The sequence below is a fragment of the Elaeis guineensis genome, chromosome 10, assembly GCF_000442705.2.
Source record: "Elaeis guineensis isolate ETL-2024a chromosome 10, EG11, whole genome shotgun sequence".
Taxonomy (NCBI): domain Eukaryota; kingdom Viridiplantae; phylum Streptophyta; class Magnoliopsida; order Arecales; family Arecaceae; genus Elaeis; species Elaeis guineensis.
The window spans coordinates 16,499,510-16,642,552 of NC_026002.2; the positions used below are offsets into that span (position 1 = coordinate 16,499,510).

At 39.1% G+C, this 143,043-nt stretch overlaps 10 protein-coding genes, 1 long non-coding RNA gene and 1 pseudogene across 21 annotated transcripts; 5 read left to right on the plus strand and 7 right to left on the minus strand.

Annotated features, from left to right (window-relative positions):
* Positions 1-9,750: 9,750 nt before the first annotated feature.
* Positions 9,751-12,545, minus strand: LOC105052967 (G-type lectin S-receptor-like serine/threonine-protein kinase At2g19130). Its single transcript, XM_010933956.4, is given in 3 exon segments — positions 9,751-11,103; positions 11,106-11,807; positions 11,810-12,545. Coding segments are annotated over 3 exon segments (2,397 nt in total). The 5' UTR covers positions 12,345-12,545; the 3' UTR covers positions 9,751-9,943.
* A 4,233-nt stretch (positions 12,546-16,778) lies between these two features.
* On the minus strand, positions 16,779-22,812 carry LOC140852174 (uncharacterized; annotated as a pseudogene).
* Positions 22,813-31,813: 9,001 nt separating this feature from the next.
* LOC105052966 (serine/threonine-protein kinase AFC2) lies at positions 31,814-37,569 on the plus strand. 4 transcript variants are annotated; one of them, XM_010933955.4, is made up of 11 exons: positions 31,814-32,056; positions 33,207-33,396; positions 34,173-34,199; positions 34,538-34,691; positions 34,817-34,865; positions 34,959-35,073; positions 35,690-35,908; positions 36,001-36,065; positions 36,180-36,277; positions 36,420-36,522; positions 36,987-37,569. In XM_010933955.4, exons 1-11 carry the CDS (start codon positions 31,964-31,966, stop codon positions 37,137-37,139), a joined length of 1,266 nt encoding a protein of 421 aa, XP_010932257.1. In that variant the 5' UTR covers positions 31,814-31,963; the 3' UTR covers positions 37,140-37,569. The 4 variants fall into 4 exon arrangements, with proteins under 4 accessions (XP_010932257.1, XP_019708961.1, XP_073100286.1 ...); XM_019853402.3 differs by lacking the exon at positions 33,207-33,396 and having other exon boundaries at positions 31,817-32,056; XM_073244185.1 differs by lacking the exons at positions 33,207-33,396; positions 34,173-34,199 and having other exon boundaries at positions 31,830-32,056.
* Positions 37,570-38,212: 643 nt separating this feature from the next.
* LOC105053306 (uncharacterized) lies at positions 38,213-40,224 on the minus strand. Its single transcript, XM_010934407.4, has one exon. It carries the CDS (start codon positions 39,348-39,350, stop codon positions 38,382-38,384), a length of 969 nt encoding a protein of 322 aa, XP_010932709.1. The 5' UTR covers positions 39,351-40,224; the 3' UTR covers positions 38,213-38,381.
* A 3,000-nt stretch (positions 40,225-43,224) lies between these two features.
* On the plus strand, positions 43,225-53,210 carry LOC105052965 (uncharacterized). Of its 2 annotated transcripts, XM_010933953.2 has the most exons (8): positions 43,250-43,356; positions 43,502-43,586; positions 45,002-45,069; positions 46,624-46,764; positions 49,231-49,272; positions 50,746-50,882; positions 52,678-52,776; positions 52,866-53,210. In XM_010933953.2, exons 2-8 carry the CDS (start codon positions 43,507-43,509, stop codon positions 52,992-52,994), a joined length of 696 nt encoding a protein of 231 aa, XP_010932255.1. In that variant the 5' UTR covers positions 43,250-43,356; positions 43,502-43,506; the 3' UTR covers positions 52,995-53,210. The 2 variants fall into 2 exon arrangements, with proteins under 2 accessions (XP_010932256.1, XP_010932255.1); XM_010933954.2 differs by lacking the exon at positions 49,231-49,272 and having other exon boundaries at positions 43,225-43,356.
* An 8,438-nt stretch (positions 53,211-61,648) lies between these two features.
* On the plus strand, positions 61,649-67,755 carry LOC105052964 (manganese-dependent ADP-ribose/CDP-alcohol diphosphatase). 2 transcript variants are annotated; one of them, XM_010933951.4, is made up of 3 exons: positions 61,677-61,811; positions 66,548-66,615; positions 66,705-67,755. In XM_010933951.4, the coding sequence occupies exons 2-3, from the start codon at positions 66,608-66,610 to the stop codon at positions 67,555-67,557; spliced, it is 861 nt and encodes a 286-aa protein (XP_010932253.1). In that variant the 5' UTR covers positions 61,677-61,811; positions 66,548-66,607; the 3' UTR covers positions 67,558-67,755. The 2 variants fall into 2 exon arrangements, with proteins under 2 accessions (XP_010932252.1, XP_010932253.1); XM_010933950.3 differs by having other exon boundaries at positions 61,649-61,811; positions 66,548-67,755.
* An 8,939-nt stretch (positions 67,756-76,694) lies between these two features.
* LOC105052963 (eukaryotic translation initiation factor 4B2) lies at positions 76,695-88,649 on the minus strand. Its single transcript, XM_010933949.4, has 3 exons — positions 87,204-88,649; positions 77,721-78,152; positions 76,695-77,017 (listed from the first exon to the last, which is right to left on the minus strand). Exons 1-3 carry the CDS (start codon positions 88,403-88,405, stop codon positions 76,993-76,995), a joined length of 1,659 nt encoding a protein of 552 aa, XP_010932251.1. The 5' UTR covers positions 88,406-88,649; the 3' UTR covers positions 76,695-76,992.
* A 6,337-nt stretch (positions 88,650-94,986) lies between these two features.
* LOC105052962 (uncharacterized) lies at positions 94,987-97,160 on the minus strand. Its single transcript, XM_010933948.4, has one exon. It carries the CDS (start codon positions 96,316-96,318, stop codon positions 95,341-95,343), a length of 978 nt encoding a protein of 325 aa, XP_010932250.1. The 5' UTR covers positions 96,319-97,160; the 3' UTR covers positions 94,987-95,340.
* A 3,090-nt stretch (positions 97,161-100,250) lies between these two features.
* LOC105052961 (isocitrate dehydrogenase [NAD] regulatory subunit 1, mitochondrial) lies at positions 100,251-107,667 on the minus strand. Of its 3 annotated transcripts, none has more exons than XM_019853060.3 (4): positions 107,060-107,665; positions 104,033-104,260; positions 101,641-101,719; positions 100,303-100,766 (listed from the first exon to the last, which is right to left on the minus strand). In XM_019853060.3, the coding sequence occupies exons 1-4, from the start codon at positions 107,603-107,605 to the stop codon at positions 100,492-100,494; spliced, it is 1,128 nt and encodes a 375-aa protein (XP_019708619.1). In that variant the 5' UTR covers positions 107,606-107,665; the 3' UTR covers positions 100,303-100,491. The 3 variants fall into 3 exon arrangements, with proteins under 3 accessions (XP_019708620.1, XP_019708619.1, XP_010932248.1); XM_010933946.4 differs by having other exon boundaries at positions 104,033-104,272; positions 107,060-107,662; XM_019853061.3 differs by lacking the exon at positions 104,033-104,260 and having other exon boundaries at positions 100,251-100,766; positions 107,060-107,667.
* A 15,396-nt stretch (positions 107,668-123,063) lies between these two features.
* Positions 123,064-124,897, plus strand: LOC140852008 (uncharacterized). The gene is made up of 3 exons (XR_012134896.1): positions 123,064-123,294; positions 123,411-123,631; positions 124,566-124,897. It is a non-coding gene; the product is annotated as an uncharacterized lncRNA (long non-coding RNA).
* A 2,099-nt stretch (positions 124,898-126,996) lies between these two features.
* Positions 126,997-133,638, minus strand: LOC105052960 (uncharacterized). 4 transcript variants are annotated; one of them, XR_012135012.1, is made up of 3 exons: positions 133,219-133,638; positions 131,118-132,471; positions 126,997-127,013 (listed from the first exon to the last, which is right to left on the minus strand). XR_012135012.1 is itself a non-coding variant. In XM_073244880.1 (2 exons), exons 1-2 carry the CDS (start codon positions 133,315-133,317, stop codon positions 131,374-131,376), a joined length of 1,197 nt encoding a protein of 398 aa, XP_073100981.1. In that variant the 5' UTR covers positions 133,318-133,638; the 3' UTR covers positions 130,985-131,373. The 4 variants fall into 4 exon arrangements, 2 of the variants coding, with proteins under 2 accessions (XP_073100981.1, XP_010932247.1); XR_012135011.1 differs by lacking the exon at positions 126,997-127,013 and adding an exon at positions 127,583-129,907; XM_073244880.1 differs by lacking the exon at positions 126,997-127,013 and having other exon boundaries at positions 130,985-132,471.
* Positions 133,639-139,101: 5,463 nt separating this feature from the next.
* LOC105052959 (uncharacterized) lies at positions 139,102-142,203 on the plus strand. Its single transcript, XM_010933944.4, has 4 exons — positions 139,102-139,716; positions 139,996-140,148; positions 140,702-140,907; positions 141,669-142,203. The coding sequence occupies exons 1-4, from the start codon at positions 139,117-139,119 to the stop codon at positions 141,874-141,876; spliced, it is 1,167 nt and encodes a 388-aa protein (XP_010932246.2). The 5' UTR covers positions 139,102-139,116; the 3' UTR covers positions 141,877-142,203.
* The last annotated feature ends 840 nt before the right edge of the window (positions 142,204-143,043 follow it).

The following is a 143,043-nucleotide window of genomic DNA, read 5'->3' on the forward strand; positions in this document are numbered from 1 at the left end:
TCATCGGAGTTATCATTGGTTAATTGAGAATCGATATGAATATGTATTTGAGTTTGATATGATTCCATACTCATGAATATATTCAGGGTGCAGGGATGATCGAAGGATTGTATTAGATGGTAACTTACCACTGAAAGGTATATTTGATATTTCTATCAAATTTTATATTTTTTAGATAGTCATGATACGTTACTAGATGTCAATCTTGACTTGTAGGTCTGATCAAATTAAAAAGTTTAATTCGATCATCAATTAGAAAGAATTCTAATTGTTGAGCTCAGATTAGCTCGATTGGACCTAAATCGGTTAGATTAAAGTCTAATCAAACTAGGTCAATTTGTATCCAAACCTATTACTGGCTAGATATAGAATTCAATGGGTCATACACATATAAAAATTGGCCAAGGATCCTTTTGAAAAAGGTTGATTAAAATTTTACAATCAATCAGGGTTTCGATAAGCATGCTAGCACGTGTGGAAATCCTAGCTCTTTTGAAGATTAATTTGGTCTCATGCCTTACTGATTTGCTAATCCAATTTGGTGAGCATTTGGGTTAGGTCAAGCCATCTGGAAGTAGCTAAAAAGAGGTGTCATATCTGATGATTAACGCTAAAAACCAAGAGTCCAAGTTAAGAAAGACTCTTGGTGCAAATGAGAAGAGTGCACGCGCTCTTTGGTTTTGGCATGCAGAAGGACTGAGAGTCCTTCTATTTTGGGTCTTTAATTTTTATGGCAACTAGATCAGATCATGAACCACCTAGCATGTTATTTAAAGTATAAAAAATTAATCAGATTATGCATGAAAAAATTCTTGGAACATTGCTGCATGCGTGACAAGTTTTCTAGATGCGCGAAGGGATGCGAAGACTCCTTCTGTTTAAGGAGTCTTAAGCTACTTTTTATCTGATAATTTTTTTGATAAGGATCAGATTTAAGTGCTGATCATATGAAAAAAATCTAAAAAATTATTGGATATTGGAAGGTTGCTTTTGATGCCTTTTTCTAGACATGCGCGCATGCGACAGTGAGAAGGTGCTCGCACGTCTCTCCGATGGAGAGTCCTTCTTAGGTTTAAACACTTATCCAAATAAGGCGTCACTTGTTGATAGCCTTCCTATTTGAATTATGTGTTACATGATAATTTTTTATGCATATCTACAGTCAGAAGAGATGCCAAATGCATCTCATTCTGGGCATGCGCGCGTGAGAGGACTGAAATTGATATATCACACCCTGAAGAGTCCTTCTATTTAAAGACTCTCAGATAAGTGATACGAGGACTTGATATGACTTTCCAAATGAGGCGTGCCTTCTCTGTTGGTGCCCCATCTGATGCTATAAATAGCGGATGACAGAAGGTTTGATCACTCAATTTTTACATCTCCTATCCACTCCCTCTCTTACAACTCTAGGGTTTAGGACAAAAGCTTGTCTTAAAAGACAAGCCTAATCCTAATAGCTCTAAGGGTTTAAGAGATCTAGAGAAAGGTGGTCAGGTCCAGTAGATAGTTTTGAGAGGTTCAGACTCAAGTCTGAAGGAAGATCTGATCGATTGGTGGCTAATCGAGTTCTAAGGACTAAAACTCTTGAAGCAAGGTGAATGAGGAGCGCTGTCTTTGGTTCAATTTCTGTATGGATCACCGTTAGAGAATGGATACTTGAACATCTCGTGAAAATTAGATTAGCACTATAGATATTCTTCTGATCCAAATTTATTTTAATTGTACTTTGATTATTATAGTCAATAATTTTTGGGCATTAAGATTTTCGGTGCATCGGATGTTTTGAATAAAAATTTTAAACACCTAACTCTTTCGTTGTGCCACCAGAACCCAACAATCAATTCTCTAAAGCCTTTGCCCAATGATAGGCAACCCTAGGTAGCATAAGGCCCTCTGCTCCATGATGCCCAAAAGCCCTCGAATCGCCTGCCTGTGTTGAGCCCTGATCTTCAGGTTAAAGTAGATTATAGACTTAAGAAGATTCACCTTCTAGCTTGATGCTGCACAGTATTCCTCTGTAGTCCTCCCGAAGACTACAGCATTTCAGACAGTAGCCTAGCCCACTAAAAAATAATCATCTGCAAAGAGCCGATGCGAGATCAACTGAGCCCCTGGAGCTGGCTCATAGGGCTCTATGGCACGACCTCAAATTGTCGCTCGTAAAGCTTTGGAGAGCACGTCAGCACAAATAATGAACAAATAAAAAGATAGAGGCAACCTTGATGAAGACCGACTGTCCAGTGAAAGAAGTCCATTGGAGTGCCATTGATCAGGATAGCAAAGAAAGGAGCATGCACGCATCCTCTGATCCAACTAATCTAGCTTTATGAAATCAAAAACTCTCTAGGGCCTGATAGAGAAAGTTCTAGCTTATCAATCGTAAGCTCGCTCCAATCAAGTTTGATAGCGATGAGGCACCGACGGATGGAGGCTCTATAAAGGTCATATATTAACTCTTGTACATTTAGCATATTGTCAGAGATGCTACACCCCACGATGAATGCACCTTGCTCGGGACTGATCAATCAGGAAAGAACGGGCTTCATCTTGTCTATCAAAATCTTGGCACAAATATTATACATGATGGTATACAAGCTGATAGATCTAAAGTGACTCAACTCCGACCCATCCTATTCTTTTGGAAATAGAGCAATAAAGGTTTTCTTCCAACCTACTAGCATAAGTCTTGTGGCAAAACCTAGATCATGGAGGGAACCCATCAAGATCGAAGGCTTTATCTTCCACCAAAACCTAGACCATCCCCGGGATCTCCTCCTTGGACACAAGATTGATCAAAGCTAAATTCTCCTCATTCAACACCTAACTGACAGGAGGGCATGAGAACAACCCCGACCCCTAAGATCGACAGACTACCTCGATCTGAAAAAGTTGAAAATCTCCTACCTGACCTCATCCTTACTATAAGTCCACTATCCCCTAACACTCCCCAACAATCAGATCCGGTTCTTTGCCTTCTGATGATAGTAGCCTAATGAAAGAATTGGGTATTTCTATAACCCTCCCTCCACCACTGGATCCTAAACTTCTACCATCAAAGTACCTCTTGCTGCCTCAATAAAGAGTGATGCAGGGAGAGGCTAGCCTAAAAACTGCTCAAGTCATCCACTGAAAGGTCCCTATCCCTATCCTCCCTCATCTGTAGCTCAATGATTGAGGCCTCAACCTCCTCTACCCTCCTGAAGATGTCCTCCACTTCCTTTTGATTCCAGCTCAAAAGCCCATGCCTTGTGAGCTCTAATACATGGATGATCCGGTACATGACATCATTATGCACAGGCAGCTTCCCTCCTCCTGCATGATATCTCATAAGCAAGAATAGGACAACCAAAATTTCTCAAATTAGAATGGGCTCCAATGAGAGAAATCCGAATTAGTAGAGAGTAGTATTGAACAATGATCGGAGGCAATCCTTGAAAGGTGGTAAACCTGATAGTTAGGGATTAGTTGGATACAACTGTCTGTGGCAAAAGCCTTGTCGATGCGCTCTCATATTCTAACTCTGCTCTAACAGTTATTGCACCAAGTGAATTTGAGGCTTGAGAAACCAAGATCAATCAGCTTATTCTCCAAGTATAAACTCCCAAAACTCTTTGGATTCAATGCAATTCGAGAAGGTCCTAGCCCCTCTTTTCTCCTGAGGACCATCAATGCAATTGAAATCATCGATAATTAGGGAGAGCAAACCCCAATCAACCAGTGTCGAGACTCCTCCCATAATACTCTCCTATGCCTATAGTCAGTGCTAGCATAGATACTAGACAAAATCTAAAGAATTTTATTTAATCCAGAAATGATCACTACAACCTGTGCAACACATCCACATTGGCAACCATGGTCCTCCATACAATAATACTCCCTCCCGCAAGGTTGTAAGACTCGATGGTGAAGAATCCCAAGATGTTGGAAACTGACATCACACCCTCTCAAAGCTCCTCCCTGCAAACTAAGTCTCAAGCAAAATATACGGATTCAACCATTGCTGATACATCAATCTGCCATAAGCAGAGGCAAATGAGGCTTCTCATCCCCCCACATATTTCATACTAGGATCTTCATAGGTGGGGATCACCACTAGTGGATCCCACCCCCATCCCTCCGGCATGGCCCTGAGAATCAGCTTGCTAGAGTTAGTATAGGTCTTACTTGTAAATGGCAAGACCTAAGCAGCCTTGCTGAATGACAGTGAAGTATGCAAAGCTCAAGAACCACCGTGATGGTATTAACAAGTAATTGTGGAATATTTTATCTTTAGAAACTCGATGAATGGAAGGTCTTGCCTGTATGTCACTTTTACCGTGGTAGCTAATTGAAGCTCCTTCCCTTGGGACATCTCTCCGGTTTTATGAAATTTTTTTCTATTTTTTCAAGTTTTTTAGGTACTATCTTTTTTTTTTCTTGTTGATCCTATTAGTTATCTAGGCAACAGAGAAAAAGAAAGTAGTCAACTCACAAAAACAGAATGGACAGGTTGCATGAAGGCTTGAGGCATTAGTAAAGAGAAGCATCTGGATTTTACGTGGAGATATATGAAATTTTTTAAAAAATAAATTATGGATCTATTGGTGGGAATGGATGGTGGAGGATTCATAAAGCTGACCCAGTATATATTGGAGTGTGGCAGAGTGGCCATATTTACTTAGTTATATGAATAAACTTCTGGTATCACTTCTATGATAGTTTTATTCACCTTTTACTCATCACTGTGATAATTGTTTATCACAGTAAAAGTGAAAATGTCGCCCATTGGGGAGACAAAAGTTGAGCCTGGACCAGCTCTTCTTATCAAAGAGAAAAAATAATATTTGTGCACGAAACAAAAAATTAGATCTCTCTTTTTTTCTTTTCTTTTTTTCTTCTTTTTCTTTTTTTTTTTATTTTCTTCTCTTCTCTCTCTCTCCAAAAGATGGATGGTCCAGTGGTGGCGTGGTCGGGTGGTCGAGTGATGATGGTGCAACTAGAGCGGCGGTGGCTGGTGGCGGTTGGGACATGCACAGGGAGGCCGAGAGAGAAATAGGAAGGGGCATTGCCTCTTGTTGCCTAAATAGCGGCAACCATGGCCGACGAAAGTAGTACAGGGAGGAGCGGAACTCACCAGAGATGGTGGTGGTGGAGGATCGTGGCCGCGGTGCGAGTCTCTAGCGGCTTCAATGAACCCAAGTCACGTCAATCAAGAAAAAAAATGAAAGAGAGAAGAACAGTGGTTGCGGTGATCTTCGATACAGGAGTTCGAGGGCTTGGGGCCTTTAAGAAGCAACGGAAGCTCATGTTTCCTAAGCTCCGATGAAGTAGAGTTGGAGGCTCCTCCATCGCACAAAAACAACGGAATCCACTATTTCCAAATCAGGGGGAAAAATAGGTGGTCGGTCTCCAATTCAACTGAACCGGGCTTCACAGGTCTAATCAAAATATTTTGGGCTTATGAGTATGCTTGCAAATCAAATGGTATTATCGTCCTTGTACCAGTATTTTTGTGAAGAGCTCAGACAAATAAAAATTTAATTTAAAATAATGATGCATGTTCATGCAACTCTACAAGTTTCTTACTTACACGAAGAACTTTGCTCTCCGCATATTCTTTATTGAATTTTGCAATGGATAACATGAAAGTTTTCCTTAAGACATGATAGTAGAAACAAATCTTGTAATTGCATAACACAGTGCTATAAAATTTTATTGTCGGATTTTGTTACCGTGCTTCAAAAGTTATTTTAATTTTTTTATTATTTATCTTGTTGCTTCATGATTTGAAATTTGGAGTAGAGTGAATTGGCTTGGACGAGATAGGGATGGAGTAATCCTTGCGATTTGACGAAAACTCCTCCAATCTGTAAAATCAGTCAAAAAATCAGATGGGATCCTCCGAATTTTAACCCTCCGATGCTTAAGTCAGTCTGAGCCTTAAGAACAAAAGTAAAAAGAGTGGAAGAGCAAGAGAAATCGAACGAAACTGGAAGAGAACTCAGTAGAAGCCGAGAGTCTGGCTTAATTTCCTACTGGTAGAGTTTTCTCTAGTTTTCGAGAGTTATACTTACGATGAAGGATCCCTGACCCTCTATTTATAGAGAGAATAATGAGGCCTTCCAGAGTTTGTTAGGCCATTAGGAATGTTTGTTAGGCAGTTAGAGAGCTATTGTAAGTGAGCTGGTGTACTACTGTATATATGAGCTGACATAAGATCGTGACCAGCTGTGGTCTGGTTGAGGAAACTACTGTAGGTGTTTGCAGAATAGCCAAGTCTGTCATAAAAATAGCTCATCTCGATAGAAGATCAGGATGAAATAAGGATGCTATAACATTTCAGGATAGAGAAGGGTTCAGATCGGTATATATCCGACCTAAATATTTCTGCCAGTAGAGGTCTGGAGAGTATAAGGATGCTTTTATTCAGCTCGATAAAATATCGATCTGAATCTACTTTATAGGCAAATTGATATGCTGGTATCTGACGCTTTAAGATTTGATCTTGTATGATGATGTCACGTGTCTCGAGATCAGTTTAATACACCAACATTTACCTCCACTTCCTATGTTCGAGGTGATAATTTTTTGATTGGACTAGAAAGTAATAATATCTTCATAGAGTTTTCACCAATTTGAAAAGTATTCATCATAAAAGTTGAATTTCATCAGTCAGGGTGTTTATTTCCAAATTAACCTTTTCTGACCCGAATATTTACTGTTAGGAGATCTCGTTTCCATGTTTATCTCGTTTTGATCGTTGACCAACTAAGTGATCTTATCTTACTTTCGATCCGATTTTCATCGGTCAGGAGATCTTATCTCTACATTTAAATTTTGTTTGATTTTTTTCCGACTAGAAGATCATATCTCCATGCTTGAATTTTCGATCCGATCATCACTCTCTCTTGACCATTTTTTTTCATTCTTATCCTTCTTCATCTGCCTTAAGATAATCTCTTCCTCTTCAGTCTGAGCGTATTTACGTACCCGATCGAGCATCTCATCATAATTATTCAGAAATTTTTATTAAAAAAAAAATCAGACGATTGCTCCGTAGTCTTCTTTTCAAAGCAGACATGACAACTGATTCATTAAATTTTACCTCTAGAGTGGCCGCATTGAAACGAGCCACGTACTTTCAAAGATCTTCTCCTTCTTATTGCTAAACAGAGAAGAGACTATCCACATGCCTCAAATAAGATCTGTTATGCCAAAATAAGTGACAAACAATCTTTCGAGCTGCTCAAATAAGAAATAGATCCCTGTGGGAGTCTAGAGAACCAAACACTCGCTGCTTTCTTGAGGGTTGCAGGAAAAGTAATGCATAATAGGACATCAGAAGCCCTTGTAAAGTCATGAGGACTTGTAGCCTTCAATATGATCCATTGGATTAGCAGAGCCATCAAAAGACTCGATGGTGGACATCTTAACTGGTTTAAAATAAGTTCACTCAAGATTTATAAGAGAAAGAAGATCGAAGATTGAAACTATCTTTATTCTGAGATCGGCCCCCTACCTGGAGCTCCATCATACGCCTTTCAAGATCCAAGACCTTGTACTCTAGGTCGCCTCCTTTTTGAACTTTCAGAGTGTTAGGGGCAAATTCACTGTCAGCCTCATCAATGTGGGTTCGTCTTGATGGATTGGTAGAGGGCTATATTGAGATAAGGCATTTGGGGAGGAGTCTCTTTCGATGGCTACTCCTCCCTCTTTTGGAGCTGTTAAACAACTGTCGTCAGGACTTAGACTTGTTGACAAAGAAGCTGAATTGCTGAGGATCAATAGCAATTGGCTGTTGTGATAGTGCCTCTGGTATTCCTTCTTCTGGAGCGAAGGGAGAAGGATGCTAAGCTCTTATTTTGACCATCTTTTCACAAAAGAAATCAGGAGGGCCCTCCTTCTAGCACCAATCTGTTGTTTCAAAGTTCGAAATTTGGAGTAGAGCAATCAGCTTGGGCGAGATAGGATAGAGTAATCTTGCGATCTGACGAAAACTCCTCCAATCTGTAAAATCAGTCAAGAAATCAGATGGAGATCCTCCAAGTTTTGACCCTCCGATGCTTAAGTTAGTCTGAGCCTTGAGAAAGAGATAGAAAAGAGTGAAGAGCAGAAAAATCGAACAAAACTGGAAGAGAACTCAGTAGAAGCGAGAGTTTGGCTTGATTTTCTACTGATAGAGTTTTTCCTAATTTCTAAAAGCTAGACTTACCGATGGAGGATCTTTAATCCTTATTTATAAAGGGATGACGAGGTTGTTTCAGAGTTTGTTAGACGGTTAGAGAGCATCTGTAAGTGAGCTGATGTACAGCTGTGCTTATGAGCTGGAATGAGATCGTGGCCAACGATGGCCTGGTTGAGAAAATCACTATGGGCGTTTGCAGAATATCAAGTCTGTCATAAAAATAGCTCACCTTAGAAGATCGGGATGAAATAAGGATGCTGTAATATTTCAAGATAGAGAAGGGTTGAAGTCGGTATACATCCGACCTAAATATTTTTGCCAGCAGAGATCCGAGAGTAGAAAGGCGTCTTTTATTTAGCTTAGTAAAATACTGATCTGAATCCACTTTACAGATAATTGGTATGCTGGTATCTGATTTTAAGATTTGATCTCGTATGATGATGCACGTGTCTCGAGCTGGTTTAATACACCAACATATCTATTTTTTGATTGTTGGATTAAATATGGACTATTTAGATTTCAACCAAACGAAATATCTATATGCATGACTGATGTGATAATTATTTCAAAAATTAGAGTTATTTCAAGTTCTATAATTAAATCAAATTTAACAAAAAAAACCTAAAAGCCTTCTCTGTGGGTCAGCAAAGGCAGAGGAGCCACGGGTGCCGAGAGGGGGGAGGTGAAGAAGCCACGGAGGAGGTGGGAAACCATGGGATCGAGGCAGAGGAGCGACGTCGGGGGGAGGAGGGGAACCACGGGACGAGGGTGGAGGAGCAGCATCGAGGAAGGGTGGTTGCAGTAGAGAAGCCACCCGAGGGGAACAAAGGGACCAAGGATGGAGGAGTGACAGGAGGGGGGGTGGGAACCGTGGGATCGAGGGCGGCGGAGCGATGCTGGGGAGGGGGTTGCCACAGGGAAGCTGGGGGGTGGGTGGGGACCGAGGACTAAGGGCGAAGGAGCGATGCCAGGAGAGTGTGCCATAAGAATCGTGCGAGGGGGACCGCAGGACTGAGGGCGAGGAGCGGCACTAAGGGGACCCTAGGACCGAGGGTGGAGGAGAGACTCGGGGTGGGGGATGGCACAGAGAAGCTGTAGGCAAGACAGGGGGGATCGAAGGTGGAGGCACGGCATCAGGAGGCGCTGGAAAAGAGGAAACCATAGGGGTGCACAGGTAGTGGGGGGACTGCAGGGGGTCCGCAAAGAGCCACGATGGTGTGGAGAAACCACGAACAAAAAAATATATTAATAAAATATTATTTTTTAAAAAAATAAAATATATAAAAAATAATATTAATATTTTAAATATTTTTATAATAAAATATTATAAAAAATATCATAATAAAAATTTTTATTATTTGAGCGACACTGGAGCAAAATAGAAGCTCCATTCAATTGAGATAAAAAATTTGAGAATCACAAGCCTGTGTTTCGAGTGTAACTTTTCTTGATGTTGTCTTCTCTTTAAAAAAAAGATTCCTTTATTTCTATCGCTAGCACAGAATTCAAGCATATTAAACTCCTAACTATATCAGAGAAACCGTAACTAACATGCAGCTTGAACCGCTTGTACATGGATATAGATTACAAAATGGACTCATTCAAACTTAAACAGGGAAAAATGAAATATCCCAAATTTCTAAACAAACTTAAACAGGGAAAAATGAAATATCCCAAATTTCTCAACCCTTAGAATGCTGAAGACGCTAGCTTAGGTTGACAGCTAGTTGAGTTGGTATTGCGAATTTGCGAGCTCTGACCTGAAGACAAGTCCGACTAGGAGACTATGCCCTCCGTGTTCTGTGCAAGAACACAAAGTGCCCTTGGAACAGGAGGCATGTCAACTTCGCTGATGCCCTCTAGAATTTGGACAACTTGACCCATTGATGGCCGGTGAAACTCCATATCCTGAATGCACCAACAAGCAATCTTACAGGCTCGATCAAGCTCTTCCAAGTCAGCATCACCATTCAGCTTGTGATCCAACAAGCTAAGAACATCTCCTTCGATGACTCTATTAACAGCTAACACAGGGAAAAAGGCATTCTTTCCATCTTCTGATTGCTCTGCATTTCTCCGTCCTGATATAATCTCCAGAAGCATCATCCCGTAGCTATAAACATCAGCTTTGGCAGTGATAGGTACACCGGAAATCCATTCTGGTGCAAGATAGCCTATGGTTCCCCTCATCGTCGTCAGAACTCTGCTAAAGTCACGGCCCACAAGCTTTGCAAGGCCGAAATCTGCCAGTTTTGGGACAAATGATGCATCCAGGAGTACATTCTCTGGTTTGATGTCACAATGTATGATGCAGTCCCTACATTTCTCATGTAGATAAGCTAATCCTCTAGCAGCTCCAAGGGCAATTTGGTACCTTGATTTCCAATCCAAAACCATGGAATTGCTTTGAAATAGCTTAGTGTCTAGAGAACTATTTGGCATGTAATCATAGACCAGCAACCTTTTAGTCCCTTCAGAGCAGAATCCACGAAGGCGAACCAAGTTAACATGCTGAATTTTTCCGATGGTGCTCACCTCTGTTCGGAATTGCTTCTCCCCTTGATGAAGACCTTCAAGCTTCTTTACAGCAACAACAGTCGAGTCAGGTAGCAGCCCTTTAAAGACAGAACCGAACCCTCCTCCCCCTAATTTCTCTGAAAAGTTTTTTGTTATTCGCTGCAAGTCACCATACTTAAACAGCACCAAATTATTCTCCATGGCTCTCGCAGTACTAATTATTCGTCTCCGTTGATGCCCCAAAATCAGCATGAAAGCAATTGCAAATAAAGCTAAAACGCCGACCACCACACCCACCACAAATCCAACAGATAGTCGCTTCCTGGATTTGGAATTTGGCAGCTCCGAAGCAGCGAGACGGAGGTAAAGGGTCTCCCCAAACGATCCATCTGATTGCTGTTGTAAATTCAGCAAGTCCCATGCCATACAGTGCATCCCCTACTATAAGAATAAGCAGTACAAGAGCAATTCTTCAAGCAAGCTAACTCGCAATCTTCACTACTGGCAACTGCTGCAGACTGGTTATTAATCGGCAATCTCATGCCAGGCATCATAAAGAACTTATCTTTATCCCCATGACTGGCCGAGCTGTTAGTACTGCACTGCAATGGAGTGTTTCTCAGACAGCCCTGACTCTGGTCGCCTAAATCCCAATTGCTCGGAGAAGCCTCACTGAAGCCCTTCACACAGCTGCAGAAAGGCAGGCTCTTCTCATTGCAGCTGCCAAAAGGACCACAGAAAGCATAGACATCACACTGCTGTTTGGGCGCAGACCAGAAGAGCATCCACTGCTGGACTCCCTCCAGCCAGGCCAGCTGCTTGACCTGCCCTGAGATACCCAGAACAGTCCTGCAGATCATCTTATCATCGATAGTAGTGTAGGCGAAGTAGTTCTCTGTTGCATCGGAGATGAATTCAAGGTTGTAGATATTATTTAATGCCAACTCAGGAATACCAGTGAAGAGATGTCCATTCCAGTATCCAGTGCTCCAATACTGCCTGGCTCCGTTCCATACTATGATGAACTGGCTGGAACCATGGGGGTCTATCCCAAAAGAGAAGATCCCAGGGGCAGGATCATCAGAATTCTTCCAGGAGGTGAGATGCCACCTCTCTCCGTCACCTTGTTCACACCAAGCTTCATTCCAGGTAATAATGTGTCAGTTGGGTGGTCAAAGCTCTGCCAGACGACTTTGGATGGGTCAGAGTCATCTCTAAGAACAAGGTTTCCAGAGTCTAGGATCACAGCAGTTGTAGACTTGGAAGCTATGGAGGCAAGGTTTGTAGACCAGACTCGCTTCTTGAACTGATTGAGGAGGACCAAGTTGCCATCATCAGAGATTTTGAGCTCTGATGAGGTTGGGTCAGAGATGGGTGTCTCCCTGTTTGCTACCCAAACTGGAGTAAGCTGTGAGACCTTATTGAACCAGATGCCTATGTAGTAGTTGTGGGTGGATTTGTTACCTGGCTGGAAGAAGCCTAGCACAAAATTGCCACCTTGGGAGATTATGGTCTGGTTTCCAGAGAGAGATTGGTTCACAAAGATGGAGTTGGTTGCAAAAGTGTAAGGGACGTTGAGAAGGCTAAGGAAGATAAATAGGAAAGGAAAGAACAGAGGATGGCTCATGGCTGCTTTACTACGGAATAAGAGGAAAGACATGGAAGATATTAGAAGAAGAAGAAAAAGAGGAAGGCCATGGCTGCTATATTATTGACTAACAGTGACATGGAAGAGCTGAGCATAAGACAACTTAAATAGATTTCTAGGACATGCTTGAGTTGTCTTCTATTGACCTCCCAGTCAGTGAGACCCCTCCCTTGCGTTATGTTGAGGTCACTCCAATCAGTATCAAATAGCTGCAAAGACTTTGACCGGCCAAGTTCTTAAAAAAAAAAAAAGAGGGGGGGGGGGGGTGTGGACAAAAACGAAGAAAAATAAACTGGATAGCAGATTTAGATTTAAATTTACTAGATTTATTAAACTGTGGTAAACATCCTATAAATTTTGAACAGTGATGTTGAAGCGTGCCTTTGAGTTTCATTGACTGTTTTCCTTTTCCTGGAAATGGGCACTACATTTCTACTTCTAATCAAACTGTAACTGTTCCAGAGTTTTGAACAATTTGTCCTGCTCAAATGTATCTAGTTGGTGTTCAGGTGATGTTTTAATATTTTCCAAGGAAATGAGGTAATATTTCGATCTATAATAGTTCTTTGGCCTGGAAAAAGTGGATGAACTCTGCACAAGAAGGTACTATTATTAGTATCATGCCAAGTCATATCTAGTGGTAAAGGGGGCTGGAATTTTTTAAAAATAATGCTTGGTGTATGATCGGTCACACTCCCGTGCACGGCAGATGTCTGTAGGTTAAAAGATTTTACCCATTTTATGCAATTCAATTTACTAGTACCATCCGAGGATCTAGAGCTTCTTTGACTAAGTCTAATTCATAGATTTGAGGATGAGTTTACCCAGTAAAAGTTAGGTTAGTCAAACACTCTAAGCTGATGAAATTAGTCATAATATAGTCAATAAAGTCTACGCTGACAAATTCAAGGTAGATGATATTTAGGATTACATTAGAAAGCCTATAAATGATTTTAGATGTATAGGAATTAAAAATATCATGTCTAATTTGTCATTGTGTACAATCCATCTGAACAACTTAGCTGAAGGCTATAGGTCAGTGCCATGTGAATAAAGTTGACAAAGTGAAGGTAGGTGAAAATCAATTGACCAGCATTAGGCTAAGATTCAGCCATGAAAGGTCCTACCTATGGGGAGATACAGACCAAAGAGGAAGAACTTGGACATGCTTGAGTTGTCTTCTATTGACCTCCCAATCAGTGAGACCCCTCCCTTACGTTGAGGTCACTCCAATCAGTATCAAACAGCTGGAAAGACTTTGACCGGCCAAGTTCTTTAAAAGAAAAAAGGGGGACAAAAACGAAGAAAAATAAACTGGATAGCAGATTTAGATTTAAATTTACTAGATTTATTAAACTGTGGTAAACATCCTATAAATTTTGAACACCGCGCTTCAAGTTTCATGGACTGTTTTCCTTTTCCTGGAAATGGGCACTATATTTCTACTTCTAATCAAACTGTAACTGTTCAAGAGTTTTTGAATAATTTGTCCTGCTCAAATTTATCTAGTTGGTGTTCAGGTGATGTTTTAATATTTTCCAAGGAAATGAGGTAATATTTCGATCTATAATAGTACTTTGGCCTGGAAAAAGTGGACGAACTCTGCACAAGAAGGTACTATTATTAGTATCATGCCAAGTCATATCTAGTGGTAGAGGGGGCTGGAATTTTTTTAAAATAATGCTTGGTGTATAATTGATCACACTCCCGCGCACGGCAGATGTTTGTAGGTTAATAGATTTTACCCATGTTATGCAATTCAATTTACTAGTACCATCCAAGGATCTAGAGCTTCTTTGACTAAGTCTAATTCATAGATTTGAGGATGAGTTTACCCAGCAAAAGTCTAGGTATAGTCAAACACTCTAAGCACCAGCGCCTAGAAGGAGTCCTTCTGGTTTACTGCTCTCAAGTCCCATGCACCAAAATTATTGGCACCTAGGGAGTTGCATCGAGAAGGAAGAGACCTTCTGCATTACTCCTCTTCCACGCCCCAAGTGTTGGTGCATCCCATGTGGTTCTCATTTTATTCATGCGTATAACTTCAAAAGTTTATACGCCAAAGATTGTCTGCATGCCCCTTCATACATTATATAAAGGAAGCATTCCAAAGAGAAATATATGGAAAAATTAGAGTGGTGAGAAAATAGATAGAAAAGCATAATGTCTGCTTTCTTAAGAGGTTGATGTACCAAGAGTTGGACATCTAAAAGAAAAGAGGGTGTGCCAGTCTTTTGAGAGAAGACTTTAACATTATAAGCAAAAGATTTACTTTTAATAACAAATAATTTATATAGAAATAAAGACTTTTAAGAAAAAAGAAAAAGAAAAATGTATAGTCCATTTTCAAGGAGTTAACACAAAATGTATAGCCCATTTCAAATATGCATATGTGTGTGGGTGCATCTGTATATGAGTACAGCTATTGTGTAGGCACTCACACAATACTACTTGTGAGATTGATCCTGACTGAATGTTTAGGGCCCCGCCCCGATGATGTGAAACATTGGATGTGATCTAGCATCTCTAAGTTGCTTACTATCAAAAAAAAAAAAAATCATATGATTGGAGATCTTTGGCCTATGCATTGAGTTGGCAAAAGTGGACAATTTAAATAACACCAAACTATGCATATTTCTTGAACATGGATACATAGGTTAGGGATCTGTAAATTACATAATTTTTTTGATGATAAGCAGTTTAGAGATAGTAGATCACATCTCTAGCCCAAACCATCGATGTCAAGGCCCACGCATTTGGTTTGAATTGACCTTACATGTACTATCATGTAAGCACCCACACAATAGCTCTAATCTCTCTCTCTCTCTATATATACATGTGTGTGTGTGTGTGTGTGTGAGCGCATATATATGTACATATACATATGTGTGCGTGAGTGTGTTAAAGAGAGAGACTTAGATATAGATATGTACATCTATTCTTAAACTGAAAATGAACCATTATCTAAGGGAAAATTCCAAATAAATTAAGGTTCTTACCATTACTGCATCATGAAATTGTTGTCTCCAAACTAAGACTACATCCAGATCTTCTTCAACAATTTTCTTCTTGATTGGCGCTGGTGTGGAGAATTCTGCCATATCATTTTCTGGCACACTTTGGTGCACTGGACCTATGAAATACTTGCCTGTGAGATCAACAACATTACAACTAAACACACTTTCCCTTTTTCTTTCATTGCCTTACTAAAAAAGAGTTGAGCCTGGACCAGCTCTTCTTATCAAAGAGAAAAAAATATGGTTTGTGCACAAAAAGAAAAGACTCATATAATAGAGATACCAAGCAAAAGTGACATACACAACCAAATCTTTAATTGTACCAATCATGCTTGTTTTCTTTCGTTCCAACTTCGGTACAATGAATAATGCCGGAGGGTGGTTGATCTATTCGATTTATGAACTGCGACATATTCTTATAATATTTCTGGACCTCATTTGCATCAGGTAATTGCTAGTCATTGGATAATATGGCCATTCTTTAACAGTTCATTCATTACATCCTCTATGATTGCTCAAACTGCTCTACATAATTCATGTTTACTGCATAACCTGAAGTTTCTGGTTATCTTCAGGGGCTTGGGATGCCAGATAGATGGAACCTTTATGATGCTGTTTTTGTTTGAGGAATTACCATTTCTACTGTTCATCAACATACTAACAGATTTTTAGCATATAAATAGCATCCAACATCCTTATTTCTACACCAAAATCATAGCCTATATGGGCATATAGAATTCTATGACTGAACTTACATGTTTCATTTGTCACATGATCAATGGTTGACAATAATACAAGTGAACTGCTAAAATCCTATAACCTTTTTATCCACAAATATTGGTTTCTTGCTCTAATAAATTTAAAGAAACAGATAGTCGAGTTGGTGCTCTTCATGGTTTCATGTGCTGGTCCAGTTGACCTTACCCATTATCCATTTTAATAGGCCAATTGAACCAGTTCCAATGATCTTTCTATGGATTGCACCAGACATGCTTCAACAGAAAAATGACAAGTATTAGACTATCTAATAAGTAATAACCATATAATAACTTAGCCTTTAGCTTTCTCCTGATTGTTTGGGGTTGCTTTAGGAACCTTTATTCACTGATTATTCTGCTAAAGGAATAGTTTTGTTTTCACCAAAAGCATTTTCAAATTCTCATCATGACAATTGATGTTAGCTTGGCCTTTGCTTCCTATTTCATGACCTGTGGAAACAGATTCATTCATCTCCCTTATTGGGACTTCTTTGGTCCTTGTTGCACCTTTCTATACCACTTTAATTGGTGCATATCACTTTCTCTTTAAATGGTACAACTCCTTTTTTAAGAATATACTTGTTTCTTACTTTATGCTTCCTAGTGCTTGCAACATCCATTGTGGCATTCTCTGGCTCTATTTCTCTTGCTTTTTTGTGCCCCTGCCAATTGCCCAGTCAGTTTTCAAAGCATGGATCAATAATGTAACACCTTAGAAGTACCTATTGCTCAGTCTTCTGATCTCTTATTTTAAGAATATGTCTTCTTCTATTCATTGAGTTTCTAAAAACAAAATATTCCACAATTACTTGTTAATACCATCACAGTGGATCTTGAGCTTTTCACACTTAACTGTCATTCAGCAAGGCTGATTAGGTCTTGCTATTTGAAGCAAGATCCTCTGAGCCCTCTTTATTCTGGCCATCTAATCTCAAATCAATCCCAGCCTCTCTCAGCCCCTCTTGTGCGACTTGGAAGACCTCATTTGTCTTGGACGACAATGCACTTCGGAGCAGTGTCACAATATGTTGTTTCTCTGCCAACAACCCTGTCACTTTCTCGTTCAAGGCCTTTACTTCCTTACTCCTCTCCTCCACCTCATCCTTCACTTTATCCACCGCAACCTTGGCCAACTCATAAACCGACCTCGTCCCTTCCAACGAAATCCGCAAATTCTCCTCCATATCCATTTCTTTCCACATAAATAAAGAGTCCGACGAATCCAACTGATCCAAATCGTTCAAATCCACAGCTTTAATTATCTCACGAATCTGCTCGTAGGCCTTCGAAATGTGATTCATCTGGTCGATGAGCACCGGCCTCTGAGAGTCCAATTTAGCTTCCAAACTCTTCAATTTGCTATCACAATCCTCACTGAACTGCCTCAGCTCCGATATCTCATTCTCCATCTTGGAGATCTTCTCACCCTTGTCGGAAACTGACCTTTCCAGGCTGTCGACCTCCGCACCCTTCTTCGAGATCTCCTCCCTAAGACCACTAATCGTCGCCTCGAGCTGCAACACCTCGATGGCGATCTCATAGTTCCTCTGCTCCATCTGCTCCCTGGCCCGGTCCCGGGACTTGGACGCCCCCTCGATCGGCTTCGTGAGCTCCTCGACTATCTCGTTGGTCCGCTTGATGACCCCGTAGGCCACGGCCGGCAGGCCGGCGTACTTCTGGGACTTGGGGAGGCCGCCGGCGTTGAAGTTCTTGAAGCCGCTGACCTTGCCGGAGATCTTATGGATGCCGGAGACCAGCATCTGCTCGGCGGTGTTCATCTCGGACTGCAGCAAGTCCCGGTGTTTGAGGGCCTCGTCCTTGAGGCGGAGGGATCGGCGGAGCGGGCGGACTCGTCCTTCTCGCGGAGGGCCTTGTCGCGCTTCTTGATGGCCTCGTGGGCGAGGGCCTTCAGACGGTTGAAGGAGGTCTGGACGTTGGCGCGGGAGTCCTCTGCGGCCTTCCGGGCGCGGCGCTCCTCCTCGAGCTCAGCAAGGAGGTCGCTGACGCGCTGCTCGGCGGCCGCGGCGGCGGTTGAGACGGAGGACGGATCATCTGGGGGGGCGGTAGGGAGGACGATGGGGAGGGGTCGTCGTCGCCCTCGACGTCGTTGAGGGCGGCGTCATTGGGGTCTTCGTCGGCCGACGGCCATGGAGGGAGAGAAGGAGGGTCAACCTACCGGGCGGGTCTTCAGTCTCTGTTATTTTCTTTCTGCTTTCCTCCCGCGTGGAGGACCCGAGAAAGGAAGGTGTGCACGGACGGGGCAGCCATTTTGTTTGGGCTGGGAAGAGACAGGAATTGGACCGGTTTGGGTTTAATCGTGGGCGGGGATTGGACTTGGTTTATTGAGAATTTTATGTTTGGAAAATCTCAACCGACTTGCTTTCGTTGCTCGTAGGAGAGGGCCGCGTTGCAGGTTTGCTTTCCCTGCTTCTTGAAAGGGATAGTTGGCTTTATGAACTATGAAGAACTTATATTTATTTTCTTTTCTTAGTAAGCAAGGGCATTCATATAATGTGAATATAAATACAATCTAAAAAATTTTAAAAAATATATTTTACAAATATATCAGTAAAATAGAGATATCAATCCAACTATCTTATCCAAAAATATAACTAGCAAATCCAATTAGCGGTGCTATTCATCTTGCGATGGACGTGCCTAATATCTTTGGAGGCACACCCCACCAACAAGCTCCAGATATCATGGACCAGTGGGTTAGAGCTTCCCTCCGGTATGGCCTCCAAATCCAACTTATCACTATTATCGAATCCCCCTTCACCACCAATCGATCAGCCTTGAGAACTAGTCTCATAAAGGAGGTACCATCCCAGGTAGTCCATAGCTCCACTCTGAAAATGGTGGTCCCAAATAGATGAACCCTCCAACTGCCGTGAACCTAGAGTTAGGATCTCTGATTACAAAATCGGTATCGGTACTACCACTATCACCAGTCACAATGCTATCAAAATTGATCTTGAGGAAAGGGAGTCCTAGATATCCCGACTCCTTAGGATCGGCCCAGACGATGACGTATCTAATATCTTGACAATTTGGGATAAAGCCCTTTCAAGCACTAACCTCGCCAATTATCATCTCATCTCAAAAAGACTTATGTTCCGGACCAACAGCATGTGATAAGCAGCATAAATTGCCCTAATGCCGATAGGTCTTATAGAGTCGGACTCCATACTCTGCTGTAGAACATCAAAAAAGACTAACCAAATCGCTCTTCAAGGATGCCATAGGGAAGAGACTAGCTAACTATCACACCCAGACTGTCCTCGAATAAAAGAATATGACATGCTCTATCATCTTGTCCTCTAACCCACAATATGGACAAATGGATAGGATATCCATCTCTCTGACCCTTAACAGGGCTCTAGTAGGAAGCTAGCTCCAGGCTACCTTCTAGATGAATAAACAAAACCTCGAATGGACTCCAAGTCTCTAGATCAAAGCACTATCTAACCTCCTGACCAGCTCCCCCTATGAAGATCATATAGGTTCTCGACCTCCATCCTAGATGTGCACGATGATTGCCAAACTCTAACATCCGAACCCTCAACTAAGGGAATCGCCTGGGATAGAATCCTCTTGGTCAGTTGCCCACTAAAGAGCCGAGTCACCACCTACTCATTTCAGCTCCTCTCGTCCAACTGAAATAGGTCATGGATCCTCATAGTATCATCCACCTTCGAGCTGATAAACGTAGGCTAACAAAAAAGTAAAATGTGTAGGTGGTCCCAAATAATATTAATCGCCTATCTATCACCAACTATTGAACTGACCTAAGCCATCATATCAGGGAAGCAAGTGCAAATCTCCTTCCATATAAAGGAACTCCTCCGACCAATATAAATCTCCTCCGAGGTCCTACGACCATATCTAGCCTGCATCATTATACTCTATAGGCCATCCGATTGAATCAAGAACCCCACGTATGCCTGACAATCAAGGCCTCTCATCGGACCAACAAGAAATGAATACCCACCCCCCCTTGTTGATTGGCTAACAGACGACATCCCATGCCAAAAATGTATACCTTCCACTATGAGAGCCCCATAAAAAAACCCTACTGAGTTTCTTGAGCTTCAAAAGGAAAGACCTTGGTACAATAGTGCGAGACAGTATGTAGACCATAATAACATTGATAATTGATCTCACAAGTGATCTTGGCCATCATCAAAAGAGCTCTAGGCTGCCAGCTCTCAAGGCACTATCTGATTGTGGCCTCCACTCCCTACAATCAATTCTCTAAAGCCTTTGCTTGCTGATAGGCAACCCCAGGTAGCATAAGGCCCCACGACTCCATGATGCACAGAAGACCTTGAATTGCTTGCCTATATTGAGCCCTGGTCTTCGGATTGAAGTAGACCTTAGACTTAAGGAGATTCATCTTCTAACCTAATGATACATAGTATTCCTCCATAATCCTTCCAAAGACCACAGCATTCTGGATAATAGCTTAGCCCACTAGAAAACAATCATCTACAGAGAGCAGATACGAGATCAGTTGGGCTCATAGAGCTGGCACATAAGGCTCTATGGCACGATCTAGGATCACCACTCGCAAGGCTCTGGAGAGCATGTTAGCACAAGTAATAAACAAATAAGGGGATACAAGGCAATCTTGATGAAAATTGACTGCTAAGTAAAAGAAGTTTGTTGGAGTGTCATTGATCAGAATAGCAAAAGAAGGAGCGTGAATGCACCCTTTGATCCAACTAATCTAGGTCCTATGAAATCAAAAACTCTCTAAGGTCTGATAAAGAAAATTCTAGCATATCCGATCGTAAGCTCGCTTCATATCAAGTTTGATAGCAATGAGACACCGACGGATCGAAGCTTTATGAAGGTCATGCATAAACTCATACATAATTAGCATGTTGTCAGAGAAACTATGCCCCATGATGAAGGCACCTTGCTCAAGATTGATCTATTGGGGAAGAATGGGCTTCATCCTGTATATTAAAATCTTGACACAAATCTTGTACATGATGGTATACAGATTGATAGATCTAAAGTGACTCGACTCCAACACATCCTATTTTTTTCAAAAGCAGAGCAGTGAAGATTTGCTTCCAACCTACTGCTATAAGTCTTATGGTAAAATCTAGACCGTAGAGGGAACCCACAAAGATCGAAGGCTTTATCTTCTACCAAAACCTAGACCGTCCATCGGATCTCCTCCCTAGACACAAGATTGCTTAGAGCTGAATTCTCCTCACTCGACACTTGGCTAACAAGAGGACACGAGAATGGCCCCCGACCCATAAGATCGGCAAACCATCTCAATCTTTAAAAGGTAAAGATCTTCTTTATGATTTCATCCTTATTATCAATCCACTACCCCCCAATGCTCAACAATCGGATCCGATTCCTTTGCCTTTTGATGACAGTAGCCTAACAAAAGAATTGGATATTTCTGTCCCCCTCCCTCACCCACTGGATCCTAGACTTCCCCCATTAGAGCATCTCCTGCTACCTCAATAAGGAGTGATGCGAGGAGAGGCTAGCCTAAAGACTGATCAGATCATCCACTGAAAGGTCCTCATCCCTATCCTCCCTCATCTGTAGCTCAACGATCGAGACCTCAACCTCCTTCACCCTCCTGAAGATGTCCTCCACTTCCTTTCGATTTCAGATCAAAAGCTATGCCTCATGAGCTCTAATTTATGGATGACCCGGTATATAGCATCACCATGCATCGACAGCCTCCCTTCCTCTTGCAGGATATCCGACGAGCAGGAATAGGACAACCAAAATTTCTTAAATCAAAATGGGTTCCAATGAGAGAAATCCAAATTGATAGATAGTAGCATTGAATAGCGATCGAAGGTGATCCTTGAAAGGTGGCAAACCTAATAGTTGGGGATTAGTTGAATACAGTTGTCTGTGGCAAAAGTCTTATCGATATGCTCCCATACTCTAGCTCTGCTTTGATGGTTATTGCACCAAGTGAATCTAAGGCTTGAGAAATCAAGATCAATTAGCTTGTTCCCTAAGTATAAACACTTAGAACTCTTTAGATTCAATGCAATCCGAGAAGGTCATACCCCCTCTCTTATCCTAAGGTCCATCATGCAATTGAAATCATTGGCAACTAACAAGGGTAGATCCCAATCAACTAGCCTGAAGACTCCTCCCATAATACTTTCTTTTGTCTGTAGTTAATGCTAGCATAAATACTAGATAAAATCTAAAAAATATCATTTATTCCATAAATGATCATTATAACCTATGCAACACATCCACATGGGTGACCTCTATCTTTTATACAACAATACTACCTCTCGCAAGGTTGCAAGACTCGATGGCATATAATCCCCAAGATGTCGGAAACTGACGTCGTGCCCTCTCAAGGCTCCTCCCCGCCAATCGAGTCTCAAGCAAAATACACAGATTCAGCCATTGTTGATACATCAACCTACTATAAACAAAGGCAAATGAGGGCTTCCCAACCCCCCACACATTCCACACTAGAATCTTCATAGGTTGGGATCACCACAAGTGGATCCCTTTGGCATGGCCCTGAGAATCAGTCTTGCTCTCTGTAAATCCATTTATAGAAGGCCCCTCATTAGATGCCTCTAAAACAATCCTTATTTGGGCGACCACCACACCATGCCTCTCTTTCTCCAAGTGGGCCGGGCAACCACCCACCTTACCACCTCCAACGCCTACATCATTGGAGGCTAGCCCCATTCTCAATAGAATTGAGGGCTCGATGGGATGCCCTCAGTCCAAACGAAAGGCCATCCCCCCAACCTCTAGAGAGAGACTCTGCCTCACCTCATCACCAATCATCAGTGGGCTATCTGCCTCCTCTATCCCTGCTACCATAAGGGTGAGATCTGGGGACTTCACCTCTACACCACTGGCAAAGGGACATCCAAAAATCTCCTTTCATCAAATTGAGGCTGCCTCCTTGACCACCACCATCGCCAAAGCACCATCCTCTCCACCGGACCTCGACGCCATTGCCACCGATCCTCCATTAGCCTTCATCTCCATAGAACCCCTAAGGTCATGTTGAAGAGGAGGCCTGACATCCGAAGCCTGGGGAGAAACAGATGGGTTGTGTCCATCCTTAGTCATCAGGCAGGCCACAGGCCTGCGGTCCAAGTCTGGGCTAGGCGCCGATTTGCGACTAAGCCTTTTCCATTACTCCGGCTTCAAGCCCGCTTAAGATGGGCCAAGCCGGAGCCCACCTCCATCATAGGCATGTCCAAGATTATTGGGCCCTCCACCCAACCTAGATCTATATCCACTTGAGCCAATCTCGAGCCAACTAGCATTGAGAAAGATGATTCGGACTGAGTTAATGAATCACTGCTCACCAACAACCCCAAGTGATGCCAGTTGAATTGCTAATCTAGTGACCGTCGATGAGCCACCTTAGAAGGCTTTTGCTGGCCTTCCAAATCTGATGGAGAATTAGGTGGACTCGATTGCCTTGGGGGTGAGTCCACTAGACTTGGTCTCAAAACCATCGAGGCGGGTCATGACTTACCATCTTTTTTCTCTTTCAGCTAGCTATAGCCCTAGGTGATCGGAGCTTAGACATAACCACCCAAGCACCTAGCCAGGGATGAGCCATAGCCATCGGTGCCTCACCACTACTCAGTGGCATCGACTCCATGACCTTCAACTTGATGGAGACCTCCATCGATGCTGGATTAAGTTCCATAATATTTTTCAATAGGAGAGAGCTATCAACTGACGGTAGATGGCAGACATCATTAGAATGACCAATTCACCCATAGAAGAAACACACCACTGGAAGAATCTTGCAGACAAACAACTGTCAAAAAAAAAAACTAATTCTTCCCCCTTGATGAAAACTTCGGGCTTCAACGACTTTGATGAGTTGATCTCCACTTTGACCATGGCAAACCCTATTTTCTAAAGCTAATTAGAGAAATTGTCGATGACAACCAACTAGCCAGCCTCCTTCACAATGCCCAAGATCCTTCTGCTCCAAAACTCAATTATGAGTGAAGGGAGGCATAGCCAAACTATAGTACTTTTGACAATATCAATCCCCAGCACAAAATCTAGCACCCATAGCTCGATGGTGAGGAGCTGACCGACGACAATCTAGGGCCTCCATTAAGGATTGTATCCCATTCCTCTTTTGATTTAAATTGAAAAAGCAAATGATCTTTAGCCAACCAGACATCCCCTTACAGCCTCCTCTTTTCCTTAAAATCTTTTGAGATCTAATCGATCGAAACTCGTCGATCGAGGCTCTAGACCAACATTGCCACCTTCTCTCATTTTTCTGCACTTCATTTCATCCTCAGGAAATTTCAAGACTTTATGAAATAATGTTGAAGTTGTTCAACCTCGATCATCGAGATCTTATGCATCATCCACAATATTTGCCACGATGGGCTTCGAGCTACCTTCGCCCATGTACGGCCTCCCTCAATAACGACCGCTAGCACCCTGCTTCCATCACTCCCAGACCCCTTTTGGCTATCCATCCTTCACCCTAAAATCAAACCTACCATCTGTTCGACAAAAAGCCACAAAGAAGCTCGAGAATTAGGATGATCGCCCTAGGCACACGCACCCTCACCCTACTATTGAAGAAGTTATATTTGAGTACTGCTAGTTCACTCGACATGTGGCAACTGAGCAATGGATGCCCTATATGATGATGATGATGATCTTAATCTAGCTACCCCTAGGAATGACAATTTTAGCCAATCCACTAGGTATCTGATCTAAATGGGATGAGTTTTATTTGACCTAATTAAAATCACGATAGGTGTGAGTGCTAGAAAAAAATATCCGAAGTGGGTTTGGATCGAATACGAGTAATAGTATGCCTTACTTCGAATCTGTTCTAATATAATCTTAATCTAAATCTCTCTTTCAAAAGTATATTTAATTAATAATATTTATAAGATGAGTTCCTTATCCAATCTGATCCGATCCCTCCTATCTATCCAACCCGACTTGATTCGATCCACATCTCTACTTGACCTAACCCAGTCGAACCCGAGATAGATATGGGTATGAGGTTTTTAATTGTAGGATGAGTATGGATATTAGCCGATCCAGTTCATATCCGATCCATTGCCATCCCCAGCTATATATATGCCTAGCCGCTGGCACCCAGATCTCCTGATAAATTGGGTAATGGTTAGTAAGTGGATTTTAACTTTTTCTTGGAAGGGTTGCTATGGTGCTTTTTTTAATATATTTTATTAAAAGTGGAGACTTATCTCATCCACTGATTATTAGTGAGCATAGATGAAAATATTAATCATATGTTGTTGCTTCTTAAATTGATTTTGATTTTTACAAAATATTTAAGGGGGTTACTAATGATTTTGGCTTGAAAAAAGATTTATTATTTTTTAGTGGCAAAATTATAATTTCACCAAGTCCTAACTCGAAAGTCTCAAGAGCATGAACAGAAGATTTGTAATCTATTGAAAAAAAATTCATACTTTTTAGATGTATATTTTGAAAAAAAAATAATATTTATAAAATTGAGTTGATCCCATGAGTCGACTCATGCCAAATGGGGCTGAATGGCACGTTGTTTTTTGGCTAGCACATCCAATTGAGTCAACTCCTGTGCATGAGTCAATCTTATGAGTCAACCTATGTTGCTGTGCACGCCAAAATTACAGAACAATCATTTTCTGTTCTGTGCCACAGAAGTCGACCCCATGAGTCGACTCGTGTGTATGAGTTGACCTTATAAGTCGACTCCTGCGATGGAAAAACTCCGTAACGGCTAGTTTTCAGCTCGTTTTGATACATTTAATGCTCATTTAATGATCTCCAACGGCTCTAAAACTATCCAGATTTTTCAAGCATTCATTTCAGCCTTAAGCAAAGAGCCTTCTTGAAGTTAAAGAAGCTTTCATTTCAAGTTCACCAACCCCTCAAGAGCTCATTCAAGTTTTCAACCACCTTGAGGAAAATCAGAAAAGCTTCCTTCTTATTGTGTAAAGTGCATTTAAAGTTTTATTTGCTCATTAAAGGAACTATATTTATATTTTCGTGTGATTAACTGTTATACTCTGTTTTTGAGTTGATCTTTAGTTTTGGAAGGGTTCCAAAACGTAGAAAGGTTGATCCGAACCTTGAATCAGATTATATTGGGTTGGCTTGTACTCGAAAAATAAGTGTTCTAGCTTGGGATAGCTAGAGTCGGAGGTACCGACATTGTATTCTTGTTGAATATGGTTTAGTAGATTTGAATTCTCAAGTAGAAGTTTGGGGAGTGGATGTAAGTGTAAGGTTGGCACCGAACCGCTATAAATCTTAGTTATTTATGGTGTACTTACTTATTCTCTATCTTATTTTTTTTTCTTCTTGCACTCTTACATCTAATATCTTCACTTTGCTTAAATCACTCACTTTAACTAACTTGCCTTTTATTACTTAATTCTTGTGGTTTTAGATTAATTTTAAATTTTTAAAAACTCAATTCACCTCCTTCTTGGGTTGCATAGCTGGGCAACATATGTGTGTAGTTTTAAGTATTGATAAATTCTTGCCCTATCAATAGTATCCAAATATAATTTTTGGCTTTTATTTCATCATGGAGGACATTATTGTTGCCCAAAATCCAACCAGATTGAGACAGGTGATCTGGCAAATGAAGGTTGATCGATTCGATTGGAGCTAGATTGCATAATGCAAGATCCATCCTGTAACATAGAAAAGTAATTACAGGTTGCTAGAACATATTGTGTACTTAAGTCAGATAGAATTTTGATGGAATAGAGTAGCTCTAAGAATATGAGCAATGAACTAAGAGCGAGGTGAAGTCCTCTTACCTAAAATCCCTTGGCCTGGCTTATATAAAGAGGAGGGTGAAAATCCGTGGCAATACAGTTGAGTGATCTTCAAAATCTGTTATAGTAATCCAAAAATATTTTGTTTGTTCAAAAGAAGGTTTTTGAGATGAGAAGCACACGAGTAAATTAGACACATGATAAAAAGAATGGGTTTTTACTCGATACAATTGTCCTATACAATAATAATTTGTTTTGATCCTAGAAAATGGTTTGTCCTTGATTTTAATGATAATCACAGCTATTGATTGGCTAAAACATATGAAGTTTCATTTCTTAAATTGCATTGTAAAATAAACAATGCTCAAAAAGTAGAAACGTTTCGAGATATTTATAAGAATAAAATTCTAGATTTTGTGAAGCATAAGGAAGGTGGGTACAAGAATTTGGGTTTCATAGCAAGGGATCTTCATAATTCCCGAATTCTCGATTCCACCTTCCTAAATTTCTAAATTTTTTATCTCTCATGCTACTAAACCCTTGATACTCAGCATCTTTATTAGACATCTGTGATTTAGCTCTTCTAATAAAAAAATCACTAGGATAATATCCTCATATGTGAGATATTGTGGGTTAATGGACTCTATGTGGATTATATCTTTGTTACTTTCATTAATGGGCTTCTCGTTTTTCCTCATAAAATCGCTTTATATGATTTGATCATATAAATTCACTTATATACGACGATAATAATGTATATTATCAATGATAATTAATATTACAAGCAAAAGATCATAAAATAAATACATGTTATATAATTTCAATTAAGAAATGTAAATTTAATAACATAAAATCTCATGTAATAAATGATACACTAATTGACATTTGCATAAACATCTTATAAGTTATACTCATGTAGATACGCTGGATCGTACAAAAATTTATGCAAACAAACTTTAATTTCAAAGAGACATTTCATACATATCTATATAGATTTGCTATTAAAAATATTTTAATTGATATCTTATACATAGCAAACATTTCAGGAATGATTTCATTAAATAATTTATCAGATACTGTCGGTCCTATGGAAAATTTTTAACACATATTTTATATAAATAATTTCTACTTACCTCACATGTTGCATATGACAGGCTAGTAGATGATAAAGCTTGGGTTATGATGGCCTCGCCTGCTTGTTCTCATCAATGAAAAGCTCTATTTTAGGTTTTTTTTTTTAAAAAAAAAATGGGAATGTTTTGAGTGAGGATGAGGTCGCCCTTTTCATGGATTTGTGCAAGGCCGCAGATGGAGACGAAATGGCAATAGAGATGCGAGCAGCGGTAGGGAGGAGTAAGGAGGAATATGGTTCATAAGTGGGGGATAGGTTGAGGGTGGGCGAAGGCCGTCAAAAAAACAAAAAATAATAATAAATATATATATTTTTATTAGAAAAGGTTTGGAATGAGCCAGCTTTCGATACAGCACAATTCAAAATATCTGACTTGATTTAGCCAAGATAAAATATCTATATCTATATTATAATAGTAAAATGATCAACAGGCTATAGGGCGGTATTTCATGTTTACACAGGTGTAAGAGAAGAAAGCCGCGTGGCATCGCCCAACTTCCCTATTCGATTGCACGTGAGGGAATCCATGGAAGGAGGTCGAACGACGACCCGAGTTGGGGCAGCGGCCGTCGTCTTCAGAGGGGGCGTCGGGGTGAGGCAACGGCCGTTGTTTACCATCCCATTCTATGCACGTTCGACGGAGCTACAAGGGGATCCACTGAAAGAGGTCGATGATGAGAATGCACAGTCATTCCTCGCTTCATTCATCAGCCTCCATGTGCCACGCTCGTGCCCCCTTCGCCTCCGCCATCCACTTCTCCCACGACCGCCGGCACGTGTTGGGCTCCGAGCTCCCACGCTCCCACCTCTGTCGCCTCCGCCGCCCACTTCTCCCACAGCCGCGGGGCCATGCTCCTACCCCCTTCTCCTCCATCGCCCACTTCTCCCATCCGTTGGTACATGCTCGACTCCAAGCTCTATGCCACGCTCACCCACCTCTCATCGGCCGCTGGTATGTGCTCCGCTCCGAGATCATCCATGCTCCCATCCCCTTTGCCTCCACCACCCATTTCTCTTACGACCGCCGGCACGCGCTCCGCTCCAAAGAAAGAGAGAAGGAAATGGATGGGTGTTACCTCCCGGCGAGGAGAGATTTTGGCGGCACCCATCGGAAGAGCAATGTAAGGATCTCAGGAGAAAGGGACTGAAAGGCCTCAAAGGCATCCACGTGATAGAAAGAAAGAGAGGAGGAAATAGTTACCACAGTGGGGATGTCAGCACAGAGCCCGACAGGCTTACCATTCCAACGCCGCTGCACTCGTCGGAGAAGTAGGCGAGGGGGATAAGAAGAGGAGAGGAGGAAGCAAGGTGAGGGTATGGGGGGAAATCAAAATCTAATGGACGAAGGGTGCTGCGGCTCCTTCATCTCCGCATCTTCCCTCTTATCTCCTCCATCCTCATTGCCTCCGTCGTCCTCTTCCTTTGGCCCTCTGACCTCGATTTTCGTATCGTCTTCTTCAAAATGGTAAAGAATCGGAGAATTGCAGAAGAGAAGGTCGGCACGAGCGGTGAGCTCGTGGAGGGTAGTGCAGACGGCAGCAACATCGCTTGGCTTTTCGGCGGGAGATTCAGGCGAGCGGCGATGGTGCGGAGGTGGAAGAGAATAGTTGAAAATAGACAGCATCTAAAATGAGAAGAAATAATAAATTATTTATCGGGCCAAGAAACGATAATAATCTACACTTATAAAATAGCAAAGAAATTTTTTCTTATAAAAAAAAAAAACTCACAGTCCCTAAAGGCTACTGTGGTCAGCAACTCGGCCATACGACTTCTAACAGCGGGCTCGTGAGCTCGAGGTTGATGGGATCCAAGTCCTTAACGACGCCTTCTATCTTATTGAGAATCTCGCCAGCATGTGCTTTTATTTTTTTTGTAAGGAGATATGGTGATCTGAATCTACTGCTATAAATATTATTTCCAAGTATTGGTAACATTTATTGGGCTTACAGTAGTACGATGGTTTCGATTTTTTATGCTTTTTTTAAATACAATAAATTTACTTATTTCCAATCAGGGTTTCCGCATGTTCAAAAGACTCGAAGATTTGAATTGCAGTGAAAATTTTATTAGCTGATAAAAAAAATTAGTTTGGTTGTCTGTGTGAGCACTATTATTGATGTAGGTTGTTAGATTTTTAGCATACCCAAAATGCTATAATTGATTAATATATCTGATTCTGAGATATGCATAGGTAATAAACTTCTTTGCATGCTTTTTATTTAGATTAAGTAGATATTATCTTTAGTATTATTTAAAAGTGCAATGCCTTCTAATTTAGAGTGTGAGATATTCATTTTTATATTTTGATTTTGATGCTTTATATTGTTGATTTAGCTATATAATGTATTTATTCTATTATTTTATCGATTATTTGGATATATTGTGAGAACTTTGACGTTATGTTATAAAAAAAATTTTTTTAGGCATAACATTATATTTGACTTAATTTCTTTTATTGGTGTAGCTTTTTTTTTTTTTTCTTTTTAATGTTATCATTCATATAGTTTCTTTTGCTAATGAATTAAAAGTATTGTCAAAAAGTATTTTCTGCTGTAGAATGTTGGGCACACCACACTCGTACCCACTACATCGCACGTCATCACATAAAAAAATACTATACAAATGAAACAATGTATCTCAAAAATAAAATAATGAATCTAAATATAAAAAAATTTATATACAGTTCTAAATATAAAAAAAACTTATATACAATTAGATATATTTTAATTTTAATTAAAAAATTAAAGAAGATAAATTATTTATGTAATAAAAAATTTATTCAATTTTTATAAACCAATAGATATCATGAAAATATTTAAATATAAAAATTTTGAAGGGACATAACTTGAAAGCATTATTATATCTCTTATCCATATGTAATTTTTTTCTATTTTTCTAAGAGATTAAAAATTATCAACCAATTTAATGGAGACTCATGTGGTGAAATTTTTTCTTTTGAAAATATATGAAGTGCATCTAAAATAATTTTATTTTTTGATATATTTTAATAAACATATTAAGTGTAAATATATCTTACATAAAATGTATTATATACTACAAAATCAATTTTTTTAAAAAAATAAGATCTTTTTTGATCCAAAAAACCCTTCTTTCGCTACAAAATTTTCAATTTATGAATTTTTGTTCTCACGATAATGTAAATATGATATCAAATCTATGATTTTTTTTTCTGAAGCATATTTTTTTTATTTTTTTCATCTTCAACCTTTTTAATAGAATGGGAGGCTTGAGTTAAATTATATTTGTGCATAAATATTTGATTTATTTTTTTATTTATTTAATTAAATTATAAATTAAGTTATCATGTTTATAATTTGATTTAGTTAAAATCTATTTATAAAATTAATAGGTCCGAACATCATTCGGTCATCATGCTAGTTTAAAAAAAAAAAAAAAAAAAAAAACATCAGCCGATTCGTAATCTACCGAGGAAAAATTGTCCTTGCTGTCCTTATTAAATGGATTGCTAGGATCTTTCTCAACTTTTTCCATACAGCACAATCTTTTTACATATACCGTATTTGAGCTAGGTTTGGGTTGGGCCACGCTTTCAACCCGAGGAAATTTGGGCCTTGGCTCATCCAGCCATTTTATTGGAATCGGAATCTCAAAGCATGCCCTCATCCTAATGCTACGGTTCTCATACACCCGTTAATTTCAACCCAATGATCCAACGGTAGATAGAAGATTTGAGAAGAAAGGCGACCGAGGGAGAACTTTGATGAGGAAACGGAAGCTAAAAATCTAGAGACAACAACCGCGGCATCGTCTCTATAAAAGGAAAATGGAGCGGTCCGGATGACCCCTCCACTGCCGCTCTTTTACGCTTTACCCTCCGAGGGTTAGGGTTAGAGTTTCTTGTTCGGTGAGATCCGATCCTTGCGTCCCCGGTTCTGTTATCGATTTCCCTTCTTCCCCAGTTGCGATCAAGTGGATGGAGTGCCTCACCGAGTTCCCCCACACCCACATGGATCGCCGCCCCAGCAAGCGTCCAAGGCTGGGTTGGGATGTTGCTCAGCCCCCAAAGGTGAAAGCGTTTTACCCAATATGTGGAATTCCCCTTTTTTTTTCTGGTGTTTTCTTGTTGTAATATGGTAGATCCTGCAGAATTTGTTCGGATCTACGGATTTGATCATGTATTTATCGGCTTTTTATGCTTCGTTAAATTTTATCCTTCGTTCTGATCGTTTTCGGTGGAGATCTTTGGGATCTGGTGAGGATCCGTAGTTATTTTCTCATGGGAGTGGATTTTGCTCTGCTTTTGGTTTGATCTTTTGCAGAATGCCTAGATCGCAAGAGGTTTGTCGTCTTGAATTTTTACATATAAGGATTTTGGATTTATAAATTGAATTTCTTTATATAGTGCTACGGGTCGTTAGATTTGTGATACATCCGGTTGTTACTGTATATTTGAATATGTAGTTTGGAACTTGACAGTAGTCTCTGAAAAAAAGGTCCGATTTTCCTCACCCTCCCCCCCCCCCCCCCCCAAAAAAAAAAAAGATCTATGAACTTTTAATGTGGTTGAGATCGTCTTTTGAATTTATTGCCCCCTTGTCTTATGATTTTAGGTTCGAGGAGTTTATTTCTTTAGTTTGTGGTATTTTTTTATTATTTTTCATTGAAGTAGGAATTATATAATTTAATTATTATTAATGGATTGATATAATTTGCTGACTTCATACTGGTAATATAATGATTGAATTTGATTTTCCTCTCCTGGCATCGGACGAATTTAAAGGTTATAGAAAATTAGAAATCGATATTATTCTCTCTCTTTATACGAGTTTACTTTATGAAAGGCATGAATTTGTCCAATGTTGAACCTCTGAAATCTGACTGCTGTGGTTATAACTCCACGGTAAGTAATATTGATGTGGCTTATTTGTTCTTCAGAAATTATCATCTAGCTTGTTAAGCTGGGTCCCTGAGGAATGTGGATATGATTCCTTTGGCCGATATGATGGATCTGCCTTGGGGTTTCAGCCTTGCAAGCTAATTGATCAGATCTGATCTTGATTATGTTTTAATCGGCCAGATTTATGGCCTATTTTAAGTTTTATGAGAACATTTTTATTGCTCAATTGGGTTTCTTTGGAAACACATATTAAGGGGAGGGGATTAAGTCATGATTTTGTTTGTTGAGCGGAAAAAAATGAATGGATGGCTGTGTGTAGGCTCAGATAGGAATGTTATGTGGGCAAGAAGTTGGAGATGTGACCAGTTTGGTATCTTCGGGGGCACCATCAGACCATGCTTGTTCTCTGTATTCGAAGGGATTGGCTCGAAATGCTTCTCCTCCTTGGAGAGAGGATGATAAAGATGGGCATTACATGTTTGCGCTTGGAGAGAATTTGACCTCTCGCTGTAATTACACTTGACTACCATTGTGTGAATCTTATATGTTTTATGGGCGGTTTGTCACTAGTGCTGTTGTTGGTTCGCTGCATTTCTCTCTCTCTTTTTTTTTTTTTTTGGCGTATATGTTCAAATTATCTATGAAAATATGTATAGCATGGATGCATGAGCAGAGCATATAGTGTGTGATTTGAACTATGTTTCAAACGTAAAGTGCATCATCCTTTTGTCTTTTTGTCCTTTTTTTTTTTTTTTGACATGGATTTTTGCCTTTATTACATACATCTATTATATAGCTAAAACAATATAATATATTAGTATAGATTTTGATTTTTTTTTTTTTTTTGATTTTTTGCAAGATCCTTTTCATGCTTGTTCATAGTTATTCCCCTATTTATTTTTTTAGTTGCAGGGCTTCTTTTCTTCCATCTGTTGATTTTTTTTCTTTTTCTGTAAAACTTCGCTTTTTTTTTTCATTTATTTATGCCGGCTCCCTTGATGTTTTCTGTGCTGTCAATTTTATAGCATTTTCGTGTTTTCACATTGAATTTTAAGATTTCTTTTAAATAATTCTCACAATGCATTGCTTTTTATGAAAAACTAAAACTATAGAATTATGCCCTTCTCTTTTTTTTTTTTTTTGGTTTTCTTGTAACTGTAAACTCCAGAAATTATTTTTCTATGATTCTTGTGGATGTTGCTCGTTCCTCATGAAAATTATGCTTTTGTTTGCAACACTTAAACACACCTCTCACTCCAATCTACTGCATATGTTTTGGTTGCAGATAAAATCTACAGCAAAATGGGTGAAGGTTAGTTCCTGTTTTCCTGATGATATTCAGAAATAAAGTTTCAATCTTTGCTCCCTCATACTTTTTAATAGATGGTGTCTATATAGCATCATCTGTTTTTTTTCTTGTTAATTCTGTAATAAAGTTTCATTATTTGCTTCCTCATTCTCTTTCATAGATGGTTTGTAGATCTTTTTATTTTGTAAGAAATAAATGATAGATGGTTATGTTTTTTTTTTTTTTTTAATTGACTCATTGCTAACTTTCCTAGGGTGCCCTAGACAAACTTATAGTTATATTTAATATCCTCTAAATGGCCTGTGTTCCTATTTCAAATATTTTCTTTTGTTATGTTACAGGTACCTTTGGTCAGGTTTTGGAATGTTGGGATAGGGAAAGGAAAGAAATGGTAGCGATAAAAATTGTTCGTGCTATCAGGAAATATCGGGAGGCCGCTATGATAGAGATTGATGTTCTCCAGCAGCTTGGCAAACATGATAGGAGTGGTAACCGGTGAGAATTACTCCTTTCTCTCTCTCTCTCTCTCTCTTTTAATGAAGACCTTCTATTGCTTTGTATATTGTTGGCATTTTAGTAGATTCAAGGTTACATCTGTTTAAGTGGATGTATTTTTGCAGTTGTGTGCAAATACGGAACTGGTTTGACTATCGTAACCATATTTGTATTGTAAGTATATGATGATTGATTTATGATAGTTTCCCCAGTTCAGCAAATACCTTGGGGATTGAAATTGTTGGTGAATCTAAATGATTTTAACAGGTGTTTGAGAAGCTTGGACCAAGCTTATATGATTTTCTACGGAAAAATGGTTATCACCCATTTCCCATTGACCTAGTTCGGGAGCTTGGCAGACAATTGTTGGAATCTGTTGCATGTGTGTAGACAATACTTTTGCAAATTTAATATTTGTTTTGTACTGTTTATTTTCCTTTCATTTTTTGTTTCTTTTGTTGGTTTTTTTTTTCTAGGGTGCAATCAAGTCGGGCCAAGCTGAGTAGCTAGAAGCTCAAGCTTGACTTGATTCAGAATATTCGGACTCAAAATTTGACTCAAGATCGCTCGAGCTTCGCTCGATGAGAAAAAAGCAATAGTCGAGATCGACTCAACTTGAATAACTCAAGCTTGAGTTTGAGCTTAGATTTGAGCGGCAGCCTACTATTTGAATAGGCTTGCAAGCTTTTGAACTGCGTATCTTGCTACTCGAGTTCGATTGGAAAAATTGTTTGAGCTACTTAAGCTCGGTAATAACCGAGTCAAGTCGAGCTTAAGTAGCTTGTGAGCAGCTCGACTCGTTTGTACCCCTATGCTTTTCGTATACTAAATTATAGTTAGTCTTGTTCATGTGTCATATTCTAGTTTCCTATTTTTGGTTATTTTATGTGTAATTCACCGGTTTGTTGTCACTGCTGACATGCTTCAGCTCATTAGGTGCTTGATGTAAGTTAAGTGGTTTCGATGTGTTAACACTTGTTTATCTTGCCTCCTTGCAGTTATGCATGATTTACACCTCATTCATACTGATTTAAAACCAGAGAACATACTTTTTGTTTCGTCAGAGTACATTAAAGTGTGTGATGGTCCGTACTCCAAGAGATTGCCCAAGTCCAGTGCTATCAAGTTAATTGATTTTGGAAGCACTACTTATGATCACCACGTGCATAGTTACATAGTATCAACGAGGCATTATAGGGCTCCCGAGGTCATTCTTGGTATGTATTTGATATCTTGTTACCTTGCTTTCTTAGTCCTATTTGCTATATTAATGTGGCATTAACTCAATTTTTGAAAATATTTCCAACAGGACTTGGATGGAATCATCCATGCGATATATGGAGTGTAGGCTGTATTCTAGTGGAACTTTGTGCGGTATGTATTTCAGCCTTTTTTTTTTTTTTTTTTTGTGTGTGTGTGTGTGTGGGGGGCGGGGATGGGGACGCATGAATGCATTATTATATTTTAACCTTTCAATTCTCTGTTTAGGGCGAGGTACTTTTTCAGACCCATGAGAACTTGGAACACCTGGCCATGATGGAGAGAGTATTAGGTCCTTTGCCCCAGCATATGCTGAAGAGAGCTGAGTAAGTTTTCGTAAATTTGTATGCTGTTAAGGCACTTTGCTGTCTTCCAGCATAGCCAGTCTCCTGCGTTAGAGCAATTTACCCTGATTCAACTCTGCCTGTACAAGTTTGTTATACTTCTCAATATAATTCTTACTTTCAGCCGGCATGCTGAGAAATATGTTAGAAGAGGTCGGTTGAACTGGCCAGAGGGCGCTACTTCAAGGGAGAGTGTTAGAGCTGTTCAAAAGCTGCCGCGCCTTCAGGTGAGTTATAAACATTGTTGGTTTATAATACAATCTTCAAAAGCTCCACCCCCCACCTCCACCACGACCAACAACAACAGACAACCCAACCCAACTTCCCAAGCGCGCCCCCACAAAAGCAAAAACAAAAAAAAAATCTGAAAACTAAACAAAATAAAAAAAGGAAGAGAAAATGGTATGTATTTTTCATCAAGTCTCAAATGGACTTTTGGAGGCTTATATTGAATATCAACAATTCTCCTCGAAAATGTCTGGATGTGCCCATAAATCTATGCGGGTTCTGATGTTGATAGCACATATTGGAAGAAGATTCACTCAATTGTGTCTTTCCGAAAATAGATCCTACATATTAAGTTCACAAATATTGGCATGATTAGATGCTTATATGATTTGTCTTGAAGGTGCGTGCTCTCTAGCCTGTTATTGCTGTTCTAACCTGTTATGGCTGTCATGTTTCTGTGCAGAACTTGGTGATGCAGCATGTGGATCACTCGGCAGGTGATCTAATTGACCTCTTGCAGGGTCTCCTTAGGTACGAGCCTTCTGATAGGTTGGCCGCTTATGAAGCCCTCAGGCATCCATTTTTTACAAGAAGTTTTCGTCGGAAGGTCATATAGACAAGTTTGTTGGCATGCTAACCTGTTTTTCGAGGATCCACACACCTGTTGTTAAAATCTGCGTTTACCAGTAGTGCCTGAGAGATTTGAAACTCCTGCGGTTCTGCGACAGAAAAGTTTTTCGAAGGCGATGGTTTGCGTGTTCCAGAGGTGCCTGCTCAGGATTGGTGACCAGGTGCGGGGATTCTAGCGATGTCAACCTGACTGAAGTAAACCCGATTCAGATGTTGCGTGATAGGTTCGAGAGTGAATATTTAATGTGTTCAGAACTTGTTCGGTAGGACTCTTTAATTTTTTGGAATCTAACTTGACCTGTGGGCTTGTAAAATGTTCAAGCTTTGGAGTTGCGTTCCAAAAGTAATTGACTATATACAAAATGAGGTCCAACTTAATCAGGAATGAAGTTGTAGGATCTGTGATCCTTTGCTTCTGTTTAGGATTGGTAATCTTTCTCCTTCTGGGGGTTCCATTTATTAGTTCTTTTAGTACAAGACCATTGGAGAGAGAATCAAACATGGGCAGTGAACAAATTAAACTTGGAGTTCTTAGGATTGCTATGTTAATTGTTGCATCATAAAGAGTCGAAGCTTGTCAGCCATCACGAGTGCTTTAGTCAGAGAACTTGGAAATTTCACTTAAAGTGGAGCCGTTCTCCTTCATACCCTCGTGCTATTGCTTTAGCCAATGGATCGGTAGGAAAAAGAAATCATGTAAGATCTTGATACGTTTTGAAAAAAATTTACTGCCTCAAAAAGGTGAAATGGCTTGGCCCGTCAATCTGTCTGTTTTCTGTGCAAAATGATTTTGCTTTTCATCAAACCCTCCCAGATAATTTTTAATCCATCCCTGAACCAGATGGGGCCCGCGGAGTCGGATCAGCTTTAGTGGGGGTACACGTTTTCCCTACCACGCATGCCATTGAAGTTGCTTGAGGTGCTTTTACCAATAAAACAAAAAAAAATTGCTTAAGATGCACGCTAAGCATCTTCAGATGCACATCTATCCGCCAGCATTCATGTCCAGAATTTGACAGCGACAACCTATCGCCCGTTGCATCTTGAATACCAATCATGTATGTCTCATGAGATTTAAGCAAGTCCAAAAATTCTATTATCCATTCCAATTGGATACCAGGAAACCATCTACCTGGCTGTACTCACAAGTGAGCAAAACAAAGATTAGAAAAAAAAAAAAAGAGACTAAATAAAGCGCCAATTTATATAGCCATCAAATGAATTGTTGTCAGCGTTTGGTCCTACACCGGCTGGATAGCAGCACTCCAGTGGGGGGCGCGCCGATGACGATGGTACAGTGCCCATAGAGCCAGTAGGTGAAGTGGAGCCACTTGCCCAAGTCCGACCGCGTCCTGAACCTCCCCGTCACCTCCAGCGCCACCCCCTCCTCCGACGTCCCCCGCTGCCACTCCTCCGCGGCCTTTCGCGGCAGCGGCACCTCGCTCGCTATCACGTGCAAACTCTTCAGCGCCGATTCCCCCGGCCGCTCGGCGAACGGCTCCACTGCCTGCGTTGCGATCATCGTGTCCATGAAGTAGAGGTCCACCTGCACGTAGCTGAAGGCCACGTGCACCTTGCGGTTCGGATTCGAGAAGTTGGCGAGAATGGTGATGTCGGCGTTGAGGAGGGTGCCGGTGTCGAGGTAGGCGGCGTTGAGGGTGGCGCTCTGGATGTCGAGGAGTGGGCTCTTGGGGCGGAAGACGAGGTAAACTATGAGGACGACGACGCCGCCGAGGATGACGATGGTCCACATGAGGGCGCAGCAGGCCCCGACGAACCACACGGCCAGATCTTTAGGGCTGAGGCCGCTGTTCTTGTGTTGCCAGCGCCTGGCCTCATACGGTGGCTGTGCATGACTTGATCCTCTCTCTCTTTGCGTGGGCTGTTGCCATTGCTGCATGGGTTGGAGGTTGTTGTCTTGCTGGTCATCATCACCTTGCATGGATATTTGAAGGGTCGGTAGCTGCATGCGCTGTCGTTGTTGCTGCGTGGGTTCGAGGTAGTGTTGCTGGTCACCTGTTTGCGAGGATGGGAAGCGGTCTTTTCGTATTGGTCTGGAGTAGGGTTCTAATTGGCTTTGTCTTTGCCTGGGGAGTTGTTGTTGTTGCATGGATTGGAGGTTGTCTTCCTGGTCATCTATTTGCCTGGATGGTCGCTTGCGGTCTATTTTCCTTGGTTTGGAGTCTTGGAGTGACATGATGTAGAGAAGAAGGGAGGATTGATCAGGAGGGGAAGAAGGTGGTGGTGGATGGATGGATGTAAGGTTGTATAGGTGGGAGAAGAGAAGAGAAGAATGAGGAAGGTGGAAAGCTAGGAGGAGGAAAGAAAGGAAGGGGGCAAGGAATCAGATGAGCTCAAAGTTGGAACTGTGGATATGTTTCAGATGCAAGCAAGCGAGTGATGCCATTCGGCTACTTTACAACGAAGACTGTGGAATGGGGGGCACCCAGAACAAATGGTGGGGCTGAGGAACGTTCTTTGGCTCAGCCAAGGGCTCTATGTTTTAGTGCATGCTGGAGTTGGACCAGTTTCAATTAGTGCGTGGGGCCGGGTGTGGGTATGCTGGCTGGACCCAGTTCCTAGGATAGGTTTTAGCTTTTATGCCTTCGATGGCAGGCTTTATGAAAGGTTATAAAGCAGTCGGTGTGATGATCTCGAATACCTTGCATTCTATGTGTAACTTGTGGTGTGGTCAAATCCAACGCGGGTGCCAAACTTCCTTTTTTTATTCTCAAAAGAAAAAGAGAGAAAAAATTGAAGTGTTGGAATGATTTCTGTGATAGTGATGTTGCTGTCCCGGGCAAAGGTGCAGTTGCCTTGGCAAAAGGGTATCGGAGATACCTCTTACTCCAACCATGGAACCCAGAGTGTGGTCTCTTGCTTGAGCTATCACCCTATATATATATATATATATGCTTGTGGTGATTGTTTTGCCATGATCTGCTTGCAAAATACCTGCCCTTTTTATGAGTAGCTAGTTGTGCAGCGATCTCATGTGGAGGAAGATTCCAGGCTTTAAAAGTAGTAGTTACTCTTTTGATAAGACTATGACTGACCAGCGACCAGACTCATAGCCATGACCTTTCCTAAGAGCAGTTAATTTCTAGATTCTTTCGGGCCTTTGATTGGTCGAAGTTGCAGCTATAATCTTCCCTGCAGGGAACAAAATTCTCAACGGTATTCAAAAAATATTGTAAAGTATTATGTATGGTTGGATATCGTTCATTATAAAATGAATAGCTATCAAAGTTGTTCAAATATTTAGAATTATATATTTTTTTTTAATTTTTTTTTAACATACGCACGTGAGCAAACTCAGCTGTCCATCTTAAGATGTACAGTATCCTACGATACTTTTTAAGTACCACAAAGGATTAGCACATTTTCTTCAATTGTCAATGTCTAACAATATTGCTAAATAATTGTTTGGAGATTTTTTTTTTTTTTGCTTTTTATTCTACTGTTCTAGGCTTCTGGATAAACACTTCATCAAGAATTGGCAAGTGATAAACCATTGATTTAGGCACCTTAGATATGTTTCTCAACAAATTCCAAACTGAAAACATAATAAAAGCGTCATTCACTTCATATCATACTTGTAAATTGTGATATGATAAAAAACAATGCATCTGTTCAGAGGATTTCAGATAATTATGTTGTCAACATATTCAAGTACCCCTAGGAATAGTGGATTTTATTTGGAACTTGTAATTTAGGCACTAGACATAATTGCTCATCCCTGTATCTATCTATAAATAATTCTTCGCACATAAAATACTAATAATTGTTTAGAGCTTTCTTTTTGCTTTTTTTATTTTAAAAAAAAAAACTGTTCCAAGATTCGATATGAACACTTTACCGTGAATTGGTAAATAATAAACCATTGATTTAGGTATCTTAGAAATGTTTCTCAACAAATTCCAAACACAAAACATAGCTGCGTTGACCTCATGATTTTCACTGGTTCTCTACCTCCCACGAACCTAATCCTCTACCTCCCCGAACCCTTTTGTCCATCATCTTTTTCACTGGTTCTCTCCCCAGCCTTGTGTTATTTTCTATTTCCATTTCATTTTGTGTTTAGAATCCAAAAAGTTTAATTACCTTTTTCTTCGTTAAAAAAAAAAAAAAAAACTTCTTTTCTTGTTCGTAGATTTTGTTGGGATTTCTTTAAGTGAAAGCATAACACTTGCAGAAAGCCATTGGGCAACGGTGAAAATATCGATCTATTGTATTAACCTTGGATATCTAACATATCTGAATGTGGACTGCCGATGCCTTTAAATATGGATAATAGCTTCTGATGATCCAAAGGTTTTGGATATGATTACATTGGACAAGAAGTGGAACATGGGATGCTATTTTTCCAAAGAAAGTGGCATCTAATATATTTGGAATGAAGTGATAGGAAAGCTCCCGTCTCTCTTAGAGTTTGCTTCTTCTGGTGGCAATTGATGTAGGTCAGGATGCCCTGCAAACCCATCCTTGCCAACAAAGAATTGTTAAACCAGATGTAGAGATTATTTTGTGGGAAGGAAGCAGAGGATGTGTAATATGTTATAGCTAAATGTCAGTTTGCTAATAATTAATGTTTGGAATGAAGTGATCGATATCAGCAATGTTTCTGTGAACTTCATCTAAGTTAGGGGAATAATTCAAGGAGCATCTTAGCAAGGCATGCAAGTTATTATAAAGGCATGGCTAATGTACATAGGATAGATGATTTGGTCTACCAGCAATGAGAGTTTTCCAGGCAAAAGAAAAATTTATCTACTCGAATGGTGAGTATTAAAGCTAAATTGTTTGCAGGTGAATTTCCTGCTGCTCAAAAAAGTGAGATCTTTGTGGCAACATGGCATTGGGATGGGCCTGTTTATCGCTGCCCCATGGAGCCCTTGAGTATCAACTTTGATGGGTTTGTGAGGTATTCAATTGGGTAGCATTTGCTGGTGTTGCTGCTGAAGCCGAGTACGGGAGAATAGACTTCTTCCGCATCAATTGGCCTATTCGATATCTGCCAAAGCTTATGAATTTTTTTTTTTGAGAAAAATGGGGACTAATGATATTAAACCATTAGTCATCTAATTTATTTAATAAAGAGCCAAATGCGTAATGAAGTAGCATAGAAAAATAGAAAGTATACAAAATTCTAAGTAGCAGGGCAACCACTTTTAATATAAAAAAAATCTATTCAGAAGGAATGTCAGAAGATAGAACAATAGCAAAAGAAAACACATAATCTTCGTAATGCCGTAAGAAAATTTGATCATCATCCTATGATATGAAAAAAGAGCAAATCAACTGATCAAGATTTGAAGAAAAAGACAACTTCCTCAATGTTAAATGTAAAAAAGAGACTCAAAAGAATATCATCTGAAGCAGTTAAAAGGCAGCATAAATAGTGATCACAAATATAATCATAATAAGGTTGTAAAAATCTATATCATTATCTCCAAAAGAGCATCATAGAGAATTTCAAGAGTAAAAAGAGTAAAAAAATTTGTCTACTATTTAAGGCTTAAGGAGGATTTGCAAGTAAGGAACAAATCAGTTGGGTATAGGCATCGATATTTTTGATTTTCTCCCACAGCTTATAAAAGCTTGAAAGTTCTTTGTACCTACAGAGTAAGGACCAATCATTTAAAAGATGAATCACTTTAAAGATAGTAGAATGAGGATGGCTCTCAAAAAAATTCGAATATTTTTTTCCATCCAATAGCACCAAACAATAGCTGAAATGAGCATAAATACTACACTTTGTAAGTCTTTTGACAAAAAGAAAATGATTGTAGTTTTGTTTAGAGTGTAATCGTTTATACTTGTGATACTTGACTCCATGTATCACTCCCCTCAGCAAAAAGAAAGGAAACAAAGCACATACGTTTTTATCTTTTAAATAATAAGTTGATGATAGACTAATGGAAAAGAAAAGCCTGGCTGGCTCACGGACCCCGGCCAGATTTTTATTGGGTCCTTGTTAAGGTTTTCGGTCCAATGGCCTCCAGAGCCCAGAATTTTAGGCCCGATATAATCAAGCTGACCCATGATGGGGAAAAAAGAAAAAGGAAATAATGAGTATAAAACCTACAGAAATTTCCTTTCCTCTCTCACTCAACCAAGCCGACGCCGACCCACAGGCCCCGACCCCTGCCTCAACTTGACCCAGGTGCGACCACCGTGCCGGCCATCGCTCCCCCCCGCAGGTACCACTTCGTACCAGCCTTTCCCCTTCCCTTCTCTCTCTCTCTCTCACGCACAGCCACACCCACACCCTCGGCGGCTGGCCAGACTCCTCCTCCTCGTCCTCCCTCCTACACAAAATTTCCGACTCACCGCTCTTCTTTTCAGGTTCTATGATGGATAGCGAGGTGGAGAGGACTCTGTCAGAATTGGAGGAGAAGACTTATGGTATTTTCTTAGATTTCATGACGAGGTAGATGCTGAATCTATACTTTTATTATTCGAAGGTCGATATCGTACGAAATATTGCCTTGTATTCTCAGAATTTTGAATCATATTGCATTTGTATGGGGGAGAAATTTTTCTTTGTTGGTTCATTCGTTTTTAATCCTTGCTGAGAGAAATCCTTAAGCCCCGTTGATTAAATCAAATGTTCAGAAAATGCATCAGCTTGCATCTACTTGCGTTTACGGGAAATCGTTTCTTGAAGCTAATTATAACAAAAATGAGTGGAAAGTTAGCATCTTCGTCATTGCAGATATCCTTATTGCTTGCCAGGAGAGAAAAAAGGAATAGCCTATTCTATAGGCTGATGGATCTGTAGCTGGATGTCTTCTCTGCTTGTCTTTTTAAGGGATGAGGTAGAGGAAAGTTGAGTTGGAACAGTTGAAATATGAAGCAAGTTAAATTCACGTACATCAATCCTTATTGGAGGACAATGTTTGTCCATTCCTTATTTGTATATGAATCTCGATCCAATTATAATCAGACTATTTGTTTCTCCTTGCAAAGTAGCCTTGTGTAGATAATACTATTTACAGGAAAGTTTATAACGCTTAGTGAATGCAAATATTGAAATAGAAGGTCACTGAATTGCCTATTGAGTTCACGATTGTCATAATTCTGCCATTGTGATCTGTTTAACAAGCCCTTTTTTAAACCATTTCGAATGAAAACCTGTTATAAAATACTAGGGTGAAAAGGAAATTAACTAAAGCTAGTAATGTGTCAGTAGCAATGGGAAAAGGTTTGAGGAAGATCTGGCAGGTCGAGACACATCCACAAATGCTTTCCTTAGAAATGATCATGCCCCTACAAGGTGCATGGGCTGCTAGCAGTTTTCCCCCAAGATACAATGATCCAGTCTCCATTGAATGGTGCAGTCTGATAAGGATACAGATGGTGCATGTGGCTGTTACCCCAGAAACACAAAGCTGATAGTATATTGTTTAGAAAGCCTTCTCTGATGCCCTTGCGATAGGTGGAGTTTAAAAAATATAGAAATCCAACTGTAACAATCCAGTATCCATTTCCCATCATATTAGGAGGTACATGCATTTAGGCTCAAGGTAAAAATTTCACCTGGATAAAAGACCAAGTAAGACAAGTCAACAAAATAAAATAAAGGATATTTTAAATCATCTAAAACTAGTTTAAGAAGCAATGTATAAAATTATAAAACAAGTTTAACAAAACCTATCCAAGAAGTCAGTTCTTCTTGTGGCCTAATTGTTTAGTTCACTTAAGGGGCACTCTTTCTTTTGACCTTAAGCAGGTACTGCCTTCATTGCCTTTCCTTTGTTGTTGTTTTTTTTTTTTTTTTCAGATTTAAGTGATTATGGTGAATTTTTCTTGAACTCTGAAATCATGGATGACAATGTTTTGTAGAATCGCAAAGGTTGATGAGCTGGTCGAAGTAGGAAAGCAGTTTCTTATTGGATTCCACAGAGAAGTAGGTAAGTTTTGTCTTATTAGTCAATAATCAAGAAAATTTCCATTCATGGAATTGCAAGTGTGAATCAGCACTATCACTATAAATATGCCTTTTCTTTCTAAGAAAAAAGGAGGTGCCAATGTATTTCTTTAACACTAGCACTATTTCCAGACTCAAATGATGAAAATAGGAGACTGCATGCTTGTTATATAGTCAGTAAATAGGATTCTCAACCATGTTATGAAATGGTCTACACTCAACATTGCTAACTCTAGGATTCACCTAATCTGTGGCTGCAAGGGATGCAGCATGTGATAGGAAAATTGGCCACAAGATAATGAAGGCAGCATATTGGGAGACAGATTGTTGTCGTGATTTCTGAGTAGTTTTAGCAAGAACTAGATATGGGACTTATGCATGAGATCAACTTGTGGGTACTTATTTGTGTCTGATGGTAGAGATGATGCAATATATGATTGTTGGTGACAGTGAGGCACATGAATGAGCAACACTGCATGCAGTTTTTTTTTTTAAAGACATTTTTCATGCTCAAAATTTGTAATACGGCATTTCACAATGATTTATATGCCTAGGAAATCAGAGACAAGTCCGAATCACCATATCTCTAGTATTGTAATTTTAAGACTAACTTCATTTCGCTGCACCTTTAAGTTCAAATCTGTATGCTTCTACCAAAAATAGGTTCTTGCTGTATCACAGAGATCATATTCAATTTATCATCTCACTGACGAGTTGTTGGTACTTCAGTGCTTAACCAAGTTGTTGAGGCAGGGACACCCCACCCCATCATCCCTTGCTAAAGGGTGGTTGTGTGGGCAGTGTTTGAATTTTTGGTTAAGTTTTGAGCACTGGAAAATAATGCACCTAAAATATCAAACTCTCCTGGAGAGCTGACATGGACAAATCACAGCCAGCCATGAAACAAGTTATGTCCTTATTCCAGCCTAACCAAAGAATGCCAAAGTATCAACAAAAAGTAAACTGCTGATTTTACCATAAATTTTATAGTTATAACCCACTTAGTATGAGAGTATGAGTAGACTTTATACCCTCCTACATTTGAAGCTAGTTTGAAGACTTCAGCTTTGAATACCAATGGTAAATGCCCTAACTGAAATTTGGATAGTTTTGCCTACCAAGGATTCAAAAAACAGTGCCTATACCCATGCAGCTCACCAGCTAGTATGACATGTACTTAACTAATAGTGGACAGGCTGGGACAGCACCCAAAAAAGGGTGTAACAATATGTTTTAGGATCAGTTCTGATGAGCATCACTCTAAAATTTTGTTAAGAGATACCTTGCTTTCTTTTTACTGGGCTTCTGGGTTGTGTGTGGTTGCATGCATGCATTCAATGTTGAATTCTTGTACCTGTTTCTTGTTGAATTTATTATTTTCTTTGCATATCTCTTTATGCATGACAAGCCTCTATATCTTTAAGCAGAAAAGTGCATAGCAAACAACAAGTGAATTCCATGAGTTTTACTGTTCTCTAGTAGGTTTTTGTATTTGAAGATGGTGCTTATAATGTGAAATATATCTCCTTCTGCACAGAGATGTTTAGAAGACCTCAACTTCATAAGACATCTGAGATGGTGGATGGCATAATTAAAGCTAATTGCACAAACAGAATGAAGTCATATGTTGAAGCTGGGTGCAAACATCCCAACCAAAACATACAAAACATAATCAAGTGTAAGTTTTTATAGCTTTAAGTATCTAATTGGGTGTAGGGATCAAATTGCTAATATGCAGTTTGGGTTTCTAGAAGATGCCTGGATAAGGATATATAAGGTTTGGAGATTTTCTATGCAGGTATTTACCTATTGTACGCTTATAAGCATAAATGTTGTGATGTAGATTAAGTGATGAAAATTGATTATCTGTCTAGAGGCAGCTGGTCTGATAATTTTAACTTGCAAAACTTGTGTTCCTGATCAATCATTCTACAAACAATTAAATAATGTTTTGGCATTTTTTGCTAAAATAAACAACTTTGATCTACTTGTCATATAATGCAGAATTGCACATACATCAATTACTATACAGTCCATCTGCAAAGCTGATCACATTTGCATTATCGTTTATGCATGTCATTATTGCTTTAAATGTTATGAATCCTTTTTCCATAAAAAATCTTTAAATATGGTCTTTCCCGTACTCACTTTCCAAATTTATTTTTCGAAGAGAAAGATCCTCCCAAGAATGTTATATTAGTAATTATTGACTTAATGAGTGGTGTCTGCTAGTGCATGAGTTCTATTTCTTTTCACTTGGGAGCTTTGCAATGGCAGTTATGGGTTTTATTTCCTTTACTGAATTATTTTTCTTTTTTATTCTCTGCATGAATTACTCAATATGCAACAGACAATTTGCTTAGAAGAGAGGTCTTAGTAGGTCTTGAGAAGAAGAAATTTCATGTTATAATTATTGGTGAAAGTTGCCTAAAATTTAGTTTGGTGTTCTTGTTAAATTATGATGGATTCACTGATTGTATGAAAGTTGTTATTCTGAGAATTATTGATCCATTGATTATTGATTTTAAGGCTGAATAGTGTAAGAGCAAGGAGGGATCTTACTTTAGTATTGAGAAACTTTGAACTACCTAAAAAATGTCTTCTTGCATATTAAATTTGGAAAACATGGATGCACAAATGTTTTACTGATCCTGCTTTTGATATTCAGTCTCGGCTATTAATCTCATATTTTTCCATTTTCAACGTTTAGGTGATTGTTCATCTTGAGAAAAAAGGACACAAACTTAGTAAAAAATCTTTAAAAATTATTAACAAAAATTCTTAAGGTGCGTGATGGAATAATCTGTAAGAAAGCCTGCATTCCCTTAAATCGCAGGTTTTGTTTGCAGTCCTTACTCAGAATGTTTATGTTTCCCTGCCATTGCAGCCCTTAGTTGAGAAGATCGATTGTACGAATATTTAAGAAAGAGTATCCATTTTTTGGTATCTTGCTTCAGTGCCATACCTAAAGAAATCTATAACCACCATCAAGTTGAGTGGAAAAAAATGCTTCAAATAGTCAATTGATTTAAAGGCGTTAGGCCAACTGCAAGAAGAATATTTTTACTTCTCCACCCATTAAAGGTCAAATGAAAGTTGCTGATGACAGGCTAGACCATGCACAAATCATGACTTGGTTAAGGAATAGCTTGGTGCCTTAAATAAACTGCAATTTGATGTTTCTTAAAACATCCTAACAGAGATGTGATGCATTGCTGATTATGTGTTTAGGAAATAATAATCTCATGAATATCGTCAAATTGATATCAAGAATGACTCTGTTTAGCAAGGTGATCAATCTCTTGTGGAGCAATGTTCCTCTTCAATTGGTTTTTTGGGATAACTCAACTGCTTGATTGTGGAGATGCATCCTGATGGTTAGCAGTGGGCTAGATTTTCCCACCAAACTCATAAAATCTTAGACAATCACCTCTCTTAATCCCATTGGAAATGAGGATTCAGAATATCACATATTAATTGACCAAACAAAGATTCAGCAACTACAAGAAAGATTGATTCTTTTGGATCCTTCCTTTAGGCCTGTCTGGATTACAACTTCATGAAAAATGCTTTGTATATATGCTTTTTTCAACAATTAACGACAAAGTTCCAAAATGAAAAAGTTAACATGATTATAATTTCATTCGTTATCGCTATACCAATTATATCCAAAGTTCCAGGTTCATCTTATTTCTTAAACTGTGGTTATGACTTCGGAAAGAACTCTTTCCATTTGTTATGAAGCAAGGCATCCTGTAGGGATTAGTAGTTACTGCCAGAATTGATTTTATTTTCCTTTTAGCTTGTCGTTTCTATTTTTAATTTGTTTTAGCCCTCAAAACAAAGGAGTGAAGGGTTTCTCTCTTCAATAAATGTGAACTTTTTTTTGAACTTCAAGAGTCTTCATCAAAGACCATTAGACAACAATCATGACAGCCTTGGGGCATAAAATTGGATTTCTTTTGGCAAATTCAAGGAAGGATAGAACTGTTTTATGAAAATGCTATAAGGCAGCATGCTTGCCATATCTTTGAATATTATAATGTAAAATACTTTTTTTAATTTCGGTAAGAATATTGTTTTTGTTTTTTCAATTATGGGCTTATTTATTTTACTTTTGTTCTTATGAATACTCCTATAGAAGTGCATTCTTGTGAACAAGGACTTCAAGGCCATTTAAAAAAAGGTGACTCCCATCTCCCCTTATCACATGTGATCAATACCTTTGAACTGATGAATACTGCATATATAACAGTATCATCTCATGTCTGCTTTCTGATGTTTATGCTTTTAATCTTTATAAGTTGGTTATAGAGTTTACACTTTACAGTAGTTGGAACCTAAGAGAAATCTACTGCAAATCAAACGCAGCATAAAATAAGTAAATGCCAGATAAATATTAATATTCTTCAGCTTATAGTTCTTTTGATCTGTTATTGTTAAAACATATTGAATAGCTTTGTAAGGTGCCCTTTTTCCATTCGAATTTGTTTTCCTTGTCACATTGGTTAGTAGGACTATATTTGAAAAATGACGATGCAACAAGGAGGTCGATATCTAGTGACATGGTGCTAGACCTATGTTTTACAAACCCAAGGGAAGTACAACAGGATGTCAAGCTCTGAAATAGAGAGATTGCTATGCTCATAATCTTTTAGCTTTCAGATATTGGCTGACGTTGACCAAAACCCCAAACCAAGGTCTGTTTCAGATCAAGTCCAGTCAAAATATTTGATTTCATTGTAGTTTCAGACCTAGGTAAGTGCAGGTGAGGATGATCTCAACCAAGAACTGCTAAGCAAAGGAGATAAATAATATGCTAGCAGCCTCAAAAATGCCATAATATACCCTCTTAATGATTCCATTTGTAAAGTTCAAGCTTAAAGGGTGTTGTGACTCATAAGAGATGCGTATGATGGATGAATTCTGTCAAAATTGAAGTCTTTATCGGTCAATCAACAACATGATCAAACCATAGTTATAAATACTAGATTGGTGCAGTAAATTAAAAATGGGATGCATAAAATATCTAACATATATCTGAGAATCATAGATAAAATTTACATAATAAGAGCAACCACCTCTAGAAGGCAAAAGAATGCTAGATTTTAGAATGGAAGAATACAAAAGCTTTTGTTCCACTGGATGGAAAACAATTTCAACTCAATGTACAGTAAAAAATCAGGAAGAAGGGTGAGGACAGGTAGTCATGTACATTCTTTGATTGATAGAACTGCCATTACTTTGATCCTATTCTTGCCGCTTCCATGAATATCCTAAACAAAACAAACAAGAAAAGGAGAAAATTTTAAGCTTAAAAGTTGTTGGTTGACTAGCAAAACTCAAATTCACAGGAAGACAAGAAGTATGTATGTGTGTGTACGTAAGTATGCATATATGTATGCATGTATGCAATATATGCATTACATATAGTATGGATACACATATGCATACATAGTTGAATTACACAAAAATTATATCATGTGATTGCTCCCTTTCTGGTGGTCCTTTTCTCCTTCTCTTCTTGAAAAGCATGAGAACCGTGTCTATATTGCTCTGAAATCTACATGAGTACATTCAATAATTTAATAATGTATAGATTGTGTACTTGTAATTTATATGCATGGGCTCAATTTGTGTTGAATGTGTGTTACTTCAGTTAAGGTTTTGCTTGATGAACTTGAACGCCTCAAGGAGGATGCAATCGGTCTTGCATGGATGACAAATCAAAGTGCATCACTTTTCTTGGACAAGTATTCTTGTGAGAGCATAAGAGATCAAGTAACTTTCCTTGAGGTATAAAAAGCACACTGCAATGTCTTAACCGTTTAATCTAATTTATTTTGCTTGTTAAATAGTTACACGAAAGTTTCCCACCATATGGATTATGAAGACACTAGTAACTCATGTACCTTAATGAAGTGTGCTTCTAGTTCATGTTAGTAATAACTAAAAATTATAACACTAGCTTGGACCATAAACTTCCATAAAGTGAAGATTTCTTGAGCTTCATTTTAGCATCTATGTAACATTATAATGTTCAATCATTTGAGATTCTTTTTATACTTGAGATCTTTCTAGTGTGAACATATTTAACAACAGAACCCATATTTCCCCATTAATTTCCTAAGCAAGCATTTCGTCAACACCTGAATCTTCCATGACTTTGTTGAAATATTCTCTTCATCTCATCCATATTAGATGGTAGTATGCATGCATTTCTCAATTCATGGCTCTTCTTGATGTGTTCTGATAAAGTTCCTATTCAATGCATTTTCGTGAAGGTACATCTTTAATTTTACCATCTGTCATCAAAACCATATATTTGCACTCTCAGACACCAATATCTTATTCTCTTGTCCACCATTTTAGCATTTAAACCTCGATTTGCATCTTCATTGTTTGCAGTATTTGTTGCATGCTTGTGAAGCCTGTGAGGTGATTTATAGCTAGAGACATTCCTAAGTGGATCTAATGCAGATAAACACTATCTATACTTGAGGTGTTATTGGGAGGAATATCAAATGATATGTTACTGTAGCCTTTCACTGCCCATGTGAACTTCCTTACTTCGTTGATGTATATTGATTTAATTCTGGTATATTAAGATATTGATTTGATAGTTTAAGAATTTCCATTCATTTAAATTCTGTCATTCACAAGTTGTGGCTTTTAGTGAGTTATTCAGATATGAATTAGGTTGAGTAGATTCATTAATCCTGAATTGCAAATGCATATTGGCATCTGGAAATTCATATCTGAAGGTCGGATGGTTAAGATATCATAGGATATGTATCCAAAGTAATCTTCCCACTTCCTAGTCATGAGCTTATAGACCAATCCTATAAAACAATATGGTCAACTAAAACATTTTGTTTGGTGACCTTTGTTGATCTGTTCTTGTAATCATTTGGACATATGAGTTCAGTCGTAGCTAATTGAGTTTGAGAAGATTATTAAATTTAAACTTAGAGGGCTCAAGAGGATCATATAATAGTAGTAAGTTAATCTTACCAAAAACACTGCAAATATGCAATTATGTAGTTCAGAGTTGTGAGAAAAGAGGACTGAAGCTCACAAATATCCAGGTAATGCAGATAGTTGTCTAGGGGTTCACAAAGAGTAGATGAAAACTTAAACTAGCATAAATAGAAGGTGAAAGGAAAGATTTGGAAAGCTTGCAATACTAGTAGAGGTGGACCTCAAAAGGAGTTACTGGCAAAAAGAAGAATTCAAAAAGCCAACTCCAGATAATGGGACAAGGCTTGTTGCCTTGTTGGTTATGGCTACGGTTACATTCACTTATGGGCAAGAGTTCATTCAAGATCATCAGTCAATTCTGTACCCCCCCCACCCCCCCTCCTCCCCAAAAAAAAGAAGATTATTAGCCAATTCTGCTTATCCAAAAAAATACATACGTAACATCCTAAGTATTTATGCTAAGTATTTCCTAGTAAATAAAAACAAAAGGAGAATGGAAGTACGTATTTTACATTGAAATATTTCAGAATATTTCAGTTTGTGGTTCATAAAATAAGATGTTTCTATATTTCCTCTCTTCTTAAATATTATCCTTATTGCATTTTACTAGGAGGAAATAGAACCTTTGCATCTTCAAGAGAAATCGATGTCATATGTCACTATGATGGCGGTCATCTATGGCATGCTGAACCTTGACCATGCTATGCAGGTAAACATGGATTCACATTATTACTTTCTGCGCGTCCATTTTGCTTATGAACGAAGTCTTCATGTATTTAACAATCTTATATATTGCAGGAAAATATCATTCAGTCCATAAATCTTAGTACATCATCAGCACAATTAGAAAGCTACTGTCTCATGTGGGATGTACGGCCGTATATAAATGATAATGTCATGCGCCTAGCTTGGAAATACGTTCCATGATGAGCCATCTACATTTGGAAATTAGTTTGAAGTAATGAACCAGAGCAGGTTTACTGGTAAAAATTATTAAGGTGTTATCTTTTCCTCCTTTTTTCCACAATTTTAAACTTTCACAGACGGAATTCTTGGAGGTTAACCAGTCTCCAGTCGGCCTTGTCCCTGATCTTGTGTACAATAATGAGTTATTTGTGCTTTATAAAAGATGTTTTATTAGTATGATCGTGAGTTAAATTGATTCCTTTAGTGTAATTGATGGTTTGACCTTGGATTTCGGTGCTTGTCTGCTTCTGTGCACGTTTTAAAATGGCCTTACACTGGGGATCCTACGCATTTGGCCAGGACTACTGCTGGAAATATTGGTGAACAATCTTGGTTTCTACATTCTGCGACATAATTGTCCTTGATGGAGTGATGGTATGCGCTTGTTGTATTTACTATTGCAGTCAATTCGAGGGGCAGATCCGAACTACAATATTTCTATATTTTAATAGAATACTTGATTCTTTACATATATGATCTAACAAAAGAGAAAAATGTTCTCTTTATTTCATAAACCATTTGATTTTTGTATTCGGCTCTCAGAAAAATGGAACCCACGCAGTTTGACTTGGAAACCTATGTAATGCACTCGTTTCGGAGAAGAAGAGATATAAACCGAGTGCGGTTTCAGCGGCTTCAGATTTTACGTAAAGAGTCGGTAAGCAACCAATAATCATATCACAGATATTCTCTACCTTAGCAATTAAAAAAAAATGATTTCAAGACAGTAACCGAGTCAAACGATAGAACCGAGGATTAATTTATAAATTTTCTGATATCTTGATGAATATTTTTGGACTGAAATATCATCCAATATGATCAATCCAGATTAAAATCATTTATTAATCAAAATTTATGTCTAGAAAAGTGATTAGAAAATATTGATTAAAATGAAATATCAGATAGTTAATATCTCAGATTTTATCCTTATTGAGTATATCTTGAGTTTATGAGACCTAGAAAGTCGTGTACATATCTATTCTAAAAAGTCGACTTAGTACATTAGTATAAATTCGTATTGACTTAAGATACTAATTATATATTGTTCAAAAAATCTGATTATTACAGGAATATGAGTCTAAATCCATTTTATATATGTATATAGTAACTTCAAGGGAAAAGTGAAATTTAATGTATATTATAACTAGAATTTATAAGATAATTTTATACTCTATAATTTATTTTTTAATAATAAAATTTTTACATTATTTTTGTCTAATAAGAAGATCAAAGTAAATAAATATTACATGCGCTTATTTTTTTTTACTATTTTCTTTCTATTTCATGTTCTTCCATGGGCCAAAGTGTGACTAGATAAAAGTTTCGTGTACGAAAAAAGTCTTTCTATTTTTAGAGACGGAACTCCATGTCATTTGGATGGGCATCATTTGCACGAGATATAAATTGTGAGTTGTTAGAATTTTCGTTGAACAGCTGGATTCGGAACGAGATGAAGCATCTAGAAATCTATCTACTGCTCCATAATATCTAGAGGTCTCTTCATCATGCCTTTGCGTCGTCTGTCCAACATGTATTTTGAGAGGCGAACAACATCGATGGATTGGACTGTCTTTGTGATAACCCGGCCCGATGGGCCAAAACACCACTAAGCCCATTAAACAAAAAAAAAAAACAGGGAGGAAGACTCCCGATCGGAGTCTTCCTCTTCCCCGGTTTCGATCAGGAATCGGAGTCCTAGGGCCATTAAAAGACCCTAGGACGAGCTCTATAAGAACCTCCCTCCTCTCCTCTAAGTGTAGACCCATTAGTCACCGACGATCGTCGGAGTTCTTCTCCGATTTTTTCGATTGAAGCCGCGGCCCCTTGACTCATGCTCGCCGCGATTTCACACCAGTGGGGGTCATCGGAGGCCGTGGTAAGTCCTTTCTCCTCTTCCTCTCTTCTCTCCCTTCTTTCTCATGCCTGTGGACACGACCGCCGGTGACAAGAGCCGTCGGATTTTGTCGGAGAAGAAAGTCCTGTTCTTCTCTTCTTTTTTTTCGATTTTTTATGGCACCGACGGTCACCGCCGATCGCCGACTTTGGCCTCCGAGCACGAGAGGGTCGCCCCTTGCCGTCGGCCACCGCCGGGGGGAGAATGGTAGTGATCGGTCGATCAAGGCACGGGGACCTCTAGGTCCCCTGTTTCGGCCAAAGAAGGCCACGGGAAAAAGAAAAGAAAAGGAAAAAAAAAAAGAAAAGAAGGAAAAGAAAAGAAAAAGAAAAAGGAAGAAAAAAAAGAAAAAGAAAAGAAAAATATATATATATGTAATAATGATAATAATAATAATAATAATAATAATAATAATAATAAAGAGAGAGAGAAAAAAAAGAGAAAATAATAATAATAATAATAATAATAAAAATACATGTGAGAGAAAGTTTCTCTCATCTCTCTCGCTTAAGTCTTTCTCTCTCATTATGGATTTTGTCTCTCTAGGGTCATTCTCTCTCTCTCTGATTGCATCACAGACCCTAAGATAAACTTGAGATGAAAATATGATGATCTGAGACTGCTTCGACATTCGTGCAGTAGATTGGATCCCGATTCGATCCTTATTCGAAATTGATAATATCAATCATAGTTAATCCATATTAAGTCATCCTGATATGACCTCTGATGATCTCAATCATGATTGCCACTTTTGCAGGATACAAAAATTCTCTCTCCACTTTCTCTCTCTATTTCTCTCTCATGATTGACTTTCTCTCTCTAAGAAGGACTATGAATCTTGTATCGAGTCATGCCTTCATCTTTTAGGGGCTCATATTGACTCTAACAAGATGATCTGAAGTTGCTTTGATATCCGTGCTGTATGTCAACTTCATTTGGCCATATCAAGTATTTTTCAAACCCATTATTAAAGAACCATATTGATTGATCTTGATCTTAATTCGATCTGTGCTTCACGATTTTTTGATCAAGTTACTTAAATCTGACCCTCAGATCAGAGACCTTGAATTGCTTTGGTATCTGGATGGTCCGACACATCCGGACAACAGTCCTTTTTCCTTATGATTTAATCTTGTTATATTTATGGAATAGAATTTGATAATGATTTGATATTTTAAATAGGATTAGCTGATTCTTCTAACGAAGTCTGAAGATCTAAGATGAACGAGGTAAGTGGATCTTATGCTCCTTATTTATTTTTAAATGATCATGTTTTTATGTAAAGAATTGCTATTGATGAAATCATAATTTTTCATAAAATAAGGATCGACATATGTGATATGAAAAAGCATGTTTTATTATGAGTATTGATTTCATGAATATGTCTTATGAAAATAGTATGATTATGAAGCATAAATTTCATTGTTTTTCCATTTATGTGTATGTATGTTTTAAAAAAAAGATAAAATAATTTCAAGGGCTCTCAGATAGCTATGAATGAATCTCTTCGGGAAGGTCGACATCCGGAGCTAGCATCCACACGAAACATGGCCCTGCCAGCGGGTATAAAGTTGGCACATGAATTAAGAACTCTGTCGATTAAGAAACATGGCCCTGTCACGGGTATAATAGTGACCTTAGCACGAATATCTGTGAGCAATGTTTTGAAACATGACATGAATATATGATGAAAATGATTTACAATTTATGATTGTGAAATATACATGATTTATGCATGTATGATGAGTTTATAACTTGTTTTGTTATATGCTCTATAAAATACTTTATTTTGTATTACTTGTTATTTTTTAAATATTGCATTATCATGAAAAACTTATGTTTGATCTGATAAGGAAGCGCAAGTTCTACTTACTGGGCTAGTGTAGTTCATATTCTTTTTGTTTTCTTTTTGAACAGAGAAATAAGGTTAGGATCGGTAAAAAAGAATCCAAGCTTGAAGATCGGCATAGCAAGCTTGAAAATTTGACAGCAGAAGTTTAATTTATTTTATAATCATGGATTTGTAGTTGAGATTCGGGTTAGTACTTGCTTTTGGATTTAGATGCTCTGAACCAATATTGGTTCGGTTATTTGATGAATAATAGAATTGAATCTTTTTATTTGACGGATTTAAGATGATTATGATGGATTGGCTTCGTGTTATCGTGGGTTCCATCCCTCGGTAGCATGGCCGTGTTATGTCCTGGATTTGGGGCATGACATTTTATGGTATCAGAGCTTAGGTTATAATCATTGAGGATTATGATATAAATGATATAAATGATTAGGATATGATAGAATAATATCAGAGCTTAGGTTTAATATCATTGAGATTATAAAGTGATATCAAAATTTTATGTATGATCAATAGGATGTTATCGAGTGGAGTATAATGGATAATATCAAAGCTTAAGATTATGATCATTAAGGACATGATAAGAATGATATAAAGTTAGGTCATGATCACTAGAGAATATGACTTAAGTGGTATTTGAACTTAAGGTTATCATTATTCGGGATTGTGACTTTAGTGATATTTGAACTTGAGGCTAAGATCATGAGGAACATGATAGATATAAAAGAAAGGATTCAATAATTTGATTTCGAATCAATAGGTATTATGATGAAATTTATGCATAAGTGGCATATGATGTCTATAATAGAATTGATGAGTTATATCTTAGATTTCAATTAGCAAGGTTGATCTGAGTACGAGAAGTGTTGATCCTAGAATGAAGTGGGAGGTATTGATATATTATGTTAGGTATATTTGATGACATTGGAATGCTAAACCTATATGGATAAAGGACATGATAACTTTGCTGATTTTGATGTTAATTTCTTTGCAAGAAAAAGTTGGTTTGAAAGTTGTCTAAATGATTATAAGATAAGTCAAAGGTTAACTCAAATTAATTCTAGACATATTGGATTCTTGAGGAGTGGTGAAGCTTATGTAATAAGTTCAAACATAGAAGGTGGATGAAGATTTAATTTTGATGTGCTATGCCTAAGAGATAGTAATGACAAGAAAACCTTAAATTTTACCCTAAAATTGTATATGAAATCTGAAAGTTGGATCTATCTTTGATTGATTTAATATACAAAGATATTTTTGATAGACTTAGATAATTGGTAAGTTGAAATCAGAGTGCGCAGCAAAAGCGTGGTGGTCTGAATTGATTAAAAATATTAATCCTTTAAATCAAAAGATATTATGAAATACGTTAGTTGTAAATAAGGAAGGATTTTACTGATAATAAAAGGATGCTAAAAAAAAAAATCTATCTGATCAAGGAAAGACTCAAAGCAGCACAGAATAGACAGAAGAGTTGGGCAGATAGAAAAAGAAGATAATTAGAATTTCAGGTCGGTGATCATATTTTTCTAAAAGTATCACCTACAAAAAGTGTCATGAGGTTTGGAAGACATAGCAAGTTGAGTCCGCGATATATTAGACCTTTTGAAATTTTGAGCCGAGTAGAAGATGTTGCTTACGAACTAGCTTTACCACCAGATTTATTCAAAATGCACAATGTCTTTCATGTTTCACTACTGAGAAAGTTTGTACCTGATCCAAATAATGTGATAAAGTATGAACCATTGCAAGTTCACGAAGATTTAACCTATGAAGAATTTTTTCTCCGAATTATTGATCGAAAAGAGCAAGTTCTAAGATGGCGCATCATTCCGTATGTGTAAAGATTCACTGGAGTAATCATGAAGAGAGAGAGGCTACATGGGAGCTTGAAGATGATATGAAGACGAGATATCTACACTTATTTGAAAATGAAGGTATGTTAAATTTTGAGGACGAAATTTTTTTTAAGAGGGGTAGAATGTGATAACCCGGCCCGATGGGCCAAAAGCCCACTAAGCCCATTAAACAAAAAAAAAAAAAGGGAGGAAGACTCCCGATCGGAGTCTTCCTTTTCTCCGATTTCGATCAGGAATCGGAGTCCTAGGGCCATTAAAAGATCCTAGGACGAGCTCTATAAGAACCCCCCTCCTCTCCTCTAAGTGTAGACCCATCAGTCACCGACGATCGTCGGAGTTCTTCTTCAATTTTTTCGATTGAAGCCGCGGCCCCTCAACTCGTGCTCGCCGTGATTTCACACTGGTGGGGGTCATCGGAGGCCGTGGTAAATCCTTCCTCCTCTTCCTCTCTTCTCTCCCTTCTTTCCCATGCCTGTGGACACGACCACCGGCGACAGGAGCCATCGAATTTTGTCGGGGAAGAAAGCCATGTTCTTCTCTTCCTTTTTTTTGATTTTTTATGGCACCGACGGTCACCGCCGACCGCTGGCTTCGGCCTCCGAGCACGGGAGGGTCGTCCCTTGCCGTCGGCCACCGTCGGACGAGGAATGGTCGAGATCGGCCGGTCAAGGCACGGGGACCTCTAGGTCCCCTGTTTCGGCCAAAGAAGGCCATGGGAAAAAGAAAAGAAAAGGAAAAAAAAAGAAAAGAAGAAGGAAAAGAAAAGAAAAAGAAAAAGAAAGAAAAGAAAAAGAAAAGAAAAAAGAAAAAGAAAAAAAAGAAAAAGAGAAAGAAATATATATATATATAATAATGATAATAATAATAATAATAATAATAATAAAAGAGAGAGAGAGAAAAAAAAAAGAAAAAAAGAAAAAAAATAATAATAATACATGTGAGAGAAAGTTTCTCTCATCTCTCTCGCTTAAGTCTTTCTCTCTCTAGAATTGAATTTTTTCTCTCTACCTTCTCTCTCTAGATTTTCTTTCTATTTTCTCTCTCATTATGGATTTTGTCTCTCTAGGGTCATTCTCTCTCTCTGATTGCATCACAGACCCTAAGATAAACTTGAGATGAAAATATGATGATCTGAGACTGCTCCGAAATTCGTGCAGTAGATTGGATCCCGATCCGATCCTTATTCAAAATTGATAATATCAATCATGGTTAATCCATATTAAGTCACCCTGATATGACCTCTGATGATCTCAATGATGATTGCCACTTTTGAAGGATACGAAGATTCTCTCTCCACTTTCTCTCTCTACTTTCTCTCTCATGATTGACTTTCTCTCTCTAAGAAGGACTATGAATCTTGTATCGAGTCATGCCTTCATCTTTTAGGGGCTCATATTGACTCTAACAAGATGATCTGAAGTTGCTTTGATATCCGTGCTGTATGTCAACTTCATTTGGCCATATCAAATATTTTTCAAACCCATTATTAAAGAACCCTGTTGATTGATCTTGATCTTAATTCGATCTGTGCTTCACGATTTTTTGATCAAGTCACTTAAATCTGACCCTCAGATCAGAGACTCTGAATTGCTCTGGTATCTGGATGGTCCGACATATCCGGACAACAGTCCTCTTTCTTTATGATTTAATCTTGTTATATTTATGGAATAGAATTTGATAATGATTTGATATTTTAAATAGGATTAGCTGATTCTTCTAACGAAGTCTGAAGATCTAAGATGAACGATGTAAGTGAATCTTATGCTCCTTATTTATTTTTAAATGATCATATTTTTATGTAAAGAATTGCTATTGATGAAATCATAATTTTTCATAAAATAAGGATCGGCATATGTGATATGAAAAAGCATGTTTTATTATTGGCATTGATTTCATGAATATGTCTTATGAAAATAGCATGATTATGAAGCATGAATTTCATTTTTTTCCATTTATGTATATGTATATTTTAAGAAAAAGATAAAATGATTTCAAAGGCTCTCAGATAGTTATGAATGAATCCCTTCGGGAAGGTCGACATCCGGAGCTAGCATCCACACGAAACATGGCCCTGCCAGCGAATATAAAGTTGGCACATGAATTAAAAACTCTGTCGATTAAGAAACATGACCCTGTCACGGGTATAATAGTGACCTTAGCACGAATGTCTGTGAGTAATGTTTTGAAACATGACATGAATATATGATGAAAATGATTTACGATTCATGATTGTGAAATATACATGATTTATGCATGCATGATGAGTTTATAACTTGTTTTGTTATATACTCTATAAAATACTTTATTTTGTATTATCTGTTATTTTCTAAATATTGCATTATCATGAAAAACTTATGTTTGATCCGATAAGGAAGCGCAAGTTCTATTTACTGGGCTAGTGTAGCTCATATTCTTTTTGTTTTCTTTTTGAACAGAGAAGTAAAGTTAGGATCGGCAAAAAGAAATCCAAGCTTGAAGATCGGCATAATAAGCTTGAAAATTTGGTAGCAGAAGTTTAATTTATTTTATAATCATGGATTTGTAGTTGAGATTCGGATTAGTACTTGCTTTTGGATTTAGATGCTCTGAACCAATATTGGTTCGGTTATTTGATGAATAATAGAATTGAATTTTTTTATTTGACGGATTTAAAATAATTATGATGGATTGGCATCGTGGGGCCGTGTTATGTCTTGAATTTAGGGTGTGACAGTCTTTTTCATTATCGAGTATATCAAAGATTTGGATATGACGTAAAGATGATGGCTGTTCCCGGGCGTATGTGTCGTTTTATATTTTGATTTTCTGGATTGCACTCGTATTAAAATAATGCGGTAGTCTTGTGCGCGTGTGTATATATATATAAACACTATTTTGTGCTACGTCGTGAGAAACTACCCGTCCCATCGGCGATTTTTCTAGATCCTCACGACTGCTGGGCAATGTATGGCCATGATCAAGAATCTGTTGATCTGGGGCAGCCCAATCCTGCGGTCTAGAATTTGAGGCACGTTAACAAACGCGTTGGGCGTTTTGTGAGGTTTGAAACGGCGTTACGGCAACAACCAACTGCCCTGTCCCAAATGCCGGGGAAAGCATGAGAGGGGAGGAGAATTAGAAGGCCATCTCCCACCTCCTCCTCTACCGCACAAACCCTCGCGCCTTCGACTGTGAGTAGATCCATTCACCCGTCTCGCCTTTTTTTTTTTCTTTCCTTTTCTTTTAATCGATTCCAAATTCCTTATAAAGATATATATAATCTTTTTCCTCTTTTGATCTGTTAACATTGCACGAGTATAATTGTCGTTGTTGTTGTCTCATGGAACTGGCTATTGCTGAAATTTTATAATCTTTGGATCCATTTTGTCTTTGATGCGTTAAGATTGTAATTATTATCAGTAACAGATGATCAATTTGTCGACTGCCGGAATAAGAACGGTTTAAAAAATTCGTCTTTGTTGTTTGAAGAAATCGAAGTATTTGATTTATAGCTAACTGTTCGGGATTTAATCCATTATTTGAGGCTCTTGGTGATATGGTATTGCTCAGTTTATATATTATATTATGTTTATCTATAATTTAGTACTTATAATAGGAAAACTACTTTGCGGCCCAACCTTGGTCGCAAGGTTAAGTTCCATTGCCATGTTGTCGTGTGGGGATTGTTGCTCAGACGACTACTCCATTGTGTATTGTACCAATCCTATGAATTGCACCAATTCCCTCATGTCATGCGTTCATGGAGGTTTCTTTCTGTACCATGGATTACTCTTGCACCAATTCATGATGCTAGTGCTTCTTCATCTTCCATGGATTTAGGGAGTTCCCTTCTTTCCTTTCCCTACTGGTCCACAAAGAAAGGCTCTTCCTTACTGCTTAGTAAGGATTTCAATAGACAAACTCTATTTTGGGTGCACCTTTATAGTTTTCTTCAACGCAACGCAAGAGTTTTTCCTTTTCTTTTCTTCTTTGTTTTTAAAGCATTCACATGTCAAATAAACTTCTGTTTGGACCTTCTTTTTGCTCGACATTTTGATTCACAGAGGATGGCTGACCCTACTACATTTGTGTTATATTTCTGTCAATTCTCAAGTTTCAAAGGCACCAATTCAGTTTATCCATCATGATTTTTAATTATGTTATAGATACAATCTTTTTAATCATTCATGCCATAGTCCAGGGAAGAAATTATTAGTCTTGGCTCTCTCTTTGCCAACAATACTAGGGGCTTTGAACTTTCATTTATCCTCACTAACATCTGCCTATATTGTATCTTAAGCAGTACATGAAAATAGTAGATGTTGGATGGTGGAATTGGATCTCTATCTTGTTTCAGATTCCTTAATATATCAGATTAGGAAACTCAGATCCATGTTGAATTTGAATAATTTGACTGATTGAGAGATTTTGATTACTAACTGACCTTCTCTGGCTCTACCTTTTTGCTGTTACTAATTTAGATTCATATTGACTGTGAACCTCCAGTGTTGTATCTTGAGATGAATATGAATTGGATTCAGCATGTCTTTAATAATGTGTACTGGGCCTAGCTTATGGTCCACTGGATCTGACTGGAATCATACTCTTTTTTCCAATTTGATTTGGTTGTTACAGCACAGAAACTGCCAAGCATCAAACAAAAAGAACTGGGTGACTTTACTTGAATTGCTAGCTGTTGGCATGAGTTAAGGTTTAAAAATAAAAGGGAAAAAGCAAAACTTTAATAATCTGGAGTGATAGACAAAACTGGTGTCATATGGGTTCGGTTCGGTTCGGTTGCAAGATATTCTGTGGATCCTAATTGTTGTTAAAAGCCCTTTTTAAATTAAAGCATTCATATATTGTAACATGTGGACTAACCTTGTTGTTCCACTTTTGTCACCTGGGTTCTTGGGGCCCCTTTCCTTACCAAAAATAGGAAAAAAGAAAATCTCCTCTTATTCTTAGTTTCATTTGCTGTCAAAGATTTATCTGCTTTCCAAGTTACATGGTAGTTGTTATGATCATTGCCTCATTGGAGAAGGCTCATGAAGTGAGAACGAAAGAGTCCTAAATGTAGTAACTGCAGAACTAAAAAAAGGTTTCTCTCAACTTTCTTTTTGAATCATCTAAAGAACTAGTTCACTATATGCACTATCCAACTTGAGGGGGAGCATTAGTGTTCCAGTTAATGATTTGATCATCATTTGATTAACTTTCATATTTTTTTTGTGAGTTGGGACTCTTGTAGAGGCATGAATTTCCAAGTATCTCTAAGAAAGTGAGATGCACTTTAAACAATCGTTTAATGAGTAATTAATAATTTTCAACATCTGTAGCTATGGGGATTTTCTTTGAATTACTTGGGTTGCATGTATCAATCATTGAGCTATTAGTGCAAATACTCTAAATAAATAACAGCAAAAACTCATACATAGCTCCTGATCCCATTTGTTTGTCTAGTATTTGGTCAGATAACTAATTTTGATAAGTTATGAGGATGGTATCCTCTCCAGGGTGGGGTGCTCTACCACAAAAAGAATTTTTTTTTTCCTTCTGCAAAGGAAGATTTCATTCTTTTTCTATGATGAAGTCATTTAATACTTATCTTTAATTGTAGAATCATTGTTTATATCTCTTAGATGGATTGTTCCGTGTCTGATGTTTGTAATGCTGGTCACCTGTTGGAGGAAGCTTTTTTCTTAATTCTTGATAAGGATTTTGCAAATGTAAATTTTGGTAGGTCAAATATTTTCTAATCAGATGATTGGCACCAGATTTAATTTTATAGCAGTCATCATATTTTGAGGTCAGAAATGAACTTCATATTTGTAATCATACTACTACATTTCTTTTCCATTTTATCCGTTCACAAATGTAGAGTGATGTAAAGAGGGCAAGTGTAAATCTCCAGACATTCTTTTCTGCTTGGGACCTGACGTTTGACATGCAACTTGTTTCATATTTTAACATCATAAAATGAATGTTACATTTGGGTAATCAGCTGTTTGGTCTCCAAAACTGAGGCCAGTAATCTGCCAGCTCTGGGCTGGTTTGTGTTTACAGTGATTGTGTCTTTTAATCCTGACAAAAAAATGACTATGATTTGGCGGAAGCCTATTCTTAATCATTATCTTTTAATATTGTCAAATTCATCTTCCGCTTGCAGTACATTGATTGAGGCATAAAGACCACACCCAAGATCATGGCCACAAACTAAGGATTCAGGATTACTCTGCCAAGCAAAAGAACAATTTTAAAGATAAAGATTTAGTCAGTAGTTTAGACAAATGCTAGAGATAAAAGAAGGCGGACATGTCTTAGATTCTATTTGGGACATCTTAGGGAATAGAAAAATCCAAAAATATCTAGAAAATTTCAAATTATTAAGAATTAAAAAGATGCTAAATCTAAAGGAACCTGAAATGAGGGTGAGCATTGGTTCAATGGTAAAGTTGTGCTATTGTGACTTGGAGGTCATGTGTTTGAAATACAAAAACAGCCTCTCCACATGTGGAGATAAGTCTACGTACATCTAACCCGCCTTAGATCTTGCAATAGAGAGAGCCTCATGCACTGGGCTGCCCTATTAAAATCTAAAATGCCTCTATGTTAATTTCATCAAGTTGGAACATAACGATAAAGGTTTGGAGCCGTTTGAATAGTTTGGAGAAATTTGTGGCTAGGCTTACAGTCTTTCTCTCAACATTTTGAAAGTGAATACAACTTGTTTTGTCTACTTTTAACAGAACTCCCCTCAACTTAGGATCCCATATACATCTATAACTCATTGTTTGCCAAACCGTACCAGCAGGATACCAATCCAGTTCCAGCATGCAAAACGGCACAGCGGCCATCTCGGAAAGAGGGAGAAGAAAGAGAGGAAGAGAGAGAAAGAAAGAGAGGGAGAGAAAGAGAGGGCCTCCGATAGCTGTCGGAGGCCATCCGAGCTCTTGCTGAGCTCTGTAAGGATGGAGGTAAGGAAGAAGAGAGAGGAGAAGATCTTACCGGATTACTAGAGGCCCTCGGAGGCCTCCAGACGGACAGCGATGCTGCCATGAGCTCTCCAACAGTCGGCGAGCTAATGTCAAGGGAGCTAAGGACGGTTGAGGCTGAAGGAAAGCCTCTGCCCTCCTCCAGTTCGAAACAGGGGTTTGCCCCCGTTTGTTTGTTTTTTTTTTTTTGCTTTTTATCAGGTGAAGTCGACAACGTAGTTGCCGACTTCATCGTAATTTTTTTATAATTTCGGTTGAAGTTAACCAAAAAAAAATATGGTGAAGTTGGCAACGCAGTTGCTGACTTTGCCCGATAAAAAGCAAAAAAAATTATGAAACAGGGGCGAACCCCTGCTTTGAACTGAAGGAGCACGAAAGCCCTCCTCCAGTCTCAGTCGCCCTCAGCTCCCTCAGCACTGGCTTACTAGCCGTCAGAGAGCTCTTAGTGACGTCGCTATCCGTCCGGAGGCCTCTGAGGGCCTCCAGTGATCCGATAAAATCTCTTCCTCTCTCTTCTTCTCTCCCTCCACCGTTATCGAGCTCGGCAAGAGCTCGGATGGCCTCCGGCGGCCACTGGAGGCCCTCTCTTCCTCTCCCTCTCCTCCTCCTCCTTTCTCTTTCTCTTTCTCTTCCTCTCTTTCTTCTCCCTCTCCCCTTCTCTGCCATGTTGGTTCGGCCCGGCACGGACCCATACCTGATATGTTTGTTCATCTTTGACCATATTTATGAAGTGAGCGGCAGATCATATAACTAATACAAGTTTTTTTTTTTGAGAAAACTCTAATTAAAATTTATGAAAGAGGCCTCACCTTATGTCTGTGTGTTGTAGTACATAAGTTATCAGTCATTTTCAGAAATCTCTTTAATTGTTATGAACCTTTTAATTCAGCTCCGATACATGATTAATTTTCTTAAGATTAACAAACATGCAGGAACATTGATAGAAGTGCATAATCTGCTAGCCCACCAGCTGCATATAATGACTACTGCAAATGGATTAGTAAGTGGCTATGCAAAGGAGCCAATTTTCTCTTTTGGGGTTATATCTGATGTCCAGTATGCTGATATTCCTGATGGGCGCTCATTCAGTGGTATCGCCAGATACTACCGGCACAGCTTTCAGGTTCTGCAAAGGGCAATCAACAACTGGAATGATCTCAGGAAGCTCAGATTTTCAATCAACTTTGGGGACATTGTTGATGGGTTCTGTCCCAAAGATAAGTCACTAACAATGGTACAGAAAGTCATGACGGAATTTGAGAGATTTGATGGTCCCATCTATCACATGATTGGCAACCATTGCCTTTACAACCTCCCTCGTAAAAAGTTAATCACATTGCTAAAGATGCCTTCAGTCAGTGGCCATGCATACTATGACTTCTCCCCAACTCCTGAGTACAGATTTATTGTTCTAGATGCCTATGACTTTAGTGCCCTTGGTTGGCCACAGGATCATCCAATTTCAATTGCAGCGAAGAAGTTTTTGGAGGAGAAGAATCCAAATGCTGATAAAAACAGCCCAAATGGCATGGTTGGCCTTGATAGAAGATTTTTGATGTTCAATGGTGCTGTTGGGAAGGAACAATTAGATTGGCTTGATAGCATCCTCCAAGATTCAACCGAGCGCAAACAGAAGGTAATCGTATGTTGCCATGTTCCTCTAGATCCTAAAGCAGCATCGGCGGAGGCACTTTTATGGAACTATGAAGAAGTAATGGATGTGATACACCAGTACAAATGTGTGAAAGCTTGCTTTGCTGGTCATGACCATAAAGGTGGGTACTCAGTTGATTCTCATGGCATTCATCACCGTGTCCTTGAGGCTGCTCTGGAGTGCCCTCCTGGTTCAAATGCATTTGGCTACATAGATGTCTACCATGACAGGATAGCACTTATAGGAACTGATCGAATGATGAGTACTGAGATGTTTTTCAGTTCTTAAGGAATCAGCTCTTTTCTTTTGAGTGAAGGAATCGGTATAATATTGAATATCGCACTCCTTAGATTCTTGTTTTAGTGGTGGGCAGAATCTAATTATAAAACTGTAGTGCTTTTCATGAACTGCAAATGACAATGTAGAACTGGTGATCAAGAGACCTAATAGATTTTTACTATCCAAAGTGCAGCTATGGTTTCTTTCTCTCATGATTACACCAGCTCACTTTTTTAATTGATCTTTGATGCCCCTCGGTCCATGTTTTCTGTTTCTTCACTCCCATCATTTGGGAAAGCAAGGCCCCGTCTTACCATATACCTTTCCAGAGAAGATTACTATATACATTTTTGAAAGATGGTACCCCTCGAACATAAGACTACTGGCCTCTTTGGTAGCTTTTACGATCAATTGGCTTGTGAAGAATTGGGCTTAAATTTGAGAACTGGGTAGTCTACCCTAGGTTTTCTTCTTTGTCACTGATCATTTTATGTAAAATGTTCTTCACTTTACAACTGTGGTTCTTTTAAACAAAATAGTATTCCTCCTTATGTTTTTTTTTTTTTAAATGTTGGTGGGGTTGTGTGATTTTTTTTTTTTTTTTTTTTTTTTTTTGTAGAAAACGGGAGCCGAAGCTTTCATTAAGTAACTTAAGCTTGATACACAGCTGAAAGTTAACAAGGGAAGACACAATAGCGACCTAATACAATACAAGCACCTAATAAAATAGCAACCTAATATAACACTAGCACCTGATACAAGCACCTAACAGCAATCTGGAACAACAATCTGTAACATGACAAAGGAAAAACAACCACTTGATACATCAAAATGACCTGAAACACGGATGCAGCAAGCCCAGAAATCAAGTACAAATCAGCATATGAAGTAGGAAAAAACTGATACAAGAAAAGGAAACATCATCAACTACCAGATGTGAACCAATCATAAGAATAAAATAACATCACAAAATGGATAGGCGAGCAAAACGAAACAGGAATTGCTCCGATCAAAAATGCTGCCCATCAGAATCTGAAGTTCCATGAAGATCAGCCTGTAAAATAAGATAGAGAGCCTGATTTAACGAGTCACCTGGATTATAAAAGAAATCGCCTTGGAGAGCTAATTTAGCCACAAAATCCGCAGCTATGTTATAGCGTCTGTGAGTAGGGGAGGCAATAAAATTTGAACAGTTTGCCATCCACTTGAGGATATCATTAAGAATAGGAGGGCCAACGCATCTATTCATAGGAGGGTTATTGATAGAAGAGATAATAGATGAAACATCACCCTCAAGCCAGATATGTGAAGAATGCAAGTGATTTATAGCAGTCAATAAGACTAGCCAAGCCACCATAAGCTCAACATAATAAATAGGAGAAAAAGCCATAAGCTTACTAGCAGCACAAACTAAGGTATCCTATGCATTACGAATGACATACCCTACATCAATCTTACCATATTTCACTGCAGCATCAAAATTAATCTTCAAGGTGCCTGAGAGAGGAGGGAGCCAGTGAGATTGGTGGGGAGGGAATTACCATTGAAAAATGGTAAATGACTGCCCCAGCGCCTCAAATGACATCTGAAGCCAGTATTATGGGCTGCAATATTGTGAGAGAGGATATAAAGATGGTCACGCCGAAGAATGTCAAGGGGAGAATGATCGGTCTATTGGAAGATCCTTTCATTCTGGGCATTCCATAATTCCCAGGCCACAATGGCAATTAGAGATTTAATGCCTTTCTCTACCTCAAGGGCCGACAAAACATCAACCAAGCCTGGCAAAGAATGAGGCATAGAAATATGGAAAGTTGGATGAAGCATCTGCCAGCAACCAACAGCCATAGGGTAATGAAAAAATATATGAATAACATCCTTCGGTTGAACATTACACACATCACAATGATTCTGGCCCGCAGGGAGAATCCCCCTAGTGTGTAAGAGATTCTTGCAAGGAAGCCTACCCCACTGCATTTTCCATCAAAAGAGTTTTACTCTAGGGGGAACATTCAATTTCTAAATCCAACCAAAAGATGAAGGTCTATCTGCAGATTGCTGAGAGACAACAAGAGATTGGATATCTTTAAGAAATAAAAAATTAGTTCTAGAAGAAAACCAAATCAGTTGATCAGACTAGTTGCCCATCGCAATAAGAGCGCAAAAAATAAGGGTCATCATATCAGCTAGAAAAATATCATGCAACATATCCAAATTCCATTGCCCTTCAGGAGAGATAAAAGCATCGAGATTAAGCTCAGAAATAGGAGAATCAATATTTAGAAAAATAGGCCACAATGCCAATGGCACATTTGAAACCCAAGGATCTTGAAGGATATTGATAGATTGCCCATTACCAATGAGCCAAAGGAATTGAAATTGAACAGAGCAACCTCTAGCAGCGATTTCCTTCCAAATCTTAGAGCAGCGACGGGAAGATGAATATGAGATCCAAGTTCGTGGGAAATTGTATTTTGCAACAATTATCTTAGCCCACAAAGAATCAGGATAGAGAATAATATTGGTAGCCTGCTTACATAGGAAGACCTCTCTTCGATCCCAGAGAGAAACAAGGCCAAGACCACCCAGACGCTTGGGAGAGCAGACATTCTCTAAAGCCACTAAATGAAAGCCCTTATGATCAACAGCATGGCCCCAAAGAAAAGCCTTATAATCTCTTTCAATCTTTCTGAGAACTCCCATTGGAACATGGATGCAAGACAGGATATAAAGAGGAATGGAGGCCAAAACAGAGCTAAAAAGAGTAGACCTACCAGCCAAAGATAGAGATTTCCATTGCCAATTAGCAATACGCCGAGTGATTTTATCCTGTAGGGTCGAAAAGGCCTCAAATCTCAATGGTCTACCAGCTAAGAGAACCCCCAGATAGTTCCAAACCCCCACAACCTCTTGCATAGCAAGGAGAATGCAAATTTGTCTTTTAATTCTCTTGGGAGTAGAGGGGCTTATCATGAAATGAGACTCAGAGAGATTAAGAGCTTGACCTAATATGGAGCAATAAGCATCAACAACAGTCTTCATGCAAGCCACATCTTGAACTTTTGCCTTAGCCACAAGTAGACAATCATCGGTGAAGAAGAGATGAGAGATCGTAGGTTTACTTCTGGGAACTTTATAAGCCTTTAAAAGATTGACATCCACTACATAGTGAAGAAACTTAGAGAGAACTTCAGAACATAAGATAAATAGGTATGGAGATAGAGGACAATCCTGCCTCAATCCTCGAGAAATATCAAACCACTGAGAAGGAGTACCATTGACAATGATGGAAAATTGAGGAGAGACAATGCAGTACTTAATCCAAGCAATGAACTGAAGATGAAACCCAAATTGAGATAAAACTTGAAAAAGGAAGAGCCAATGCACATGGTCAAAAGCCTTTTCCATATTAAGCTTAATCAAAGTCAACCCCCTGGTAGGAGGAGCTATCTTCAGAGTGTGCGGAATTTTTTGGACCAGAAGAATGTTATCTGAAATATTACGGCCTTGGATAAAGGCTTTCTGCTCAGGGGATATAACAAGAGGGAGAATAGGTTTGATTCTGTTTGCCAGGACTCTAGCAGCAATCTTGTATGTGGTATTACATAAACTAATAGGTCGGAAATCTAAAACATGAATTGGATTTGCTTTCTTGGGCACCATGTAATGAAGATTTTTTCCAAGTATCCGGCATAGAAGCTTTAGTAAAGATGTAATGAATGGCCCGAAAGACATCACTTTTAATAAGGTCCGAGAAGTGATGAAAAAACATAGCAGAGAAACCATCAGGTCCAGGAGCTTTATCACTATTAAAACTCCACACCACTTCCTCCACCTCTTCCATAGTAACCATTTTAACTAATTGGGCATTGAGGATCTCTGGGATGATAGAGGAAAGAATAGGGATATCATGATCCTCAATGTTTGGCTGAACAGTCCAATGTTCATGAAAATGAGCAAGATGCATGTCAATAATTGCTTGAATATCATGCACCTCTTGTCCATGAGCATTGTGAAGCATTAAAATCTAATTTTTCCTCCTCCTAAGAACTGCAGACCAATGAAAGAAGGAAGTGTTAGCATCACCATCATTCAACCAAGAGATTCTAGATTTTTGTTTCTATAAGATTTTTTGAAGATGAAGATTTTGATTATAGGCTATGAAAAGAGATAGAAGTTAGAAGTGTTGATCAGCAGATAAGACATGGGTTTGAGTTTCAAGCAATTGCAATTGACAAATTTGATCATATAAATGCTGGCCTTTAGTAAAGAGGTTTTCAATTTGAGACTTCCATCTCATAATTGCCTTTCTAGTATTGGACAAAAGCATCACTAGCCTAACCCTAGGAGAGAAATTATCAGTGCAATGCCAAGCCCTAGTGACTACTTCTCGGAAGCACGGACATTGAAGCCAAAACTTCTCAAAGCAAAATGGGAGAGAATGATGGGCAAAATTGCCATCCAGGGATGTCAAAAGAGGATAATAATCTGAGCCAAATCTAGCAAGATGAGAGATAGAAGCATTTTCAAAACAATGTAACCACGAGTAGCAAGCAAAAGAATGATCAATTCTTTCTCAAACTCGAGCGAGCCCAAAACAGTTGTTACACCAAGTGAATCTAGGACCATGATATCCCAAATCCACCAGCCCAGTTCTTCTTAAAAAGCTTCTGAACTCCCTTATGTCTCTATCCGCATGAAATGGCTTTCCTCTTTTTTTGTCTTCTAGATTGACAATGCAATTAAAATCCCTAGCAAGAAGAAAAGGCCGGCCCATAGTTAGCACAGCTTCAGGTTGCTACCAAAGAGCCCTACGGTCCACCCCACAAGTGCTAGCATAGACCACACCAAGGATCCACAGGGGATGCTGATCAATAGAGATAACATCAAAAGCAATTTGACAATTGGTATGAGTGAAATGAATGTTACCCACCCTTTTATGTCATGCAATAATGATCCCACCAGAGAGGCCTATAGCAGAAATCATATAGATATCCCAAACAAGACCCAGCATCCTCTGCAGTCTCTCTTTTTCATTATCAGACAAATGAGTCTCCAGGAAACAACAGATATCAGGCTTATATTGGCCAATTAATGATTTAGAATATGTAACAAAGGGGCGCTTGGAGGCATCCCGACAATTTCATATGAGTATCTTCATGAGATTGGGTTTGAAAGTGCCTCCGAATCACCCTTGGTTGCACTCGATGTATTGCATGAAAAATCCTCCACAGAGAAACCACCCCCAGGAACATTCTACAAAATATACTGAGGTTGATTGAAACATGAATGAATATCATGAGAAGATTTACTTTAAGATGGACCAGAATTGAAATCAGAGAGATTAGATGATGAAGAAGTAGAAGCATGTTTATCTTGTGAAATAGCTCTTAGGCTAACAGTAAAAGCCACTAGCCTCCGAATTTCTCTTCGAGTTCCTCGCAATTGTGGCACTAGAGCATTAGTTACCTGAGAGTGGTTGCCCTCCTCTCGAGCAGATGATTCTTCAAGAATTATAACTTTAGAAGTCGAGGGAGAGACAGAATCAGATGAGCGGCTGGCCGATGGCACTTTAGTAGGAGATTGTTTACGCTTATCCTTCAAAATCATTAAATTAGTTGAAGTGGGAGAGAAAAGGACAATATCTATATTTTGGGGTTCCAAGTGATCTTCAGAATCTTTGGTGGCCAACAAAGCAAAATGAGAACCAATTCCATTAATTGGGATATTGTCCAAATCAGAAGATGAAGATTTAGAACCTAATTTTTTGATAGTCTTTTTGGACATAGACCAATCATCAGAAGGCTATCCACTAGCAGTACCAGCATTAGGATTTCTTATAGACTCGTTAGCAGCTCCTGGACTGATCGGCACCCTAGCCACGTGAATCTAAGAACCATAAACTTGCTTAGCCTCTTAAATCTTAGCACAGTTACAGGATTCCAAGGTCCTTCCCAGAAGGCCACAAGAATAGCACAAGTCAGACAACTCTTCATAACTAAATTGCTGCCACGTCATAATATTCTTCATCCTAATTTTGGTTCCTAGACAAACAACCTTCTTGGTGTCTAATAAGACACAGACCCATGCAAATCCCTTTTTGGTGGACAATTCCGTCCACTTATAGAGGAACAGAGAAGAGCCGGCAACTAAAATAATTTTAAATATTTTCTCTCTATCCCATAGCTCCATGGGGAGGTTGGGAAGATGAATCCAGACCTTAAGCTGACGAAGTTTATCCCTATTAGGATTGAAATTCAGTCTCCAACTCTCTAAAGCTAGAAGCTGACCAGCCAAGGACCAAGGACCTTTAACCAGGATATGACCTTTAACCAGTAGGTTAAAGAGTAAGATTCCATCTGAGAGAGTACACTTGAAATTTTCCATCTACATTCTATCTGACTCTCATCTCTTTTTGGATAAAATCAATGGGAAAACTCCTACCCATCAACTTACCAACCAGAGTAACCTTCCACTGGGCACAGGATAGATTAATTTCATCATCAACAAAGGCCACCGCCTGAGAAAAGCGTTACTCAAGGATAGCTATCTCCTCCTCTGAGGCTAAGGTCACCTCCCATCTGAAATTTCACTGTCTTGTTACAGCCTGAGCCCATGATTTTGGGGCTTCAGCAGAACCTCTTCCTTGCATTGGGCGTGTGTTCCTGGGAGGAGAGCCATAGACCCCTTTAAGCTTCGGATCAGAGGTTGATGGAGCTCCCCCCATACAAGCCCCCTCTTTGAAAACCTTGTTTGGGTCTTTACCCTCCACCGTCCTGCTCGGATTAGGATATTCCAAGGAGGAAGACACAATCAGTCAAGAACCCAGGGTGGAGTCAGATTTGACACCTGGTTCCTTCTGAATCTGCTTCTTAAGGACAAGATTAGGCTCCATAACTCCTCTCGCCTCCTTTTCTGAGGGAGAAGACCTTCTGACTTCAAAAGCCCTTTGTTGCACACCACCGGTTGCTCCCTCCCTCCCCTTCTGGGAAGAGAGCTCACCTGAGAGGCCAGGAGACGGTGGATTTGGCCTCTCTCCCACCCTTTTTCCTCTTTACTCACGCCATTAGGGCTTACTGTAGCCTCCTTTCTTCCTGCATTTGATTTCTCCATCCTGAACTTTCTCTCACTAGAACCAGACTTTCTCTCACTAGAAACTGCCTCTTAGCATTTTTTGTGTGAATTATAATGTGACATCTTACTACTAAAAATCTCAGACATGATATGTTCAACAAAACTCTCTCTGTGCACATGCATGCCTTTGTGTATATGGGGTAATGTATCTCAGATTCGACCTGCATGATGTAGCACCACTGACCAATAGGAATCTGCTACGAATCAGCAACAAAGCCCTTCATTTTAGTCAACTAGCGACAACTGGCTCATAATGGTGGATCGACCTCTCTAACTATGAGATCCGTATCTCATTGAATCATAATAAACCCTTAAATGTCTGAAGCGGTTATCCCTAACTTCCCTCGCACATCCTTGGCACGACTCCGATTCTCGCCTATATAAATTTTTTTACGAGGGTCCTCTAGGTAAGTCTTTCCCAAATCTTTCTAAGTCTTCTTGTGCTTAAGTCCTTCCAAATACATACAAATCTTTGGAAGTTTTCTAAATTCTATTTGAGTCTTTAGAGAAATATCTGAGCCATCGAGTTCCTAACTTATATGCTGCAAAAATCCTTATCGATGAAGCTCTGCTTGAGAGCCTCTCACAGTTCCAAACTAAACTTAAGTATCAGAGAGTCCCTCATCGAGAAATCCCTGACAAACGGATTTCCTTTGCATATGCTTTGTAGTGTTTTAGAGCACTCTAGGAGGTCAAAGTGTTGATTCAATTCTCTCCAACTACTTCCAGATCTTTTATCAGCTTTCAAAATCCTTGAGCCATCATGTTGCCCCTCATCATCAGCTCCAGCTCATGGCTTGAGCTTGATGGACTCTCAATGCAACATAGGGCATGCATACCCGCGTCGATTGCATCCAGTACAAAACGGATCTATTTTCAAACCAAAGGGGATTTTTGAAAAGTTCTACACATTTTATTTTTCTTATTTAATTTGGTCGTTAATTTTCTATTGGTCAACGCTGAGGAAATAATTGACCATTTGCCCATTCATTGTTAACCACAGTCCGGAGATATGGAGACAGCTTTCTTTAAAGGGAGACATCCCACCATTTCCTAACTACCTACACGAAATATGGAACACATGGGGAAGGCATGGGAAAGAGAGAGACCTGAAAGGTATAACGGAAAGTGCAAATCTCAAATTTCAAGCCTTATACAATCCCTGAAAGGTGGTATGACTGGGTTCACAAAGAAGGAAACGAGCAAAGGAAGAGGACGACAGGGACGATCTTCAGTCCCTACCTTCGAGAGAAACACATTGGACAAATCAACGTAAGATCACAGCAGCAGTTCTCCCACTTCTTTAATAATCACACTGTATGTTAGTACGAGTACTGTGTTACCTCAAACACATGTGACCGCACAGTCCTAAATGTAATATTTGCATGATCAGACTTCTGTCACCCATTATAAATACCATTCACCAATAAACTAAATGGGTGGATATCGTCCTCCCCTCCTCATAAAAAAAAAAAAGAAAAAAGAAGAAGGAGAAGAAGAAGAGGCCACCTGAGCATGCCCAGGGTGGCAAGTCCGGAGAAGATGCACTATGCATGCCCAATCCGAAGCAGACAAGCAGACCAAAAGAATTTGCCTGGAGTGATACTAAAATTGACAAGCACTGACGTAACGCTTTGGCACATCCACTACCTTCCATAGTTCCATGCAGTTCAGGCTATCCCATGTGCTGCTTGACTTCGAAAAGAATCCACTACCCAAGTTGACATTAATTGCTCTATTTCCGTACTCCCATTCAGGTTCAGAATAAAGCACGATCAATTTTACGCAAAAAAAAAAAAAAAAAAAAAAAACAAAAAAAAAAAAAAAAAACCTAGCCTTTACTCATTTATGTCATAACTGTCATTTTCACTGACGGAAGAGACTTCTGCACTTGACCAATTCGGATGGATGCAAATCACCGGAGGCTGAGTTGATAAAAAGTAGAACTAGTGCACAGATAAGCTCAAAGGTAGAACTTCAAAAGGCCACGATGAAACAGGACAAGCAAAAAGTCAACCGAAAATGTTCTAGTGAATTAAAAACATAGTTTTAGAATATCCGAGTAAATTTAGGTTACAGTTGAAAGCATAACCTGCCTACATGCCTTGACATGGAAAAATCAAATCTTACACCGCATCAAGGCAGCAATAAATAATGTGACGAAAACGTTATCATCATTAACCATGATTTATCGCCACTTTTTTTCTGGTGCAACAAAAATGAACAAACATTTAAGGGAAAAAGGAACAAGTTATTAATATGTTTTTTGGTGTTAAAAGAACAAACTCAATGAATTCACACCAGCAGCATTCACCATCTCTCCCTAGACTTCGACCTGCAAACAAGAGAAATAACAGAAAATAAGATAGAGTTCACAAGTAAAGATTTGCAAAATAAACATCATCAACTTCTGAAATAATGCCATCATTGTCATCACTATTTACCGATGGACCAAATATTCATTTCAAGCTCCGATTATCTATGCAAAGAAAATTATGAGCAAGGAGTCGTGCACAATTATAATCACATGTACCAGACTATTTATTCAATAGACTACCTTCTACCACTTTTTAAAAGGGGAAAATTCTGGCATTTCCGTATCTGCAGACCAGAATTTAAAGAACATCTTGCTGTACCATCTAATTGCATTCTTAAAAGTTCTCTCAAAGTCGCAAACGGAACTGCTCAACTGTATGAACAAAAATCTTTAATGCATGAGTTCTGAAAGGTCAGCAGACCAAGATGACATTCCTCTTAGGGACCAATAACAAACATAAAAAACAGTGATTTAGCTGTAATATCACCAAAAATCTTTTAAGCAAAATCTCGAAACCAGCGTTTCATTTTCCCTGGTCATGCCAAATGATGTAACAAACTTGAACGGTACCCCTTGGGTTAAAAAATAAAACTGTGTGAGGGCACTAACTGGCCATACTTGTGTTTAATTGACTACAAAAGCAACCCGTCTAAGAGAGCATGAAAATATAATAGGCAATAGCGACACAAGTCTATGATAAAGTTAGTTGCAAAGAAGATACCTGTCCATATTTCTGTTGTCAAAAAAGCTTCTTTCCCTGCCTCCCTGAAATCTTCTATCATCAACAGGCCTGGACCAGATATCTCCCATACCACCACGGGATCGAGGTCTATCCATGAAGTCGACGCTTCTTGAATCCTCAGATAAACCAGACTGAGATGGTGGCCTGGTAGAGGATGTATCGCTCCTACCTGCTCCAGAGCTAGGCCTAATGATGCTGGTAGCTCTTTGACCAAACCTAACCTTGTCATCCAACTGACGTCTAAGCAGCTCCAGGTCCTTCTCTTTGTTAACTATCTGCTCACGTAGACCAGCTAACTCTTCAACAGATAACTTTCCAGTCTTGCCAGTCTGATTTTCCTCAGTTTCTTTAGCCAGTGCCTTCAGATGACTGATCTCTTCTTTCAGCATCTTCTCTTCATCTGTCTCAGGTCTGAACAATTTGATATCATAAAAAAAATTAGACATGTGCCAATAAAGCAGCATTAACCAGACACACATAGGCACAATGTTCAGACATAAACCTGGTGATGCTGAATAATTTCAAAGAAATTTAAACAATTGAATGTTAGGAAATCTCTTTACGGCTTTAGGGACTGCATAAAAAAAAATAAATAATCTGATCAATGAATCAGATCTTTTGTATATCAGAACTAAATATATGAACCCTGATCGCAACAAGAATTGCATATCAAAAAAGTATTATGTAAACTCTAAAAATCATATTTCTTTCAGTTTTCAGCTATTTTATCTAAATAGTCAAAAAAAAAAAAAATCTTAAAAATGCCTTCGTGGTGAATTAAGAACTAATACTAGGCATCACCATACAGGACCAGCCAAATGATCTATCCTCTTCTCTTAAGTGAGAGGAAAATATAAAAGTGCGGACTTTCATTTTTGAGCTGCAATACAGAGGCAACCAGCAACCTGCATGGACCAGAAAAAGAGCAAACAAAAAAGAAAAGCAAGGAGAAGGAGAAAAGAAAAGAGAAAAGAAAGAAGGAAACAAGATAAAAATAAGAAATGAAACATAAACAAAAGAGAAAAAGGAGAAAAATTAAAAAAGAGGGCGGCTATCGCCCCTCTTCTAATCACATTCATATCTTGAAGGTGAAAATTTAGCACACAAGTCAATATAGCTTTGGTGCCCTTAACATTTAATAGGAGAGAGAAATGAGGATGTAATGAAAAATTGCAGGTCATCTAAATGCTGAATAAAAACTGGGTTTCATTTTCCTCCATTCCTCTAGCAAATTTATCTTCAATTTTGGCTGTGATTATATTCAACCAAGGGCTTTGATCTTTGCCACATGAATATGAATTATGCTTTCCTTACCAATTTGCAGTAGAGAATCTGAAAGAAAATAAGGTTCACATATCAAAGTTAGACAAAAAAATTGAAATCTAGTTTAGAATTCTGTGAGTGACCGAAATAGATCTGCATCAAACTGGCACCAAGACCCTAAGGTCCAGCATCATTAGTAGAAGGTCAGCAACATCTGCATGATGATAAATGCCAAACAGAATGACAAGATTCGATCATATGGTGCTCAGTGAAAACACATAGACAATTGGTGGCCTCTCCTAACATCAAGTTTTGATTTACAATTTACAATTTAACTACTCCAAAACCTAACAGAAAAGGTAGACCTAGAATTCCATCTTCTCCATTATTTTTGATGAGAAGGAAGCCTCGAAGTGACCTTTAAGGTTGGATGAACAAGCTATCCCTATCCTTAGGACAGTGATATGTTAATTTTCTGAACCATGAAAACTATTTTGCTGATCTAGGAGAGAGTGGACAACAAACAGCTGTATTACTGAATCTTGACTCATGGACAGTCAGGTGCTTATTTTCCTACTTTTAGGCAGCATTATCTAGAGTTCTTACACCCAGAAAAGCATATCAATGATTTTTTTTAGTTATTCGAATGCAAGGTTAGGGCTTGGTAATGGCCCTTATATCGAGCCCACTTGACCAACCAAGGCAAAGTTAATCACAATTGATTTTAATTTTCAAACACATAACTGAGATTTGCTTTACAAAATTATATACAAAGAATGGCAGCATGGAATGTTAAAGGAAGCCTTACCAAGTAAATGCAGAAACCATAAGAACTTATGGGCCAAACAGTAGTCATCTAATTTTATCACCCAAGAACTTTAGAAGAAGATGAAAAACTGATGGAAAGAAAAAGATTAACTGGCAACAATATGAAGTAACCAATATTATGTATAATGTGTAAAAGAACATGCATGCAAGAGGCAACAAACAAAAACAGCGATGATAAGATCAAAAAGAAACGATAAAAGAATTTATGAGTGTTATTCACTTCGAAGACATGAAATTTTGTTAAATTTCACAATCATTGAATAGTTGATGAGTTGCTTACCCAAAAAAAGAATAGTTGATGAGTTCAAGCTTTCAGGAATAAGACCAAGAATCCTTTGGCTGATGAAGATCATGAAGAATCAGGTCTCTTAATAATTCAGAAACAAGCTACGGGTATGAATTTGAATCCATTGGTTCTAGGAAGCAAGCAAACAAGTCGAAGCATGCAAATAGATCAAGTGAACCAGATCAGCCAAGATGCAGCCACTCCTCCTTAAGATCTGTAGGTCACATGCAGGCCACTAAAGCTGAACCAACTCTAGAAAATGGGACTGGGTCTGGGTCATTATTTTTACTCATCCTGCTCGTTGCCTGACTTGAAGCTGATTTTTTTTTTACAAAGAACTTGAGTAGATTATAAGGCGCCCAATATCTAAAACAGGATAGCTTTAGGTCACATTGGACTCACCTTGATCCAACACATTTGCAAACCAAAAATAGCATATTAAGGGACAATGCTAGCCCACAGGTTCCATGGCTAGGCAAGAGGAGACATTATACAGCTAGCACATGAACCAATAATAACATAGCACGCAGACCACAGGAAAGAGATTGCCATGAAACACTAAATTCCATTTCATAATGAAGCTAATCAAGGTTAGAAAGAAACTTTGATCAAGGCAAAACTATGGTCATTTCAATAAAGTTCACGACTTATATAGTTTCTAGATTAATTGTTGAAAGAATTTCCATCCATGATAGAAGATACTGAACAAAATTAACTTGACCATAAATTACTTGTCGAATATTAAAGCAGGACTAAAATATCCCAAACTAGGAAGTACATGTGGGATGGGATAATAATAAGCAGGTGTCAGGACTGTCAGAAATTAAAATGACCCAGACAAATATCAATGATTAAGGACATTTTGACAAAGGTCATGACTTACATAATTTCTAGGTTAATTGTTGAAACAAATTATAGCACATACATGATTGGAAGATATTGTATAAATTAACTTGAGCATAAAATACTTGTCCAATATTATAAGCTAGATTAAAATACCACAATTAGGAAGTACATGTGGAAGAGGAGAATAAGTGCGTGTCAAGAGCAATCATCAAGTTGCAATATACAAATTTGAAGAAATTTCCATGACATAATGGCTTTTCTCTGACTTTTGCACCATCAACAATTTGACCACGATAAATATAAATTGAAATAAAATCTAATTATGGGCAGTATTTGGAGTAAGGTAGTTTGTACCAAAAATCTTAGAGCAGAAGACAAGAAAACGGAAGCCAACATAGGCTCCAAACCTAAAAGAACATACATTCAAGTAAGCATTTCATGATTTATCACTCATTCAAAGAGGCTTATCGAAATACCTTATGCATTGGAATAGCTTAAATCAACCTAACGGTATGTCGATCCACCACTAGCAGTAACAAGCTCACTTTGTGCACTCAGGTATACACATACTGAAGAGCTGAATCACAATATTGGCCCAAATGGTGAAACGGATCTGTTTTCACACCCAAATCTGTCCGAATATGGATAGAAATTCGAGCATCCGACTAATATCTGTATCCATATCTATATCCATCAAAGAAAAATACATATAGAAAGACAACTACCCAAATTGCATCCAAATATCCGATTCTATTTGTAACCTTATTTAATTTTATACAACACTGATAAATTTTTAAGGAAAATAAATGAGCACATTAACATGCTATTAACTTGATTTATCATCTACTTAGTAATATCTTTAATTTTATTGTCATAAAGTTTAATTATCTAAATTATATCCAGAGCAATACATCCATGCTTCTAGTATTCAATTTGTATCCATATCCATACAAATATAGATATGAATTTTTGCAACTAACATCCATATCCGCATTTGTCTTCATCAAACAAAACAAATATGGATATGGATAACTAGTATCCAATCCGAGTTCAGCCCTATGACAGATGCACAACTGCACATACTAGATATTACAAGTTATGAGAACTTAAAATTTAATATTAAAATTTTAATTCGTCAAAGAAGATAATATGGAGCTTCCATAAAATTTGGAAAAAAAGAGAGAAAAGATAAGAAAAAATAAAAAGAAAAAATTATAAAATACCTTGAAGCAAGCTTCACCGTCTCGGTACCTGACCCCATATCACTAAAATCATATTATACTGTTGGTATGCGGTACAATATGGTACAATAATATCGGTATGGGGTAGTACAGCGTACTGGTATAGTATGGTACATCCCATAACGGGCAGTATGGGGCGGTAGAGCAAACCATGCTCTGAAGCTTTGTTCCACCATAAAGACCAAATATTTACAGTAGTACACAAACATTAAAACTCTGTTACAATACCTCCACTTCTTAAACAAATGAAATAATATCCACAACCTACCTTTTATAAGGAACTTCAGCAATTTAAAACCCGAAAGAAGGTTACTAATTGACCAGGACTGCATTGGGAGGAAAAAAAAAGACTTTTTTTGGAGGCAGCTTGAACATGGATAGAGTGTCCCTTTCTCAAGACTGGATTCATTGGTTCATAGCATGCCTGTAAAATTATCTTTCAAGAGCCCATCTCCAATATCACTTTGATTTAGACATAGAAGAAGAACACAATGAGGAGAACAAGGCAATATTATTATTTGGTAAAGTATTGACAAAATCAGAATGTCAAAATCATTTTGTGTACAAAATTCCTCACTAATTTCTTATATTAAATTTATCAGAAATCCAAATTATGTGGAATATGCAAGAGACTGACCTGAATAAAGGATTGTTGCTTAATACATCCAAATTTGTGGTCTTGCTTCGCATGTAAAAGGTAACTAGCAAGACGAAAAGCTACTAAAATAACAAATGATACCTTTGTCAGTACCGTCATGCCAAGTGAAAGTATAAATCTTACAAGGTGGAGAAAAAATGATCCAAGCTCCCAAGGTGATCTAGAACTATTACAATTCCCATTATTCACCCTAGGGTCATATATCTCAATTCACCTAAAGCAAAAGCAGTACGACTTATATAAAAGCATTAGCATTGCATGCATAAAATCTACCATGCAGTCGAATAACAACCAAAATACAGGAAGAAAAGAAATAATTAACAATAAACTGGGAAACCAAACAATCCATATGGTGAAGGTGGAGACTCAAAGGGCAGGCAAAAAGTGAAAGACAAAAAAGCAGAAACAAAACTTTATACAGACAATCCAGCTGTAAGTTGTAGGGAACTGTGAATTTTTTCCAGCTCCTACAAAACAAAGGCTCAGCAACTTACTGAGGGTACAAGTACAAATGCCCCATTAAATGGCTGATATCATAATTCTGATTAAAAAGGCCCCATTAAATGAGCTGATCACATAATTCTGATTAGAAAGGTACTAGGCAGACCATCTTCAAACATGATTCTCATATCAAGATGAAAGTTACTTTCCTAACACCTGCACTTTATCTTTGTAAGTTCTGATTAAATCAAACATGAAAAATTTTCTTAAAACAATAAATCTCATCCCAGTTAATGATATTAATTATGGTACATTCATAATTATGAAGAAAGAAGCTTTTTATTGCCAAAAAAAAAAAGGAGAATAAAAGGTAAAAGGCATTTTTCATGCTGAAAAGCATTTAGGCACAGCTCCTCCATAATTTAGCAACTCAATCATATAACATAAGGATGTAGGTACTGCCTCTTAAGCAGTTCACTATCCATCAATAAGAGCTTAAGTTAGTTCAGGTGTTTGGAAGTAGGCCCATCAGATCACCATTACAAAAAACAAGCAGTTCACGATTTCACTATTCTGCCTGCTTAATTTCTCTCTCACTTATGTAGATCACATCAAAATACCTACCTTCCAATTAAAAATCCCCATAAAGAAATCAACTAACAATTAAGATCAAGATAATCAGAAAGTAGTTAGATCAACCTAGGACTAACTGAAAACACAGAATCAGAGAACTTCATTTTGAGAAATTTTTATCAAATGTATCAACCTTATTCATTCCACAAGATAGCTAAACCAATTGGCCAATCTAAAATTCAGATGGGGAAAGAACAAGGAAACCAATTTCACATCCCTACACCAGTTCTTCAAACTAACCTTGTATACAACTCTTCTTTTTTCTTCTTCGGTGCATCATGTAAGACTCACCTAAAATCCCTTTCATATCTAGGTCACATGGCCCTACTATCCACAAAATGATCCAGATCAATGTCACCATATCAACTTAGGCTTCATCATGATTCATGCACAACAATGAACATCATCCCTATAATAAGTTCTCCAAGAATGAAATAGAATCTTCATAGCCTTTTCTCTTCAAGGTAATCCTGGTCTCCCTACCAATCCCTCTCAGTATCAGTCAGTTCACAATACACACGATGTCAATTAACAAAAGCAAATACCGAATCTGTTTTTAAATTAGCACCAAAGCAGTCAATATATTCTGACTCCAAATAGTTGACACAGGCCTGGATGGTAATGATTCCAATAAGATCAGTATATTGCCAGGTTGCTTCATCAATTCATGTTTTTCCAAGCTCACAACATCCTTGACCAAATCAAACCTCTAATAAGTTGCTTCCACTATCTTCCTAGAGGACCTCCTAGAGTTTCTATTTCAACAATTTCGGCAGTTTTGACAGTTTAGTTCCGCGTTTTATAGTTTTTTGTCAAAGAAGTCAGAAAAATCCAAAATAAAGAAAAATCAGAAAAAAAGTGAATTGGAGACAAGTTATTTCACATCATTTAACTGTGATTTAAGTTATCTAGGATTCTATTTTATGCAGTTCAGATAGTTTCTGGCTGAAATTAAACTATTTTGAAGCTTAAAACTTTCCATTTCTTACATAAGTGTACCAGTCTCTTAAGTTGAATACTAATACCATCAATCAAGCACAAACTAACAACACAAGTATGTCATAGTATAAAATAAATTAGACTTACCTATTTAATGCCACATACTATTGCAAGGTGAGTCATGCAAATAACAATCATCACCATCATCATCCCGTGTAGTTATGAAATACCATTGCAGGGTGAGCAAACGGATGGAGATGAGAAATAATAATGAGATAGCTCACCACCAACCAATGTAGTTATGAAAGGTTATATTTAAATCATTTTGCATAAAATACATTGTATGAGTTATTTAGAATAATCTTCATAAAGTACTACAATAACGATTATTTTTTAGGCTTTTCTCTATCAAGGGTTATTATATGCATCTCTTTTTTAGGCCAAGAGAAAAAAGGAAAATGCCATGAAGATTTGTACACATATAGCCTAAGGACATAAATAAATAAAGAAATGACTAAAATATGATAGTAAACAGAAAACCAAATCTCTAAAAAAAGCAATCATGACTAGTTTCAGTCAATTTTGGCTGAAACTGACCGATCCTTTGAAACTAAACCAAAATCCAAAATTGGAGGTTGGCTTTAGCTTAGTCTCAACTGGAACTTGAAAACTTGAACTACACTACCATGTATCACCTCTTTAGCATGTACGAAGTAAATAGTTTTCTTCCATCAATTGGTATCAAGAAGATACCTAAAGTAGAAAGCCAATCCCATAAAGTATAAAAAGCTCAAAGTGCCATCATTCATGATTCTTAAGAACATAGAAGTTTCAAATTTTATCCCAAGTTCATGGAGCAATATGTGTTCCTCAGCCAAATGGACTCATGGGAAGCCCTTAACTTCATGAAAATCACTTGCAATAATATAATTTCAAAAGGCACTTGTTCCGCAAATGGTCAACCCATGATTTGACACCACAAGAAATTGGTTCAACCCCTTATGAAATATGAAGATAATCTGGATCAAAATCCTAACGATACCAAATGTGCTGTCAAAATCAAGATTAAGACACAAATTGTATAAAGTGCTACATCAAGTCAGAATGTGGACTGAGTCACAAACCTAAGATTTTTCTGATTTGTTCAAAAAAAAAAAAAAGAGGATAGAACAAATGTGAAAATTGAAAGAAAAATGTGTAAATTATGAAGAAAATGAATGAAGAATACAAGACACACATATAGGTAGTCTAGTTTCTAGCATCACAATGCCATATACAGCATGTCAAATGAAACAATCATCACATCCAGCTATCTGAGATACTTTTGCACAACCTATAAATTCAATCATCCCTTTATGTAGGATATTTTACCAAACGAAAGGATTATGCTTTAACAAATGGTTGTACAAATATGAAAAATATATCTCTTGAGCTTAAATTCTATATAGCTCTAAAAAAATTGTTACTTTACCTTCTAGAAATGATAAACTAAAATGATCTTGCTAATTTTATGTACTCAGCTTATTAGAGACAAATAAGTAATTTTAAAAGCATATGATCTGATAGATTAGATCAAATAAAATTCCACATGATTTAGTAATGTACATAACATGATCAAGTGATTCAGGAGATTGCATGATGCATAAGACAGATCTAGAACTTGCAATTCCAATTGATCTGATCGTTTTGGGCCACTTTAATCAAGAACACACGAACCGGTTAGGCATTGTAAAATTCCAACAACAACAAATGAGGAAAATCAGTTTGTAGTCCCTACCTAATCTAAGCATTTCTCAAGTGAGGATGAGGGGATAGAGAGGGTGGAGGCTTCAAAGGACATGGATAACAAGGGCTGCAGAGGTCATTGTTGAAAAGGGAGAGAATGCTCAGTATACCATTCCAAAGGGATGGGCCAAGGAAATGGTCATGAATAGCTTCCTCTCCACGGAACCCTTAGGTTGGTAATGCATAAGTGGGCAGCTCAGGTGTCATTCTTAAACCACCAAAATTATGAGAAACTAAAAGGTTCCATAAGAAGCTCTTTATCAAACATAAGTGGCACTATGTATGAAAGACAAATAATGATGAAAACAATCAATTCAACATTCCCAAGATGATGACTTTATAATGCGAGTAATAAGTATCACCTAGAGAACTACATGATGGTTTGAATTACAAAGATGCACTATGACCTGAGATTACTGCATTTAGAAACAAGCAGCAAGAAAAGAAAATCTAGCAACTGCTGGATTAATTAAAAGGAAAACACAAAGATCCATACTAAAAAGAGAGTGGGGATTGTTAAGATAGAGATAGAGAGTCTAAACCTGTCAACACTGCGATGCTCCAGCTCCATTTCCATCTTCCTCCAATCCTTGCCCCGTTCCTGCAACAGAACCTCTCGGGGCTTGGCATCACCAAAAGGGTTCACCTTTGGCCGAGGTCTGGGGGCTCCATCTACTCCTGCCTGCGAACCTGAGCTCCCAGGCCTGCTTGATTGTGCACTTGAAGGCCTGCTAGAGTGTGAACTAGTCGGCCTGCTTGCCTTCTTAGACTCAATCTCAGAATCCTTCATCCTCCAATCCACCCCTTTTTCTGCCAAAACCTCCTCCCTTGGCCGAGCAGCACCAAACGGGCTGGGACGAGTTCTCATAGGCTCACTCGGTGCTCCCACATTTCCCTTCGGTGGATCTAGGATGAGTTTTGGCCTCTCCCCATTGTTTGAGTGGGGTTCTCCACCTGCCGGTCCTGCCCTCCCCCACCGATCGGAATCTGATGGAGAACCGGAATCCCTGAACCCCGATCCGAAGCTGGGGTACCTGGAAGGGAGAGGCCTCTTGCCAGCTGCCCAGTTATCCACTTCGTCAGCCCTAGATGGACCTCCACTACCAAGCGAGCTATATCGATCCGAGCGCCCAGAATCCATCGGGGACGGGGCAAAGGATTTCTTTGCAGCAGCCCAGTTATCGACCTCATCCGCCCTTGACGGCTGCTCCAAATCGGAAACCCTAGCCGGGGGTCCCCTTCGCGACTCCTCATCAAAACCACCGTAAGACCTCCTGCCGCCGCCAGCGCCGCCCCAAGAACCGTCACCATCGTCGGACCTGCGACCGGGGAAACCCCCACGGCTGCCACCGCCAAGGCCCCCGCCGTAGTTCCGGAACCCACCGCCAAGGCGGCCGTACTCGAGCTCCTCCTGGGAGCGCTCCCGGGGGCCAGTGGGGAGGCGGAGCATCTCGTCGTGGGTGAGCCCCCGGGGCTCGAAGACAGATTCGCCGCGACCGCCGCCACCATAGGTGGTGGCGAATTGAGCAAGGGGAACGGTGACGGGCTTCTTCTTCTTGGGCTTGGTGGCTGCGGCCTCTTTGAGGCTGGGGAAGCTCTGGGCGGGCTCGCCGGCGAGGAGAGTTGCCACCGCCATGGTGGTGGAGGAGGAGTCCGCCTCGGCCACGGCCTGCTCGCGTTCCTCCGCCTCCGCGCGCTCCGCTTCGAGCGCCCAGGCGCCGACTCCGCCCCAGGCCTTGGACATTCCTCCTTCGCTCGGGATTGGATCTGAGAGAAGACGACGAGATTAGGGTTAGGGTTCGGGTTTCGGTAGCGAGAAGAAGAGCGAGACCTAGAGCTCCTTAGGGGAGCCGAAGCGCAGCTATCGTGCGCCGGGGAAAGAGCAGGGCGCCCTCTTCCTCTCTTTTCTTTTAGAGGGAGCGAATCGCATCAGACGGCAGATACTTTCTCCCTTCCTCGGTCCCTCCCCTCCTCGAGATATTACGAGGGAGAAAGGGAATAATAATAAAAAATAAAGGAAAGGGAAAGCTCTCGTTTTGAGATTATTTTAATTTTAATATTTGGATATTTATACTGCTGTTTTTTTTTTCAAAGGTAGAATTGAAGTATAGGACCTTTTGGGTGGAGATATTAGAATTATTTTTTATTTATTTTGGGAGACTTTTGGGACGGTCCGTGCGACCCAGCACGACACGATGACGATCATCGACGTGGCAGACACTTGTGCGAGCAGCAACCGAGACTTTATCTTGGACACGTGTCGGAGTGTGAGAATGAAATCAACCCTGTTTCTCATTGATGGGAAACAGCTGATTGGGGAGCTGGGTGCTGAATGGGTCTTAGATTTTGGATCACGTCACCACCGGTAAGGCTCCTTATCGTTTGTTGTCTGAGCACTTCGCCTCCACGTGGGTGGAAAGGGCCAAAGTATCAAAGTTGCAAGGACCTATGTTTTAGTTACATTATCTATTTAATTGTTAATTTATTTAATAAATAAATAAAATTTGAGTTGATCTATCATATATCCGATCCGATTCATATTTTATCTGGCTCGATCTAATTGCCACCTTCAATGACTATTTTTATTAAAAATAGACCAACACGAGAATTTGTGAACCAGATGTTAGTTACAATAAAGCTAATATGCAATCAAATATCATAATCGATCTCTAATGTGATATTTATTACAAGAGTTATTTTTGGTTGTTATTTAAGCATTGGTCTGTCACATGATTGAGCTCCCATCAAGTTTAATAGTGCATTTATGTTGCTGAATTTTAAGATGGTTGTGAGAAGTGCCTAGTGGGCTTAAATAATATCAACTTTTGCCTACCATAGCGGCCGGTTTAATAGTGCATGTAGAAATACTCTTTGTTCTCTTCACAGTGAAGTGGTCAAGATGGGACATTTGCATATCATTAAACTATCTCATATCATCATTAACAGACCTTTTTAAAACTCTCTGCGGGAAAGTCAACAACTTAGATAATAATAGTAAGAGGCGTTCTTTTAAGAGTTTTGTCTCAGTATGCTTTTATATATATTTGGACTGCACATGCCTTTAAAATGGATGGCTCAAATCTAATTTTGTCATGACAGTAACTGGAGTATTGGTTAAAAAAATACAAAAAGTCTGTAATTTATGCAATGTTAGAGGTTGATGTCTTTAGTACGACTCGTTGAGGCCTCGTGACACATTGTGGGATTGGATCTTTTGGTTAGTGTTTCTTCTCCCGTACCCTATAAAAGCAATTCTCTCTGTTTCCTTTCTTGTTGCTAACAATATTCTCCCTTCATGGTTCATGAGTTCTGCCTGAATTGTGACGTTCTATTTGCTTTGGATTATTAAGGCCTTGAAGTTTAGTAGGCCAGACCTATGCAGAGCTGCAAATGAGGCAAGTAGCAGGTTGCTCAACTTGAGCTCCGTACATAAAGAGATAATCAAGCTTTAGTCGAGCTCAAGCCTAACTTGATAGTGGATTTAAACTTGGCTTGCTTTTCATGTGAATTGAGCTTCGAGCTCAAGCCTAACTAAATAGTGGATTTAAATTTGGCTTGCTTTACATGTGAATTGAGCTTCAATCAATTTGTTATTAAGCCAGCCCCTCTCTCTCTCTCTCTCTCTCTCTCTCTCTATATATATATATATATATATATATATATATATATATATGAGAATTAGGAAGTTGTTGCTCATTTTTGTGAGCCAAAAATATTCAAGCTCCTCCCTTTTATCAGCCAGGATTTAAAAAAAAAAAAAACAAAAAAAACCAACTGTCTCCTGTTGTTTTGCCAAACTAAGCCCGAAGAAGCCCCATAGTGATCTGAGTTGGAGCTATTCACGAGCAATTTGCTTGCTACCCTACAAGTACAAACAAAAAAAAAAAAAAAAAAAGAAGGTGCCAAGCATAAAGTTTAGACCTTTTGCATTATAGACATATTTGCATAAATCATTCTCATAGAGTGTTTGGTTCACAACTGAAATGAAAATTGAAATGAAAATTTGAATCCTTAAAAGAGAGTAGGAATTGAGTTTTAGATAAATTAGATCATTCCCATTCTATCTTGAAATCGAAATTGAAATGAAATTCCTTCCAATCAAACGGTTGAAATAGGAGTCATCTATTCCCATTTCGATTTCAGACCCCAACTTTTTCTAATCAAACACCTCTTAAAAAGCTTACAGAAAATATTATCTAGTCTCATGATTGTGAAATACCAAAAATTAGAATATAAACCAAATTACTGGTTTGATCTCATTTTATCATTAACAAAACTCACATGATTTTGATATACTTAGTAAATAATTAGAGATAAAATGATTGATTTTTTTTCATAAAACTCAAAAAAATGAAAGATGAACAAGAGATGGACTTGATCAAACCCATGAAATGAATGATGCAGATCTACCTCTAAATCCTTGACCCAAGTGCTGCTTGGCTGATTTATGCTATGTGGATTCTTAGCCATACTTAATCGACATGCAGTTATACTTAACCAGATGGAAAAGGCTTGGGTTCAAGACACAATACTTTATAACTCCGATTCAAGACATTCACTCAGGAAAATGCCTAGCAGGTTTGCCTTTATAAACCAATAATGCCACCTTCTTGTGTATGTGTCATGCCTAACCATGGAGCAGTGAGAACTTATTTAAGAGTCGAGGAATGTATTAATGCAAAGGATTCAAAAGAGAACCAAAATACATCGAAATGGTACCAATTCTACTTAATAATAGAGGGACTTGGCGAAAAGATGTTGAATTGTCTTCCTAAAAGATTATCCTGGAACAAATTCACAACAGTAAGAAGAGGTGAAACCCATCTTGATAGGTCAAACATTTATGTGGTTTCATGTACGAAGGGGAAAAAAAAAATATCTATTTAAGGCATGTTTGTGAAATTTAATGGAATTGGGCTGGATTTTCTATTAGATTAAGACATGTTTGGATGTCTGAGTCCAAAATCCCATTAGATTCATCAGTCAAACCAAGACAATCAACTAAGTCAAATTGAATTAGGCCTACACTTATAAAAATTCAGAGAACTATTGGAGTGGACCAATCCAAATCTCACAGAAAGAAAAAATAAAGATAGAACTAGTCTGGCTTGATTTAACTGATTGTGTTGGTCCAACCCATGAATCCTATAAAACTTTAGGCCCGGATATCTAAACAAGCCCTTAGTCCCTTACTAGATTGGGCAGACTATCTGGGTACATTCCATATTAATTCAATTCCATCTGATGCCCAAATTCTGTTGAAGGGAAAAAAAGAACCTTCCCAAGTATTTTTTTCTCTTCCAACAGACTAATAGACCCATAGGCTGGGATATACGCTAGGACTTGGTGTGGCCCTTAAAATATTGTGAGCTAGAAGGGCCAACAAGCCCGATTCCAATAGAATATTCCTATACTATTATGCGAACAGGCCCTTAATTGTCCTAAGTCCAAAACAAAAGATTTGATGTCATATAGTACATTTGTAACTCCAATTCCTATCTTATTTAAATTTATATTGCTTTGGTCAAGTTGTTTACTAAGTTAGCATAAGAATAATTAGTAATAATGACCAAGATTCGAACCCTAAACCTCTCCCAAATGGAGAGAGATGCCAACCAGCTCAACTAAACCTGGTTTCTATTCACCAATTTGCCTTGTTTTTTTTTTTTTTTTTTGGCAACTAGTTTACATTGTATACCACTCAAGAACGATGGTAAAGGAAAATAAATAACATTTGAAGTTACTAATGTATTAACCTACGTTTGGAAAGAGAGAATTGATGGCCCATGCCAAACCCTGACGCTAATCACTGAATGGTATCTCGAAATTGCATCATCAGTTCATGGGTTCAGATATTTGAGCATGACAATTTTTTTGTACAATAAAAGCAAAAGCCAACACCAGCTCCAGCATCAGCACCTGCACCTCCTCCATAAAGGCACAGGAGACAGCTTCTTTTTGGAAGGACAAATTCTTTTTGGCAAAGTGCTTTGGTTTTGGTTCATCGCAATTCTTTACACCACTTGCTGATCATTGAAATCTAAAACATGTAGAGATACAGAACTTGAGCTTTTGACATCTAGACTGCCAAAATCCATGGTAAAGGTAATTTATGTGATGTTCCATTCAATGTTGTTTGCTGGGCAAATCTACTTAACAAATCTTGTAGCTGACTTTTATCCTTGATCACACCTGCTTCAATCCTGTAATTGCGCCTGTTCTTGTTTTCCTTGCTCTTCCTTTCAAACAATAGTATGGTGGTAGATTGGGACTGACTTTTATGATTCTAGCACCGCTTGTTATGAAACTTGTGCAATAACAGTATAGAAAAAAAAAATTATTACAGTGGAAATAATGGCACTTGTTTGTTCAGTTCAGCCACGCACCCATGAGTTGGTTTGAAGGTTGGAATGAAAGTTATAAGAGCTGTTATTAACCTTTATCACGGGATTCCCTCAAAACAGGGAATAATTTATATTATTATTTGATTAAGGTACGGATCACACCATTTTTTTTCTCAGCTGGTATGGGGATTCGAAATTAGAATATTATTTCATTCTGATGAATAATGAACAAAATAGGGGTCAAAGATTGGAATCATAACCATAACGAGGCCCCAGGTGGAAGATTGCAATGGGGCCCTCCAATGAGCTGCACATCTCCCACTTGCTGAAACTGTCCTACCTCAAGACCAGCAGTCTTTGAATCCACGGAGATCGGGTTAGACAAGGCCAGCAGTCCTTAAATCCATGAAGGTTAGTTACAAACTGACGATAATAACCAAGACCTCATCCTAAATGGCTAACAGGAAGATATTTTTAATGCTCCTGGCCACATATAAGTACCCAACCAAAGTGAGACTAAACACATGTCATGATGGACTGTGACATACTCTCTCCGTTTGAGCTCTAGTATGTTTGCCAGACTAAGAGTCCTCAAAAGGGTCCGCTATACAATGTTTTATATTCCGTAGATCCTGATACTATTTATGATACTTTGGATCTTATCCATAAAAATTAGTCGGAAGGTATTGTTTAGGTTCTTTATTCCTATATAAATACCTAAAATCTGACCAATGTATAATTGATATGGAACTAAACTGACGCCGATATAGACAATAAGCATTGATTGAAGCCAGCAATGCGTCCATGTGCAATTCATATAAAGGCAGAAACTTTCATCAAGTACTAATAGCATTACTAATAACAGTTCTGGCTCAATCAGCACCAGCAGCCACAATTAATTGCATAAAATTAATTTTTATATGTCTAAGTTTAGGATTAGTTATCGTTATTATGGTGTTTGTGTATGAGAACACTGGCATTCGTTGTGTGCATTGCATGTATCTGACTGATCCAAGGCAGCGGTGGAGTCGGTGGATATCCCTGATGAAGTGTTTGGCATTTGAAACTTTTGACTCAGAAACCTGACAGTTTACACTTCATCATTTTATTGTTGTGCTTCTCTTTCAAAATATGGAATACAAGATGATAACTGTGGCGAAAGTGATTGATATATTAGTGGCAGTTGGACAAAAAGGGCAGATGTTTGAGCTCAACTCATACATGTTTCACATAAATGATTCGACAGAAAGGAGAATATGATGGATGAGAATGTTTCCATCCTCCAATAATATCAGCATAATATTTTTTATTTATTGATGATATGGACTGCCTTATGCTGTTGTAGCATGGAAAGATTGGAAAGTGAGTATTTGGTAGATAGTTTTGATCCACAAACTAACTTTTGGAATTATTTTCTCCTGTTGTGAAGGATATTTTCAGTTTTTGCTATGCGAGTCAAGAGATAGACCAATTTTCTTGTTAGTACACTCCTCTTTTATCTCTTAATGGAGCTTTACAAGAAAAATTGTAAAGCCTATGCACAACAATGGAGTGCATTATGCACTTCATTTGAAGTACATTTGACCATTCATAAAGCATGATGGATAAAAGATCATAACTCCAAAAGTGCAACAGCTTTTTTTTCTGTAAATAGGAGGGGCAGAAGCAGAGACTCTCTCTTTTCCAGATGAGTGCAGCAAACAAAACCAGATTTCTACTGTGAAGACTATGTTTAACCAGCTTTGCCACTGGCATCCTCAAAAAGGGCACCAGATAGCTTTAGCTAATCTACTCCTTGGAAAGTTAATCTCTTCAGGATGCTGCTAAGCTGGAACTGGCTGGGGCCAGCATTATCTAGGTGGGATAATGTATGAACTTTAACTAGTTTAAGTCCTACTTTAGAAACAGCTAGATAAAGCATCCTTTATAAGATAGCTTCTGCCAGCCTGAATTCTTGTGAAGTTGGGTTGGAAGACTGGATTCTTGGTCATAAGATGGCAACCATTTCAACTGAGCGTTTTAGTTATACATATAGCAACATTATAGGAGGGAATGTCAATGTGAATCCCCTCTGTCACCTCTAATCATGTCCCTTATCCAAGGGGGACCAGCTGTAACTAATGCACAGCAATTGGACCCATGTCCTCCTCCCCATGTGCTTGACACCCAATCTATTCCCCCCCACCCAAAACCAGCTCCATAATGGAAGGAGAGAGTTGAATGGAAAACATTCTGAGTTTCACCTAAATTGTATCAAATATCCAAACAAAAACACCTCTCATTCCCTTCACAATATAAATGAAAGCATAGTATCTGAGCATTATAAGCTGGATTTTTACTCAAGCTTCCAAGCATATAGAAACAAGCAAAAACCAGAAGACTCACCTCCATTAGCATTACTTCCTGCAAAATTATTATATGAACTCGATGATGTCGATGATGATGATGATGGCAATGACTCGGGCTTAAATATAAACAGCGCATGCCTTAACCCAGGGGCGAAGAGCCAGTCATGAACATCCCAATACACTTGAACTCTCTGTTTGTTGATGGAAATTGATTCATTTCCTCTGAATTTCCATTGCAGATGTCTCACATGAATGGCGACATGTTTATCGATCTTCATCACCATCTCTGAATCCATGCCGCCGTTGGTGCTACTACTACTACTGTTGCATTCTATTGAAATATCATGGAATTTTGCCTCCTCATGGAATTTAGCTCTAGTTGAGAATCTCTTCTTACCAAAGACATGCTCCTTCTTGGATACTAAGATGGCTTCGATGAGTGAAGGCCGTGAACCTGTCCTCCTAAAGGCGTCCTCCTTCAAATCACCAAGTAAAAGAACCACCTGATCATTAGAGACAACTGCAACATAGTAGTCTGACTGAGGCTCGGGCTCATCGGAGAATTTAGCATTCTTGAGATCCCAGTACACATCAACAGGCTTCCCCTCCACATGGAACCGTTTGGAGCCTTGCTTTCGCCAAAAGTTCCATGGCCGCATCTCAACCTTGCAGCTGTTCTGGTGTTTGTTGCTGCTGCTGCTGCTGCTATCAACATTGATGCTGTTGTTGCCATTGCTTTTATGCTCATCGTTGTTGTCCGATCCTTCTACCAAGACTGAGAGGCCATGCGCAAGTAGATTCTTGCACCATGTGACAGTAATCAGGCGGCAGTGGCCTGCGATCCAAGTGCGGTATATTAGCATCACCGCACCTTGGCCTGACCTGGTTGCAACTGCTGAGGTTGGATCATCATGGAGCTTTTCGCCGGAAGAAAAGCAGGAAGGAATTGGAAACAGATCTTGCATTTTTCTCCTGAGAATAATAGCACCACTAATCCACTTAAACTGGAATGCATCCAATTGATAAGCCTTTCATCCCTTTCAATAGATATCATCAACTCATATGAATGATAGAATAGAAGATTCCACAAGCACCAATAATTTTTTCAAGCTGGAAAGGGAAAGGCAAAGACAGTGAACTATCAATGCCCATGAAAGTGAGTGAAGGAGCCTCCCCTCCAATGGGGCCTTTGAGATTGGAAGTGCCTTTTCCAACTACATCGAAAAGTACCTACCCACAACCAATACGATTTTAGGCTATCTAGTGCTCAATGATTCCCCATTAAAGAACAACAGTTAGCTTATATTAATGGAAGGTGAAAAGTTGAGAAGGTCTCATATTTTTTTTGTTAAGCTCTAGATTTTAGGGCCTGATATTTTTAACGTACGCAATCAGTTGCATGTGGGAGACAGGTAAAAGGGAGTTTAGAGAGGAGAGCATGTGAATGAAGGTATCGGACTTTGGAGGTGGGGTTTTTCTGAGGTTTGTGATAATATTTTTCTATATGATTGGATTTTAATAATCCTTTGCTATCGCTGTAGCACAGTAGGAGGGATCTAAGATGGCAGTTGCTGGCTGAGAGAGAGAAAATAAGGGATGAGTTATTATCAACTGCGTTTCCATTTTCCACTAGTGTTTTTCTATAAAGGAAAGATTGTTCAAATGTCAAATTAGCTTTCTTTTGTTATTTGATAAACAGATGGGGCGAAAGAAGGTGTGCTGTTCCAAGTTATGTACCAATCGAGATGTCATGAATATCAGGTAACAAATTAGATTCATTTTTATGGATTTCAAGAATCACATACTAAGAAAACTTGAGTTTTAGATCTTCTAACAAGGCAATGTTGATGCATCTTTATAAGAACATGGATGTCCTCCAGATAAAAAAAATTGATGGTATTTCTTGTTCATTTCTTGTTTCTTAATGGGGGAGTTTCGATGACTAGGAGAGCTTGTAGAGAAAGTGGTCAAATGGATTCGACTGTTTATCATCATCAATCTGTGTTATAAGTGCTTATAATATTTTTTAAATCAAAAAAATCATTAATCTTTATTTATATTGAAATGTACATTCTTGCACTATCTCTTTGTTCAAGTCTTTGATGAGTTTGATCAAAAACATTACTGATAGCTTTTTTCCATAAAAAAAGAATAATATTCTTTCCCACATCATGAAAAGAGTAGCACGTATTGGCTCCAATTTAAACAGCAAAAAGATAAATTTGATTTATGAAATGTTGATTGTGAATAGATTTGTAATAAATATGTTTATATAAATCAATTAGAAGTTTAAACTTGAAGAATGCAATTTATAGTTGTAATGAAGCTCAAGTTAAGAGGCAAACAGCTCCATTTGCTGTTTGAAAGGACTGGTCAACAAAAATGTCCCTCTTGTGCCCAGAAAGCTTTGCCACAATGTGGCATGGATTTCTAAGCCCAAAGAGATTGTTGACCAACTGATAAAGTTTCAGCCTTGCTACACGGAAAGCGGATGATTAGAAGTTCAAACACATCAGCAATTGACGATGTTGCGGAGATGTTTCCCAAACTTATTTCTTTGAGAGAATATTTGCTCTGCAGGTAGCTAGCTAAACTAAATGGCAGTTCATAAGCATTACGTGCTATAGGGCTGAGCAAATAATTGAAATTGAAGAAATTCATCCAATCCAATCCAATAAACATCAGTTTCGGTCGGTTAAAAGACATAAATCAAATAAAATCGAATTGAAATTTATAAAAAATAATTTTTATAGTCAGATTCGGTTCTCACACTTTTAATCCATATGAAATCGAACATAACCGATGTAGTATTTCACAAACCCACTTTCATTTTGAGATAACGTCATTTAGATTTCAATACTTCATTCTAAAAAACACTCCGTCATCTATTTGAATTTATAAAATATTAATGTTGAATTTTGATGAAAGCACATCAATTTGAGACAATTCTAAATGAAAACTTTAAATGTAGTTGCTTTTAGACGAGTAAATTTTTTTTTTTTTATTTTATTTTATAATATTCAAAAATAATCCAAAATTTATAACTTGTAAAGTTTAAAATTTTTTACATTAAATTAATAAAAAAAATAACTTAAGTGATCAATATTGAAATTAAAATCAATATTGGGTCAACATTGAAGCCTAAACCGATACAACCCACTTGAACCCACTACAAATCATTTATTTCGTTTCAAATGGTTTATACATAATAAATGATTCATAGCGGGTGAATTTTCTTCAACCTGATTGGGTTGATCGGATAAAATTTTTCTCTCAACTCAACCAAACCCGATCCATGCTCAACCATAATGTGCCATTAGAAACAAACCTCATCAGTTTAGATTTGCACTAATCTCCAATTGCTATGGAAGAAATTATATCATACACCACATGCACCACATGGTTGTACACCATATCAATTAGATTCTCTCATTTCTATAGGCCTCATACATCATATGCTTCCTGATTGGTGTGCTGCACATGGTGTAGGATATAATTTGCCCTGCGATGGAGGATCATATGCTTCCTGATTGGTGTGCTGCACATGGTGTAGGATATAATTTCATGTGTAGGATATAATTTGCCCTGCGATGGGAGATCATATGCTTCCTGATTGGTGTGCTGCACATGGTGTAGGATATAATTTGCCCTGCGACGGGGACCGATGGATGAGAAAATGAGTGGTGCTTGGAAATAACACTCACTTCTCTCCATAAATGCCCTATTAAATGCTAGCTTCCTTATTGCCATCTATATTATCCTCCTCATTCTTTCCTCAAAATCTTCAATGTGAATCTAACCCATCAACATTATTCGAGATCTTTGTCGCTGAGTCTTTGGACAGATAGAAAAGATTCAATGATTGACATAAGATGCACATGGAGGGTATATAATTGATGCATTACCTTCAATTGTTTCCAATAATTAAGAGACACAATATAGTAGAACCAAGAGCAATTTTGTTATTTATGGACTGCTATTTACCTTTGACAGTGACCAGCTAGCTTAGAATCACTGACAAGTATAGGTTTTAAGGTACAAAGAAACCTCAAAAGTATTCAAAGAGAGAATATATGGAATGCATTAGCAAAAGAAGGCAACGAAGGAAACTAATGAAACATAGAAAAGCTTCCCATAAACAATGACAAGTGTTGATGGAGGATGACACCCAAATATTAAGGCAAATAGAGATCACGCAAGGAAACCTATTGCACAATCCTTAAGGCTCACAAGCAAAAGGCAAGAATGATACAAATGAAGCAAAAAAAAAAAAAGGGAATGAAAAAAAAAACAAAAATCGTAAAGAGGAAGAAGGGGAAAGAGAGAGAGAGGGTATGGGAAGAGGTGGTTACCATGGCACAGAAAGCTCAAATGTATGGATTTGAAGCAGAAAAGGTCCCGTTTAGGAATCCCCTCATTGTTTCTAAAATTTTTAATTTTTTATTTAAATTTACTTGCCTTAAAGAAGTGAGAAACTCCAAGCCTAGGATACAGTAGCCATATTCATATTCCTTTCTCCCTTGCACTAATGGTCCCTTGACTGCAGACCAACTGACCTAAGAGTTATATATCATCCATTAGTGTATCATCATCATCAGGCAGTACTCATGGGAGTCATGTTCTCTCCTTCCCCCAGCATGTGCTGCTCCTTTTTCAATCACTTTTCAAACATAAACTATTCTACCTGGCATCATGCTATAAGGATGGGATTGCCGGACAAAAGAGAACCAACCAATTGCATGCCATCTAATAACAAGCAATCTTAGTTTATGCAGACTGAATTGCAGGCTGAAATAGGATTCATAGTCCAATTAGAAGACCCCACCAAACTGCCAGAAAGATACCGCAATCCATTTATTATTTTTGGATCAAAATTTTACCAGCAAAAGCAGGAAAATTTAAAATGCCTCTGCCTGTTTTTATACAATTTATGACTTATACGGGAACAATTTAAAATCCGAATACACCTTCATTGAACAAGCATTAAATTATTTCAAGAAAAAGAATAATGTTTCTCAAATCTGGCTGCCGCAGTGTAAGCTGTAAACAACTAAGTAATATAAGAAAACAAAACCAGTATCTTACACAAGCGATTGATCTGCTGTCCAGACCAATACTCTGCAAAAAGATCAGGATCATCAATCCAGTGCTGCTATGACTGCATCAACAACTTCCTGGGTTGTGCCATCCCCTCCTAAGTCTTTAGTCCTGTATTTGCCTTCTGCAATTACGCGCTTCACAGCAGTCTCTAATCGGTCAGCAAATGAGGGAAACCGGAGATGCCTCAGCATCATTGCTGAGGAAAGGAGGAGGGCTACAGGATTTGCCTTCTTTTGTTCCACTATCTTCTGGTTTCCCACATTGCCAGCGGAAGCCCCTTGTTCAAAAATTGCATGATCTTGACCAACATTGCCTGAGAAAAGGAAAAACAAAAATGAAAAATGAAAAATTATTTACTGTAACGAAATATGATGTCACTTAAGGAATACACTGTCAGCAGCTGCTTGAAAACGTTTCAATCTACTGCCTGAAAACCACTAACGTGCAAGGAACATATTCCAACATTCAAAGCTGTAACACAAGGCAATGAAATAGAATGTCAAACAAATATGTTGACTGACAGCCACAGTCAAAAGATAATATCAATGACTCTTCCATGAGATAATCCAACTGAGTGGATCACTCTTAAAACTGACAGCTATATATACTAATGAAAATAGTATATCATGGGAAAGCTTTGAGACCTGCTTCAAGCAGCTCGCCTCAAGATGTGATGCCCCGCAGCAACAGAGTTCCAAAAAATTTAAATACTTATACCTCCATTTCCTCTCTGTTTCATATGCCCCCCCCCCCCCCCCTCTTTCTCTCTCTAAAAAAAAATCCTGCAAGAACTGACCCCACCGCCACAAAAAAACAAAAGGAAAAAAAAAAATCTGTGCACATGGATCACATGTGTGAGACTCCCGTAATTCATAATGTCTGTTATGTGATTGTATTAATGCCCCATTCCAACCTTCGGCTAGGGCACATGAAAGAGGCAAATGATTATTTTATTGTTTGCATAAACTGCTTTGTACACAGCCAGCATGACAGTCTAAAAATTGCAAGGAACAAGGTTTCATGAATTTTTCATTCATGCATAGACCAAAGACCTATGTTCACACACAAGTAACCACAAAAATAGTCCATGCATAAGCAATAGGGCATAAACATACTGCAAAAATAAGGGCAAATCCGAGAGACCAATACAAAATTGCACATTGATGTGTCTGTTGAGAATTAGTTACCTCCTGGCATTACTCCAGTGCCTCCAGCAATACCAGCAGCTGTGTTTGCCACCAGATTGCCATACAGATTTGGTGTGACCTGCAGATGAAAATAAATATGCATGAATACAAACAAAAGAAATGAAATGTTGATCAGAACAAATTTGCAAGTGCGTGCAAGCGTGTGCACACATGCACACACACACTCACGCGTGCGCAGAGAGAGAGAGATGGAGAGAATACTACCAGGAGGACTTGGGAGCAAATCATATCAACACAAATTAAGTAATGAGCTAAGCATGATCTATTGCATTTAAAATGTCTAAAACCCAGCAGGGAGATGTTTTGGAGTTGTCTTTACATCAACTGGGTCATCTCTACTGATTTCATCCCATTCCAAACCACTTGAGCTGGTTCATACTATTCTGTTGATCGACACAAAGTCATGTATGGGTTCTTACCTTCGTATCAAACGGTCACAGAATGGACCACTATTGAGCAGTTCCTATCATTGTAATTCCAATGGGATTGTTTACTCTGTTAAATTTCCATAAATTACATAATGTTCCAGCATAGAGTTGCCCGATTCTGTTCCGATACCCACTAGAATGTTCAGTGTGAAGTTTTATGGAAATGGACAAATCAAACCTCTAGAATAATATAGTAGAAAAATATCCTTTGGTTGCTTTCCATAAACCCATCTTGCAAAAGTGATGGTTAAAAAAAACCTGTCCAAGATCCTAGAAGACCATTTTAGTACAAGAGCCATATAATGGCTTTTTTGTCAGGGCCAAGCAATGTCCATCTAACATAAAATTTAGCCTTCTAACCTCCATACAGCCTCTGAAACTAATAATCATAGTCTCAAATCCTAGCAGGATGCCCCGTGGGACACCATGATGGGGTACCATCCAGAGTGTCAGGATAGCACAATCGTGCTATTGTCCCAGCACTTAATCGGCATGTCTTGGACATCTTCTATCCCAAGTATCAGGAGGGAGTGGCACGGTGGCTAAAGATGGGCAATGGGCCGTATCTGGCACAGCACGGCCTAGGCCCACTGGGCCGAAGGTTTAACGGGCCATGCCAGATACGGCCCATGTAGTAAACGGGCCGTTTAAACAAAATGCCTAGCCTAGCACGGCCCTAGGCCCAGGGGTGGCGGGCCCCATTGGCCGTTAGGCCCGCGAGCCTGATGGAATTTTTTTTATTTTAAAATATGAAAATAAAAAAATATTAAGTAACAAAAGTATATAAGAAATAAGACATATAAAATAAGAAAATTGCATCTTCAATCCATTAATATTCATAATATTAATGCATGTTAAAATTAAAAAAATTAAAAAAATCAATGAATGATAATTTTTTCAAAACTAAAAGCATGAGGAGAACTTTATTTCTTGGAATTATTAAAAGGACCAAATGATTTAGAAACATGATGAGAATCTTGTTTCGCAGGACCATAACTAAGAGCCCATGACGGATATAAATGGGCCGCGCCTTGGCATGGCCCATCTTAAGAGGGCCGAGCTGACATGTGGGTCGGGCCGAGCCGTGCTGGGCCCGCGGGTCGTGCCAGCCCAGGCCCTTATGGGCCGTGCCAGGCCTAGGCTGCAGACCGCAAAACCCTGAGCCCAGCCCAGCCCAGCCCCCTTATATGTGCCGTGCCTGGCATGGCCCGTTACTGTAGCAAGTGGGCCGTGCCAGGCACAGCTCAATTTGTGCCAAGTCGGGCCGTATAACGAGCGGCCCGACCCAACACTCATGTCTAAGTGGGCACGGTCTAATTTGTACCGAGCCAGGCCGTGTAATAAGCAGCTAGACCCAACGCCCATGTCTAATGGTGGCACATCCTGTTCCATGACTAACCTAGAACAACCCCATCCCAAAGGATTTAAAAACTTGCTAATAATTCAAGAAATACTTCTTCCCAGTTTTATATTCAGGACCGAGTTTAAACTTTCGCAGGTGTCTTGCTGTAATCCATTTTGGCATTGTTCATTTGCTTCTTCAAAAGTTACTGACACATTGGTCCAAGATCTATCATTGTCCCATGCAACGCTCATCCATTATTGCACAAAAGATGGATCCATTTATACAAACAGGTAAATATGTTTAATAAATCACTTAAATACATTTCCAAACTTTCTATCATCAGTTACCTAATGTAATATCAGATTAATGGAAGCACCCAATAAAGATTTCACAATCCAGAAATACCTACACAAAAGATTATAGTGAAACAGAATTATATGATACAGGACAATGCAAATGGTATATCCTGCACATCTTTAAATCTATCCATGTAGAGATATAAGAAAACATGGAAATTAGCAATTAAATCACAGATAAAAAATTCAGGTCAACCAATAAGATGCTCAGAACTGTAAAGGTTCAAGAAAGAGTGAAGTACCATGACATCAAACTGCTCAGGCTTCGACACAAGCTGCATACAACAGTTGTCCACAATAATCTCATTGTACTTTATCCCTGGGTATTTTCTTGCAACCTCACGGCAAGATTCTAAAAATAAACCATCTGCAAGCTTCATGATATTGGCCTTATGCACAGCTGTGACCTTTTTCCTATTGTTCAAGTATGCATACTCAAAAGCATATTTTGCAATGCGCTCTGAACAGAACTTTGTTATCACCTAGCAAGGTTTATGGGTCAGGGAGAAAACAAGAAACAAATTCCAAGACAAGGCAAAACTGGCAAAGAACAAAATGTTACAGCATGTCAAATACTTTGAAAAAATGGCAGCATGCTGCTGTCATGTTTATCAGGTCACAAGAACTTTTCTCCTATCAACTGAAATCGATCAGCATTAAAATAATCCAATTTAGTAACAAGAGTGAGTGACACTTAAATGCATGGCTTATATACCATGTCTCATGGTTTTATTAATATACATGTATGTTGATTTAAGTCACATATAAAAAGCTGTCATTATGTACATAAATATTTGGCGTAAATTGCATGTGATGAAGCATTAGGATATGATGTGTCATCTTGCTATGATGGTACTATATGGTATTTGCCTGATGTTTGACACCTAGAACACTATAAATATCCATTAGGATTTTTGGCATATATACCCCTCATACTATCATGTTTTCCTAGCCGAACCCCTGCAATTAAATTTCTATCTTGTGCCAACATCAAATGGTCACAATGTAAAATGACTTGAATACTCTTCAGTATCAATGCCCCTCCAAATTCTCCAGCATTCAGTTGATACTGCAGAAAGCTGTTTTTTTGCAGAACGACCACAACAAAAACTATTTCAAGTCTTCAACAGTTGCATGGCTTTAGATGTAGCTTTTTAACACCAAAACCCTCCAAGTAAGCACCTAAAATTCACAAAGAATATTCGACTCATAAACATCATGGCATTGATATTGGACAGTAAAACATGGCAACCAGATTGATGAGCCTTCAGTTCAAGAACTTCACTTCTTACTCTATCCGCAACTACTAGGTCTCCATGAATCCTACAGGCATCAAGTGAAGCACCCAACACCATCACATTGGTTTCATCAGCACGCTTCTAATGATTGCTTCTGCTTCATCCAACAACCCAGCTTGGCCTAACAGATCAACCATGCGACCATAATGCTTCATCTTGGCATGAATTCCATAAAGCCTGTCAGAGTATCAATGCCGCTCATCCACCAATGCAACATGAGTAGAGGCTATTAAAGTCCCCAATGAGGTTATGTCATTGTGCTCCTCCCTGATCTATATGCTTGAAGGTATCGATTTAACATTGCAAGCTTGCCCAATGATTGCCAATCTTATGATCACAAAATTTGAGCTAGAAACATTCTTTTACCCTGTCATCTCTACCAGTGCACAACATCTGACTAAGCCTCTTATGCCATACCCAAATGTCTTTGTGCTTCAAGATACACAATTTCTCTCACTCCAGGCTACACATACCCATCAATTATCATTTTTTATGAGATAACACCCAATGCCTCGGAGCTCAAGTAGAAGAGCCTTTGAGCAAATCCAATGTCTAGAAAAGAAGAATACGATATGCGGACAGCACCTACTGGATTGGAACCATCAACACCTTGAAGTAAATCTAGGCACCTTCGAGGGCAGAGGCTGAAGCTAGCCTTGGCAGGGAAGGGGAATATGAAGCAATTAGGGACCAAGCAATTGTGGAGGATGAAGGAGAATGTGTCTAGAAACTCACATACGTGGCAATAGCACCACGATAAGGCACAAACAAGGAGGATGTAGAGGAAGGTGGTCGTAACGAAGCAGAAGGCAAATGAGAGGACAGGTAGGGTGGATTTTATTTCAATTTCATTCAAGTACTAGAGAAACAAGATGACGAAAAGTTGTGTACATGCCCTTGAGCAAAAGGAGCTTCCGACTTGGAACATAAGGACACTCTGGTCACTTAATAAACCTTGTTACTATCTAACCCTTCTAAAGCATGGTTAGTATAATGAGGCCGACGGAACACAATGACAAGGGCAGTCCTGCAACAACAAGCCAACTGAGGGGTAAAAAATGTGCAAATATCACTTGTCCAAAGTAATATGTACAAAAAGGCAACTTTCTAGGTGTATAAACATATAATTACTATTTGAACCAATTGATGATTTTCCAAAGATCTTTTACAGAGGACTTGACATCATTTGTGGTAACAATTTTTCTTCTTTCCCTAAATATTTATTTAGTTATTCAAATAGTTTAAAGGTTAAGATTAAGAATGAAAGGTAATGAATAATAAGTAATTGTCAAACAATTATTAGTTGAATTAGCAAGACTCTGCATATTAGTTGTGATGTTGGCAAATACATATTTGGGGTTTTCATCACTTAATTTTCTCCTTCTTAGGATTACAAGTAGCCTTAGAGAGCATTCGATGTTGGGTAGACTGGGGTACTTCTCATGTAACTCGGGCTAATCTGATGGCTCCTTTTCTGTTTTTCTTCTACCCCAAAAAATATTTTACACACACATATATGTATATATACATATGTATATATACATACATATATACATATGTGTATACATGTATACACATATGATATGTGTGTGTATATATATATTGTATGTATAAATGTATGTATAAGTATTCAAGCTGAAATTTTTGGCCTATCCATATGCTTCAATTTGGACATCTTCCTAACATCCCCTTTCTACTTTCATCATCATCTGCTTTACAGAATGCCTTAATGTAAATACCAAATTATCGATCCTCCTGTGACACAAATAAAAAAACCTTCAATCACATTTCTTCCTATATTCCTAATTCTCTTGCTCCCATTAATTTCACATAAACATAGCTCAAACCCATCCAAAACCTCAAAGAAATGTTAACCAGAATCGTAATCAACCATAAAGACATCGCATAGCCAATGCATATATTCTTCATTAGAAAGATCGAAGAGACAGCAGGAAGGACTAAAGATCATACCTTGAGGCTTTCGACAACACCCGGAACCACCTCATGCTCCAACCCCGAGTACTCCCCCTCGGTGTTCTCCCTGATGACCACTATATCGACGTTCTCGTGCCTTGTGGGAAGGCCGGCGAGGTTGAAGCAATTGACAAGAGACGCGTAGAGATCGAGCTCCTTCCGGAGCTGGACGTTGAGGGAGCTGACACCGCCGCCGAGTGGTGTGACGAGGCCACCCTTGAGGCAGACCTTGTTCTTCCGGATGGACTCGATGACCTCCGGCGGGACGGTGGCCATGTCGCCGTGGACCTCGTAGGTCTCGAAGTAGACGGGAGCGTGCATCGCCTCCATGACCTGCCGGACCGCGCCGGTGACGAGAGGGCCGATCCCGTCGCCGGGAATAAGGGTCGCCGCCCGCGGGGCGCCGTCGCCGGGACGGGGCATGTAGGTCACGGACCGCCGGGTCTCGGCAGAGGCGAGGGTTTTTAAGGGCGGAGGGGAAGAGGAGGCGGCGGCGGAGTCGCGGAGGAGTTGCCGGAGAAGGGGAAGACCTCGTCTCGCCATCGTAGATGGAGTTTGAGCTGCGGTTAATTTGGCTTCGGGGGGGGGGGGGTTTGAGGGAAGGATTTGAGGCGTAGGGTTTGACGGAGGGGTTCGGGTTGTGTCTTTTGCACGAAAGAATGACTCACCTTCTTTCGCGACATCGACCGTCGGATCTCGCCTTGCACTCCTTCAAAGCACTCCTACCTGTTCTTTCCATCGTCCACACAGATCTGGAAGCGGGCGTTACGCAATCCAACGGTTAATGTCGCGAAAGAAGGTGAATCATTATTTCGTACGAAAGATTCAACCCGAACCCTTGACCGGAGGATCAATTAAGAAGCAGGCAGGACAGAGTTCCTGCGTCAACCACATGTCCTAGCTTCTTTGGTTCCTTTGTCAACCTTCGCATATTCCTAATTTATATGGGATTTTTTTAAAAAATAATATTTTTTTAATATTTTATTTCAAAAATACCTCCCTTCCAAACTTATTTTTCAAATTATCAGAAAATTGTGGGTTCAAGGCACGATTTCAAAATTTTTTTATTTTTTTAACTAACAAAAAAAGATCATGACTTTAAGTCACGGTCTTAAAGACGATATTTTTTTTTTTTTTTAACAAGAGGGCGCTATTGGCCCCCGCCCCAACACACACACCCTACCCCCGCGCCGCCCCCCCCCCCCCCCCCCAGCTAAGGATGGGCGGGGAAGGGTGCTGGCGGCGGGGACTCGGTGGCACGAGAAGAGAGCGTGGGGGGTGAGAGGAGGGATAATTTTTTTTTTGAGCGAGCGAGGAGGCGACCGGAGGCCGCGTGGGCAGCCGGGGGACCAGGATGTGGTGTCGGAGATGCAGAGCAGAGATCGGGAGGCGATGTGGGTGGCCAGGGGGCAGCACGGGCGGTCGAAGAGTGTGCAAGTTGCCACGGGGCAGCGCGGGCTGTCAGCGGGCCGTGCGGATGGCTATGGTGGAGGGGAGCGTTGGCGCCGACGTGGTTTTCCTTTTCTTTTTTTTTTGGGGGCTAAAGGAGGGGAGAGGAGCGCGGCCAGTGGGCGAATGAAGGGGAGGAGAGTGCGAATGGGGGGCCGTGGGGCAGTGCCGGGAGAGGAACGCGGCCGAGGGGCGGTGCTGGAGGCACGACGTGCGGGCGGCCGCAGGGGGACGGGATCGTGGAGCAGCGGCGGGGGGCGTTGGCGCAGCAGGGGGGGTTTGGGGAGGGGAGGCGTGGAGAAGTGGCGGTGGCGCCGCACGGATCGATCGCCGGCAGAGGAAGGTCGGTCGGCCAGGGGGGTGGGAGGAAGGGAAGGGAGAAACGGCAGGAAAAAAAAAAAAAAAGAAAAATATAAATTATAAATAAATTTAAAAAAGATTTACTTTAAAAATAAATATATAAGAAAAGAAAAAAATAAATATAAATTATAAATCATAAATAAATTTTTAAGCAATTTTCAAAATTACTTTTAAGAATTTTTGATTTTTCGTAAAAATACAAATAAATAAATAAATAAAATATTTAAAAAATATTTAAAAATAATTTTTTTGTAATGAAAAAAAAATTTAAAATATTTATCCAGTGGGGAAAAAAAATTTTATTTTATTTTTTTATTTTTTAATTTTTTAATTTTTCTTATTTTTTAACTTTTTTGAAAATTATTTTTTAAAATAATATTTTATTATTATTTTAAAATTTTATTATTTTTTATTTAAAATAGATTTTTAAAATATTAATAAATTATTAATAAATAAGGAGCTTGGGTGCAGGTTGGCCGCTGGCGGAAAGAGTTTAGCAACGGGGGTGTGGAGGAAGGGAAGGGAGAAACAAAAAAAAAAATATAAATTATAAATAATTTAAAAAAATAATTATTTTTAAAATTATATTTAAAAAATCATATTTTTTAAAAAATATTTTTTTAAATAAATAATTTATTATTTGATTAATAAAAATATTATTTTTTTATTATTGAAATCACCATTTGGGTCGGCAATTTCACTGAAATCGCCACTTCGATCAACGATGTCAATTAATTAAAATAATAATAAAATATTATTTTTAATAAATAATATTGAATTATTTTTTTAAATCAATACTAGTTCAATCGGTGGCTGTGCGGGGGTTCGTCGGGGTAGGGGGTTCGGTGCAGAGTCGCGAGAGGAGAATGAAAGAAGATTTCTTTCAATAATAATAAAATAATTTCATAAGTATAAAATATTATTTTTAAAAATAATTTAGAAAAATATGTGGGCTGTGGGTGGGGGAGAAGAAGGAAGAAATAAATAAATAATAATAATAAGTATTAAAAAATAATAATAATAATTTATTAAAAAATTATAAAATAGAATGTTTTTGGTAATAAAAAAGATATTTTTAAAATAATGATAAAATATTATTTTTAAAAATTAAAAAAAATAATTTTAAAAGATAATATTGAAAAATAAGTGAAAGGAAGGAAGAAGGAAGATTTTTAAAAAATAATAAAATTTTATTTTTAAAAATCCCTAACCAAAAGAGCGCAAGAGGAGAAGGAATTTTTTCTAAAATATTACTTTGAAAATAAATATTATTGTTAAAATAAAATAATTTTTTAAAGTAATAAAATAATTTTTTAAAATTTTTTTTTTACAAATTCTTTTTCTTTTCTTTTTTAATTTATAATATATATTTATTTTTAAAATAATTTTTTAAAAATTATTTATAATTTATATTTTTTTTTTTTCTTTTACTTTTTCTTTTCTCCTCATTTATCCTTTCCTTTCATCCCCCTGACCGACCTTCCTCTGCCAGCAGCTGATTCGCAAAGCGCCACCACCACTCCTCCACACCTCCCCCTCCTAAGATCGCGCCACCCACCGCTACTCCGTGCTTCCCTCCCCTCGTGGCCCCCCACTCGTCATGCTTCCAGCACCACCCCCTAGCCCCCGACCGCCTTCCCCTCTCGGCACCGCCCCCAGCCGTGCTACCCTCCCCTCCATTAAACCCCCCAAAAAAAAAGAAAAACCACTCGGTGCCAACACTCCCCTCCCCTCCCCCATGGCCACACGCACTGCCCGCCGATAGCCCGCACTGTCCCCTGGCAACCTGCACCACTTCCCAGCCACCCGTGTTGCCCCTTGGCCATCCGCACCGCCTCCCGACCGTAGCTCTGTGCCTCCAGCACCACACCCCTACCACCTGACTGCCCACGCCGCTTTAGGCTGCCCCCTCCGTTCGCCCAAAAAAAAAAATCCCTCCTCCCACCCCCTACCCTCTCTTCTCGCACGCCAAATCACCGCCGCCAGCACCGCCCCCGCTCGTCCCTGCGAGGGAAAAAAAATAGCACCCCCTTATTAAAAAAAAACATGTCGCCTTTGAAATCATGGCTTAAAGCCACGATTTTTTTTTGTTAGCTAAAAAAATAAAAAAAAATCATAAAATCATGGCTTGAAATCATGATTTTCTAAAATCATGATTTGAATCCATGATTTTTTGAAATCGTGATTCAAATCATGATTTTATTGACGCCACATCATCACGTGTATTGACCGTGAAATTATAAGTTGAACCCACAATTTCAAGCATTGCACGTAGGGCACAATAGTTTGGAAAATAAGTTTGGAAGGTGATATTTTTAGAATAAAATATTAAAAAATATTATTTAAAAAAAATTCATTTATAGAATTTGCAGTCCAGCCTATCAACTAGATATCTCCTTAGTCATTTTTATAGGATGAAAAACAAAAGATTTGATGAGATTTTTTTTTTTTGGTCTCATTATGGGATTTAGGTTAGTCCGCTCTAAAAACATTTTTGAGAATTCTGTAAATACATAGGTCGGGCCCAGCATACGTTCCTATAAATTTTGTTGGATTGCATAGGATTATCCATATAGATCCTAACTAGGTCGTGTTAGAACATAATCTATGCTATAAACTTGTTAATCAACTTTTTTTCTTTTATAAATATGTATATTTCTCTATCAAATAAAATGCATATATCATATCTATAATCATGACCTTTAACAAAACCTGACTTCATATGCATGAAGTAATTGGCCTGTATTCAAATTAGAATTTTAACATTGTTCCATGAAAACAAAATCAAATATCATAATCCAAGGCTGCCTTCATAACAAGAAACAGATATAGTTTGTTGTCATGCCTACACCTCTACACAAGCGCATAGTTTTCAAGTGAGCTGGGAAGATCAGCCAGTTTCCAGCATACCTTGGCAAAGTTTGCAGATCAGACAAGCCAAACTCGGCTTAAATTTTCAAACTGGTTTAAAGGCAGAGATCCTAATCAAGTTTTAACTTTTAAATGGTAGCAAGTGATAGGTTGATCGACCCCTATAGGTCAAACATATTTGACCACCAAGAACCAACTGATTTTTAAGGATTCCTTGTTCATATTACTTTTTTTCGTTTGTCTGCATCCTATAATCATTTTTTTTTTTTTTTTGATTGAAGAGGATGCATAGCTACACATTTTCTTGGTAAGAAAATGTTCACAGAGTCAGAATAGAGGAGCAGAAATACATGAGATTGTACATTGAAAGAAAGAAGGTGAAGACGAGTTAGAAGGAAGGATTATGGATTATAGAGACTATAACCGCAGAGTCCATCCACATAGAGAGATCTTGTTTGACCAATCATAGCCTCATTGTACCTAATAGAGGTATGGCAAGGAAGCAGTCATGATCTTCATTAAACTGAAGAAGTCTCGCAGCCTCGGGCAGCGAAACAAAAAAACGAAGAAGAAATAGGTTGATCTTAGCAGCAAAGTAGAGCTGGCCTCGCAAGTGTTGAGCCAGTCTTGAGGGAAACCTGCAGTGTTTTGCAGTAATCCCAACATTCATGAGAACCAGCAAGGTGAAGAAAAACATCACTTGAATGATTTCAAACAACAATGAGAAGCTCGAAAGCAGAGGAGGTTTGTAGCATGCATCCTTTCTTGACTAGATGAAGAAAAGGAGACCCTCCATCTAACCTTCCGCAATATTGATGATAACCTCTATATGACTAACAAGCATGATGCAGTAGATAGATAGAGGTCCCTTTGATTCTATATTGAACCTTTGGAAAAGCTAGTAGATCCTTGTGGTGGCAAAGAATTAACCACTTGTTGAGGAAATCAACAGCATTCTGTGTAACTATTGAGACTGATGTAGTTTTTCTAAGAAAAATTCGGTTGTTCCTCACTTTCCAACATGCCTAAGCAGAAGTTGTAATCATTATGAAAATGATAGAATATGTACCTCTTGGAAAGCAATTTCTTCACCATCGGGAGCAAAGATCATCAAATCTTAATGGATATGGTTGTACTCCTAGATTCCTGCAAATAACATCCCATGTTGACACAATGAAGGGGCAGCTTGCAAAAAGATAACCGGCTGACTGTGAGGTCTCACTGCAAAGAACACATCTCCCTAGTTTTCTCCAAGTTTCCTACTTGAAGTATCTTTGGTGTTCAGTTTGTTCTTTAGACATGGCCATAGGAAGCATTTGTTGTTCAGAGATATGCTCCGATTCAGCAGAACATACTCATATTTGATCTCTTCCACCGAAGAGAAGGATTCTGTAAAGTATTATTTCCAAAGCAAATGATCCTGCTCAAAATCTAGACAGACATTTGACAGGATATTAAATAATTCCCTGAATTCTTTTTGGGCATTGTCAATAGATGAGGTTGGGGATTGGATCTTTCAATGGACTGATTCTTTGTTGAAAAAGTGACAACAGTCCTTGATTTTTTAGGTCTCAAGACTATATAGAGAGCTAGAAAGAGTGTTCTTTGAGGTGCTTCAAAAGCCAAGTATCCCTCTTGTTGGAAAAAAAAATGCCTCGAATTTGATCCACAAGAGTGAAAACCCAGATGCAGAGAAGCTCAGCTTGAAGAGTACATCGCGAGGAGACCGAAGGCATGTTTGTGGCCTACAGTGCGCGGCTCAGTGGAGCCCGTAGGATGGTGCGCAAGCCCGCAGGATGGCCCACAGCCCAGCAGCATGCGGGCTCGGCCTAAGCACGCACGGACGTGCAGTCCAGCCGCGCGTGGGCCGGCCCAGCGGGTGCAGACAGGGGCGCTACCCTCTTCACGTGGTCCATGCATGGTGCGTGGATCGGAGATCGTTTCATCACGTATTTCACGCGGTCTACATGGATCGAAGGGTATTTCGGGGAGATTTCTCACGATCTACGTAATTTGCTGTGGACCAGATGCACGATCGGATGGTTGCTGGTGCTTGCGGTCTTGATCGGATGCTCAGAAAATTATTTTGAGTTATAATCGGAGTGCATCTCCGATCTGGGCTCAGATTGTGGGTTTTAAAGGCCCTGTGGGCGACAGGGGTACCTATGGCAATCAGCAGAGAACGGAGAAGCTGAGAGAGAGGCCTGGGCAGCTGCCGGGAGAGTGTTCGATGAGCGCTGAGGATATGCAGCAGGCAGAGCAGACGCAGCCAGAGCACCGAGGTAGAGCAAAGCGTCAGGCAAAGCAACTGCAGAAAGGTATGATGTAGTGGTTTGCTCCACAGAAAGTATCCAGAGGCATCGAGAATCCTAATACTAGCAGACCTGTAAGATGGTCTCCTTGGGAGATTTCTTTTGTGAGGGTAGCTTCTAGTTGAGAGAGGTTTGTATACGAAGAGTTGAGAGTGTGAGGATCTCCTCTTGTACTCATTTTCTCTTTCATAATGAAGCTCGCAAGCCTTTGGAAGAAGCACTTGGGCTATTCCACGTATTTGATTGTGTGTTTTCTGTTTTATTTTTTCTTTCTTCCTACTGCAATGAGTGGTATCGGATCCATAACAAGTGGTATCAGAGCAAGTGATATCACAATAATTGGTATCGAGCTAGGTTGGTACCAGCACAGGTTGCAGCAGCGGTGATCAAGATTGAAGATGGAGAAGAGGTGCAATCAAGGTAGAGATACAACCGTAAAGTATTGATCGATGCTCTCTTATACAAGGAGGAGCCATCTATATGGAGGATGCCAGCGAGAGCCCAATGCGAGGTGGAGCTCCATGTGGAGATGGATCAGGTACGGAATGGGAGACTCGGAAGGATGATAAGCGACGTCGCCAGAAGACTACCCCGAGTAGGTCTTAGGTCAGGAGGTGCACAGCAAATGACGGAGATGGAATTGAGCGGCCTGGCTCAACTCTCATATTTGTCCATCCATGAGTAGCAGGCAATTTTTAAGAGCATGGGGGTGAGAAGATCCAAAAGCTCTTAAAATCAGATAGAGATCGAATGTCAAGTCGAGGTGGAGATTGCTGAAAAAAATATCTCGAATTCGACTCATAGAAGCGAAAACTTAGATGCGGAGAAGTCCAGCTCAAAGAGTATGTCACGAGGAGTCCGGAGGCATATTTGTGGCTTGCGGTGCATGGCCCAATGGGGCCCACAGTGCATAGGTCCGTAGGATGGCCCGCGGGCACCAGCCTGCGGTCCAGCAGTGCATGGGCTCGGCCCAGGCGCATGCGGGCACACAAGCCAGCCCCATGCGGGCATATGCAGGGGCGCTGCCCTCTTCACGCAGTCCATGCATGGTGCGTGGATCAAAGATCGTTTCACCACGCATTTTGCACAGTCTACATAGATCGAAGGGCGTTTTGGGGAGGTTTCTCACAGTCTACATAATTTACTGTGAACTGGATGCACAATCAGATGGTTGCGAGTGCTCGCAATCTTGATCGAACAGTTAGAGGATTATTTTGAGTTATAATCGGAGTGCATCTTCGATCTGGGCTCGGATTGTAGATTTTAAAGGCCCTGTGGGCGACAGGGTACCTGTGGCAATCGATAGAGAACAGAGAAGCTGAGAGAGAGGCCTGGGCAGCCGTCGGGAGAATGTCCGATGAGCATCGAGAGTGTGCAATCGGTAGATCAGATGTAGGCAGAGCAGAGCATCAGACAAAGCAGCTGTGAAGAGGCATGATGTAACGGTTTGCTCCACAAGAAGTGTTCAGAGGCATCAAGGACTCTGGTACTGGCAAGCTTGTGAGAGGGTCTCTTTGGGAGATTTTGTGAGAGCTTTTGTGAGAGTAGCTTCTAGTTGAGAAAGATTTATGTACGATGAATTGAGAGTGTGATGATCTCCTCTTGTACTTATTTTTTCTTTTATAGTGAAGCCTGCATGCCCCATGAAAGTAGCATTTAGACTATTCTATGTACTTGATTGTGTGTTCTCTGTTTTATTTTTTCTTTCTTCCTACTGCAATGAGTACCGGATCTACAATAAGTGGTATTAGAATAAGTGATATCACAAACCTCTAAAAAAGAATGTTGTTCCATTGCCAACCTTGTTTTTAATTCTATGCTTAAAGAGCTAGAGAGAATCAATTGCCTTTGCCGTAGGCTTGAGTATCACTTTTTTTGCTTTCCAACATGCTAGTTTAACTCATCTATGATACTCCCACTATACCTGCCTCTTCCATAAACCAGGCTAATTTTTTAGATATCTCCAACCCCATTTTGCCAATAGAGATTGATTCATGAGGCTTAGATTTTTTACCACCAAACCCCCTTCCTCTTTCTCCATACAGATAGTTTTCCAATTAACTTTGCTAGCTAGTCAAAAGTGGTGAACCTTTCCCAAGGAAAGCTCTTCTGAATTTGTCAATCTTCTTAAGGACCTAGGTTGGGAGCTTGAAAGCTGACATGAAAAATTGAGGCAAAGTAGCGAAGACAAACCTAAGCAAAATAAGTCTGCCTCCAAAATGATGGAATTCGCTCCTCCACATAGCTGGTCTTGATTCAACATTTTGTACTAGTGCCAACCAATCTTGTTTGAAGGTTTAACAGCTGCCATAGGCAACCCAAGATAGGAGATTGGTTGAGCAGTACATATGCAATTTAGCCATTTGGCATATCTCTCACCTTCTAAGTTGTCACCTATGGCAGCCCTGAAATCAGTTCAAAACTGCAAAGAATAATCTTGAGAATAAAAGTGTTTTTGTCTTCTTGGCATAGGCCAACACAAGGGTATTGTTGCGGCATCGCCTCATCGCCGATCGTCGGCACCTGCAAGGATCCGCACTGACGGAGCGACTCCGCATCTCCGACGGTCAAGTCAGAGGTGACTGGACACATAATCAGACAGAGCTCTGAGAAAGAGAGAGAGAGGAGAAGGAGCGAGCCTGCGTAAGTGAGAGAGACGGGCGGATCGATCCTTTACACTGTTGCCTTCCCCGGTATATATAGTGGAGCTAGGTATGGCGCCGTCATTAATGGCGCGGACAAGTGAGGAACTGTCAACTCACTGTGGACTGTCAGAGCCGCCGTAAAAACGTCATGTCGCCGTGTGGCCGTCCAATCACCAGGGTTGACCCGGCTCTCGGCGGGACCATGTCCTAGGTAACTGCGCCGCATGTCCGTGTCAGAGCTGACAACGTCTGGCGGCTGTACGGTGGTTGGAGGAGCCGACCGACCCAAAGTCGGTAGCCAGCTGAGTGGTGTCGGGCCCCTCCATTGGTCGGCGAGCATCATGTAAGTCGGCCATCAGACCCCCGGGTTCAGTCGGTCGGGATGGTTACGCCCGACATACCCCCGGCCGGCGATGGACCGTAGAATGGCCGGTAGTTAACCGCTGATGGCATCCGTCAGTCGTGCCGATATCGGTCTATCGCCAGTCGATCGTCCTCGAGCGTTGGGCCGTCAGTCGTCGGCCACCGACGTCGTCGTCGGCCCCAGTCGTCGGCCTCGACGTCGTCGGCTCCCCCATATCATCCTATAAGCTATAATCAAACTGACATCATATGCTATTTATAGATATTCAAGTAATATATCTGTAAGCTGAATAGCTAATAGTACTTAATTGTGTGCGTGTGTGTGTGTTTTGCACAATGATTGTAAGTAATTTGGGAGTGGCCTATTTTGTATATGAGAAAAAAGGAAAAACTAAAGAAACTCCACAACAAAAGGTCAGGGTGAAGCCACAATCCAATAAAAAGTGGGAAGTAGGCTCACAATTACAGTTTGTGATTTCAAATCTTCAACCTTGTATGATGAAGCCCAAGTTAGGGTGCATCATTGTTTTCACATATAGCCACATGGATGTCTTGGCATTCCTTGCTAAAGTAAATGAGTCCTGCCAACTTGTACAAGTTACAGGCCTTCAAGAGAAGAGAATACTCCGTCAGAAAGTTAGGACGACTCCTTCCTACAATTATGAATGGCAATACGCATACCTCGAGCCAAGGATATAGCTCACACGTTGGCTGCTAATCTGGTTCTTCAGCCTAACTCTTTATGGACTAAGCTGGTTTCCACTAAATACTGGTTTTGTTACTCTTGGATTCAGTATAACCACCTCCTAAATGCACTCCAATCTGGCATAAAATATCTGCTGTTGGTTCTAAGATTTATAATCATTTTATCTAGTTATTTGGAAATGATCTATCGATCAATGTTTGGAATGATCCCTCGATCTCAAATGTGCCGCTTAGTCGCTGACCTTCTTTTATCAATGTACCACATGATTTGACACAATATACTGTTGCGATTTGATAATGCCTCTAACATATGGAATGATCTTTGTTGGGTAGGTTTTGCAACGATGATATGATGAATATGATTCTCTTCATGCCTCTCGCGCATGAGTATTGATTTGATCAGCTGCGATGGGCTCCTACACAGTCTCTCTAGTTCACTTCAAAGATGTTGATAGGGCGCTAAACCCATCATACTCACAGCCATTTATTTACAATTTTTTTGGTTTGGCACCTTTCCATCCGATGAGGGTAAGATTTCTCATTTGGAATTGGTGTGGCAATGATTGCCACAAAAAGTTTTTGCTTTATCAAGGTATTATTCAATCTAACTCTGCTGAGTGTGATCTATCCCAAGTTATGTTGAAAACTATCAGGATGTTTTTATTGATTGTGTTTTTGCTAAACATTGTTGGATCTTGTTAAACCAGGATTGCTGCTGCCCAATCCCTACTTCCTTGGCAATGCTGCTAACTATCCTTTCAAGTTCTTTTATAAGAGTGAAGGAAAAAGCTATGCTGACATACACGATCTCCCTTCTTTGGTAGGACAGGAATGAAAGACTGTTTCAAGCAAAATTTTCTCAACCAATCGATCTTATTCGACGATGCATGTGTTTTTCTACTGACATTTGCTTGCCATCATCATCATCTCCTACAATTATAAAATTCCCATTAAGGAACTCGAGTCTTTCTGTGCTGAGAAATCAGCATTCTCTTCCTTCTGACTTGATTTCTTGGAGGCCCCCTATCATTGGGATACTCATATTAAACTTTGATGGTGCGGGAGATCTAATAATGCTGCTGCAAGCTATAATATTAGGGATCATGATGGTTTATTATTGACTGTGGAAGGTAAACGGCTTGATCTTTCCTCGGTTCCTTATGCTGAGATGATTAGTGTGTGATTGGGTCTTAGACATCTAGTCACCCACATGATGGTTAGAAAAGTGTGCATTCAAGGTGATTCGATGGTGGTTTTAAATTGGATGCAACATTATCGAACAATAGAAAACCCCTTTCTCCTTGGACGAAGGACATTCGCCTCTGGTTGGAATCCTTCAATAAATTTTCTATCTCATATTTGTAGAGAAGACAATCAAGCTGTAGATTGGGTCGCTAATTAAGCTCTTGCTGAAGATCAAAGTTATTAAACCTGGCCTGGGCTTTGACCCAAATAAACACCAGATCAGTGGATCAGCGGTCCAACTGTCGGATCAACGGTTGAACCAGCGGGTCAATGCATAATACATACGAAGGAGGGGGGAGGGGGCTGAGCGGAGGGGAAGGAGGCGGAGAGAGGATCCCATACGGAGGAGAAGAGGAAGCGGAGGGGGAGGGAGCCAAGTGGAGGAGGAGGCGGAGAGAGAATGTCCGGACAGGAAGAAGGAGGCGGAGGGGGTCGAGCAGAGGAGGAGGAGGCGGAGGGAAGATGTCCCGGATGGCAGAGGAGAAGAGGCAGAGGGGGAAGGGGGCTGAGCGGAAGAGAAGGAGGCAAAGTGAGGTCCCGACGGGGAGAAGGAGGCGGAGGGGATCGAGCGGAGGAGGAGGAGGCGGAGAAAAGATGTCTCGGATGGGGAGGAGGAGGAGGCGGAGGGGGAGGGGGCCAAGCAGTAGAGGAGGAGGCGGATGGGGGAGTGGGTCGAGCGGAGGAGGAAGTGGAGGGAGGAGATCGTATATGGAAGAGAAGAAGGCGAAGGGCCGATCTTGGGTCTATTCACCAGAGATTTGAAAAAAAAAAAAACAGAGGGTTAGTGCTGCTGTTACTCACCGGAGGCTTCGGTCGTCCCCTGGCTCTCCCAGTCCCGGCCACTGCCGTTTGCTCGATTCTCGTCCTTCGCTACCGCCGCTGCCGACTTAGTCACCGAGGAAGGGGAAGACGCCGACGGGGTTTGAACTCGGGAAGCCGAGATTGGAAAGTCGAAGCCCAAGGGACGATCGGAAGATGAAGTGATGAACAGTAATTTAAACGGGTTTTGCCTCAACCGGATTTTGTCGGGTCAAATGGCTCGCAGTCCAACCAGCCGGTTCGTCCGAATTTCATTGGATTTTAAACACAGCCGTTTCAATTAGGCAACTGGCCCGATCCCATGGCCCGACCCGGGTTTAATAATTTTGTTGAGATATTTTATCTTCGTTGATCATTTGCATATGTACCTGTCATTTGTGCGAATTCTGGTGCATGTTGGCTGGTTTTTCTAGGCATGGCATCTAACTTTCACAGGGCAATTATCAGCTATTTCATGCCTTTGATATCAATCTCGGTCCGAAGATACTTCCTGTGCTGCTTCAATCTGACAAGTGTCTTAAATTTATGTTTCAATCTGATACGCAGGCTGCTGGACTGGTGCTTCTCCTGGCTTGTATTTTCTAGTGGTGGTGCAATTGAGTGGGGTGTTAAGAGAAGCAATTAAAAATAGAGGTAGAACAAAGATTGATCAAGAAAGGAAAAAGTGAGAAAGGAGGTCAAAAAAGAAAATGCAAAAGAAAATAAAGAAAAAAAAAAAAAAAAAGAAAAAACATAAGAAAAAAAGGAATATAGAAAAAATTGGAGTGTTTTGACTAACTTATTCTTTCTCTGTGCAGGGTATCTACGTTATTAATGTTTGCCGTTATGTTCTTTTCCATTGAAGGCTTTACACTCATTTCCTCTATATTTAACTGTTCAGTGCCTGTTATTTCCTTCATGAGGTTTTCGTCTATGTCGGTTCATCTGTTTTTATTCCAAACAATGGTTCTTCATATATATATATATATAGTCAAGGCTCAGAGTCATCTATCAATGGTAATGATCCAGGTGCTGTCACAGGACACAATTCACTCACATCTGACAAGGAGTTATATTCAGTCTGAAATGATGATTTTCAATGACTTTCTGGCGGCTGCTTTTACCATGCCATTCTACATACATCACGATGTACAGGGCTCAGCTCATGCAACTACACCATTGGGAACAACATATGACAATGAAACTCTATACCTTCAGGAGCTCATTCACAGAACTTTACATCTCTGCTGCTCATTTCTGCAAATATTGATTGCTGAATACTCAAACAGCATTTCAAATCTTACATTTCCACTTCAATGCTTAAACCTGTTCTCTTGGCCCATAGTTGCATTGCTTATTACAAATTACTTCAAGTCCTATGACTGGTGTTCTCTGTTCACTGCTTCTCAAAGTCGACATTGCAACCCTACAGCTTACACTGTCATTTGGTGGCTCATATGTATGGTGTCTGTGTTATGTTTCAATATACTTCTTTTGTACTTGTCGTTTATATTGTTGTATATCTTTGTTTGGGTTTTGGCAGGGAGTTTTGGTTCAATTGTACATACTTTTGTCGTCCTTTCATTATTTTGGGTTTTGTCTTCGTTTGCTCCTTATTCTCTGTTTCTGGATCTCTGGTCCTCTCTTTTGTATAAACCTTTGTTGATAATCAAATAAAGTTCTTCATGTTACCAAAAAAAAAAAAAGATATAGCTCACACCAACCTGGAATAGTTTTAAACGCCAGGCTTGGGCTCGAGCCCAACCCACCACTCAAATGCATGCGAGAAAGCCCATTACTAGGCTTTTTCCAGCCCACTAGTAGCTCAGCTTATTCAGAGGTGCCAAGTCGCCATCCATCTTGCCATCTTCTAGTAAATTGCGTGCACTAGTTTGCCACAAACTTCTTTTTATAGTTAACTAGAGACGGTCAAAACATGACCTAAGTTATGTATATTTCGATCGAAAAAGATCCACTAATAAATTACCCAAAAAGAAGAAAATCCAATAATAAGGTTTTTTGAAACACTGGCACATACAACATATCACGAAGGATTAGGTTCTTGTTTGAAATTATCTTTGAGTTTGCTCGACCTTTTCCAAGTACTTGTGCCATGGAGCCATTTTGAAGGATTACATCGCCTCTGCCGGCTACTTAAATTGTAGTGAACCAAGAGTGAATAAAGCATACGTGTACATTTGCTTCAGAATCAAGCCACCAATTATTGAAGGCAATGGTAAGAATAATTGAGGCTTTATGGTTATGGAACCAAGAGAGGACTGACTATCACTTTCTGCTAAATTTATTAGATTGATATTAATTTGAATCAGATAGAAGAGTTTTTGATAAGAAGAAAAAAAATTCTAAAGCGACCATAAGACCTAGTGTGGTTAGTCAATGTATTATTTGCCTTTGCTGCCACTTATAAAATAAAATAAAATAAAATAAAAGCCTACAGTTCTTTTGGGTATGATTGAATTTTGATCATCAAAGTTAGCCATATCTAAGGGAAAAATCAGCTATTTGAATTTGCGCAATAAAGATACTATTTAAAATTTGATGTCAAAAATTAATGCAATTTCCTTTCCGTCACATCTTTTTCATTGTTTTCAACGAGCCAAACAGGGAATGGCAAATCGCTGTGGTGCTTTTTGGACGTCATGCCTTCTACCGGAAGCAAGAATATAGGAGATTGAGCCTTGACAGTGTTGTTTTGTCAAAATCACTGTTTATTTCGATGGGAAAGATTCCGTGAAACAGAAAATATTCTGCTTGTCCCACCGAAGTACCAACAGGAAATGGAGATCAAAGTAGATTCGGATGCTCTTAGATAATAAACCAAATCTAATTTTTTTTTAAAAAAAATATCAAATTCGTATCTTTTTATCATGCAGTAATGGAGGCTATTGCCACTAATCTTCTCATAATTTCAACCAAACTTCAGGTTTTGGAGAACAGAGCACCATCTGCTAGATGGCAGAGATCCCATCAATCATAATTACTTGGGCAAGAATTAGAAGTATAACCTCTGTTTTAGACCATGTACTTTGGTTATGCACTGTTTTGCACCCAACAGCAAATCTAACAAGAGGAGGTAGCTAGAAAACACTTGCAGATGATATGGAAGATGATAGTGTAAGACACTTGTACTATTTCTGCATCACAACTGCCTGCAATTGTCCTTGTCCTTTCAAATTCGTAAAGTGCAAGCAACCCTACCATTGATTGGTTATGAGAGAATCAAGTCTTGCATGGAAAAAGTGTACCTCATGTAGTCAAATTGATAGCTTGGACAACTCCCCTTAGCCTACTATCCAGCTGAAGATGCCAACGCCCTCTTTTTCTATTTATGCTGTGGAAGGTGCTTCACTTGGCTTTGGCCAGACATTGGACAGATGTAGCCCCCCACCAACCAACCTTAGAAAAAAGCACACAGCATCTGAGATGGTCTCATCAAGAAAGTGTATGTCTCAAGCATTGTTAGGTGAGTTAATTAGGTCTGATTTTATGGGTGCAGTTCAGCTTTCTCATCACAGGCTTTTTTCAAAGTTGTTAAAGATTGTGTTACATCCATGCCACATTGTTTTGTACCTCCTGCAGTATTTGCTTGGTGATGTCTAACCCTCATAGCAAAAGAAAGACTAAATCATGTTGTGTCTCTCATGTGAATAGAGAGGTGCAAAAAGATGAGGCATGTGAATGCACAAGTTGCTGCAGGGATTTTGGAAGTCCATTTTTCCAGTAGTCCTCAGAATTTTTGAGATACCGAACATCACCGGATTCTGATTAAGGGGTCATACTCTGCAAGTGGCTATCAAGATGTATGCTATTGCTTTGAGTAACTGGAAAATCTGTTTCATATTTGTATTTCTAGTCATATTTGATCTCTGCAAATGTGAAGACCTTGATATGGATGATGATACATAGAAAACATGACCACATAATTCATAGGAAACATGTATGGGAATCCATTTAGCATGCCTTTCCTTCTCAGAGTTTTTAACAAGTTTTCCTACTTTCTCGTGTGCCACTGATAAATTATTGAACATTTTTCCAAAGAATTATAAAGGTATGCTGTTGCCATATATGGATTGCCCTAAAAGTTAAACAATGGGTCCAGCCATGAAGTGCTGAAGGCAAAGTTAAATTTTTCCCTGAAATTACCTAGCTCCAACTGCTCAACTTGGAAGAATCTTAATAGAGTGGCACAACTACCAATGCTTTTTTCTTAAAGGCAGTTTAGTTCTGTGGTACTGAGGGAGTGGCCTGTCCCTGCTGCAGTGAACCAAAGTGTTATGATAGCATCATCAGTCTGTTGCTAGTAGATCCTGTCCAAGGTGCACTGTACCTAATATCATACTGAAGAGAAAATCTTTTATTTGTACCGTAGTCAAGTCCTGGGATTGGGAACTTCTTTACATTGCATAAAAGATGGACCTCCACCTTCTCTGAAGAAACTTTATCAAGTGTGCTTTAGCAGGGATAGTATATATAAATCACATTTCACATGTTTGGACTTAAATTCCTTCATCCTCCATGTTTGAAAGAAAGCTAATTAGCTAATTGATCCATGTCTTTTGACTCCGATGAAATCAATTTGGTGGAGGCCACAACATTATGCTCCTGTTTTAAGCTGAAACTATACATCACCGGAATACTATATGCTCATCAACATTGGTTATGATGCATGCCATGGTAATCGTTTTTATCTTGCACACCAATACCGAATGATGATTTTGGCCATATTATCAATAGGTGCTATAGATTCAACTCCTGCCAATTTGATGATGGTTATCTTTCGATGGTGATGTCCGATGCTGTCAGGGACCTAGGTCGAGTTGCTGCTTTGGTGGTTCTGTAACATAGAGTTCAGTAATTTTTTTGTGGTATTTGAATGATGTAAGCTTGACATTTTAGATTATTTATAAAAAAGGAACTTTTAAACCATCTTAAGCAACAACAAATGTAGATAGAAGAAGAACTCATATGCTAAATTAGCCAAAAACTGGTATCTCTAGTTGCTATTGTATCAGTATCACCCATACTTGCTCGACAAATATCATCACCATAAACAAATTAAGACCCACTTCAACCTCACACATATCAATTCCTACATGTTAGAAAGCAGAAAAGAAAAGAAAGATAGCACACATGGTAACACTATATAAGATTCATCGGACCGGTGAGCTTAATTCCCCGCACGACAATGGTCGCCATTGGTGTGACTTCAGGGCGCCACAATCACCAACATCTTCAAGTGATCATGAAAGAAAAGCGATTGGCATGTCGAAAGAAGACCTCTTCAAACAAACAGAAGTGATGCAAAACTTGAAGAAAGACAGCCATGGCTTTAGTATGAACTCTGGAAGAATTCATGGAAGAGCTGAGATGAAAGCAAGAGTGGCACGGCACACTGGTCTATATATAGAGGCAACGGAGTAAGCTGGAGACTGCCACATATCCACTTTTGGCGTGTAGTTTGTTAGTTTGCTTTGCACGCATACTGTAGATGGATTCATGCTCTTTTTATCCCCGCATGCCATGCAGGGTCTCTCTTTGCGGTACAGCACCGGCACGTCTGCTAAAAAAGAGAGAGAGACAGAGAGAGAGAGGGAGGGTGCCAAGGTTGTGGCCACCAAGAGACCCCAAAAAGGATGGGGCAGAGAGAGAGAGAGAGGAGGTGGTGGGCACCAAGGGACCCCTTAAAGGATGGGACCAAAGGGAGAGTGGGTGGCCTTTAGAAAAAGACATGGCACCCTACAAAGTTGTGCGTCTTTTGTGGGCTAAGCCTTTTTTTTTTCCAAAGGTTCCTTGAGCTGGTTGCTTCTTTGCTACTACACCTCTTAGGTGTAGGTCTCAGTGCATTGCATCCATGTGAGGATATGTCGGCTTTGATCACTGACATGTGTCTGCTATAGTTAAGGAGAAAATTTAGCCAACACTTATGGGGATATGTGGCAACGACCTTGGCAAAGAAAGTCTATATTGGTAGTGTCAATGACTAGAAACAGTATGATGCTGCTGTTTCATTTGAATGTGACCCATTCTCCAATGTCAATCTCATTTTGGTTGGAAGCAAAATTGTAATTTTATTATTTTTATTTTTCTATAAATTAATAAAATACTGAATATGAAATTGATGTTGAAAATATTGTTTGTATAAAATTTTTGCTAGCCCTTCGCTTTTCATTTTTCACTTTTTTTTTATAAAAGCTATATATCTTTAGTTCATTTTTCTCCTTGAATTTTTGCAAACCAAAAACAATAAAAGGGATAAAAATAACATGAATATGTTTTTGACAAGCTGTAAGTTAGTAAGAATAATTCTTTGTGCACCGGGGTAGCTCTGCGCGCACCGCCTGCGGTGGTTTGCTTACCCACGGGCTCGAGATGCGGTACCCGAAAAAAAAAAATCTTTTTCAAATCCGCGTGTAAGCGAATCACAACGGATGATGCGCGAAATTATCCAATGAGTAAATATTATGTAAACAGGCCTACAGGTCTCTTAAGGAAGCCCACTGAGCAGTAAAACTCTATCTCTGCTGGAAGGCCCGTGGGCAATACAGAGAGGGTTTGGAATCCATGTTTGAACTATGAATGCTTGAGAATACACCATCAACTACATTCCTGGCATGGTGTTTTAATTATGAATCTCCAAGTCACCATCTGTTGCACTTGGTGCATTTTGTGGGCAGCGCTGGGTCTTTTTCTTCTCTGCTTCTTCTTCTTTTGAGGTCTCTAACCCACCCACACCTCTAGACCTTGCAGCGTTAACCAGGATCAAGCGATGGACGATGCTCTATGGAACGAACTCCTGCCTCTCATCCAAGAGGTTTCTGGTCCAACTCTTTTTCTTTATAATAAATAGGATCCATTAACCTATATGCATTTATAGAAGGCTTGATAAGCTCTTCAAGCTTTTTTTTTTTATTGCAGAAAAGATAACTTTCTCGGCTATTAACATCCAAAAACCGGGAAAACTGCTGTGAAGCTCTATTACCATTATCTACGTTCATTAAATCGCTCCCTTTGTTATTAAACAACAAATCTAATTCGAAAGAAGTTATAAGAACTTTCAGATGAGGCAAACTACTCTACACGATTGAACGTATTCAAGCCTCAATACACAAGGTGCAAAATCAATTAAGATGTTCTAAAATGATAATCTGCACCACTGATAATGGTCGACAACATTTCAAGTACCTGCAACCAGAAATTGTATAAATAGCTTCTTTAGTTACTAAACGTCTTATCTACTCTGAATGAAGTCACATAAATTTTCAGATGATGAAGATTAGTCTACAGTTTTAACATACTCAGGCCTCAATACATAAGGTGCAAAATCACTTGTGAACATTGTAAAATAACAATCTGCACCACTGATAACGATCTACAACATTTAAAGTACCTATAACCAGAAGCCGTATCCTTTGATGGTTATCTATTTATGCACTAAATGTCTTAAAAGTTTTATGATTTCCATGTTATTTTAGTTCATATATATTTTGATAAGTCGTTATAATCAATGGACCCGATTTATGCCTTTTAACATGTTAGTATTATTTACACTATAAGCTTTGCACCCACTTGATGCATCAATAGATAACTTGCGCTAATGATTTTTAACTTGTAAATATTTTAGATGTTATAGAACAAGGTCAGTGGCTTGGACCAATATTTTGGAATGCCCATGGTTGATTCTGCAGAGTTGTCATAGACTTCTCAAAAATCTCTCCGAAAAACTCGAAGAAAGATATATAAGAGTGAAAGTCTTAGGCTAAAATATGGAACTATACCTTTATTGAATACTAGAGAATTATAGTTGTATTCAAATGGATAAGATAAAGCATAGAAGAGAGAGAGAGTGAGAGATTTATTTTATAAAGGTGCAAAGCCATAGCTACAGATAATGCTTAAGCTATCTCAGAGACTTCATATGCACTCTCCTCCTTGCAAGGCCATGTCCTAGTTGGTTGTCTCAGAGACATCATATGTCTCCTTCTCTTCAAACCACTCCTTTTTCCTTGGCCCGCCGAACAGTCCAGGGCGGGTCTTCTCCTCCTCCTCATGGACTTCCTTGTGCTTGAACACAGTCTGAAGATTGGGGAAGTAGGGCCCTTCAATCATGCTTGTCTTCCTCTCTATTTTGGTCACATAGCTGCAGTAATCATCCCTTGAGGAAGACTTGTTCTCCTGGCATTGACGTGGGCGTTGGCTCCTGAAAGACATTGTACAGACCTTGCGACCTTCTACTTGGAGCTAGTTTCAGAAGAGTTGAGGTCAGTTTGGTTTCTGAGCTCCCAGCCCCCTCTTCTTATAGACCGAGAATATGGAATTTATTCCTTGAAGATAAGAAGTGCATCTTATTCTCTAACTTTTGTCTATGTCAGGCAGCTGGTATTATTGCACATGGAGTTCCAAGTATATTCATCTTCATCCTCAATTATAAGTTTCTTTTTCATATTCGCCGGACCACCAAGCTCTGAAGGAAAGCACCTGCTGACGCCATTGTAGATCCCATGTATGTGATCTAGCGACAACTAGCAGAAAGCAGACTAGGTACTGGAATAATCGCAGCCAACTTTCCTGTACTAACTCCGACTGCCAACATATATTGCCTATAATTCCAGATAGAGATTGGAAGCCAGCTCCATTAGTTTCATGAGACATGCCAGGACCGGAGCAGATAGAGGGACAACTTGGTAGCTGTTGCACCTTGTAGAAAGAGAGGGTCTATATATTCTACAGAGTCTGTCCCAATCTCTGTTCCATATTCTGGAGTTTAACTGAAAAATTTTGCACCTTTCTGGAAAAGTCTGGATGATCACTATACAAGGGTAATATCTATTGTGAATGACAACAGAGGTTCAGAATGGGGCTTCCCCAGGTGCATTTGTCTTCAGTGTTTCCTCAGAACCCAAATATCTTAGTCTCTGGTTCCAAGCTGGGGTTATAAGATACTAAAAGTCATTCATTTTAAGGCATCAGCACACAAATTTCGGCCCTTTTGTTAAGGAGGCTCTCCATATACAAGATGAAGATAAGCAGGTAACTTGATATGAAGACAGCAATTTCTTTGTCTTCCATTTTGTGAATATATTACCGAGTCAAATCATTCTAAGCAGTGGAGAAGGATCATATCCTAGACCAGCTGATAGGCAAATTGTCCGAGGTCAATAATCATGGTACTTTATGATCCCGGACCTCATTATATGCAAAGTTTTTCTTCAGCAAATAAAAAAGTCTGTAATGTTGGTAATCGCCATCAAATGGTTGAAAAAATGAAATATTTCCATAGAAAAAAGGAAGTTCAACATTTACATTGGTGTCACATATGAGCACTAAAGCTGAGTTACGGTCACTTTACTAGTATAGTCCTATTCAACTTCACATATGGAGTTGAATAGAGTGCATTTTGTTTATCTATCATTTCCTGAGTTACAAGCCAGTCTTGTACAGCATGTGCAACAAGGTTTTCGGGGATCGGCAACTTGTGCTATGGTATCTATCATTATTTGCAATCATTGGCCACAAAGTGCACCATGATACTCCTTCCAGAATTCCCTCCTTCCATGGGAACCATGGATTTCATCCAAGAGGATGCACCAGACCAGCAAAACCATATGTTCCTCTGCGATTTCTTGTTTTTACTGATTTGTTCTGCTTAAAGAACCCATTCCACCATATCCTCAACTCAAATTTATGGAACATCATATTAACTATGTAAGTTTCGATCCTAGTTCCACCATAACTCAATTCTCGTTGCATTTTGGTCTTAAAAACTAGATGGATCTAGTGATGATGCGTCCAAATAAAATTGGCTCACAGAATTTTTTAAATTGATATAGGCTAGCCGTGTGATAAACAAGTTTCACCCATGTCCTGTTCATCTTGTCCATCTGCTTCGAAAGCTATGATAGGATTAGAACATGGCAAGCAGTCTTCTCTATCAAGATTTTGAGCTCCCTCTCCACAATTGCCCAGATTCATCCAACCATCAGTATAAAAAGGATGATGACCTGATAATAGATAAAAAAGCAAAGGAGAATGTTCACTTTGAGGGGCACTGCAACTTCCTAGCAGACCAGTCTAGATGCCTGCACAAGTTGTTCGATGGATATTATTATATGGCTGGTGCTTGGAAAATGTTTGCATTGGCTAGAAAGAAAGTTTTCTAATTAGATAAGTCTTAGGGTCATAAAATTGATGAAAGAGGAGAACAAGATAAATCATCTTTCAGACTGAATGGGAAATCTCTTTTCTTGGGATTGTGTGCAAGGGAGGGCTTCTGATCTTGATGTTTTTCCATTTTGAGCATTTATCTCCAAATATGTAATTCTATATGAGCCTTATCCTGAGCATAAGTTGTTCCACCATCCAAACACCCCCAACCATCACTTTAAGAATGGGGAACTTCCTTCAAAAGACACTTTCTTCCTTATCCCCAAAAGAAATTACATACTAGTTAAGATGTAAACCTGTTGACCCACCTGAATAAGAAAATTAGACACATGGCACCATATTATTGCAGTCGACCGTATCTTAAGAATACAGGACCTACATGTTCATATGTGAAGGAAATGAATGCCACATCCATATTTCATAATTTTAAGAAACTTAAAAATATATCAAAAAGAGATGTTTGCATGTAATACTATTCTCAGTTCTGTCATCAGCACTAAGATGCATTCAGTTCAGCAATAGTATTAGGCCTCCCTTCTATTTGTGGAAGTACCTCAACCTTCTATCAGAATAAGTGCTGCATCTTCTAGTCATATTTAATTAAGCTATTACACATGCAGAAGCATGACTCATACTCCTATTACATCAAAATAAAATTAATAGGGAAAAGGATTAATTTTCAAAAAGAGCTCAGCTTCCTCATGGCATATCCTAGGTTGTGTTTTGAACTCGTACGCATGTCATTATCAACACTTGCATATGAGAATGCTATTCACAAACAAACTAATATCTCAGACTGTTTAACCAGTGAAAACCTCAGAACAATTGCTTGAAAATGTTGTGGTACTTCAGTAACAAGGACTCCCCTATATATCCAACAAAATGAGCCACTTGCTGGAATATCGGTGATTATAAATGATATTTCTTTAATCAATACACCAGCACTATCATCAAAAGCAGTTCCATAACCAATTAGATGGTACAATTGAGAGTAGTTAATGGAAGCATGTCAGTAGATTGAAGAAATAATACATAATTAAATTAGTACAAAAAATTTCCAGCACAGAAACCATTTCAAACATCACTTTATATGCATCCTACAACTATCAGGGTGTGATTACATACCAATAAGGGAATAAGAGATGGAAAACTTCCCATGGTGACCATAGTCCCATCATGGACTCCTTTGGCAAATGAATTTGCCTCTAGAATATTCATATATAATTTCACATGTAGATGAAAGAACTCATTTCTGCCTGCCAAGCTCCCTCAATAAGATTCTTCCAAGTCAGATGCTCATGTTGAGAACATGCACAATGTCACTGTCATCAACTTTGAAGAAATCTTTCTTGTAATATTCAAGAGCAGTTTTTGATGCTTATCACCCTGGTTCTCTTTTGCAGTTCCCAGGAAGAAGATATTTGTACTTGTCAATATTCTGAAGTAGATACCCCGGAAGATGAACTGCTGAATATGAATGGGGTATCGGCCCCAACTTCGCAATAATCCCCGTGAAAGTATACTCCTCTGGAAGCATATCAAAAAGGTCTGCTCCCCGGCATATCACATCCTGAATCCTTGATGGGTCCAAATAATAAGCAAATCTCACACGATCGACATGGCTGTAGGCATTCATCTTAAACACAAATTCACTGATATAGCGGAAACAGAAGCTACAGTGCCACCCTGAATCCGTGAGTATGTCATCGGTCTGGCGGTAATGGGCATATCTCGTCTTCCCAACTCGATACCTGTGGACCGAAGCCCTCCAACACTTGTTATCCAGGAAGAACTCAAAGGAGTAGAGGTAGTTCCTTAGCTGGAGATGGAGCTTCTCGGGAATGTCATCACACCATCTCAGTAGGTCAATGGTGTGGCCACTTGGAATCTCATCAACATCAGACATGATCAACAAATCATCATCAGAAATGCCTGCTATCCGAATAAGCTGATCCAATGCAACTCTCTGATATGACTCCTCCACAAAAGGGTTCTCCCCCTTCACAAATCTCCCACCAATAGTGCCATAAGTGAGCCGGGACTCAACAAACTTGAAACGTTCCCGATTCTCTGCAAATAAGAGGGGCTTCTTAATGCCAGTGAATGTGGAATTGGACTCCAGAAGAACAAATTCTGATACATAAGGATTCAACTCATTCCACCTAATGGTGAGCATGTCAAGCTCATTGCTGAACAACACAGCATCAAAGACCCTGCGTGGGGTCTCCCGGATCCTCCAGCCATGGAGCTTGCAGAGGGTCTCCATGGAGACATTCTCATGGTAATAGTGGGGGATCTCATTGAATGGTTTCCGAGGAGACTCCCACAGCGGCCGAAGAAAGTACGTGATCTTCTGGCCATGCAAGTAGATAGTATATATAACAGTTGGGAGCACCATGAAGAGTAGGATTAGAATCTTAAAGTCCAACTCTCGCAGGGCACATCGGAGCCTCGATATGGCCCGTGCAGCCCTCGTCACCTGTCAGAGAAAAATTGACAATAAAAAATCAGTAAAAGAAAAGGTAATCCAATACAAATTCCCATCAAAAGCAATTCAGATGGCCAGTAGATAGCTTCCATAAGCACCTAAACAAACATCTCATGGAACAATGAATTAGGTTATAACTTGTGAATCAGTGTACTGAAATGAGACGAAATTCTATTGTTTGGAAGAGATTTTCTGTCGTAGATTTTGAGAAATGCCATTAAGAGCCTGCCTGCTGTTGATATGTTTTTTTCTGGCTTTGTTTTCAAAACCCCAAGAAGAAAAATAACTAGAGTGAACAACATGTATCATGAAACCCTTTTTGTTTGTTAAACTGTTTGTAGAATCTTTAGAGCTTTTCGGAAAAAAAAAATATTTTTTTTCAAAAATAAGGAATATAAAAGCAAGGAATAGCAGTTCTGTGTAAATGCTAAATATAAAATCAATAACCACATGGTTTTTCACTAATTTGCAAAGAAACAAAAAGCAAAAAAAAAAAAAAAAAGAATACCAGATTAAAATAAATAACAGAGGATAAAAATATTAACTAAATCACAAAAAATACCACATTTCAGAGAACAATATCGTCTAGGTAATAGCACATATCAGATTATCTTTAAAACAAACTCCACAAAATTTCACAATAAATAGGAAAACTAAAAAAAAAAAAAAGAAGTATAAGATATCTGTGAAAAAAATGAAATAATTTTGGAACTAAAAATTGAAGAGTAGTGTCGATACTGAACAGGAGGAGGAGAAAAAGGTTGCCTGGCCGCAAACATCGTCGCAGATATCATCCGTCTTCTTGTAATTATAATAATAGCCACCTTCGGGAATCATCGGAAAAACGTCGAATTTTTTTCTCTCAGAAACAGAGGTCTTGATCTTTGTCCTGTCTTTTTTTCAAGATATAAATAAAAAAATTGACACCGTGCGACGATTTCATCCACGGAGTCTCCGCGGCAGCGGCGATACTGAGGTACGAGAATCCAGATCGGATCGCCCACCGGAAGCAAGAGATCCCGATCGATCCGCGCCACGGCCAATTCCAGATCTCGCTTTCCTTTTGCTTGCTTTTGCCCTTTCTAGCGTTCTTCGTCTCCCCTACTTCGCTGCATGATACTTAAGTATCGATCATGACCGTTGGGCTCGGCTTATCCTTTGCATTTTAGTAAGTCCAAAGAACATGATAGATCTGCAAGGGAGCTTAGCAAGTCAGTCAAAGGCAGAGGGGGTTCGGGTTGTATCTTTTGCCCGAAACAACGATTAATGTTCTTTTGGAACATCAACCGTTGGATCGCATCGTGTACGAATTATAAACCAGAGGTATGCGAGATGTACAGTAATATTGTGCAATTCAACGGTTAATTTTGCTAAAGAAGGAGAATCATTCTTTCGCGCGAAAGATACAACCGGAAACCAAGGCAGAGATGGAGTCCGTGCTGTGTCAGAGCAAGGCTTTACACGCGGAAAATGGAGAACAATGTTTTTTATTTTTGTCCATTAAAAAAAAATATTTACTTTTGTTCCCGTTGTTGTGGAATGAAATTAATGAAATACAAAGGTGGGAGCTTTAATTTTTGTAGGATCCGGATTTGATCAATTGTAACTGAGTTTGAATTTAAACTTAAATGATGAATGATCTTTGTGATATAGACCTAAGAAATATAATTTTTTTGGAAACTTAAAGGAATATATGTAATATGGTTTTAATTTGGCTAATCTGAAGTTGAGCCGATTATAGCATGATTCTGAAGACATTGGGAGAATCCAAATTGTCCATACTTAGATATCCAAACCTACCCCGCTAATTAGCTCTTTCTTTCATGAAATATCTAGTAAGAAATCTTTGATTGAGAATTAAGAACTAAGAATATTATACTATCTTGCCTGTTCTTTGAATGAAAATATGTGTGCGCTTATGTTTCTTAGGCAAACTATATCAATCAAATGGTTGGACGGATTTTTGCCAACCTAGGGTTATAAAAGAAGCTGATATTGACCAAGCATATAAAGGACCGGCTTGATCATTGATCCCCATGAGAAATAGGCTTTTGTTTCAATTGAAGTCAAATATATTTATGCCTTTGAACTGAAAGGAAAAAAGAAAGGAGGAGAAATGTCATGGTTTTTGATTAAAAAATTAATTATAATTTTTTTAAAAATTTATTTTTGGTAAAAAATAATACTATGAAGAAGATTTATTATCAAAATATATAGTAATTTCTTGCTCATATCGCTTATCAAACCTCCTAGTAAGTACTATTTGCATAATAATTTAACCATTTGGATGGTTTATTGAAATCATTGTATAAAGCAATACTCACAAAAAAAGTTAATACATATTTAGTATCTTAATAATTTTACTATATAGATTTTTCTTTTTTTTAGCTATGAGTTGCATAATCAGATATCTCCATAATAACCTTACCGTATAGAATTTTTTTTTTTTTTTTAACTATGGGCTACATAACAAGATATCTCCATATTAGGATAGTAAAGTACACAAGTCATTAAATAGTCCGGTAAATCATCAAAATTTTCTCATATTAATAATTGAAGTTGCATAATCTCTATCATAAATGGTACTACTTATCAAATATGGTTTCCAGGCATCTCCATCCTAGCTTTCTTTAAATTTTCATCCATAATTATGAGTGGCAAAATATGATTTGATCCATCAATCTGATTCACGTTCGACTCATCTTAAACAAATTTGGATTTAATTTAAACAGGTTCAAATTGTAAACAGATCGACATGTTTAATCCATTTATTAAATAGATCGAGTTTGAGTTTAAATTTTTCAACCTGTCCAACCTGTTTATAATTTTTATTTAAAATATTTAGACTATGGGTCCATGACAAAATTTAAATGGCCCATGGTTATGAATCGGATCCATAAAAATTTTCAACATCCTATCGCACCGCTTTCGCATGCTTTTCCTTTTCTCCTTCCCAAAAAGCTCTAGAGCCTAAACAGTAAACACCGCCTCACCGTCCATCATCTCCCTCTTCCATGCTGGCACGTTGAGGTTCGCGAGTTCCTCCACGCCACCCGCTTCGTGCTCGCTCCCATCGATCACTCACACCAATCACCATCAATCGAGCGATCGAGATTTGGTGGAATCTCATAGCCTTTGGCAGCAACGAGGGCCCTCCTTCACCTGTTCCTTCTCTCAAGGTAGTGCTTCTAATCTCCTTCTGGCCATCATTGATGGAGATTTGGGTGACGGAGATCCGAATTACTTGATCTAGAAATCTCGAAGCCTTTAATGACTGCGATAGCCCTCCTCCGCCTGTTTCTTCTCCTCACAATGGCACTTTTGGCCTCCTTCTGGCCGTCGGCGATGGAGATCCGGGTGACAGAGGTTCGGACCGCTCGATCTGGAAATCTTAGAGCCTTTAGCGGTGATGATGGCCATCCTCCGCCCATTCCTCCTTGCAGTGGCACTTCTGGCCTCCTTCCGACCGTCGGTGGCAGAGATCCAAATGACTGAGATCCAATTGATGGGCGAACCATCACCCCTTTCGATGAGTTCGACTTTACCCACAACGGTATCTGGAGCTCAACATCTCCGAGATCTCCTCTCTGACTACTCGGGAACCTCGAGCTCGACTAGGGTGGCCGATCGAGCAGACCTAGAGGCGACGGAGAGCACGATGAGGGTGAAAGCCAGAGAGGCAGTCGGACGAGGCAGAGCTACAGAGATTGGATATGGGTAGTGTTAGATGTGCACCCTAGAAGCCAATTATTAGCTGACACATTTTATAATTTCAAGATATAAATTTATACTTATAAATATTTATTATTAATAAAGATAATTTTTATTTTCAATCATATCTTATGTATCCATGATTTGTCCTAGAGGTTAACTGATGATTTTGTATATTCTCAATGTGTTAAGAATTTGAGACGTATATTATTAGTAATTAATTTTTAAATACTCTCGATCGAAGATCATCACAGAGGACAGTGATCGATCCAGTTAGATCGATGTACGGATCACCTTCCTTCCGAACAGATGAGTCTCGAGTCTGCAATATGGGAACACTAGGATGAGAGTGCAGGTGGTTGTTAGAGAATAACTTATACTGAGCGTGACCATCATGTGAAACTACTTGAATATTTACTCACTCGTCAGTAGTCTTCTCGATGCTGCAGTTGTATAAATGATTCTTTGACCTACGGTGCATTGACTATTCGCAATGAGGTTACTGAGTTTGACTGCACTAAACTTAGACTATTAGCCATTTGAGTCTTTGCGGTGCATGTTGGCTTCAGTGGATTCGGGTTCGCTATTAAGAATAAGATACGTCTAGATGAAATCTATTGACTTTGTTAGAAAATGAGTAGTCATATGCAATTCCAAAATTGAGTTCAAGAAGTCTTTGATCAAAGCAAGTGTAAATATTAGAAAAGAATTTTCACGAGATTCACAAGTGAACTCGAGTCAAACCAATCTAGTATATGACTGACGTTGGGATTTGACGAGTTCTCCATGACTCCATCGAGTTGGATTCATATAGAAGGATTGAATCATATAGCAACTGTATTAAAAGTTTAATACTTTCATTCTACTAGATTACCACTATATACTGCTAGGTATCACTGATAGATTTTGAGATTCGTCGAGCATCGTCTTGATGATCGATGATCCTCGAAGAACAGAGTTAGAATTGTTTCAATCTATCGAAAGAAATTTTATAATATTGTGATAGGGATCACAATATATCTCATTATCAGATAGAATAGAACCTATGGAGTCACACAAAAAAAGTTCTTATCTGATCAGATGATTGATCAACGATTATGAATCGTAGAAGGATATAATCATCAATGTGATTGATGATTAACCTCATGTAAAAATTACAACAAAATAATTCACTAAGAATTAGTGAATTATAAGAGGATTAATTAACAACTGGATTGATAATTGACTTAATTTAATTAAGAATTGAGGTTTGAATCAAGTCTAATTGAATTGGATTCAGTTTGACTTGAATTAAGTTTAGCCTGATTGAGTTATGAGATAACTCAATTGCAAGGAAATTGGACTTATGATTTGATCAGGATTTGAGTTAGTTAAATCTAATTAGATTAAGATCTGATTTGATATCTAATTTGATTAGGTTCATTCATCTATTTGGATCTAACTAAATGAGATTTGGTTTAAACCAAATTGGAAGAATCTTGAGTCCAAATTGGATTGGACTCATCCCATGCGCCAACCACCCAATTCTCCATGCCAACTCCTCACGCCAATTTGATTTTGGCATGAAAATTTGCATGCCTATCAGAGCTTTGTCGCCCACTCTTTCTCTCCTCTTGGATAAGGATCAGATTGGTTTCTTTTTGAATTCAAACTTGATTTGATTTCAAGTTTGAAGCCCATCCTTATCTTAGATGAGATTGCTTTCATCCCAACCACCCTGGGATGCCAATCATAAAAGAAGTAAAAATAGCAAAAAAGATCGAGAGAATTTTGGTTGTATGTGAGGTGTTTGTGGGCATGACTTTTGGACAGGCGACTCCTATTTGGCATGTAGAAAGTCTAGGGTTCTAGAGCTGAGGCGTTAGGATCTTGAGAGAAAAGAAAAGAGTTTCCTTCCTTCTCGTTCACCTTTCTTCCTCCATTCTTCTCGTCTCTAGAGAGTTTGTGAGAAGAAGATAGATCAGCCATCAAGAGAAGATCTCCGTAAGAGAGCTAGCACTCGGAGAGATCATCGTACTTCTGATCAGATTGAAGCTTCATATGGATATCTGTGGAGGTCGAACATATGTTGGCTCGAGAACCTTCAAATCCACGATCATCAATGTGGTGAAGTTCGATCCACGCTAAGGTCTTGAGATCTGATCTTAAATATATACTCTAAATTTTAGATTATATATGTCATAGTTTCGGGCACGGGTAGTTTACATATTTGATCTAATGCATGCTGGGTTAAAAGATTTAATCTAGATCTCTTCCGCTGCATTCAAAAATATTTTGAAATATATCCATGAAATTGCCCGCAATCTAACAGGAAGGTGAGCAGGTTTTTTTTAAAAAATTATTTTAAAAATGGGTCATTAAAAGGGTTGGATTTTTTTTTCTTTAATGATTATAAACAAGTTGTAAATAGGTCGGATTGGATAATCTGTTTATTAAGTAGGTCAGGTTAGGATTTTTAAATTTAATCTATTTAAATAAATAGATCAGCTTCGAATTTAAATTTTTTTGACTCGATCCATATCCGACCCGATCCATTTATATCCGATCCGATCCAATTGCCATTCTATCCATAATTGATATGCGAAAAGGCTCTTTGAAGCAGACTACTTGCTTCTTTATTTGAAAAATATATTCATAGGAGATATTTATTTACTTACAAATAAAAAAAATAGAAGTATAAGAACAGTTTTAATCCATCAAAAAAATCTTTTCTTTCAACTAAATCACCAATGTCATTTATGCAACATATTAGTCACCAGCACTAAAACAATCCCCTAGCAAATAAAAAGTCAACAGGCAGCTTATTAACTTTTTTTTTTTTTTTGAAATTTTTGTGAAGGCAAAATAGACAGCTTACAGGAATTCCGTGAAGCAACGGTGCTTTGCAATCTGATACACACAAGAGAAGGCTGACGGCCACACGCCATGACACGTCCACCGCTTCCATCTCTTTCTCCCCCCGTTCTCTACCGTCCCGAAATAAGAAAATATCTCCCGGATTGGCCCCCACTCGCCCCTTTCTCTCTCATCCCGATCCGCTCGAGAGCCGGCGCCATGGCCGCCGCCGTTCTCCTCGGCAACCTCGCGCTCCTCGTCGAGGCCAGCTCCCATCGGACCGCCATGCCCGACCGCGCCGCCAAAGCCTGGCACCCCGAGGCGGCGGCTTGCCGCGCGGCGAGAAGGGACCCACCCCCAGGCCCCTTGCTCTCCGCCGCCATCCACGCCAAGAGCTTCCACGACCTACCGGACATGGCCGGAGAGGCGGCGCGGTTGGCCCTCCGGTGGAGAAGCGCCAAGAACTCCAAGGTGGCCGCCTCCAGCTCAGCCTGGGACGGCGGCGACGGCGGGGGTGAGGAAGAGGACGACTGGGAGGAGGAACTTCGGAGCCGGCTGACGGATTTGGAGGAGATGAAGGAGCTGGAGAAGAGGGCCGAGGAATTGCAGAGATCCGAGGCCGGGGAGGCCACCGGAGACGAGGAGACGGAGGAGGAGAAGAGAGAAAGGGTCCGCCGAGAGCTCGAAAAGGTTAGGTTTTTAGATTAAAGCAGTAGCTTTTTTTTTCTTTTTTAACCAGAACCCTAAGAAGAGGAAATCTATCACTAAAACTGTTCTTATTTCATCTGCCAAGTATGGAATTTTATCTACTGTGCAATATACTCTTATCAATAATCTAATTTTTATAATAAATTCGGGTGTCTTTAGCCTCACTTACCATCCAAAAAAAAAAAAAAAATCTTGCTTATGATCGTTAGATTGTGGAATTTTATAGTCAGTTCATGCTATTATGTGTCTTGGAAAGAGCAGGTGGCAAAAGAACAGGCAGAACGGAGGAAGACGGCCAAGCTGATGTTTGAGTTGGGGCAGAAGGCATATGGGAAAGGAATGTATTCTCGGGCAATCGAGTTCCTAGAAGCTGCCCTCACCATTATTCCAAGGCCCACACTCTTTGGTGGCGAGGTATTGAAAGCAAATGTATTTAATCCATTTTTTAATACATCGAGTTACCAGACTCCAGTAGATGATGCACGAATAGGTAGGGCATGTTTGGTTGGGAGGAGTTGGACTTTGGAATGGGAATGGGAATGAGTGATGCTCATGGTTGGGGGAAGTTCCATTCTCATGCCGACTCTAGGAGGGAATGGGAATAACCTATCCCCCAAAACCTAATCCCTAATCTCCCATAGTTCTAGTTCCGATTCCGATTCCGATTTTTGTTGCCAACCAAATGCATTGGGGGATACGGCCATTCCAACTCTCATTCCAATCAATTCTGATTCCATTCATGAACAAATGTGCCCCAGGTATAGTCTATTAATGATTGCAATTTTGGGGCTGATGGCTTATGCATTGGACTTTGGAAGTTTTACTTGATAAAAATGCGGTAACAGATTGGACCATAAGGCTGTATTTTGATGTTGTGCTTGTTTTATGCCCCATTGTTTTGGTCATGTAAGTAAGGCTTGTGGGTAGATTTGCTAATGCACTGGTCTTGTTTTGTGTAACATTACAGATACAGATTTGGCTGGCGATGGCATATGAGGCCAACAATCGCCACAGAGATTGCATTGCTTTGTACCAGCAATTGGAGAAGCAGCATCCTAGTGTCAGCATTAGAAAGCAGGCTGCCGAGCTCAGATACATCTTGCAAGCACCCAAGCTCAAGATATCCAAGGATGAGATGGTCACGATACCATTGATTGGATCGAGCTATGACAGGTTGGTTCTCCTATGCAGCACTTACTAAACATTATGATTGTTGGCTTGCCATGAGTTAAAACTTTAATCAACCTAACTATTCTGCTGCCTCAGTTATTATGATAGCTTATCTTCATTCCTGCCATCAGACCGGTTGGCCTGTGACTTTGGAATGCAACTTTAAATCATTACTCCACTAGCTAACTTCTGCAACAGGATTGGTCTAACTATTAGCAAGATTGCGAGTCAATTAATCTTTTCTTTACTGAACTTTATGCACCATAGGGGGTTCAATCCTGACATTGCAGAATACTGCCTTAACAATCTTGTATTGCAGATGCTGTACAAGTACATTTAATTTATTATTGCACGACAGGAACGATTGCTATAGCAATTAAACAAAAGCATTTGAACCGCTTCAGTTTATGCCTGATGGTTCTGCCATGTCAAAGCAAATGTTCCTTGGACCAAATTATATCCTAGATGGGATGCATGAAAAACTTATGCAGGCTTCTGATCTACTGTCCATGCTGTTTCCTGAGTGTCTTTGCAGTAGATAGACCCCTGTGTTGGGCAAATTCTCCTCCTTAACTAAGAGAGGCATGACATTCTGTGTACAGGATTGTTTTGTTGGCATAGCATGAACATCATGAAGGAATCCCTTCATATGTTCTTCTGGATTAATTATCTTTCACCCCTTATATCATCAGCCTGCAACTGTTTTTGATGCAATCTAAAGTCATGAAGGATAAGCTGACTTGTTTGTGATGTCACAATCCTAGATATGCAGCTACATGGAGTGATAAATACAAGGACCAGGAGCAGAGAAGAAAGATGGCAACCACAAACCCACCTCCATCATCAAGCGACTACTGGGGTGACTTCCTGGGTTGGCGGCCACCAAAAGGGTGGGAAAGTAACCGGGCCTTCTGGGTGATTGTAACTATGTGGCTTGTTTTGATTACAACAGCCCTCCTTCTGCAAAGATGAATGTCTTAGAGTCTGGTGGGATCTCGATGAAAGATACCATTCTTTTTATATGATCATGCATTAAGGGAGCCTGTGTGTGAAGGTGTTGAATGCAGTGCTCTAGTGCCTCTTTTGCAGTGGTAACATGAGAGCAAGATCAATGGACGGTCATATTCTTTTCAGGGATGTAGGTTCAAGTGTTATATATAGAATGCTTTGTAAATAATAACCGAACGAGTGAATCCGTGTAACTTCGTGATACAATATTATCTCTTGTTTTGCATTTCAGCTATGCAACTGCATGAAATGACGGTTTTATACCACTAAAGCTCTCTTATAAGCTTGTCATTGCGATATCTTAAAAAAACTGTTTTGTTATGTACTGGTGATTTTAGAGAATGCTTTCAGTTAGCTTGGTTCACCAGGATTCTCAAGTTGAACATTCATTACATGATTTGTAATTGTAATCATCAGCTGCTGCTGATGCTGCTATTGATGGTTTTTCTTTTTCCTGGTTGATATGGTTATTGATGGTTATTGTTGTTGTTTTTTATTTTGATATGACGGAAAACTCATACAAATCTATTATAAACACATCAAAAAAAATCAAAGTACAAAATATCGTAAAAAGGGGCCGGAGTAGTCCAAATGTCCGTTGACAGTACCTCTCTACAGTGCTCGGCAATAAAAGAGGCTATCTAATCTATTATGCTGTTTGTCTCCCAATAAATGTGCCTGATGATCGAGGAATGTGCCTGATGGTGGAGGAGGTGCAACTCTAAAGGAGTCTTCAAATATCGTAAAGCATATTGTGAAACAGTAGGTGCATACCTGTAGATTTAACATGTCTCTCAATCAAAGCCACCACTGTGCCCGAATCACCCTCAATGATACGAACGTTGCACCGCCATTGCTATTCGTTGTGATTGGAATTGATCTTAAGAAATTTCGAGGGTGTGAGCTCTCAAGAGATAAAAATCTGATTGGTTACTACATGAATGGAGAGGGAGTCCTAAGAATCCGTGGTCAATAAGTTCAAATCAGACAACAAAAGAAAGACAATCTCAGTAGTCTGGATCAAAATTCTTTAAAAGGATAAACCTCATAGGTAGCCTTCTATACTCAAAAGTGGTAAGCAATGTAAAATTATTGTTGTTTGTCTAGGCAAATTTATAACAAAACATAATT

Bases quoted from the DNA above. Each gene is read 5' to 3' on its own strand.
- LOC105052960 (XM_073244880.1), bottom strand. From the start codon at position 133,317: ATGATTCCCGAAGGTGGCTATTATTATAATTACAAGAAGACGGATGAT. The intron at 132,472-133,218 runs GTATCGACACTA...TTTCTCTGACAG, and splicing joins TTTTCTCCTCCTCCTGTTCA to GTGACGAGGGCTGCACGGGC.
- LOC105052959 (XM_010933944.4), top strand. From the start codon at position 139,117: ATGACACGTCCACCGCTTCCATCTCTTTCTCCCCCCGTTCTCTACCGT. The intron at 139,717-139,995 runs GTTAGGTTTTTA...TGGAAAGAGCAG, and splicing joins TCCGCCGAGAGCTCGAAAAG to GTGGCAAAAGAACAGGCAGA. The intron at 140,908-141,668 runs GTTGGTTCTCCT...TCACAATCCTAG, and splicing joins ATTGGATCGAGCTATGACAG to ATATGCAGCTACATGGAGTG.
- LOC105053306 (XM_010934407.4), bottom strand. From the start codon at position 39,350: ATGTCACTCCAAGACTCCAAACCAAGGAAAATAGACCGCAAGCGACCA.
- LOC105052966 (XM_010933955.4), top strand. From the start codon at position 31,964: ATGGAGTGCCTCACCGAGTTCCCCCACACCCACATGGATCGCCGCCCC. The intron at 33,397-34,172 runs GTAATTACACTT...TTTTGGTTGCAG, and splicing joins AGAGAATTTGACCTCTCGCT to ATAAAATCTACAGCAAAATG. The intron at 34,200-34,537 runs GTTAGTTCCTGT...GTTATGTTACAG, and splicing joins CTACAGCAAAATGGGTGAAG to GTACCTTTGGTCAGGTTTTG.
- LOC105052964 (XM_010933950.3), top strand. From the start codon at position 66,595: ATGACTACTGCAAATGGATTAGTAAGTGGCTATGCAAAGGAGCCAATT.
- LOC105052961 (XM_010933946.4), bottom strand. From the start codon at position 107,605: ATGGCGAGACGAGGTCTTCCCCTTCTCCGGCAACTCCTCCGCGACTCC. The intron at 104,273-107,059 runs GTATGATCTTTA...AAACCTTGCTAG, and splicing joins GTGTTGTCGAAAGCCTCAAG to GTGATAACAAAGTTCTGTTC. The intron at 100,767-101,640 runs GTAACTAATTCT...TCCTTTTCTCAG, and splicing joins CACTGGAGTAATGCCAGGAG to GCAATGTTGGTCAAGATCAT.
- LOC105052962 (XM_010933948.4), bottom strand. From the start codon at position 96,318: ATGCAAGATCTGTTTCCAATTCCTTCCTGCTTTTCTTCCGGCGAAAAG.
- LOC105052963 (XM_010933949.4), bottom strand. From the start codon at position 88,405: ATGTCCAAGGCCTGGGGCGGAGTCGGCGCCTGGGCGCTCGAAGCGGAG. The intron at 78,153-87,203 runs GTTTAGACTCTC...CAAATTGTTCAG, and splicing joins GAGCATCGCAGTGTTGACAG to ACCTGAGACAGATGAAGAGA. The intron at 77,018-77,720 runs GTATCTTCTTTG...TCTTGTTTGCAG, and splicing joins GACAACAGAAATATGGACAG to GTCGAAGTCTAGGGAGAGAT.
- LOC105052965 (XM_010933953.2), top strand. From the start codon at position 43,507: ATGATGGATAGCGAGGTGGAGAGGACTCTGTCAGAATTGGAGGAGAAG. The intron at 45,070-46,623 runs GTAAGTTTTGTC...CCTTCTGCACAG, and splicing joins TGGATTCCACAGAGAAGTAG to AGATGTTTAGAAGACCTCAA. The intron at 49,273-50,745 runs GTGACTCCCATC...GTGTTACTTCAG, and splicing joins TCAAGGCCATTTAAAAAAAG to TTAAGGTTTTGCTTGATGAA.